Below are 144,179 nucleotides of genomic sequence, written 5' to 3'. Positions count from 1 at the left end.
TGCTTCTCCCTCTGCCTCTGTCTCCCACCCCCCACTGTCTTGTGCTTTCTCTCTTGCTCACTCCCTCTCAAATAAATAAATAAAACCTTTATAAAAAAACATTTTTGAGTTTTTCTCAACAGTAGGAAATATAACCCTACTTTCCAGAAGCTCAGTGTGCGAATTAAGTCTTACTGGTTGTCATCAGAGTTATTTAAAAGTTTAAACAAATACTGTAGTTTAGCAATATTCTTTTATAAAAATTTTAATTGTATGCACTAACATGAAAGTGGCACCAGCTGTCATATTAAGTCAGAAATAAAAAGTTTTTGTTTTGTTTTGCTTTTTGTTTGTTTTTTAGGAATAAAAGTTCAATTGAGCAAAACGTGGATATCCTCATAAAGCAGAGTAGGAACCAATTAGTCAATTGACGTGGGACTGGTTTTTGGAGGTTTGGCCCCATTATCTGTGCACTCATGCTGCAGATGGCACGTCATGATGTCCTTTGAAAGACAGACACATCAAAGGATAAGGGACACATGTCTCTTAATTCTCGTGCCCAGGCTTCTTTCTTTATTTTTGACATGTTCACCTAGACCTTGGTGGCTAATCAATTTTTGGAAATAAAAAATACAAAATATGTTAAAACTAGCATACTTTTTTTCTACCTTGAAAAATAATGAGATGACAATAAGAAGAGTGTTCTGAAGTGGAATCCGATAAGGTCTTCCTCCACAGTCTTTAAAAAAAAAATCTCTTCTCATAAATTCTTCTAAGGTTTTACAATGGAGGCAATCTCATTCCCAAGGGGCTGAAAATTGGTTCTTGGTAGGGGGCGGGCAGGGGGTTGGTGGTGAAAGAATTTTACTCTTTTTATGTGTAAAGCACATATATACATAACAGTACATAATCAGATATGATAGTATATCCGTGGTATTAAATTTCATGAGGGAGAGGATAATTATGATAAATGTCCAAAAGGCTCTATAGGTCTGTGATAACGAACAAAAGGCTTAGAAATGCTGGAATAGAGAGAGGACAAGAAAGGACAGGTAAAGAGTTTCAGGGACTGATGAAGTCAAATGTCTTCTAATGACCACGTGGATTTGGCCTGGGATCTATCCCTCAGAACCTCCCTCTCTCAAGATACTGCTTGGCCTGAAGTCATCAGCTTTGAAAGAGGAAGGAAGAAACCTAAGATGTGTTAAGAAATACTTGTAAATTGAAAATTTTCATTCTTTATCTCATTTTCTTTTAAAATGATCCAAGAAAAATATTGACATTTCCATTTTTTAATAGATGAGGACATGATGGTTCAGTGAGATGGACAGTTTCAAGTCCTGCAAAGAATACATGGTGGAGTTGAGATAAAATTCTGAGTTCGTTTGATTTCAAAGCCCAGAATTTCCTCTGCCTAATATGATGGCTACGGCTTGCTGGTTGGTGGGAACTATCCTGAATTGCCTGAAAATGGATTCAAGTGCCTGAGTCAGGAGTGATGGGTTCTCAGAGTTGGGATTCCAGGGATGACTAATAGGTGGGGTGGGATTGTCACTGAGGTGTGTCAGGAGTTCTGTGTGGGTGTGGGTGGGGGAAGTGACATGCTAGGGAGGGGACAGTCCTCAGGGAGCCTCCAAAGGACTGGAACTAACAGGAACCCAAGAGCTTTGGCTAGAGCAGAACCAATCTCAGGATTGCAGATGACCCATTAGTCACACCCTTACATTCCATTCCTTATTGGTCGGTGAGGGAGACACATTCTGATCCAGACTGAAAGTTCAAGAACCATATGAGTTTTGGCAAGTTGCCTATTCTCTCTGCCTCACAGCAAAAAGTGGACCCTTTGTTCTCTGTGTTCTCCCATACCGCGATCCCGTAACACAAGCATTAAGGAATAATCCCTGATTTCAAAATTAGAGCAATGGCCTTATAACCACAATGAGCATGTAGACAACATTTCTGCTTTTCCTTTTGTGCCTCCTAATTAGTATACACTTTTCATATAAAATCTCCTTCACATATTTAGAGTGAAACCCTTAATCTCTTTGGTGCTACCCGATATTGTATATCTACTTTATTTTATATTTCTGCTTTTCCTTTCCTTTTCCTGTGACAGGCTGCCATTTTAACTATGATTAATTCTATCCTTTGGGAACAGCACCTTAACCTTTAACTCTTCTTGGGAGGACAAAAACCACATGTCCCCATCACCCACCTCCCTTATACTTCACCCCAACATCTGGGCAAAATAAAAATTAAGTGCAAGAAAGCCTGCTTGATTCCCTTGGTAGCGAAGAAGAGAGGCTAATAAACTCAGAGGCAGAAGATGGAGGTTTTAGTGCTGTGTTCATTTCCTTTTCTTTAAAAGAGACATAATGCATGATGATTGTCTCATTCTGCTGTGACAAATGAACATGTGTACAAAATAAAAGAAACCTTAGGAGACTTTCCTATCACCCACAAGCCACGAGAAGCTACGATTGTTGTTATTTTATTATTAACCAAATTAATAGGCTTACCATCTGTCCTGAAGGACAAATACCAAGCATTTCACAAAAGGTTATGGGTCATCTTACTCTATGCTAGCCTGGAAATAAATCAGACTTGAAAAACAGGAAATAAATATTCTCAGGCCTCATAGAATACAGCAGAGGCACCATAGTTATTCTGGATTCTCAAGGAAGACCTGAGGTATGAGGTCTGCTTGAGCTGCATCTAGAAAAACAAAGAGAAAATGAGGACCCTCTTGGAAGGTGTTCTGCCCTTGATCGTTGATCGTTCTTTCCTCCGCTTTGTACTGCAGCCGTCTGCGGCCAGTCCCTGGGGAGGCAGAGCGCAGGGGCTGCTGGGTCAGCGCTTCGGTCCAGGTGGTTCGCCGCGCTCTGCAGACTTCCGGCTGGGAGCCTGGGAGAGTGGGAAAGCTCTAGCTGGAAGCCGAAGACCTCGGTGTGACGTTAGTGAGGAATTTAAATCTCTAATCTTGGTTTATTTATTTTAAAAAGGTTTTAAAATTGGGGCACCTGGGTGGCTCGGTCGTTAAGCGTCTGCCTTAGGCTCCGGTCATGATCCCAGGGTCCTGGGATCCAGCCCCTCATCGCGCTCCCTGCTCGGTGGGAAGCCTGCTTCTCCCTCTCCCACTCCCCCTGCTTGTGTTCCCTCGCTCGCTCGCGCTCTCTCTCTCTCTATCAAATAAATAAATAAAATCTTTTAAAAAAATTGTTTTAAAATTGAAGTAGCATTCATGCATTGTAATATCTGTACTTTTTAAAGTGTACAGTTCAGGGGCACCTGGGTGGCTCAGCCGATTGCACGTGGGGCCCTTGATTTCGGCTCAGGTCATGATCTCAGGGTCCAGGACTGAGCTGTGCGTTGTCAGGAGAGTAGGCTTGAGATTCTCTCTCTCTCCCTCTGCCCCTCCCACCTCCCCTGCACTCTCTGTCTCTGTCTCTCTCCCTCTAAAATAAATACATCTTAAAAAAATAAAGTGTACAATTCACACTGGTTTTTAGTATATTTACAAGTTGTGCTATCAATGCTTTCTAATTCCAAAACCTTTTAATCACTCTAAAAAAGTCCCCAGATACTCATACCCATTTGCAGTAACTTCCCATTTCTCCCTCTTCTCAGACCTTGGCAACCACTGATCTGCTTTCTGCCTTGATGGACTTGCCTGTTCTGGACATTTCATAGAAATGGAATCAGGTATGTGGTTTTTGTGTTTGGCTTCTTTCACTTTGCATAATGCTCTCAAGGTTCCCTTGTGTTGCAGCATGTATCAATATTTCATTCCTTTTTGCCGCCAGTAATACTCCACTGTGGTTCTTTAGTTATCCATTCAGTCATCTATTATTGTCACTCATCTTTCTCTGAAAACCCATCCTGAAGCAGCCTTGTCCTGGGCTCTCCGGACACCTGGCTTCAGATTTGTTACAAGAATAAATGGAGGCCTGCATTTATTACTTAGTATGTACAAGTAATTATGAGACCTTCATCTCCCCTCAGTTAAAAACAAAGCCACGTTTAGGTTCATGGATTATTTATGAATTTTTATATTTTGAGAAATCTTTGTCCATCTAGGTAAAAGAGCTGTGTATGCCGCCAGCCTTTTCAGACGCATGCTTTTCTGTATTGGGTAGGGATTTTTCTTGTTGTAATCATTTTTAAAAATGACATTAAAAATTCATCTGCTGTTTATGATCTGCAAAGATGAAAAAGGAGAAAGGCAGACTTTATGACCCACCCTGTTGCTTCGAGGCCTGGGTTAGTTAGCTATTTGAGCAGGGAGCACACTGTGATTTTGTACACTTCTTAACACAACTGTACAACTGTGCGCAGGAAAATTTTTAAAAACATTAGCCTCTCTACATGGTATTGGCATTGCCAAATATTGTTGGCTTTTTGTTCGGAATCTGGATAGCACAGAGCATGAAACAGAGCCTGAGAACCCTGGGCTCTTGTTTAGATCCTGCTTTGAGGGGCCTCTGGGAAGCTGGATAAGCGGAGGGAGGGAGGCTTGCTTCAGAAGCCTGAGTACTATATGGGCAGGTGCACAGGGCTCCGTGCTCACAAGGGCCCAGGCTTGGTGTAATGCTTTGCTGTAGCTGTCTGGAAATTCTTAATAATTTTCAGATAAGGGGCCTTGTGAATGATGGAGCTGGTCCGGGAGGAAATGAACATTGTTAAGTGTTAAGTCTACTCTGAACTGGCCACTTAATCTAACCCCACAGCCCAAGTTGTTTTAAAAAGTAATGTTCCTTTATTTTAGAGCAGGAAAATTAGACCTGTGTCTAAGGTCACTCCTAGGTCTAAAATTCTCTAGTTGAGGTCCTGGAAAATGTCCTAGTGAAGGCAGTGCGGTTATACAACCTATCTCTTCTTTTTCAAGATGCATCTTAATTGTTATGTTATGTTTCCCTGGCAATCGTCTAACCTTCCATCTGTAAACCCCCATCCCCACTCGGTGTTGTAAGAACATTTTTTGAACTGGATTATATACGGTAAAACTAATTTCTCTCTCTCCCACTGCATTGTATGCTTCTTAAAATCAGGTATTTTGTCTTCACCAACTTGTAAGTTGCAAAATGCTATGTACTCAAAACCCCATAGAGTGGGTTAAGTGAATGGTTAATTGAAAGACTAAGGAGCCCATAAGACTTTCAATTTTGAACTTAATTATAGCAGGGACTTTATTTCTTTTTTAAAGATTTTTATTTATTTATTTGTCAGAGAGAGAGAGAGCACAAGCAGGGGGAGAGGCAGGCAGAGGGAGAAACAGGCTTCCTGCTGAGCAACGAGCCTGATGTGGGACTCGATACCAGAACCCTGGGATCATGACCTGAGTGGAAGGCAGACCTTTAACCTACTGAGCCACCCAGGCATCTCTAGCAGGGACTTTTAAATGCACTATGTTAACAGGTTTCTGTGAAGAGATTGGAGAGTACTTCTTAAAAAAAGGAAGATGAAAGAGTTCAGTAGGAGAAATGAACATGCACATTTGTCAGTGCTTGCTGATACTGGAGATGGGTAAAGCTAAGGCAAATGTTTGTGCCACAGCAGGGTCACTGGGCTGTAGAAACTGAAGGCGTACAACAAGAAAAGCAGTTAGGACTTAAGATTCCTAAGTAACTGCAATTTAAAAGCACTATAGCTTTAAAATGATATACATATAATAGTATAAGAATCTAATAAACAAAAAGTAATACCTAGACATGATTAAAAATAATCAGAAAGTACAGAAAGGCATAGAATTAGAAAGTCATAGTTTTCTTCACCCCAACCCATACTTTTATTTCCTAAAGATAGACCCTGTATGAGTTTCATGAGTATCCTTCTAGAAATGCTTTATTAATAGAATATTTATATGATCTTGTTTTTACACAAATAGGATCCTATTTACACAGTTTGTTCTTTGTCTTTTCACGTAGTACTATTTCTTAGACCTTCTCCCACATTAGTACCAGTAGACCCCCCTTATTCTTTTTTGGGAGTGTACAGTACTCTACCACATTGGTCGAATACCATTAACTAAATCAGTGCTTCTGATGAGCATTTATGTTGTTTTCAATTTTGGGGAAGTTACATCAAAGCACAGTGAAGATGTTCACATAGGAACGTATCCACAGGATAAATTCCCAGCAGTGAAACTGCTTGAAGTCTCTATGATTTGATATGAAGGAGAAACTAATTCAGTACTCAGCAACTTAAAGGCAACATCAAATATACTTGTTTATTCTTGTCCTCCAACTGCTTTCAGAAATACTTTCCAATTGGTGTGACTTTTTTTTCAGAGCAATTCCTAGCTTTCAAAAAAATAATTTCTAAACAATCAGTCTATACTTTTAAAAATCAACTGAAACGCTCTGCTTCACCAATATGAAGAATCAAAGTAAGATTATTTTTCCTTTCTAGTACTTTTTGTCTCCCGAAGATCAGTTCGGAGACTGCTATTGCTTTTATATTTATACAAGTTCTTTTTTAAGCTGTGCTGACATCATGGCCAATTTGGGGGAGAGTTTTTGCCCAGAGGTTATCTCTCCGCACAAGAAAGTGTGAGTTCCTCCAGTCCACCCCTGCCCTGAACGCTCCCCCCACCCCCCGCCAGCTCGAGCTCACCCTCCTGGCCCTCATGGAGCTCAGTAAACTCTCCTTGGCATGGTAAGAATCCAGTAAATATTTTATAGTTGATCATTTATATTGAGAACATAAAAAATGCCAGATCCTAGAATTGTTCAGATTAAAGAGAAAATAGCATTTTCTTTAATAATTTCATTGCAGAGTTGTGGTCCAGATAATTTTCAATTAATCTTACTGGATTACAGAAAGCAATACAAAAAAAAAAGTAAATACAAACAAACCTAGAGCATGTGGAGGTATTCCTGCACAAAATGATTTGATTTTTAAATATTTTTAGGTCTTATTTCCTTAGTTTCTCTAGCTTGAAAATAACAATTAACTTTTTAAATGTCCTTTAAAAAATTAGAATGCTCTCAGAATGTTCTTTGCCTCTTTTTTTTTTTTTAATTGAAAATTTGGGAGTCAATTACTGGGACTCTGCTTTTAAAAGCTCACCTTGTTACCTTATTTTCTGTCCCTCTACAGTTGTGCAATCACAATCATTACTGAGCCTTGGTTCTGCCATATGTAAAGCTAAGAGGATCTTGAATGTCTACTCCAGTTCTAAAATCATATGACTCCACGGTGGGGGTGGGGGTAGAGGGGCGTGGCAGAGGAGATGAGGTGAAAGGGGAAAGATTGTGGGATGTGCCTCGGGAGGCTGATTCTAAAGTTGATTAAACACAGGGACAAATATTTCTGTTTGTGCTTGGAGGTAGATCCATATTTATTTTTGATACGGCTTCCTATTATTTCAGCTTGGAAACATTTTTGGCAGGTTTACAGAGGTCTCCCAGGCACCAAAAATGTCGCATGTAGGACAGGTTTTAAAAGGCACAGCCTGTAACAAGTATAGAACCAAGGCAATCTTGCCTTTGTCTTATGACAGACTGTCTCATGGAATCCTTACACATGGATTGAATTGCTTTCAAGTATGCCAGTCAACAATAATAAGAAAGAGAAATGCTGTGGCAAGGGCTGGGCCTCTAGTTACTCAGTGTCTGAGCTGAGAATTAAGAAAGGGTGGAGCTGTTCAACGACCCATGAGATTACTGTGTGTGTGTGCGTGCACGCGCGCGTCTTCCTAAGTAGAATTTAAGCCATTCAGAGTTCCATATCTTTCTCTTTTACTCATTACTTTCTTGAGTCTTTACTATTTGTTCATCACTGGTGATAGGTTGTCAGTAGGGGAATCAGGTATTGAATAAATAATGGCACCAACACATAGATAATGATGAATCGTCGTAATGCGAAGAAGGACAACAAAGGGTACGATGAGAAACTTAAATAGAGCTACTCACTTAGATTACGGAATCAACAAAGGACATCTCTGAGGAAGCAGTATATAGGTCCATGAGGCATGAGCAAGAGGAAGTCAGGAAAAGATTTCAGACGGAGGAGTAGACTAAAGCCTGGAGTAGTGAAGAGCCAGGGAGAATTTAAAAACAAGCAAGCAAACGAAGCTAGTTGTGTCAAGCACCTGGAGAAGAGCATGGGGAAGAAGGCTGAAGGCTTGTAGGCTTTGTAGACCTTGATAAGGATTCTAATGTAATCATATTATTATAATTTGTTGTTTTTATGTCATACCAATTAGGGATATAACACAATCAGATTTCAGTTCTTAAAATCTTCCGATGGTTGCTTTCTAAAGAATCCCTTAGAAGTGAGCAAGTGTGGATTCAGGGAAATTTGTTTATATCTGATGTAACAGTGCACATAAGGATGATGGTGGCTTCAGTTAGATGACAGCAAAGGAGCCGGGGAGAAGGGGACAGATCTTTGACATGTTTTGAAAGTAGAACCACCAGGACAATGTTTTAACACCGCTGGAATGTTTTTTAAAGATATTAGTTTACTTTGTTTTCATTACTCCAGTAGACTCTATAAAGAGGGAGAAGTATTTTTCCATTTCCCCCTCAAGGAAAAAGGCCTTTATTTATGAAAGCTAGGCAAACTGAGACACCCTGAAGCGTTATCCAAGACAGGGAGGAGCTCCACTGGTTGGAGGAAGCAGTGTGGGTGGGAAAGAGAGCTGGAGTTTTTGAGACTTGAAGATGTGTGGAGGTGGGTGGTCTTATTAAATGTGTATTTTCTTTCAAATAAATATGGTGGGGGCCTAGTTCTGCTCCCATGCAGCTCATGGAGAATGGATAGATCTTTGACGGAGGCCATTGAGCAGGCTAATGGGGAGGGCCTTAACAAAAGGTCCCCAGCTCCAGCCTTCCACAGAGAGAGGAGAAGTAACCATGTTCAAATGGACACAGGGCTTGGACAATATGCACTTTGGTGATGAACTAAATTTTCTAGTTAGGAAACCATTCTCTTCCTATCCATTTCTATTCTCTTACCATCTTTGTAAGGGAAAGGAGCTCTTAAACATGGCTGAGACGCAATTTCCTATGACTGGAGGATGGAGGCCTAAGCATATTTATCTGCTTTAAAATAAATTAGTAAATGCAAATGTATCGGAGGGTAGAGGAGCTATTCTTATCTATATACCTGACAATGGTGGCACCTTCAACAAAAACCAGGAACGAGCCATTACTCTTAATGATGATAGTGGTGGACAGCAGGCAGTTTATAGAATAATACTGGCAAATCAACTTTGAGAAAATGTTACTGAAAAGAGGGCTGTGGCCGAAATAAAAATGGAAACAGCTGGAGAGCCTGTGGTTCTCTTCACATCTGAGAGCCATCGAAAGCAATGGTATGAGAGGCCTTCCATATGGTTCCACTCCTCAGTCAAGTGCTACACAGCCCCTCCTTCGCATCTGATCTTCCACCACCAGACCGGAACAGACAAGCCTTCAGCAAAAACGACAATGGTAAATGTTGACCAAATGGCTTGCCATTCATGGATCAGGGACAGAGGTCCCAGTTTCATTCTGTATACCACGGCCTACATGGATCCAGTTCAACCACTTTCACTTTATAGAATAATTCAGGATGCAGTGAAATAGGGACTCATAACATTTTGGTGGCAATATACAATGTTTAATTTTTCTTAGGGTGGATCTGATGATATCTATAAATAGCTTTAAAATGTGCATTTCCTCCCTTCTCTCTGGAAATGAATCAATCATAATCTTGGTTAATTGCACACCCATAGTCTTACTTTATTTGTTTACTTCCTAACTTATTCATTTGTGATAAATCCTTAGAATGTACCACTCAAAGTAAATACTCTGGTTTTTTTAAAAAGATCTTGATGATGACTGACATCTAACCATAAGTTCTCTGCATTTCTCCCTTCTGATTTCCTCCTGAGGTAACCTGAATCTCATATTCATCACCCCACACCTTCGCTTTTGTGCAGTTTTTTTTAACATTTGTATTTCTAAAATTTTATTTTGTTATACACACACATATATTGTAGGTATGTATATTTAGTTTTTATGAACAATTTTTTTCATTTAATAATCTATTGCTAAGATATCCATGTTACTTTGATTCACTCATTTTGGTGGCTGAATAATTTTACTTTTTCTATAGCATAGTTCATTTATACCCTCTCCTTTTGATGGGCATCTGGGCTTTGTTCAGACTTTGCTGGCTTAACCCACACATCCCAATAGAAAATAGCCAAAAGGTATAAACAGACATGTCTAAGAATAGGAAATACATATGGCTAATAAAACTATGAAATGATATTTAACATCAACAGAGATCAGGAAATACAAATTGTGATTATAATAAAATAACATTTGATAACCTTTAATTGATAACCGTGAAAAAATCTGACAGTACCAGGTATCAGAGAGGCTGTAAGGCCACAACATCACAGACACATTATTGGGGGTTTGAATTGGCGCAACAACTTTGGAAAACAGTTTGTATTATCTCCTAAAGGAGAGCATTCATCTACCCTAGGATGACTCTACATTGCCTAATCCAAGACATCTTTGAGATCAAAAGCTACACATATAGGGTGAATCCCTGGGTCAACAGGAATTAACTGGGACTGACCTGAAGAAACAGACATATGGTCATTTATCTAAAATCCAGCAAATCTACTCCCACGACACAGACCACTGCATCTATTCAGCAGGAGTCTTTATAGCAATGTGCAGATCAGACTTTTTCACATGAGCAAAATCCTGCACATCGCCTTTCGCTCAGCAAATGTGATATCTAGGTACTTATTGTAAGGAAATGATACTGATTAAGAACAAACATTTATTTATAATGTTATACATCAAAGTATTTCTATAATACTGAAAATCTGAAAACGATTCAAATAGTGACAATTCGGTCTTGGTTAAATGCTTGTGGTACATTCACAACATGGATTATTGGCAGTCAGTTAAAATTATATTACAAAGGAATATTTATGAAAAATATTCATAATATATTAAGGGAAAAGCAGATCACTAATCAGTATGCTCAGCTTAAATATTTTTAAATGACACCATTTAAAAATGAGTATGTACATTAAAAAGAGACTAAGAGGATGCATTTTATAGCTTTAATAGTAGATATTGGTGGATTTCTGGAAAACATTTAATTTTTAATTTTCTTCTCTATATTATTATGCTTTCCTGTAATAATCATGAATTTTTTTAAAAAGTACCTGTAAAAAAAAGCAAACCAAATGGGAAACATATATTATCACACCAGAGCACTGTTGGGCCTAGAAGCTGTCCAGAGTGTCCAGGCAGGCAGCCTTCCTTACACTATGCCAAACAAGTTTTTGCTGCATCCATGAAAGGTTATCTCTCTTAGTCAAAACCCTGCCCAGGTGGCCGCAAACAGAAGTCAGTTAGCTTACTGTCACTGCCTGGCTCCGTAACTGAAATCCCTTGTCATCCTACTGAGACAGTCCTGATGCCTTAAGTGCTGTGAAGAGAGTGTGAAGAGACAGACCACTAATTATGTAAATTAGGAACTTCTAGAAGGTAAATATGAAACTTTTCAAGGACTTTGAACCTTGGTTCCTTATCACAAGAGAGACATTAACCCAAGGAGTTTGAGTTCATCTGCTTTAGTGGTCAGAAAGGAGGCACTTGGAACCTGCCTGTGGGCAAAGGGCAACAGAGTGAGTCCCCATAGTGCTGTGGTAAGTGGGAGCCTCTCTCTTGGCCAGTCTCTTAAGTGGAGAATGGCTTTTAGTTCTGATAGGGGAGGCTGAATCTTCAGGGCCATGCTGTGAACTCTTCAGAATTATGAAAAATCAGGGTCTGGCCTATTTCTGAGTAGAAACAAACATTAGGAAGCTAGGCTTCCCCTTCCTGGTAGCTGACTGAGCTGAAACACCTCTGAGGTGATGGTGAGATCCATTTATCTACAATATTATTCATCAAAGTATTTTTATAATACTGAAAATCTGGAAAGTAGATTTTGTTTGAAGCTTCCTGCTCCCCCATCCCTCCACCCCAAGAAAGCTCCTCAAGCTCATAAGACACTGTAGCAGTGATGGTGGTGGTGGAACTCTATTCCAGAGTTCTGAGGTGACCTTTGGCTGGATAGACTCTGACTGACCAGATCATGGACTTCATTGTATAGCCGTGGTGAGAATTAAAGAGATTATTTTTTCCAAGATTTTTTAGGAACTCAGTCTTGCATTGTTCAGTTGGTTGAAGATACGGGTCAAACAAAAATGTTCAAGGCATAGAGCCCCCAGCGATGGTAGCTTGGCTGATGCTGGCAGTTAGTAGTCATTGCCACTATATTAACCCCTGTTCATTGATCCATTCCCTAGAGGGGCAGACACTGTATGAACTAAGTGCATAATACACATGATCTCATGTAGCTCTTAACAACCCTACAAGGTAGGCTGTCATGACTGACATTTACAGAGGAGAAAACTGTATCTCATGAAGGTTAAGTAACTTTCCCAAGTTGACAATCTAGTAAAGAAATTTGAACTCAGGACCGCCTGAACCTGAAGCCGTACTCTCATTCACTATGTGCATGTGGCAGAGCATTTTGTTCCCTCTCTTTTTTTATGGGAAATGTACTTATAAGTACTTACAGCAGAACTATGTTGTTCTTGTAGTCTTTAAAATCATTGAGACAGGGAGATATATGCTAGTTGTATAACCAAATATGAATGGGGTTTCTTTAATTGTTGGTTGACCAAATGACTACCTGGTTCCCATAGGAAGTATATTATTATTTCTTCTAAGAAAGAGGGCTAATAAAGCGTTCTATCGAAGACAACAATCTTTTCTTCAAAGGAAATCCTAATCTGATGCCAGGAATCTGATAGAACCTTGAACTGCAGGCATAATTTGTTGTTTAGTAGTTGCTTCCTTCCTTGTGAGGAGCATTGCTTTGTCCAGAACCTGCAGTGAGAACTAGGGACAACAAACTCAGTTGCTAAAAGGGTCACAAAGGGATTTGATGTGTGAACCGTGGTGCTCCTTTCTTACCAATTTGACTCCAGCAAGGGGCAGAACTTAAGGGAGCTTTTATGATGACGCTTCTGTGCCCACAATCTTGCAATGCGTTCCTTCTGCCAACAAGGGAAGGAGAAGGAGTCAGACCTTCTGACTATGTGTATCTACTATGTGTCTGCTGGGTGCTTTCCCATAAGTTATCCTTTAATGTTTCAACTGTCCTTACATGGTAGGTCTATTCATTTCACCGTTGTAGCCTCATCTCGGTTTCTTCTAAGAGAGAAAGAATAGAAGGTAGATCGATTGGAGAAACAAGAGTCAAAGAAGCGTTAGAGGGGCCTTTTCATTTAGAGAGTGTCGAATGAATGTCATTTAAAATAAAACTTACACATTCTTTCTCTTCCAGGTCTTTTCTCCCTTTAGAAGCCAAAGGCCTTGACATTAAATAGCAGGACTGATGCCCATGAGTGCTAGGTTCTACTTCTACCTGGACTGAGTCTCTTACTCGGTCAGTCTTAGTTTTCTGCCAGAGGGGGGTAGCCATGCAGCCATGACATTCCTAAGACACAAAATGACACCTATCCAAATTACCACTTCAAAATTAAAAAGAAAAAAGGGTAATGATTTCTCTATTTGCTAGTTCCTTTGTCTGAGTGTTTTTGTCTTGTTATTTAACCACATTTAAGACTGAAATATCCTACCAACTCTCTTCCTGGAAACTAGTGAGCTGCTTGGTTCAGAGCGCATGAATGATCATATTGGTTAAAGTGAGGAACCTATTTGTGACCAGGAGCCTTGGCCCATTTGCCATTCATGCTCCCATTCCAGTCTTTGCCAGATGACAGAATTCCTTACCATCTATTTTTAATATATTTATTGACAAGTTTACTGCTTTATTCTCAAAGTTTTATTTTGGGGGCCTACAAAGTCTATGTTTGTTTAAAAACTGCAGAAAAAATATTTGGTGTATCTTCAACTTGGTGTTTTATTTTAGAGAAATATGCAATAGGGCTGGATCCAGCTGAGAATAGCCTGGGTGGACTGCCAGCGGCTCTACCCTGGGGTGGTCCTTTCTTTTTGGTTGTGGTTGTGGGAGTTCTCTCCTTTCTCCCACCGGGGAGCTGTGTCTTCTCTGAGACAAGGTGGACCAGAAGGGAAATGGCAGGGTCAGAAGCAGAGCCCCGGAGAACAAGGGAGAGAAGCTCAGAGTCAGCTCAGGCCACCAGCCATGTCTTTGGAAATCTACAGAAGCAAACTGAGTGCTACAGTTTCAGCTTAAACGTGCTCTAATCTGTGGCTGGTGCTGGGCCATAGTCACACACCATGCAGAGTCAGGAAGAGAGTCTGTGGATGACACAGTGGAGAGAGAGTCCTCACTTCCAGCCTTGAAACCCAAGTGTGAAAAAAATTACCCAAAGAGAAAGAAGAATCTTTCACTTATAAGGACTATTTGATTTGCAATGAACTGTTCTCTAAAGAAATTCTGGTAGCATAGCCTGCTATTGAGAATACAATAAATACTCCTACATGGTGAATTATTGAACTGTTTAGATAAAGAACACAGTCACCTTGAGTAACTTGAAATCAGGAGGATAAGTATTACAAGCTGGAGTTTCTCAGGTATCATATGGAGTACCTACCTAAGGGCTCAATAGCTCAGCTCCACTAGACACCACAAATACCAAGAAAACAGGAGAACTGGGATATTGCTGAGGAGTGGGAGGAACAGTTGTAATCTTAAGTATGATACTCTGATGAAAGGTGTCCTGTCGTCCCCATGCTGATTTACCGCAGGTCACTTGTTCTACCTAATGTGGCTATTATCCACCTACACAGTACATCAAAGGGTCATTGTTCTATTCATATCTTTTCCTCTGGCCCCAGGAGAACTCTTTGTTTTTAAGATTTTATTTATTTATTTGAGAGAGAGAGAGAGCAAGAGCAGGGAGGGGCAGAGGGAGAGGGAGAAGCAGGCTCTCCATTGAGCAGAGAGCCAAACATGGGGCTCGATCTCAGGACCCCAGGATTATGACCTGAGCTAAAGTCAGATGCTTAACCCACTGAGCCACCCAGGCGCCCCTCAGGAGAACTCTTAATGGTATTTACTTCTAATATTTTCTTTGTTCCATTTCTGAGAGAACTCTCTATGAAGACCCTTAGTGGATACAGAAGCTTGGCTTCTTTTGAGAAGTTCTTTGATATGGGAAAACATTTGTCCAGTATCAGCTAACTATCTTCTAAGACACTGGTTCTTAAAGTTTGATTCCTCTACCACCACCACCAGCAGCAGCAGCAACACCTGGGAACTTGCTAGAAATACAAATTCTTATATACCATTCCACACCTATATGAATCAGAAACTCTGGGGGTATAGGTCAGCGTTCCATGTTTCAACAAGCCCTCCAGAATTCTGTTCATTCATGAATTTTCATTTCCTCTGTTCTTGATCAGGAGGAACTGCCAGGCTATTTCTATTGAAACAAAAGCTGAGGTTTCATAATGTGGGAGTCTGAGGGCTTAGTGCTGTATAAAGTATAATGTTAGACTCCTGCCCCAACTGTTTACAGGCTCTAAGAGGCAGATATTAAACTATCTCTGCAAAAGCCAGCTTTAGACCACATGAACCGCTTCCTAGCCATCACTTGAATCAGTGCACTTTGCCATTATAATTACACACTAAAATATGGTCACTTGTCAATGTGACCCTTCCCTAAAACAAAATGTGCCTTTAGCGAGCAGGTAACTAAAGCACAGAAAGGATAGCATCTTGAGTTTTATTTACACCAGACTAGGAAAGCTTAGATGAGCCAGCACCATGGAAAATGTCCACAGAAGGTAATTGTCAGGAGGGATTTATGAAGGTTATTTGTGGTTTGGTTGATGGAGACTCCAGAGGCATCTTAAATCTTAAACAAGCAGTTGTAGTTGAGTCTTTGACTTGAGCCTTGGGGGCTCAGCATTTGTCTTTACACAACTACTGGTTAGCCCTGGGGAAGTAGATTTGGTAGGTCAGTCTTCCTTCTGACTTAGAAGCATGCACAAGATGTAAAGCTGAAAGAATCTTGAGATATCATCTAGACCTATCGTTTAGAGACTTGGATAAAAGATGCATGTCTCTGGACCTACAGCAGTTAGACACTCAACACAATTATCACACTGTACTGTAATTGTTGGTCTACTAGGCTGTCGTCACTACTAAACTGTGATATCTTTGAGAGTACAGACTTCATTTTAGTCATCTTTGAATCTCTGGTACCTATTATAGTGCCGGGTATAAAACAGGTACTGAATTTTTGTTTTATGAATAATGAACGTGTGAACCTTGGGTTTAACCTCTGGATTGGCTTCTAGAAGCTCTCAATAAGAGAAGGTATTGAAATGACCGGGGTTTTTTGGATCAGGCATATGAGTTTCTATTTAGAAACCTGATTATAGAGTTTATTTCACCTATTTATTAAACATAAAATTATAGTATCTTAGACTTTGAAAGGGCCCTTAGATCATCTAGTAATGATATTTTATTATTTCACTTCTCTCATATTAGAATGACAAACTACAGCTCAAGAAAGATAAGCGATGTGTCTAAGTTTCTACTGCTTATTACTGGGTGGTTGGTCCTGGGCTGGAACACCATGCCCTAAGTTAGTGCTTGTGCCCCTTAACTGTTTAAGCCATTTTTAGTTTAAGCCATTTTAAGAAATCAGACTTAACATTTTGAAGGGAATAAGGGCTATTTATGAAGCCATTTTCCTCAGACAGGTCAAATATATTTCAGAATGGTCAAATCTTAGATTTTTTTTTAATGATTTTTTATTATATTATGTTAGCCACCATACAGTACATCCCCGGATTCCGATGTAAAGTTTGATGCTTCATTAGTTGCGTATAAACACCCAGTGCACCATGCAATATGTGCCCTCCTTACTACCCATCACCGGTGTATCCCAATCCCCCACCCCCCTCCCTTCTGAGGCCCTCAGTTTGTTTCTCAGTCCATAGTCTCTCATGTTTCATTCCCCCTTCTGATTACTCCCCCTTTCTTTATCCCTTTCTTCCTCTACCAAATCTTAGATTTTTGACTGCTGCTTCTTACCGTGTTTTAGGTCTGTTAAAAATTCTTAAGTCTTTTTTTTCTTGAGTGGATAAGAAAAGATTCTTATCATATTCACTATTCATAAATAAGTTCTAGGTGGATTAGAAAGTATGTGTAAAAAATAATTAAAGTACTAGAGGAAAATATTCTATTTTATTTGGCGATTTGAGGACATATTCTAAACGTGACTTCCAAAGATATAAGTCACATAGGAAAGACTGCTTTATTTTTTTAATCTAAAATTTGAATCTTCAATATGGCAAAAAATCATAAATAATATTAAAAAAACTAGGACTGGGGCGCCTGGGTGGCACAGCGGTTAGGCGTCTGCCTTTGGCTCAGGGCGTGATCCCGGCGTTGTGGGATCGAGCCCCACATCAGGCTCCTCCACTATGAGCCTGCTTCTTCCTCTCCCACTCCCCCTGCTTGTGTTCCCTCTCTCGCTGGCTGTCTCTATCTCTGTCCAATAAATAAATAAAATCTTTAAAAAAAAAAAAACAAAAAACTAGGACTGAAAAATACGTTTGCAAAATATATGATAAGGGTTAGTAGACTTAATATCTCAAGAGCCCATGTGAATCGACTAAAATAGACGCAAGAAAAAGGCCATGAACAATTGCATAACAAAGAAATGAAATGGTCTTCAAACATGTGATGAAGTGTTCAAACAAACTAGCTACTAAATGTGCTGGCTAAATTATACTGGTGAATGTGAAAATAGCCAATATCCTGTGTAGAAAAGTATCTGACAAAACAGGATTTCTTGCACACAGCTGGGACTGTATATTTGTAGTACTTACTTTAGTATAATTTAAAAATACATGATAAAAGCCTAATAAGGCAATAACCTTTTTTCCTATAATACCACTCTTCTAAATTTATCCCAAGTAAATATTAAAGATATGAACAGAGTGTCATCATAACATTAATTATAATATAATAGGAAAAATAAGTTCTAAAAATAGGGGATTGGCTTAGTAATGAATGCAGTGTCCAAATGGTGAACTATTATTATCCTGCAGTTGTAAAGCTGATGTTGTAGAAATATTTTTACTTTACAGTATAATAAACTGAATCAGGATGTTACAAAATAGAGTATACAAACATACTTCTTACCTTTGTGTTCAGAAATACTAGTTTTATCAGTCAAAGTAGGTTATGTTTTGCTGCAGTAACAAAGACTACCAAATCTCGGTGACATATATAACAAGAGATTAGTTCTTGAGTATGCTATATTCCAATGCATGCTCTGAGAGAGGGGCCTACTCATCAACTCACTCAGAAACACAGACAGATGGAGCCTTCAGAAGCTTCCATTACCATTCGAACAGGAATAAAGGATGGGACAACTTGCATATGATGCATGGCATCTCTGCTATTTTGTTGTTAAAGGAAAATCATAAGGCCATGTCTCATGTCAAAGGCAGCAAGGAAGTGCAATCTTACTATGCACTTGGAAAGAAAACTGCAATATTTTGGGACAGTTCTAATGACTACCACACTGACAGCTTTTTCTTCTATTTACTTGTTTGTATTTTTTGTCTGTTCTGAAACAACATACAGATTACTTGATTAATAAAAACTACTGTTTAGACGTATGTCCTTAATCATAAATTTGTGGAATGTTAGTGATTATATTTATTGTCTGTTAAAATATTTCTCAATCTTGATATTGATTCCATTAACCAACATATTTCCCTCCCGGTTTTGTGCTTTGGGCGGTTTTGAAAAAAATGTCATCTAAATCATTGTCACCATGATATTGGGGCAGGATGAGCAATATGACATGTTAGAGAGAATACTCCTTCCAAAGGACATGGATGCACTAAACAATTCTCTTCGCTATGTTTGTTCATTCAACTCCCAATCCACCCCAAGGTGTGTCCATATAGTCCTCAGTTTACCATCTGGTTCTTAAAATGATATAATAACAAAGTTTGTCAAGAGTCTTACTGATCAAAATTGTATTCCTCTTTGGCATTCATCTGACACGGTGTTTTAAGTCTGACAAAACTTGATTTTAATCCTTTGGAATAGAGGTAAGGTATTCTGACCCAGCTGTCTACAAATTGCTATTTAATGCTCAATTCTAGAATCTTGCTGAGGACCAATAGCTTGTTAATCTCTAAATCAGAAGGACACTTGTCTGTCTCTGGAGTGCAGGTACATTCAAAGTTATGCGTGTTTCTCTCCCTGGGTGTTCTCTGATTGATCTGCAAGTTTGTTCTGAATGATCTCAACTTGGAGACTTGAACGCAGTTAAAGGAGATGTTTTGTCTTATCTCCTAAACTTTGCTTATGTTTCAGTTCCTTCCTAGCGATGCTTGTTCTATTCTTTCTCATTAAATAACTTGTCACGAAGAAGAGTAGAAGTAAATCCCAAAGCAAAGTGGACATTTTAGATGTAATTGCTGTTGAGGCTACTCATTTGAGAGAGAAGTATTTTATGTGAAGGTAATCAAGAATTGACTCCCCTGTGATTACCCAATTGCACATATTCATTGGAGGACTCCAGAAACCTCCTTCTGTACAGTAAAGGTTTTCCCATGACCTTGAGGATGAAGCCACAGACCTCAGAATTCCCGCAAGCACAGTTTCTAGAAATAAACATGTAAAGCAAGAGTTCTCAGAATGCTGAAGCACAGAGAGCTTTTGAATTTTAGAAAGTACTATCTTGGGTCAGAGGAGAAGAAAGAAAGAGATAGAACTGAGAAGAAAAGCAAAAACCAAAACTGGAAGTAAGATGAAATTATATGTGACATAAGGTTAGTATGTAAAGACTAATTCAAACTATGCCAGTAATATGGAGATACATATATAAATAAACCTTAAAAAGAAGGCAGTATGTATAGAAATGTTCCAAAATTTCTCTTCTTTCTGAATAGGCGGAAGACAAAAACAGAGCTCTGTACGTCACTTTGTATGCAATAAGCACCTGTTCAAAACGATGTGGAAAGTAGAGAGGGTCATTGCCCTCATGGAGCTGCCCACCGATCAGAGAGACAGGCAGTCACTCTGCAGGAGCAGAAGTGTGACGAGTGGTCTGCAGGATCTGCACCTGCCACTACAGAAGCTCTGGCAGCAGTTCACCTGGTTTAAAAGGGAATAGCGAGGGTCTAGGGAGGCTGTCTGGCAAAAATGATGTTTAAACTGAAACCAAAAAGATAAGCAAAGATTAGCCGTGGTAAAGAAGAGGGTGGAGAGCATTCCAGATTGAGGAATAATAAGGACAAAAACTTAAAAGATTAACTACAAAAGGTTGAACTTGAGCTCTTGAACTCAAAGAGTGGTCAACATTTCTGGAGGTCGTGGAGGCATGAGCACCTCTCTTTCTTTCCACTCTCGCTTTGCATTTTACAGCTGGGAAACATGAACTAGGAAACTAGCTCAAGGTTTGATATACCTGCCAGGAGCCTATTGTCCTTTCTAAGACTGACCATTTAACTTGGAATAGGTTTCATACTTACCTAAGATCATTCTGAGTAGAAGTCTGGACATTTGCAATCTAGTGTAAGGGCAGTCATTGCCTATCTCCACATTCTATTATTATTGTCATTTGGATGCTAATAATGGCTTTTAGTTTTATAGTTTGTCTCTCTTCTTATATCTCACCCTAGCTTGGCCCTGGCCTTGGATCCTGTCCCATCCCTGAGATACTAAATGAGTAAACAGAGTTTTTGCCTGAGAGAGATAGAACTAAGTCATTGTTTGTTTGATAGATTCAGACTAGGCAGGTTGCATCATGGCCCTTTGACCGGGATAATTTGGTGCTAGAAGCAATACTGCCTCCGTCTACAGCTGCCATCTCATACTTCAGATACACAAGAGTGTATTTCATCTGCACCAAGATGAAGACAGAGAAAAGCCAAGTTTTCTGGATTCTTTCCTAGATTAAAAACAACAACAATTCCCAAAACTTCTTTGCTTAAGAATTTGAGATTTGAGAGCGTGGGGAGAAAGGAATGCATCTACATAGCAGAATGCTGAAGAAAATTCTTGCTTTTAAGTTGAATCATATTTGGAAAACTAATGATCATTTCTACTGTCCACACGAGCCCAATCTTTTTGTGACTCTTTACAGACGAGAAATTCGATTGTGATTTGCTAAATATATTTAGAAAGTATAAGTAAAGAATCTTAGAGCGAGGGATTTTTGGGGTGAGACTACTGTTTGAGGAGATCCTAATAAAACTCTCATTTAAGTTCAGTACTGAGGCACAACGTGAGGGTTCCAAACTCTCTTGGCAACCTTGCTTAGAAAGGCCTGTAATACAGAGTTTGTTACAAAATTGGAGCAAAGGGAGAAGGATAGAGAAGGATGAGAGGCATGTGGGCTGGAGCTGTGAGAAAGAAGTTTCCTTGGGAGTGTCAGATAGGTTTGGGAAAAGGAAAGCAGTGGAGAGACACAAGGAAATTTAAAGAAGTGATCACCATGGTCAGTAGCTTCCCTCCATAGTTCTTCAGAAATAAGTAAAGAAGTTATATTTTGAACTTCTTTTTTAGAATTAGATTTTTCTTTAATTGTGTACTGGGCCACAAGGATGTCAGCTTGAAACATAAAAGATGAAAAACCTCTTCAGAGCAAATTTCATACATTATGATGGTGACAGAGATGGTACCAATGGAAAGATTGTAAGTTACTACACAAATATAAAGGATAATGACCATTCATTCTTGATCAAGTACTTAATTAACATCTACTATGTCTACAGCTCTATGCTTGGCCCAGGGGAAAACCAAGATTCAGTATGCTGTAAAAAAACAGGCAGTTTACTTGTAAAGACACACTCGGTTAATGTACTGACATGTAAAAACACCTACAAATATCCTGTATAGATTTTGTCTCTTCTGATGCTATTGCTGCAACTGCGTCATCCCCTTGCCATCAAAGCTACAAGTCTGCCATCGCCCACCATAGTTTTACCTGAAGAATCTCTGTGAGATGAGAGTTCTGGGTAACCCGAGTTAGAACTATGAAGGTGCTTTCCCCTTAGAATGATGCTGTTCAGTATGATTCTGAAATGCTGTACTTCTTCTTTTTTTTTTTTTTAAGATTTTATTTATTTATTTATTTATTTATTTGACAGAGAGAAAGAGAGAGAGCCAGTGAGAGAGGGAACATAGGCAGGGGGAGTGGGAGAGGAAGAAGCAGGCTCCCAGCAGAGGAGCCTGATGTGGGGCTTGATCCCAGGACCCTGGGATCACGCCCTGAGCCGAAGGCAGATGCTTAACGACTGAGCCACCCAGGTGCCCCTGAAATGCTGTACTCCTTAATAATGTATAGTATGAAATCAACATTTGAGACCTCACTGTGACAAATATCTGACTTATAAATAAAGTTTGGGCTCACATTTTGTAAACTAGACACATGACAGAATCCTTGACCCATGGCTCCACTTATAAAATCTACAGAAGATGGGTGGGGCACTAAGTAGCTAAATGTGGGGACATATACCCAATCTTTCATTGGCCACAGCTCATTGGATTAATTACCCTAAGTATTCCAATATATATGATGGTCATGGACCTATTTGGCTAAAGCAAAAAAAGGATTTGGGTCAGAGCCCTTTTAAAAATATCAATTTTGGTAAAAGTAGAAATATATAATCTAGTAATTCCACTATTGGGTATTTACCCAAAGAAAACAAAAACACTGATTTGAAAAGATATGTGCACCCATATGTTTGTTGTAGCATTATTTATAATAGCCAAGATATGGAAGTAACCCACGTGTCCATTGATAGACAAATGGATAAGGAAAATGTGGTATATACATAGATATAGTCAATGAAATATTATGCAGCCACAAAAAAGGATGAGATTGTGCCATTTTAGACGACATGGAAGGACCTAGAGGGTATTACGCTAAGTGAAATAAGTCAGACTGAGAAAGATAAATACCATGTGATTCCAATCACAAGTGGAGTCTAAAAAAAAAGAGAATAAACAAACAAAAAGCAGAATCAGACCTATAAATAAAGAGAACAAACTGATGGCTGCCAGAGGGGAGGGGACCAAGGGGTGAGCCAAATGGATAAAGGGGAGAGGAATATATAGGCTTCCAGCTATGAAATGAATAAGTGAAGAAATCATGGGAATAAAAGGCACATCATAATGAATATAGTCAATGATATTGTAAAGCAATGTAATGGGACAGATGGTAGCTACACTTGTGGTGAACGTAGCATAATGTATAAACTCATCAAATCACTAAGTTGTATACCCGAAACTAATACAGCATTGTGTGTCAACTATACTCAATAAATAAATAAATAAATAAATAAACAAATAAAATTTGGGGAACATGAAAGTTTGTCAATGAGTAATCAGTGAACACTGAAGCAGAAAGGTCAGATTATTCATCAGGTGTTCTCAAAGTGTGGTCCCTAGACCCAGAGTGCCAGCATGCAGAATGTCCACATGGTGTTTGCTCTCTGTGTCTGTGTCAAAATTTCCCCGTTCTGCAAGGACATAGTCATATTGGCATTGACCCATCCTAATGACCTCATTTTAACTTGATTACATTTATTAAGACCCAATTTCCAAATAAGGTCACATTTGGAGGTATTGTAAGTTAGGACTTCAGCATATGAATTCAGGGGGGTACATAAGTGAACCCTATTTTCAAGGAAGCAGATCGGTTGCATCATGGCATGCAAATCCAGAGCTCTCCACAAGATTCTGCTGACTCCTGTGCTTTTAAAATATCCTTTTTAGGGTGCATCAAGTGGTCTGAACTTGCCAGAAGCCAGTCCATTTACCAGAAAAAGCAGGGGTGGAGGTGAGCAATGATATGGAACACCTAACATCTATACCAGGGTAAAACACATGTTTCCCATCTGAAACTACTTGAAGGATTGAGCACCCATGATTTCTGCCCCATAGAATAGTGCCATATATTCCTTAGAGGGGCATCGGATGAATTCAGCTGATGTGAGAGGACTCTAAATTCTTATCTATTGTGTTAAACAGATGGCATCAAATAACAAATTAAGAATATGATGCATGCGAGGATTACCACAAGCCAGCAACCTTTTGAAGAAAAAGAAATGTGGAACGCGATTGAAAGAAATCACATAAAGCTAAACAGAGAAGGAAAGCGCTGTTTCTAGTAATCGGGAACCAGAGTGGCTTGGGCCTTTCCGTTCTTCTAAATATTCACAGTTGAGAGAAGAGTGGTCTGATTTATGATACCATACTAAATGTCCCTTTGTTAGAAAACAAGAGAAAAGAAATACCATAAATTCTGAGCCTAAATTTTAGAGCTGGATATAAACTTCAAGCTAGATGCTGCGTATTTTGGGTTGCTTTTTAAGAAAAAAAGAAAGAAAGAAAAGGGGAAAAAAGCATAAGTCCTTATTTAGAAATGCACAATGGCTCCATCTGAATAAGGAGTTCCTTATTACTGTGCATGGTGGAGGCGTCTTTCACTAGCAAGAACCTCTATGTTTACAGAGGAGTCAGTTTCTCAGAACTTCCTATGGGACACAATGCTGCCTCCTGTCAAAGCCTTTCTGTCTAGGTTTCCTGACTCATTGCATGAGACTGCCTCTTGGCTTACCTTTCTGTCTTCTCTCTTTTATGCCTTTTGGAGGTTTTTCTTCTTTTGGCTCCTAAGCCGTATGCATTTTCCAGATTTTCTTAGCTTGACCATAATAAGCTCCTTAAGGCTAAGAATCTATCTTCTGTTTCTTTCACAATATACTTAAGCGTCTTCAGCGTAAGCTTCTTCGGACAGAATGCATTTCTATCCTTGAGAAAGATTAGAAAGGAGCGAGTATAATCATTACCATTGGCCCCAAGGCCACTTGCCAAATACAAAAGCAGTGCCTGTTGTTAAACTTGCCCATAATTAAGAAAAGGTGAAGGTTCTATGCAACGTCAAAGGTGAACTGTGACTATTTTGTACTCTTAGGCTGGCCTAGATTCTTTGAGTTTTACATCCAGGTGTATGAATCATTATCCCTTCCTTCCTATTTTCTAAGATAGGGTGCAGTTGAATCAGTATTTGGCAGGGAAAGATTTACCCTCAGGAAGCTGGACTTTCCACAACGCTGGTGGGAGATCCCAACTGGATCAACTTGGAGGGTGAGGCATAATCGGAGGAATGTGAATTCAGAGAATAAATTAACATTTGGCTTATACAACAGATATAAAAACCCATAAATCACAAATACTTCAGAAATACGGTCTAAGAGCAGAAAGGGACTTTCCATAAATTGAAATGTTGACCTATGCACCGTCGTATAGAAAGAGATTTTGCTTCGCTATCTTCTTCCTTTTCCTACTCCCTTTCCTCCCTAGTCCCACTTGATTGACAAAGAAAGATTTAGACTAGAACGCAGGAAAGTTTATATAACAACGGGGATTCTTGCCAGATCCATCCGCACTCCAGCTGTGTAGTAACTCCCCCGTCCACATTTAAATAAGGCCTGTTCTTCAAGAGTGCATTCTCAAATAGCAGTCACGGGGGTTTCTGATTCTGGCTACTCATGTGCCTTGGCCCAGGAGCTTTTTCTGTGGAGTTACTCTGTGCTTCGGGATCTCTGCCTTTGGCATCTTTGCTGGGGAGCTCAGTATCTCTGCAAAAGAGCTGCGTTCCAAAGTTTGCACTGACAGCTCAGAATTTTTGAGGGCAAATTTTATAGCAAAGCAATGAGGCATACTTAAACACCTTACTTGAGAAATAAGTGCCCATTTTCATAAAGTCAGTATGAATTCTGGGCTGTCACTAATTTGTCAATAAGAAATAAGTGGGTCCCTCACCATTCAACTGTAGAAAAATACATGAATTCTGTTAATTTCTTAGCTAGAGGAAAACATAGCTAAAATAATTATTCTCTGGGTTGAATTTTAAGTCAAAATTTCATTATACCCAGTTTTATAAGAACTTTTTTTTTTTTGGCTTATTCTACTCCACCTTTAGGATAAACCAGATTTCAAGCATAAGAATTGCATGACGTTATAAAAATGTACAGTTAGAAGAAGGGCTGTGAGAGGCTGCCAAAAACCTGCCAAATCTGTCATTTAGGTTTCCCGGCCTCTTTCCAAGACCTTTCTGCCCCCAGAGCACTCTGGGCTAGAGCAAATTCAGGTCACACCTTCAGCCGTCACGCTCTGCATCTTCAGCCCAGAATTTTTGACCTACTAGTCTTTCTAGACTGTCATCTACATGCCCTTCTGTGTGATTTGCTTCCATAGTTACTCACCTTTTTCATTCTGGGGGGAAAGAGATTAGACCTGGGTTCTGGAAGCTTGTCTTCTAAGGGTGTGGACGAACCATGCATCTGACTAAAGGAGAGGCCCAGCCACCTGCCTTTGATCTGTCTGCTCCTCTGCTTCGGTTGTAAATGATGATAATGATGATGATGATGATGTGTCTCCTCCCGAGGTTGTTGGGAGGATGACGCCTCTATAAAGCCACTAGGGAGATCGCTGCAAGAGTCAGTGATCCGTAATTGATAGCTGTGATTCTCATAATTATTAGGAATTTTTTAAAAAATATTTTATTTATTTATTTGACAGAGACAGCCAGCGAGAGAGGGAACACAAGCAGGGGGAGTGGGAGAGGAAGAAGCAGGCTCCTAGCAGAGGAGCCTGATGTGGGGCTCGATCCCATACCGCCGGGATCACGCCCTGAGCTGAAGGCAGACGCTTAACCGACGTGCCACCCAGGCGCCCCAATTATTAGGAATTGTTATGATTCAAACCTTCCTTTGCATTATATCACAGATAACACTATTAACTATAAATCTCGATTTGTCTCTCCTGCCTCTGCAACCCCCTCGCTAGGGCATGCCTCATGTATCAGATGCAGGCATGCGCAGTGTTTTCACTCTGCAGAGCCCGCGGCGGGGTTAGCTTCGGAGCCGCCAGAGCCTTGCTGAACCGGAGAGTGCGACCACGCCCAAGCTGTGGAGTCAGTCAGGGAGCTGGATAATGAAAATATTTCTCTTAGGGCTAGGTTTGGCACAGCCCTCTGTTTAAATTAAAAACACCATGGGGTTTGGGCCTTATAAATTGACAGTGTTCTTTGAAATAAAGAGACAGGACAAAGAATGTGCCAGATTTCGGATATACACATGACTGAAATTATTTCAAGTCAGCTTTATTTCAGATTTTTTTTTTCTTTTTAAAGATGAAAACAGAAAAAAAGCCCTGAAAACCACCCCCAGCCCCTCGTGCGGTGCCCTTTCCCAGGACCCCATATTCCTCCTCGTGTGTCTGGTCCTGGCCCTTCTTCGACCAGCACATCTCAAACCAGATGTGCTAAACCACTCTGCGCTTTCCTGTCCCGTCTCAGTTCCCCGCAGATAGAGCGCTCCTTAGCACCGCGACCGATGATCAGATTTGTCTCTGACGTTATTAATTTCCGAAACCACTAAACCATCCCCGAAGGGTCACTAGGCAGGGCGTTTAAGTCTGAGCAAGAGCCAGTTCGGAGAAACCCCTGCAGCAGATCTCATTCCTGCAATCGCCTGGCGCCACCGAGGCCTCCCAGCCCATCCCAGAGCCGACCTGAGAGCCCCGGGAGCACTCCACAGGGAGGGAGGAGCGGTCAGGCCCCAGTGGCTCTCCCGGCTCCCGGCCCTGGCCTTCCTCCGCTGCTGAGCCTGTGGGCCCTGCGCGCTGGGAGCAGCAAGGTTGAGAGAGCCGCACCCTCCTAGTGCCTCTGGTAGGCGCTCCTAGACCTTGGCGAGGTGGAGAGGTCGCTTGAGTACTGAATCTATAGGCAACTAAACGCCATTTGCAGCTCTCTTTCTAGTTTGGCCATTTGGGCCCCTTCCTGCTACCTGCTAGCAACATCTCCTTTCGAAGGAGGGGGAAGAGAAGAGTGCAGAAACAAATTTCCACCTCGAGGATGACGTGGAATCCAGAACACAGAACAAGGGAAAAAGCAAAAGCAGAACCAGACCTGGAACTACAGACAAGACACTAGTGGTTGCAGAGGGGAGGGGAAGGGGGATGGGCAAAATGGGTGAAGGGGAATAGGAGGGACAGGCTTCTAGTCACTGAATGGCTAAGGCACCCGGATGAAAGGCACAGCGTAAGGAGTACAGCCGGTGGTGTTGTAATGGCGTCTGCATGGTGGCTGCTGGGAGCTACCCTTGCGGTGAGCACAGCCCAAGGGATGGGGATGTGGAATCGCGGGGTTGTACACCTGAAACTAATGTCACATCGTGTGCAACCTATACATGAAAAAAGAAAGAAAGAAAGAAAAGAAAGAAAGAAAAAGAAAAAATGATGGGGGTAGCATTTGTGATGAAATTCTACTATTTGGGGATATTAGGAATAAAGCTAAAGGTCCAATAGTTTACTGAGATCAAACACAAATCCTTTGCTTGCTAAATTGCTGGGGGGTAAAGCAGCTATGTTTATTTATTTAATCAACAAAGGTTTATGAGGCAGGAGCCCTGCCAGGCAAGGATATAGAGAGCCACAGAGATAATAAGCCCTTGTCTCTGCCTGAGAAAGGAATTCGGGGAAATCGATCACAGCAGTCCAATAGCATGGAGGGCAGGCAAAGTGCTGAAGAAAGCACTGAGGTATAGAGACACAATTTGCAGAGAAGTCAGGAGCCAAGGAAGACCCTATCCGAAGTCCAACTTTCTCTAAACTGGTGTGACACGTCACTGATTTTCTGGGTCCTCAAAGGACATGTAGGTACATGTTAGGATCCATATTCACATAAGCCTTGGCTGCTCGCATGCATTTGGGTCACTCAGTGGCTCTCATACCTTACTGTGCGTTGAAGGCCCCTGGGAAACAATGAGATTGATTCCTTAGTCCCCACTCCAAGAATTTCTGATGATGTTGGTTTGAAGCAGAACCTGGGAAACCTGGTTGATTTTTACTAACAAGCTTTTTGGTTGATTCTGCTAGAAGTGGTTCTCAGACTGCACTTTGAGTAACTGTGTCAGAGCCCTGAATTTCCCACTTGTCTCCACCAAGGACTGGTCTCTGACTTTCACCAATTCAATCTGGGTAGCAAGAAAGTAAGTGCTCACCTGTTTACTGTAATTGTTTGCCTCTATGCTCAAAGCCAGGGAAAACAGACTGGGAATCAGAGGGGTTTGATCTACACACTAATGGGAGTGGACAGAGGTGGGGTTCTGGGCCCCAGCTAAGCATTCTCTCTCTGTGGAGGAAACCTAAACTACTGTCCTCACAGGCCCCAGCCCTCCGGTGGCGGTGCACTGGAGGCCTCTGAAGAAAGCATGCAGAGAGAGGCTCTGTGAGGTGTATGTAATGAAATACTGTCTTTCCCCGAGACATGGGGATGTATAAGGCAAACAGATAACGTTCTCAGGCTGTAGTGAAGCCTTGTGATGAAAAAAGCTACATTGGATGTTTTCTTATACTTTCACCTGTGAATCTGAGCTGAGAAAAATGCTAATGCAAATTTAAAAAAGAGAGAGAGAGAGAATTTAGACATGGCTGGGTCCTGGCACAGACTGCTTTGTAAGAAGCAAGTCATTCCCAGGGTCTGGCTAGGACAGGGATGATGCAGGCACTTCTGAGCCCAGAGACCAGACAGCAGACAGAGCTTCGAAACGTTTTCCAGCTTTGGGGTAAACGCACCGTTACAGACAACTGTAGCCAGAGCACTTACATGCCAACCCTTTCATGGGCTTCCTCTTCCTCCTCTTCTCTCTCTTCTTCTTACCCTTCCCCCCTCTCCTGCTCCCGCCATTTAAAAAAAATTTTTCTTTTAGAAAATATAAAAGCAATTGATTTTAAAAAATAAATCTGAAAGATAAGGTTAAATCCTTTGGAAAATACAACTTGTAGAACTTGCCCAGAATCGTGTTAGAAAAAAACTTTCCTCTGAACAAGGTCTCCTTCTGAATAATCCTAATAAATAATATTGCAGATTTTGATCCATTTTACGTATGTTACTTGTTCTCCATGATGTGAGTGAACAGGATTTATAGCTCAAGTAAGAGAGAAGTCATACATGCCCATAACGATAGCAACTTTGTATTTTAGGAGAGCATTTATCTTTTGGGGGGGGGTAGCGGTGGGAGTATACTGTACTATATCCAAAGGGTAGTTTATCAAAATACAGAAATTTTAAAAACTGAAGGATGAAGTTGATCTTTATAAAAAGAAGTTAATCGTTATGTTTGAGGTAGGTGAAACCAAAATAGGTATGTCAGGGATGACGGTCGGAGTAGAAGATGGTTTTCAAGCAGAAACACTGTCTTTACCATTACGGATTGAATTGTGCCCCCCAAAAGATGCTGAGATCCTAACCGCCAACACCTGTGACTGTGACCCTCTTTGTAAGTAGATCCTTAAAGATGATCAAATTAAGATGAAGTCGTTAGGGTAGGCCCCATTCCAGAACGACTGGTGTCCTTTATAAAAAGGAATTTGGACACAGAGAGAGACACATACACGGGGAGAATGCCGTGTGATGAAGAAGGCCAAGATTGGACAGGCCAAGGGACGCCGCAGTCAGCCAGCAAATCACCAGAAGCCAAGGAGTGAGGCACGGAAAAGATTTTCTCTTGTTTGGACCTCAGAGGGAACCAAGCTGTCTACATCTCGGTTTGAAATTCTAGCTCTAGCCCTCTGAGGCGACACACTTCGGTTATCAAAGCAGCCAGTGTGTGGTGATTTGTTACGGCAGCTCTCAGAAATGAACACATTTACCTAGCTAGACACAGCGTCTTCTTCTCAAGGTCCAGGATTGCTGCTTGGCCAATCCGAGAGGGTTGAGCTCTACCAGAACCTGGGGGAAAGGGGACAGGTACACACTGGTGTGTGAGGAACCTTGGGGAGGAGGTCCAGGGTACCACAAGGCTGCTGGTCTCCATGTTTTTGCTACAGGGCCTCACCAACCTTGACTCCAGCTTACTGGAATTGGACCAGTTACTGTTTTGTGCTGAGGCCACTCTTCTCTACAGGCGATCAGATCCCTGATTAGCCCAATGGGACTTGAATTTTAACATTACCTTTCTTTGCTCATCTTCCATAAGGAGCTTCATAGCATATACTGGCAAGTTCCTAGATTGAAAAGTCAGATTTTTACTTTTGATTTCTCATTTTAGTTCTGGGACATAGGAGCCCTGTGATATTAGCAGGTCACTTCATATCTCTGAATAAGTTTTCCGTTTGTGAAGTGGGTACAGGAATACGAGCTTTGTCACAGTATTCCCATAATAACATAAAAGGATTTTGTACACCACCCAGCATTTTCCCTGTGTTTCTATAGTCTCATAACCTGGTGTATTCGTGTGTGTGTGTGTGTGTGTGTGTGTGTGCGCATGTGCATGTGCCTGAGCCAAGAGAATCATTGCTCCTGGAAATAAAATATAGCAGGAAAGTCACAGATTCTCAGAGACAGCCACTTAACATTTGCATTAAAAATAGTAACAAATAAATGTCAAACTAAATCTGCAAAGTCTTACTAATTGATAATCTCTAAGGGAAAGGGTACACACACACACACACACACACACATACACACACACACACACGGGAGAAATTAGAAGAAAATGTAATGGGCAAACAAAGATCTAAACTCCTGCTTAGGGATGATAAATGTTTCCCCAGACAGTTTCTACATCCCAAGGGAGACTGGTATCTGGAAAAATACATTGCTGATGTAATGAGAACATTGCCCAGAGGAAGCACCTTCTGCTGAAGGAGATAGGAGCCTCTGGACGCAGCTGGGGAGTCTCGGCTGTGAGGCTCCAGCCTGTCTTTCTTGTCGCCTCAGCCTTCCACTTACGAATCGATGATCCTGCTTCTCTCTCTCTAAAATGCTATGTTGGAATACTTGAAAGTGAAGTCAAGGTTGTGAAATTATAGGAGAAGCTAGGAAAACAAAGGCACTAAAATGCAACCACAGATTCTATGGGTTAATTTATCTTTCTCTTCTAAACCACGAGGACACTTGTGGCGATCACCAGTCAAGCACAGCCCAGCCGGCAGGGCTCTTAATCTCTGTCTTATATAACCCATGTGTGTTTCATCGATTTGCATCTGTCTGCCTGAACACTTACTGAACAGAGCGGTGAAAGATCACACAGTGTAGAGATGGAACAAAACACAGGGGGTTGATGGGAAAGCTTTCCAAAGCAGTAGGCTGTGGGCAGAACTGCACACCCAGAAAGCTAAGAGTGGATGTACAGTTTTCCATGTGAGTTTTTGGCTTGGGAAATCTTGGGGATGAGGAAGTCTGGTTCTCTGGCATCCTTCTCCCCTGAGCTTGCACAGGCTCACACACGCACGCATGGGCACTTTGGCTTGATTATTTGGGAACATATTGGTGAAACTCCAACCGACCTTGATTTAGAGCAATGAAGTGTTCAGATCGAGGACAGGCAGATGATGAATATTTGGTTGGCGGGGTCTTGTGAGATAAAAGAGGCTGTCTTTATGAGCTCTGGGATGTCAGCACACGGGGAGAAGAAGGTATGTGACAACGCAGCTGAGCAAGGCTTTGGACCCAAGTGCAAATGTTTATTTGGGCATTGGGCTCCTTCCCAGACCATTGGGCCCTAATATTTGGACTGGCTTCCCCATCCTCCTTTTGACCCAGGAGCTCGTAAAGGAACTTGAGAGGGGACAGTTTCTTTTCTCTTCCATAGGCCAACCCACATGCAAACACAAGGTTTCACACACAAGATTGAACTCATCTACTAAACCAAAATCAAGCCCAAGACCTAAGCTGCTCTTAGGTCACAAATAAATGTCCTGTTAACTGTGGATCTTCACTAACAATTTCCATCTGGAAACACTCCCGGCCACGTGTCAGACCATGGGTCAAAGGTGAAGGGAAGGCAGCAGTTCACTGAAGGCTTTGTTTGCCTTGGTCCGTAATTAAAGACAGGAGACATTCATTGCTCATTGGTGGCCGGAGGGCTCCCTGGGCATTTGTGAATCTCTCCCTTAGGCAAAAGTGAGAGGGGGAGTTGGTTTGATGGTATGTTGAAGCATTCCAGACTTGAATCTAAGTATTGTCTCTGAGGACCTCTGCAAGTAGGCCCAGGGAGACAATGCAAAATCAGCTGGCAAGGCAGAGCAGACTGGAGGGGGGAGTGCAGGAGAGCTTGGGTCTGAGAGTGCACAGGAGGATATTTCAGTCGTTGGCAGTTGTATGGACCTTTGGTCAGCAAGGGTCTGTTAGCATTGCCACAGCGGTGATTCACGTATCTGTGGCCAGACCAGAGGGTGTGTATGTGGGGGGGTGGCAGGTTCACCAATGAATGAGCTCCCCAGCAGTTCCTGAATTCCTGTGGCTGGTCACTTCCAGTGTTTTCATTCATGGGTTGGACTTGGACTAAGACAGAAAAGGGCCCTCTTGAGGTCATGTTGTCAGCACCACAGCTCTCACCAACTGTCCTCTTCCATTTCTTTCCTTTCCAAATGCATCAGAACCTTCCTCTGCTGTTTGCAGGGAATGAAACCTTACTTCCATGTGGAAAACATTTGTTACAAACAATATGCATATAGGAAAGGCAGCCATTGAGTCTAGGTGGATAGGACAGGATTTTATGAGAACACATCAGTTCTCCTTAGCATATGTCACCACTTCCAAATCCCTCTCTGTGCAGAAATTTTGTTTTATTCTTGCAGTCCAGTTTCTAGTCAAAACCATCCCAAATGAAATGAGACAATTGGCCCTAATTCCCTCCTCATAGGGGAAAGGGCACCCATTTGCTGCCTTCTACTCTCGCCTTTTCCTAAGTGTCTTCTAAGCACTCTCGGTGAGGATCCATCATCTCTCTCTGTTTCTTCACTTCTAATTTAACTTCCAAGCCTCACCTTTTATCATGTCTTACCAGCTTTTTCCAAATCCTACCTGCTTCCCCTATAAAACTCAATTAATATGCCTTTCAATACGGAGCTTGGAAAATCAAGCCTCAGTCATCACAAAAATTAACATCTCTGCAGACAAATTTAGTGGCTAAATTTTTAAAATGATATTCTGGGGAGTAGCAGCTACAGCAAAACATGTTTCGCATTGCTGGTAAAATCACGGGCCTCTGGCTGTAGCTAAGGATACAGCTGTTGGGAATGGGGTCATTATGATCCTAACCGTTACCATTTGTTGAGCTATCACTAAGTTCCAGAATCATTGTGAGTACTTGATTAAAAATATCTCATGTTTACAGCAGCAATGTCCACAACAGCCAAAATATGGAAAGAGCCCAGATGTCCATCAGCAGATGAATGAATAAATAAGATGTGGTATGCATATATACAATAGAATATTACTCAGCCATCAAAAAGAATGAAATCTTGCCATTTGCAATTATGTGGATGGAACTAGAGGGTACTAGGCTATGCTGACTTATTTCTAAGTCAGTCAGAGGGAGACACATACCATATTATTTCACTCATATGTGGAATTTAAGAAACAAAGTAGACGGAACATGGGGAAAGGAAGAAAAATAAGATAAAAAGAGAGAGGGAGACAAACCATAAGCCACGCTGAACTCTAGGAAACAAAATGAGGGTTGCTGGAGGGGAGGTGGGGGGATAGGGTAACTGGGGGATGGGCAGTAAGGAGGGCACTTGATATAATGAGCACTGGGTGTTGTATACAACTGATGTATCACTAAATGCTATCCCTGAAACTAATAGTGTATGTTAACTAAATTGAATTTAAGTAAAAAAATTTAAAGAAATAAAAAACTAAAGGAATTAGAATGGCAAAAAATAAATCTCATGTAATCTCACAACGAATTGCAGAAGTCATGATTATTATCCTTATTTTCAGATAAGGGAAATATGCTTTTTTTCTGATTCTTCAAACTAGAAAATGGTAGAGTAATTTAAAACCTAGATGGCAGGAATTTAAAATGAAAGAAAATTAAGGAAAAAAGAAAACCTTTGCTCATAGTGAAAATGCCTGCATCTGATTTGGGGTTATATGGCCAGAAATATTTGATTCTCTAGTTTGGCAGCAATAATCTACAAGATTCTACTTAGTAGAATGTGGAAGAATGGCAGATGTTTACAGATGTCCTTTTCCCGGCACGAAGGGTTCTTACGAGGAGACTCCAGGACTGTGAGGAGTAGTGTTTCACACAAAGCCAAACACAGCTTCCCTCTGCTTGTCTGCTCCCAGATCTTTCTGGGGAAAAGGACACCTTCATAGAGCTGGGAAACGTCCCTCGACATTTTTGTACAGGTTCCCTGTCTCAAGTTAGCTGTGACCACACTGCCCTCTAACTGACCAGAATAACCAGACAGGAGCTATAAAGCCAGAGTCCAGAGTGAAGTGACCTTCTCAATTGAGACAACGCATGTGAAGGAACTCTTCGGCCTTAATACACCTTTAGGATTGTTAACTCCTAAAAGATAAGGATGTCTGCAGTCCTAGAGACCCAGCACCTAGTAAGGGCCAAGTAAGGATTTATCAAATAAATGAACGCCACACACCTAGTTCATGCCAAGTTGGGAAAATTCTGGAATTTTCAGACTGGAATGTTCAGACTGGAATATTCCACATTTGGTAAGCACTTTTAGAGGAGGTATTAAGCTGAGGTCTTCAGAGGGTCTGTGAACCCTCTGAAATTACATGCAAAACTTCATGTCTACATGTGGGAATTTTGGTGAGGGTCTGCAGCAGTCATCAAATTCTTAAGAAAGTTCTTGAACCAAATCACTGAAGAATTACTGCTTCGTGGTTTAAAGAGCAGTTACACTTCATTATTTTATTTTACTACACAACAATGCTGTGTGAAGGACATCATCATAATCCTTAATTTACGGAAGGAGAAAATGTGAAATTGAGAAAGATGGGCACAGGTATTATATAAAAAAGTGTTCTCCTTGCAGATGTCTGTTCTTGCCACTTGCTGGGGGAGTGACTGTGTGCCCGTGTGCGTGCAGAGAAAGAAACAACGGTGAAATATTAAAGTAGATTCAACATTACTGGTTGGACGCTGGCTTTCCTTCCACCTCAAGATTCAAAAGATGGGACTACGTGTTTCCCCTGCACCTACCAGTTTCCATTTCGGGGAACTGCTTGATGGAAGCCGGCTCTGGCTTTTAGCTCAAGCCCTGATGCATTGCCCAACCAAGCAGAGTAGTGTAAGAACCAGAGAAGAAATGCATCACCATTTACATTTATCTTTAGCTTCTTTATCTATATAATGGAGTTAAAAATACCCCTTACTCTGACCTGAATACATTTCTCTCTCCTCCTACAGGCAGCTGAAAGCCTAAGTGACTTCTGGATCGATTATCTTTCCTGGATGCTTTGTACTGCCTGACATCTGGGACTCGTTTCCTCATCCGCAAACTGAGAGCTGCAGGACGAGGTAATTTTGTCGATGACTTTTAGCTCTAAAGTGCTTTTTCTATGATACTGTTGTGGAAGAAGCAAGTGGGGTGTGGGCAAGGGAAAGTAAAAAGCAAAAGAAGATCCGCTTGGTTAGGGTGCCTGGATTCATTTCTTTCCATTATCTCCCTCCACTGGTGTTGGGTTCATCCTTTTCCTTCTCAGGGCACCTTGAGTGGCAACATCACTACTTTCTCCCACATCTTCTGGAAATCCTGCGGGTCGCACCTAGGTGCTTCAAACAAAGATGCTGGTGGAGGCAGCCAAGGGCAAAGGCTGCTTCGTGTCTCTTGGTTTCCCCCACCCTTCTGCTCGGAGAATGACGCATCAGGTGGGGGAATTCTAACACTCCTGGGAAGTGGTTTTCCCACCAACAAAAGGCAAATCGGAACTGCAGCTGCGCTGACAAGTCCCCTTGGGGCACTGCAGAGGGTTGGCCCGTGACCTGATAGGTCTTTTGACTCTCAGAATGGGTGATTCTGCAATTCTCCTTCATGACTAGGTCACCCAGGGATTAACACATTCTCCCACAGCAAGTATAAGGGAAGGCTTGGAAGACAGAGTCTGACTCATGAAAAGTAAGGGGGGTTAGAGCCCAAATCTGAGTGAGTAGACCTTATGTCTGGTGCTTGGGGATCAGAGCTATGCCGTTGCACAACTCCAGGGGGTTCTCATTCTATGTAGTCTCTGTCAGAGGTGCCCCTTGGAGCACAGTTTTAATACAGTGTACAGAACCCGTGATCCCTGACACGGACCGACACCGCTGTCCTGCTTGTGATGCCTTAAAGACCTTCATTTCGTCACAGAATTTCATATCCTCTGGGGTTGAAATCTCAATGTCTGGGGAGTACTTTCATCATGGTTCCCTTATGAAGCCTGGCAAAATCCCACATTCCGTGCATATGCTGGAACAAAAATGTGATTGATAAATTGATAAAGAAAAGAGGATAAATTGGGGGTAGGGGTGATGAGTGAGTTATAAATCCAGACAGCAAACCAAGTTTAACACAAGAGACAGAAACATGTACAGAAGACTGTGCTGTTTTATCCTGTGCTCTGACAATACAGCACTTCCTCTGCTAACAGTGGGGTTGCAACCCAATAAACTCCTTGGAGGTTGAAAATATCAAGTCAGTAGTGCACGCAATACACCCAACCTACAGGAACATCACAGCTTAGCTGAACCTGCTTTAAAAGTGCTCAGAACACTTCCATTAGCCTACCGTCGGGCAACATCATCTAACACCAAGCTTATTTTATAAGAAAGTGTTGAATATCTCTCGTCATTTATTGAATTGTACTGAAAGTGAAAAACAGAATGTTTGTGAGTGTAGGGGTTGTTTACCCTCGTAATCGGGGGGCTGCCTGGGAGCTGTGGCTCGCTGCTGCCCACATCACCGGAGAGCGTTATACTGCCTGTCGCTAGTCTGAAAAAAGATCCCAGTATTCCAAATGTGGAGTATAGTTTCTACTGAATGCGTACTGCTTTTGCACCATCATAAAGTAAAAAATCCTAAGTCAAACCACTGTAAGTCGGGAAACTTCCGTATTTTTTTTTTTTTGTAAGAATCTTAGGTGTTGAAATTAGTTTAGTCAGTTTTATCAGGTAAGGTGGTCGTAAGTGGTTTCAGCAGTTAATGGGTTTCTTTATTCAGGTGACCAGTTTACCATGTAATAACTCTCATTCCCTGGCTACTGACCGAGGGTCAAGTGCTTCCCAAATAGTACTTCATTGGATCCTCCCAGGAACCCTAGGAGGTGGGTGTTACTGTCTCTATTTTATAAACGGAAAACTGGATCTCAAAGAGGTTCATAATTTGCCCAAGGTCATTCAACGCAAGTAGCTGTGTTAAGGGTCAGACTCAGGGCTGCCTGACTCCGAAGCTGTGCCCTTACCAGGACACCAAACTGCTTCCTTCCTTTCTATGATGCCATTATGTTTTTCTTGAGCAAATGTAGCCAGAACTGCTCCATTACTTGCCCTAGGGTAGAACTAGTAATAAGAGCAATGCCTGTAGAGCTCATTATGTGCCAAGAACTTTCCTGAACACTCTATAATGTCTTAAATAACTTATTCCTCGTAAAATCTTACAAGGTGGGGATCGAGCTCCATTTCTGGATGAGGAACGAAGACATGGAGAGGTTGTGCAACTGGCCCAAAGTCACTGGGCTCGTTAGTCAGGGGGCGGAGCTGGGAATCAGAGCCAGACAGCTGGGCTCCAGAGGCTGTGTGCAGTGTGCTCTTGGTGAGCAGCTTGTCAGAGGGGCAGAACACTCCGTGGAAACCCATTGCCCTGTTCAGATTTGTCCAGGCTCGCATTAGACACAGTTTGTGGAGGCTTCACACTCTAGGAGGGAAGAATGCTAGTGAGTCAATGAATTGAACCTCTTATCCTTTATTTCCATCGCTTGGTTGTCCCACACACCCAGTTTCAGGCAGGGTCATCAAGCTAAGGGCAGCCACGCTTCCTTGCCGTTCCTTGGGGGCACCAGTGGGAGTGCTGGGAACCCCATCACGCTGGGGGAGGGGAGCAGCAGAAGAGGACGGGCGCAGGGTCACATGTCCTGAAGGTAGTTTTAATTTTCCCATTTCTCTTCTCACTTCTTAGTCAGTGCTCTGCCTTTTCAGAAAAGTGAAATTAATTCTTTGGAATTCCTAGGAACTGGAGGGTTTTGAATCTGTAATGTTTATGAATCTGCTGAGAACACTGGGAAGTGAGGCTTCTTTTTGCATATGAATTCATAGTTTAACCCAAACCAAAAAAAAAAAAAAAAAGCTTGAGAGGGTCTGTGGGGATCAGAGCTGGGTATTGTGTTACAGAAATTTTCCATTTCAGACACAAACTACATAAGGCAGCATGTGGGCCAAAAAAGCCAGAGAGAGACTCCAGGGGGGCTGAAGTAATAATACCTCCTCCTTTAATCCTGAGGAGTATGGCCAGGTCTCGGGGAGGGCTGTCCAGAAGGTCTGGAAAAGATCACACTTAAATATCTGGGATTAGAATGATGCTAATGGTGGCATCGGGGACATTAACTTCAGAGAGCTCCCTAGGATGCCCCCTGGGCAAGATTCTTAGCCTCTCAGTGCCTCAGTTTGTAATATCTGAAAATGAGACAGACGCCTCAGAATTTGTTGAATGTAGTAAAAGTGTTATACACACAGGCTATAGAATAATGGCAGGATAAGACTATTTATATTATTAAACAGTACCTAATTTGTGAACATTTACCCAAGCCTTATTGCACATGAGCCACTATGCTAAAGATTTCTAAACATTATCTCATTTCATCCTTCCAAACTGAAGAGATCGGCTGGTATAATGTCCGTATTTCATATGTGAGGAGGCCGCAGTTTAGAAATGCTGAGTGACTGAACAAGTTCATAGCCTTAGCGGGGACACTGGGGTCTCAAATCTAGGTCGAGTCTGGCACCTGTGAACTGACACCTTCTCCTGCCTCCCCAAGGACAGGCCAACCCTGGCCCACATTGCTCTGGTCCTGGGCTGAATCTTAAGAGAATTCTCCAGATATCCCCCAGAAGAGGGGGCATCACTTGTTCGATAAAATATGTTCCTTCGGCCACTCATTACAGCTTTATCAGTGGCCCCTTCCAGCTTACCATGGCAATACCTGTTTTTAAGAAACGTTGCACTGGGGGCGCCTGGGTGGCACAGCGGTTACGCGTCTGCCTTTGGCTCAGCGCGTGATCCCGGCGTTATGGGATCGAGCCCCACGTCAGGCTCCTCCGCTATGAGCCTGCTTCTTCCTCTCCCACTCCCCCTTGCTTGTGTTCCTTCTCTCTCTGGCTGTCTCTATCTCTGTCAAATAAATAAAAAATCTTTAAAAAAAAAAAAACAAAAAACGTTGCACTGGTTTTCCAGGTAGATAAGCTGGTCTTGGTGGCCCCTTGGGCTCGGTTCTGAAACGAGTATTACCTAGAGCCAGGTTCTTACAGTCTGGTGTCCTTGAGCAGCGCCATGGACATCACAGGAAACGCAAGCAATGAGAGTCTCTGGCCCCACTCAGACCCCCTGAATCAGAAACTCTGAGGATCGGGCTCAGCAATCCGTATTTTAACAAACCCTTGGGCTGATTCTGAGCAGCCAGAGTTTGAGAACCACGGGCGGCTGGGGCACATAAAGGAGAGAGTTAAATCAGGAATAGAGGCCTATGATTCTTAACAGCTGCTAGTGACTCATTCTCCCCAGTCATTCCTTTCTGGGTTTCTGTCCTTTTTAGGATGAAGGATTTGCTCGCAATCCCATCTTGTGTGATAAATTTCATCAACAGCGTCCATTCCTTTTTGAATCGACGTGCATGAGGCAACTCGGGGCTTTGTCCGCTCCCCTGTGCATGCGTAGCCCACTTCCGTTTTTGGACCCACTTGCTCAATTTCCAGTCTGGGCGATTAGCTTCCAGTTGCTCTTCATGTCAGAAGAGAAAAATAGGGGCGCCTGGGTGGCACAGCGGTTAAGCATCTGCCTTCGGCTCAGGGCATGATCCCGGCGTNGAAGAGAAAAATAGGGGCGCCTGGGTGGCACAGCGGTTAAGCATCTGCCTTCGGCTCAGGGCGTGATCCCGGCGTTATGGGTTCGAGCCCCACATCAGGCTCCTCTGCTATGAGCCTGCTTCTTCCTCTCCCACTCCCCCTGCTTGTGTTCCCCCTCTCGCTAGCTGTCTCTATCTCTGTCAAATAAATAAATAAAATCTTTAAAAAAAATTAAAAAAAATTTAAAAGAAGAGAAAAATAAGTTTTACTGAATCGGTGGTTCTAGGTTGAATTGAAGAACTGTGGAACCGGGGTTAGCGCTCTGAACGGGCTTGGTTTTAAAGGCTCTGAACAGTGCTACACACCAGCCAAGTGGCACCCTGTCCCCCTTCCTCCTGCCTACCCTGCCTAAAATTCAGGACACAGGGTGAAGCAACTAAAGCTGAAAATGGGCAATTTAGCTGAAAAGCTAAATCACTGCTTCAGTTTTCAAATGTAAGCTCCGACTCAGGCTTTGTCTGCCTCCTGGGCTCACCCGTCCCGCCTGCCTCTCAGGGGGAAGACTCAAACTGAATGCACATTGCAGAAACAAGAGAATAGAAAAAATTCTCTTCCCTCCAATTCCTTCTCCAGAGACCAGTGTAAAATGGGTCCCCAGTCCAACACAAATCTGCCTTTTAATAACCACGTAAGCCTAGCTTTCAATAAAAATTATTCCAAATTTGTGAGTTGGTTACAAAAGCCTTTCTTTTCATCTGAGATGCTGCTTTTCCTAATTGAAAAATAGTAGGAAATTTTACTCAGCTCTGCCAGAAAATGGAAACTACGGTTATAGATGTGACCTGTGTTTAGCGGCTTTGGGGTGGGACATGTTCTTTTATTTCAACAGAGATTCACTAACATGATGTTCTGGTGTGAGGGGGTTTCTGAGGTCCAGCTTCCATCTCTAAATAAGGTAAAATAAGCATGAAAACTTGGTTTCTGTTGCCAGAAGCTATTTTTGAGTTTCAAAAGAGTTTTACTAAGGACTTTGTGCTGCTAAGCCAGTCTGACTCTAATTCACTGTAGAACGTAGGCCACACACAAGTGAAGACCAGCTGTGTGATGGGTATTAAACCCTGACCCGGTGGATGTGGAGCCCCTGCCTCGCGATCCTTTCTGAGGCGCCGTTGCAGAAGTGGGGTGGCTGCTGCCCACATCGAATGCGAGAAAATGACGAAACTGGGCCTTCATGTGGTCTTCCCTTTCCAACACGTACTCCACGTTCTCTGCCTCAAAGACCCTTGCCTCACAGATCGCATGTTGTGCTATTATGAACCAACAATAAATATTTTTATCGCAACATAAAATTTTGAATAAAAATTCTGGAAAAAGATAGGCCCGAGTCCAAAATCTGACTTATCTCTTTATAGCTGTGTGCCTTGGACAAGCTACTTAACCTCTCTGAGACTTAGGTTGGGTTCCTTTCCTATAAATCAGGGAAGAAATGATAACCATAGGGTTGCTATGAAGACTGATTTGGATAACATTCAATGCTGGCATTTAATAGGTGTTATTTTGGGTGTGTGTCATCTTAAACTCAACTGGTACAAACAATGAATTTACAGGCCGAAACAAAAATTTTCTACTGCCTAGGTCCATACATATGGGAGATATAGAGAGGTGGATAGATAGATAATTGAAACATTATATATATAATATATTTCACTCTAATCAGCTCTGAGCAACAGTAATGTTTCGTTGTCCTTTCTTTCCTCAAACTTCACGGTGAAGTCTACATCCACTCTGGCATCCTGAGTGATGCATACAGGCTCCAGGTGGCAGGGGCCCCATGCTGACAGGACCCGTTAGCAAAGTATGACTTGTTGCATCAGTCTCTCCCGAGTCTAGTAGAGTCCTGATTTCATCATGGTTGTTGATTCACCTTCCCATGGATTTGATCCTGTGAAAAAGGTCAAGGCATGCATTTTTCAAGCTATGCCTACAGCAAAAAAATGCATTTGAAGTGTTTTGTTCAAAAAGAATTTAGTGACAATTTGATATTCCTAGAAGACTCCGATTCTGGTATTTAAAAGAATATGTATATACTCAAAAAGTCAAGAAATGAATGATTAATGTCGAAGCATTTTTATTTCTATTTGTTTTATAAATCAACTTTTTATTAAAGTGACTCACAAATTCAATATTAAAAAAGTGGGGAGGGGACCTGGGTAGCTCAGTCAGTTAAGTGTCTGATTCTTGGTTTGGGCTTAGGTCACGACCTCAGGATTGAGCCCCACATCGGGCTCCACGCTAAGTGTGGAGTTTGCTTGAGATTTTCTCTCTCCTTTTCCTCTGCTCTCTCTCTCCCCTGCTCTCTCTCTCTCTCAAATAAGTAAATAAATAAACAGAAATTTTTAAAATGTGGGAGTCTGCACAAAAAGAGAATTTTAGAATGTATTAGGATACAAGTACAGGCATTTCTTTCGTAAAAAAAAAAAAATGCAGACACATACACACACTGACGTTCAGAAGTGCCACCGGCAGAGGAAGGCGGAGAAGCCGAGCATGCGCAGTGGGAGCCAGCAGAGAAAGCATTAGGTCATCTGCTCTATCCTGCCACGTGAGATTATCCCCCAGACGGCAGTTTATGTTTCTGCGGTTTGCTGAGGGTTTGGGCTACTTTTAAGTAATTTTCTTCAAGGTCTTCGAAGATAGTTTAAAAGTATTTTGTGAACTGTTCATTCTATCACATGCTTCAGCAAAATCTACCACAATCTAATAAGCATCTGGGTCTGTTCTCTGCGACACAGCCTGGAGTCTCCTTTTCTTAAATTTCAACTCTCTACCTCAAATCTCTTTACCTCCCTGGGGTTTACATTTTCCCCAGGTACTGAGTGTTTTCACTCAGTCTTGCTACACAGCCCACAGGAGAATCTTTAAGGTGGTGCCTGTGTCTCCAACAGAGACTTTACACATGAGTTGAATGTAAGGTGGGAATAAATAGGTCATCATAGAGGTTTACGACCTGTTTTATTCTTTGTTTCATTTTCTTCATTTTCTTTTATTTTTATTCTTTTTTTTTTTAAGAGAAGGAAAATGGGAGGGGGCAGAGGAAGGCGAGCAGAGGGCGAGGGAGAGAGAGAGAGAGAGAGAGAGATGGAGAGAGGCAGAGGGAGAGGGAGAGAAACTCAAGCAGGCTTCCCACTCAGCGCAGAGCCTGACACGGGGCTTGATCTCATGACCTTGAGATCATAACCTGAGCTGAAATAAAAAACCAGATGCTTAACCTACTGAGCCACCCAGACGCCCCTCTTTGCTTCATTTTCAATTCAGTCAGTACCGGCTATTTCTTGAGGGTCAGTTACAAGAAAGACACCATAGCTCTTTGGCCTTGCACATGTTTTCTCTCCCTGCGCTGCCTGAAGGTGGTCTTTCTCACATGTACACACACAGCTTGGCTCCCACCTGGTTTGTTTTTGTTTTTCACATTTATTACTCATTTAATGTTTTGTTTTCTGAGTTCACAAAGTTGACTTAGAAGAGTTTTTCTCAAACTTCTGGTTGAAAATAATCACTGGGGCAAAAGTACAGTTTCTTGGGCCTTCTGAGTCAGTTTAACATTCTTTAAAATTAAATAAAAGAAGGTTCACATAATCCTTGGCATATATGTTCAATAGGGCTGAGGAAGGCATGATATATTTTATTCATTTATTTTATTTTTAAATTTGTTTATTTTTTAGTTTTTATTTTTTTTAAATTTTATTTCTTTTATTTCTAGCAGGTTTCTCATCGGATTCTTGTCAGCAGATAAGTTTAGGGACCACTGGAGAAGGAGATGATCTCCTGGGTCACTTTCAACTTTAACACGTTACACTTCAGACAATCCTGATGACTTTTCTCAGAGGTCTTCACTGATAAATGACATCAACTGTCTTCTTTAACCTCTGGCCCCAAAGTGCTTTTGCTTCCTGAGATTCTATAGCAGATATCCGTATTCTTCAGTAGTGACTCATGGCACGAACTCGCAGCATTTCTTCAATGCCTCAAACATTTACTTGAATCTTTCATTTTAGTTAGTATTTTGAAATTTTTCATCATGCCTGCTGAGTCCGTGGCAGACTCCTCTGGAGGAGGGCAATGTTTCATATATTTCTGTTTATTCTTAATTTGTGTTCACACAGTGTTTTGCTCTCAGGTGAATGAGGTTTTGTTCCTAATTTAATTTTCCCTTTAAATGTGAGTATTTTGCTGCATGGGTAAAGAATATATCATTTCATTGCATACACCAAGAGGCGTACGATTTAGGAACCCCAGTTTTATCTTCACTGGTGCAGCTGTTGGGTACTCATATAACCCCTTAATCCTTTATAAAAACTTAATCGGACAGCTGCCTTGATAATATGCAGTTTCAATAACAGCCTTTGTTGAGGAAAATAATATCCCATTGTAGTAAGTCTCACAGATTAATGATGTCTCTCTGAAAGAAATGTCAAACGGACAGGAGTCCCCTAAACTGGGAATCGAGCTAAATGCTGAAAAAAAAATCACCTTTAAAAATTTCTGCCTTGAGGGGTGCCTGGGTGGCACAGCGGTTAGGCGTCTGCCTTCAGCTCAGGGCGTGATCCCGGTGTTATGGGATCGAGCCCCACATCAGGCTCCTCTGCTATGAGCCTGCTTCTTCCTCTCCCACTCCTCCTGCTTGTGTTCCCTCTCTCGCTGGCTGTCTCTATCTCTGTCGAATAAATAAATAAAATTAAAAAAAATGTTTAAAAAAAATTTCTGCCTTGAGATGGAATTATATTCTTTGGATTTAGCAACTGCTGGTATCTTTGTTATATTAATAGTTTAATTAGACTGTTTAACGTAGTGGAACAGCTCTTTAAAGTACTTTTGACAAGGATACTATTGTGAAAGAAAAACAGCTCTTTCATTGGAGCCATTAAAATTATAGGGAGAAAAATGAAAAATCACCCCTGGCAGCATATTTTTGAGGTCAGCTGTGATTTCTCCAGTCTAATCACCAAAAAAACTCTGGAAGGCCCTTCTTGTTTACACAGCAGTTTGATCTGGATTCTTGTAAAATTAACATAGGTTGACAAATTAAATTGAACACCACCACTCTCCAGGACATGAAATGTAAAGGAGATGAAAACAAACATGGGAATGTTCCTGTAATCGCTCAGTGTAGACTCAGATCCAGTAAAACAGAACTCTCGTGCTTGTGAAGATAATTGGGTGCAGAGTATCAACCCATAGTTGGTATTGATTACTTTTTATATGTACCCACATCATTTCTCATACACCACTAAAGTAGATGTCTTTGTTTCCCCACTGATTGTTTTTTTTTTTTTCCAGAATTTACTAGCGACATCTACTTGGTTCTCAAGTTAAGCAGTTCAGTGGTTTTGCACTATCACAGTTTAAAATCTCTCTCAAGAATTCATGAAATAAGCATCTTACGTTGTTGGTGGTTAATGACATTAGAAAATTCAGTCTCTTTGAACTTATCCTCAAAAGGGATTTTTCTTGTAAATGAAAAAGACTCACAGGTAATCTGAAACTTATGTCCCAATAGAAATACTCCTCAGCCTTGTCCAAGTTTATTTAGAAGTACAAATAAAAAGACTCAAAAATTTTAAATGAGAAACTTATGTTTGGAACCCTGACTTTGAAAGAAAAGGAAATATATATTATGTAAATGTAATTAATCCAACACCAACATTCTGTTTTGCAAACTGCTCGATGTACCAGGGGAAGTGAGGTGAGCATAAAGAGAGACATGGCTGCTCTGGCGGGGCCTCACCAAGTCACCAAGCCAAGTGGGCCTCTGTCATTTTCGCCTACCTTGCCTTCTTATTCCAGGGAAAACTGATAAAGAGACCAAGCCTGGACGGCCTGGTGTTTCCTCCCCCAGGTCCCTGGCGGCTCAGGCCACCAGCTGCATCTGCGGGAGACTTTGAGCTTGCCTGAGGAATGCAAATGTGCAGGAGGCCTTCCGAGATGATGGCCAGTGCCCCAGAGGGAGGGGAGTGGCCAGCTGTGGCGGGGTGGGTGGGGGGGAACCAGAGCTGGTGGGCGTGACAGACTCTTGGACTGTTCTGTGTGGCCATCTTGGCTCTGTCTTAATGTCCACGTTTCCTCCTGTGTGGCTCTCCAGCCTTCCTACCCATTCTGTCAACTATGTGACAGCCTTCCAATAAATTCCTTTCCTGCTTAAAGCACAGTTAGTGTCTGTCTGTGGAACCAAGAACCCTGGCGATGGGGTTAATTCCAGCCATTTAGGACCAGAAATTCCAGTGTATCTGTGTGCCCACTGGTTAGTGAGCTTATGTCATTAATGCTATTTAGATAAACTCTTCCTCACTCCAAATAAGATTTGAAATTACACAGAAAGACACAATCTAACAAGGTAAAAAGGTAATAGAAATAGGAGGAAGATAAAATAAAAGTGTTGGTGCCCGAGCCAGTTTGTTCATGTACCACTTCATCATGAGGAATGGAACTTATAGGCGCTTGAAAGCCCTCAGTTCACCTGGGTCCTCACACTCTCTTCCCAGCCGGGGACCCTTTCTGGTAACGCCAAAACAGTCAGAAGCTTCCATGGGGAGGGCCGGGAATATGGAGTGTAAGCAAAGGAAACAGGGCCGTCTTCAGAGGCAGGTCACAAACACCAGTCCCCAGGCTCCTCTGTCCTGGCCTTGCTGTGGCCAATGAGTTCCTGCTTTTGGCTCTGCAGTGTCTTTTAAGTCTCTTCTTTTAAAATGGAAATATATTTGGAAGAGATCATATATTAAATCATTTACTTTAGCAAAGTGTTTCCCAAACTTCAGTCATTGATGTACTGTCTTTCGATCTTGCCATATTCAAATATTATCTGTTCTATTCCCTTTTTTCCTAAGTACCTCCCAAACTTTTGTTCTAAGTAATATACATGAATGAGAAAGCTTGTTATGCTATACATTTTTAATACTCATGACAATAAACGCATAGAATTAAAGTGATTATACATCGTCTTTCATTCTACAGAAAGTTTATCACATGAACTAGGATTCCATCCTTGTTTAAAAAATTGTGCATGGAAGTTAAAATTTCGGAATCTTTACCTTACCTACCCAAAATGTCTATATTTTACTCCAATCCTGCATTTATAGTTTGGTTGGGTGTAGAATTTCAACCCAAGTTGAAATCATGTCCTCTCAGATCTTTGAAGGCATTTCCCCAACATCTGCAAGCACCATCCAGCAATGTTGTGAGAGGTCAGAAGCTGGTCTAATTCAAGTCCTTGTAGGTTCCTTTTTTCCCCTCTCTGAAAGCTCTTTTATTCTTTTAACCTTTGACATTCTAAAATATCACAAGGTTGCTTAGTTGTTTTGGGGTTGGTTTGTTTCATGGGGGTTTTTGGGTTTGTTTTTAAATTACTTTTGCTGTACATGAGCCCTTTTAATCTACGCATTGTGACTTCTGAGCACTACGAGTCTACTTTTGGATAGTTTTCCCCCTTCGGTTTTCTGTGCTGTTTCTGGGACACCTATTCAGTAGATATGGGACTTCCTGGATTGGGTCTCAGTGTTTGGCACCTGAATCAGTCAGAGTTTGATCAGGAAAACAAAAGCCTTTCTGTGTGTTTTCAGTAGGAAATGTTTTAATACAAGGAACGGCCATTGGAAAGGCTGGAGGAGGGAAAGTTTCCTGCACTCATACTGACTAGCTCAGTGTGCAATCCCAGTGATGTTCACTTGTAGCTGCTTCAAACCTCATAGGCAACTTCTGCCTGTGTGTCTGCCAGCCTCTTGCTCTGGAGAACAATGCCTCTACTTTTCCACCTTCCAAATTACAGATACCCCCTGTAGGCTCTAAGCTGAAACTGTGCGGGGAGGATGGTCTGGGAAATGCAGGTCCTGCTTCTTTGTGATGCAGAGAAGTCCTTAGCAGGGGCGGCAGAGATGCCAAGGTGACAGGCAGTCCAGCACAATGACCTTGGCTCTGTGCAAATCCTAAATTCACCACATTCTAGCTGTGACCTGCAGAAATTGTCCTAATTGCTTAAGGCCTTCATCTCTCCCACTGTAAAGAGGGGGAATGATATTACTAACTACCTCATGGATTTTCTGGGAGGGTTGATTGAAATAATGCACGGAGTGGGTATAAGCCAGTGCCTGCACATATTCAAGTGCTTTAAGTAAATTGTTGGCTATCTAATTTTTGTTATTACTATTTAATTATCTTTTATCTCACCTTTCCACCAATGTCATTTTGCTCCAAATTTTGGAAAAAAAAAACTTCTTCAACATTGTTTGCCAGTCTGTCTATTCATTTTTTTAATAACAGTAATAATTTTAGATTATTCCTTTTTTGTAGTCTTCTTCTCTGTTATGAGTTTATTCTTTTTAAAAACATGCTTTTGTTTTATTTTTTAAAGATTTTATTTATTTATTTGAGCTAGAGAGAGAAAGCAGGGGCAGGGGGAGAGGGAGAAGCCTACTCCCCACTGAGCAGAGAACCCCATGCGAGGCTCCATCCCAGGACCCAGGGATCATGACCTGAGCCCAAGGCAGATGCTTAACTGATTGAGCCACCCAGGCATCCCAAAACAAGCTTTTATTTTAATAAGGTCTTGGGAAGATGGAGAGGCGAAACCCTGGGTCTGTCTAGTTTGTCACTTTGTGCAGAGACGGACAGTATTGGCTCAAGAGGCTCGGTGGCAATGGCAGCTGGTTACTCTGCGGGCGGTGTGCCGAGAGCTTCACTTTCAAACGCTCACCCAATTCGGCTCCATCTTAAGACACAGGTAGTAGTATTGTCCTCATTTCTAAAGATGAGATAACTGAAGCTGAGTCAAATGAGTCAAATGACTCACCCGGATCACACAGCTCGTAACGGGTAGACATAAACTTAATCACGGGTCTATTGGTGACAGAGTTCAGGCTCTGAACCAGAGCTGCTAGATGGATCGCGTCCTGGGAGATGGCTGGCCAGTATCCTCGTGCATGCGCGTGTGTATGCGTGGATTCCTCCTGTCCTCCGATGAACATTTAGGCTCTTTGCAAAATTTGCCGGTATAAACAAGCCTTCCATAGATATATGTGTACTATGGGAAATTTTTAATGCACTCTTCTGTTGTTGTCTAAAAGTAAGTCCTAGAAGTGAACTTGCTAAGTAAACAATTACCCCTACAAGACATTTTTATGTGGTTTGACAAGCTGCCCTTGAAAAAGGAGGTTCCAGCACTGCGCACTCCTATCATCTCCGTGCGTGAAAGCACCTGTTGCCCACCTGCTCACCGATGCCTGGTGTTACCCAAATTTTGCCAATCTCATAAAAAGGAAATGTTCTCTCACCATTTAAATTTGCCTTTATTTCATTTTTCGTGTGGCTAAACAACCTTTCAAATAATGATTACAGGTCATTTATCTTTCTTCTTTTGTGAACTGTCAATTCATTTTCTGCTCAGCTTTCTACTGGGATATTGCCTGTAGCTGGGATGGATTTGCAAGTGCACTTAGGGGACGGCAAACTTTTGCCTGTTATTTATGTTGCAAATATACTTTCCTGTTCAGGGTTTCTATTTTTACCTTTCCATATGGTATTTGTAAAAGGAGTTTTAAGTATTTATGTAGTCAAATCTATCCTAATTATCCTAATAATCTATCCAACATGTAAGTTGGTCCATTAGTAGTGTGACTTACGATCTGAGTTTCTAAAAGAATCAGACAACTCCAAAACAAGTTGGCCCAAATTCAGGAAGTGGGTACACTGTTTAAGATGGTGAAAATTTTCACTTACACACTAAAGATTTACCTAAGCCAACTTAAGGAAACTGAGAAGGACTTCCAGCCGGTCTAGGCTGAAAGCTACTAAGCTTACCCTTCCAGCTTACCTCCTGCCTCAGCTGTGTGGTGCTAAAGTCAGAGTTGGAGTTCGGATGGTAACAGAGGGTGTTGGGATGAGTGTGGGTAGGTCATCCCTATCCTTTAACCCTGAGCTTCCAAACTGGTACCAGCTGCCGACATCAGAAGACTCCCCTGCTATTTCTCCAGTATTTTGTTCTTTGTTTCTGTTTAAGGTTGCTCCCAGGATAAATGAAATTCAAGTCATAACTGAGTAGAGATTAGATTTATAACAAGACAGTTCACCAGGCAAAGGTCCCCGGGGTTTGGGAGAGCATGTGAGGTCTGGGCTGCAGAGAATGATTCTAAATTAAAGCTCTAAGTTCAAGGAATGTGAATGAGGCACTGGCTCTATTTCAGGGTGAAGTTTTAGTTCTTCCTGTTCCTGCCTTTTCAATTAGAGGGATCTCTCTGAACCCTCCCCTTACCGCCTTGTCCAGGGAATCAAATCTTCCTTAGTCATGGCTACCACAACTATCTCAACTCTTGTATTTTCTCCTTCTTAGGAGAGTTAGACAAATTTCAAAAAGGAAGCAGCTTTTCCTTCAAAGTCTGGATTCTTGAAAAGGAAGGATGCAAATTCCAATTTCCTTTTCTTTAAAATAACGCTTGGACCTCAGCTTCTCTGAAGGTCTTCTTGAGTATCCATTTAGAACGTTTCTGTGCTGTGTTCAGTGTCACGGCCCTTATAGTCCCACATGATGATGTGTTGGCTCCTTGTTGGTTCATCTGCTCTACAAGATGTTGGCCTTCCCCTGGGCAAAACTGTGAGCTACTCCTTTCTGTATCTAGAGCACTTAGCAGAGTGTCAAGCATATATTAGGCACTCTATAAATGTCCTTTTATTGGATCTGTGTTAGAACAATAGAAAATATCTGCTTCCAGCATGCTGTTATGACCTTGGCTTGGGGCAAGTGGGAATTCATAACTTCTGTTATAAATTGATATGAAAAATAGCAGTATCCCAGTGGGAATTATGTCCGATAGTCATTCAAAGAGGAAAAATGGTGACCCCCAGATAATCCCTTTAGGGGAACATCCAAAGACTGAGCATAACCAGACATGGTCAGAGAGCCTGTCTGCAGAATAGGAGAAAAAAATATGTCTGGAGACTGGGCTAAGCACAAAGTGTAGCCAAATAATGCTTCGGCCATTGTATCAGTTTACTCAAATTTCATTGGTTAATCTTACTTTAAAAATCATGTAAAATAAAATAGCTATGAGATATGAATTTGGCATGCCAAGAGTTACTTGAAGACATACGAAGTTCGATAGAATTAACTGACCCTGAGATTCATGTAGACATCTCAGAAGAATGTTTTACATGCCAAAGCTTCTTGTAGGGTGCCTTTTCTAAAAATGATCAAAATGCATTGCAGCTATTTTAGAGAAGGGCTATGCTATCAATAGAAGTTTTTTAAGCCTATGTTTTGGACAGACATTTGCTAATTAATTCCATAAATTAAACAAGTACCTACATTTTGTGTAACCTACATCCAGGAATAGTTTAGATAAAATATTTTTCTTTCTGCCAAACTGATCTAATGTCTTTCTCGTATTAAAATTCTTTCCATGCATTGCACATGCACACACGCACACACGCAAACACACACAAATTATAAATTATTTTAGGCTTACTGCAGTTACATCAAAACACTTGGTGCCCCCAAATGCCTGAAGATTTATAGCATGAAAATCTCCTTTCAAAATGCTGCCTCTTTGCCTTTCGGACTAGTGGGCTGTAAAAAATGGGATTATTAGGAACAGTCTCTTCACTTTCTGGAAAGTCTCTACTGGATAAGCCCCTCCTTACCTTGACTGTCTGGCAGAGTGATGGGCACAGATAAAAGACTTATGGACTCTAACTCACTTCACTTTGTGCTGGGTGAGGACTAAGGGTAGACGTAGGAATGGCCAGATGGCTTTTGCAAAGTAGGAAAATAAGGCTTTATATTGCCCCTGAAACACATTTTCTCCTACTAGAAGACTGACAGTGCTGGAGAATCCAGTCCAATATTGGGAATTCAGTTCTGTGCAAGAAGTGATGGTATGCTCACAGACTCCATAGAAGAAGTCGTAACAGTACTAACTGGTGCTTGGTCACTTGGTTATTAGCATTAGAGCATGTATGAGACTGTCCCATGGGAGTACACTGCGTCTGTTTCTGAGTTACACGTGACATTGATACTGTTTCTTGGACTCATGGGCCATGTTGGTTCTCTGGCCTCGTGAAAGGTTGGTACACAGTTGAATCATAAGCTTATTTTCTTCCTATCCTGCCTTAACTGTGTGTATTTGGTGGGCAAGCCAAAGGCGACTTTTGGTAGTTGGTTGTTTGTTTTGTGGTTTCTAGAAAGTGAGTCTAGCCAATATGATTGTGGACAGTATCAACTATGCATTACTGTGTTCCCCACCCCTTTCCCCAAGAGACTACCTGAGAAGAAGTCAATTAGATATTGGAAATAGAATCAAAACGGAAAAGTGTGGAAGCTCAGTACCATACAACAGGCGGCCAGGAAATCCATCCATTCTTAACTGAATTCACGGTGTTCCCCCAGCACCCCGAAAATGACCAGAGATCCCTGGGTGATAGTAATTAATATTGTCTTTCCCTCTCTCATCTCTAAAAGGGACCAAAAAAGTGAGCGGCGAAGGGATGCGGGCTCTGAATGCGGCCAAGACGTGAAAACACTGAGGCCTCATTTCCTTCAGTGTTCTTCTTGTGGGGCCGAAGTTCCCAGCCGTGACTTGTGAGTGTGGTTCTGCAGGGCCTTAGAGCTCCCTGGACACTGGTCTGAAGAGGTAAGTAAACCCGTGTGGGCCTGATGCTACGCACTTTCTTTACTAGCACTTCCAGCCCTGCCCCGGTGCTTGGTGCGACTGGCAGTTTCCTTTGAATGGCATTGCCCCAGGCTGCTTTCTCAGCGTCCCAGTGAGCAAGCATTATTCTTTCCTTTTTGTGGGAGAAGTAGAGCAGAGAGGAGTGACATAATCCCGGAGGTGAAAAATAAAAATTATCCATGGTTGGAATGGAACGTCATAATTCTGTCAGTCATCCCGATGACTATTCTTTTCTGCAGAACATAAGAGGGAAACCAGAGTCTCTCCCAAGAAAACTGCCCTTTGAGTTCATGCCCTCAGGGAAGATCTTTGATGCATTCTGCTCCCTTGTTGTGCCTTCTCTTCATTACAAATAGCCTTTCATGAAGCTTACAAGAAGGGACAGGAGCCCCAGCACCCAATGAGCACCCACCTGGGTGAGTAACCCTGGGCAGGGCAGCTGGGAGGGGGCTCAGGGAGGGGCAGGAGGACGAGAATGTCTCAGGATCCAAAGCAAACCTGCAGCTCTTCCAGAGCCCTTGACCATTGTTTTGTGAACTTAAGAGGAGGTACAGATCTGTCCCTCACTCTTCACCCTTTTGCTTATAATGTCACCAACATGCACGGTTCCATCTGACACACTGCCATGTTTCTGTAACCTTGGGCAAGTCACGTCACCTTTAAGGGCTTTTGTTTATTTATAAAGGGAGGGTAATAGTCATGACAGCCTGCTCGCTGGAGCTCCCATTAGTGACACACAGGTGTGGCAACGCTGAGCGTCCCTGCCAGGGTTGGCCCTGGACAGAACTCAGAAGGGGTTGTCTCCATTTTCCAGCTGAGTGGGCTCCTTCTCCAGAAAAGATTGATGCCCACCCTCTCCAATTTTATAATAGCCTCGGACTTTCATTCTTGAGATCTTTTCAGCAGTTTCTTATTCCCCTAGTTCATTTACCTAAGAGATAGGGAAAGTGGCTCAAGAGAGATAAAAACCATTTGTGTATTTTCTTTTTAAAAGATCTGTGGATCTTAACTTCTCTACAAGACAGAATATGAAAACTAGAGGAGACCATAAAAAATCATACACTTCCATCCCCTCACCTCCATTGTTTAAAAAAGGTAATTGAGACCAAGCAAGAGAGCTGAAGTGATTTGCTCAGCGTCCCAGAGCCAGCATGCAGCAGTAGCACGAGCAGACCAAGCCGGTCTCCCCTCTGTTGGGCCTGTTACTGGCCGCCAGAGAGCAAGTAATCTTCAAAGCACCAGGCCCACCACATGCTGATACTGCTCCTTTCTTTAGTCATCCCTGGCAATGACAAAGTCTTTTTTTAAAAAAATCACTTTCTCTACTAAATTCAGTCAACTACCAATTTATTATCAAAGAATATTTATTGAGAACGCATAATCTTCAGAGTACTGTACAAATATATACATATTTTTTAGAGAGCGAAAGCACACATGTGTGCCCTTGTGTGAGGGCACGAGCAGAGGGAGAGGGAGAGAGAATCTTAAGCAGGCCCCACGCCCAGCATGGAGCCCAATACAAGGCTCGATCTCAGGACCCGGAGACCACGACCTGAGCTGAAATCAAGAGTTGGCTGCTTAACTGACTGAGTTACGCAGGTGCCCCCAGATACAAATAATTACAATTATGTGCACGCACACACACACACACACACACACACACAGACCCCAACAAAGGACTCTAAGAAGGCTGTGGTTTGGCTCACTAGATAAATTTAAAACCTTCAAGATTATTTAATCTTGTTTCAAAAACTGCGTCTAATGTGTTTCTCAGAAAGAGTAAGTGACGATAGCAGAACTGAGGATGACCCCATCAATGAATGTCTGTGGTTATTCACAGGGAAGATGCAGAGAGTAAAGAATCAAAACCGAGTCACCACGAAGAAGTTTAAAAGTTGGCAGCAACCCACAGAGCCAGATAATGGTGCAGTCAGGGCCAGGGTGCCTCTTTCAGGCTATGTTTTATGTTCTGTTGGCTGGACTACAAGTTACCAACACAATTATATTCCATAATAATACCTCTTGTCAAGGGCTTTTCCATCTTGCAAAGAGAAACCAGATGAAATGAGCTTTGCTAGAGAACAGTCAGATATTGGGAGGTCTAGCCATTGGTTCTTGCCTATATTCAGGATTCCTACCCAGGAAATAAAGCTGAATTTGTGGTATACATATATTTGAGCTTGAAGGTATATCTTTTCAGGACAGAAGTACTGGTTTTCTTCGGGTCATAGAGAGCCTACCATCTGCTCCTTCACTGCAACATCTTTGCTTGGCCTCTGGGTTTTCTTTTTTTGTAACCTGCTCACTTCCTAACCACAAGTTTTCAGCTGCGTCCATTGTGACATCTAATGAGATTACAATAAGGCGGCCCCATGGCCAGCCATCATTACATGGAAAGACACAAGAGCCCCAGCTAAACACACCATATAAGGCTTATCTTAAGATATGAATCCTTGAAAACAGCAGCTCAGCGATGACAAAAAGAATCCTGCCTAGTTAGAGTTCTCTGCAGGAAGTATTTTTGATATTGTTTGGCTTTAGGAAAAGAAAAACAACTAGACTTTGTGGGGGTTACCTAAGTACATGTGAAACGCAGATTCAAACGGTTTGAATCCTGTCCTCCAAATACAGAAGTCTTATGTGAAAACAATCTCATTTTCATTTTGCTTCCTGGGAAACCCTCCAAGGCATGGTGCGTTGCCAGCTTTTTGTGACCTTCAGTTCCCTAACTGTTCCCAGGGGAAACTTGACCTTGGAACTGTAGAGAGGAGGGAAACTAGCTGGTGAGGGGCAGGGCAGAAGTTTCCTTCTCTCTGTTTGCTCATTGCCCAAAGTGGATGGGTTCTCCTGCACCAACACCCTTAGAGCCTCTGAGGGCACAGAGATGGGGACAAAAAGTGCAATGAAAATACCCATGAATCCCAAAGCAAGAATGCATACAACCAGACTGTCACATGAGATGGAGACTCAGATGGCCAGCCAGGAGTAGTTTCCAGCGAAGCATTAGTAAGAAAAACATTTGCCCCCCCCCAAGATGCACAACTGATGCAGGGCTCCCTGACTCTTCAGAGCATCTTAGGACTGAAATGAAATTCACAGGGCACAAGAATGCCTGCTGTAACTTTAGCTGGCTTCTCGAGTTATGGGGACTCCACCCACGACAGATACCGAATCTGTAGAAAGACTTCCTTAGGTGTTCTTGCTTGACAAGACACCATCTGATCAGAGAATTAAACAGGAGAGGAACTGTGTATATCAAGAGACACCATGAGGTGTCACCACCCTGTAACCCCTACCGTATATACCGTCCCACAGGTATGCAACCAGTTAGAGGACAGTGGTTTCTGACCTTTTTCTTAGCAAGAATTCCTTTGATCTCTTAACTTTGCTTATGGGCACATGGGTTGAATGGCTTTTGCCTTTAAGGCAGATTTTATTAAGTATCAATTAAGTATCAATTAGTATCTTCATTTCCACTACTCACTGAAAATCCAATTAGAGTAACAACGTTACCACACTGACTCGACATAATCTCAGCCAAAGCAAAGCAATCAACGTTTGAGTAGCTCTCCGTAGCCCAAGAACAGGCTCTTTAGTCAGTTGGCATTTAAGTAGCTTGCATTATCCCATTCCCGCCATTTGTGAGCCTGAAGAATCCGGAAAACCGCTTGTGTATTAGGAAAAACAGAGCAAAGAATTTGCAGTCGCGAGACCTATGGGACTTGTGAGCTGAGTGGCACTGAGAAGGGCACTCACCTTTATTGAGTGTCGGGTTCCTTATGTGAAAGAATGTCGCCTGAAAATGACACCGCCCTTATGGGGCTGTGATGAAGATGAAAGAAAACCGTATGGGGAGTTTTGGCATAGTTCCTTTCTCAGAGAGACAGAGATCTGACTGTGGAAATAAACAGTCCTGGTACAATAAATGAAAAATTGGTCTATTTGTCTCTATGTTACATTAAAATCAAACAAATCAACAAAATAATGTTTGTGAACCAGGAGAAGAGGATGATTTTCTTTTGCAATTTCAGAAAGGGATCAAAATGCTGACCTGAGGGTGAGTTGTGTGTGTGTGTGTGTGTGTGTTTCCTTGTCGCTTTCCTGGAGGAGAGGAAAGCTACTCTCGTATTGGGTTTTATGCCTGCATAGAATCAAGAACACCTAGAGAAGGGAGTCATAAGTATATACTCTGAGGAGCCAAGCTAATAATTCAGAAAGCACTCCATACTCTTTTACACTTAGAATACAAATAGCGTAGATACTGTTGGTATTTTTCCCAAAACAGAGTGCTCAAGAACATGGGCTTTGGCCAGACAGACCCCAGTTTAAATTTCACCTCATCTTACTAGCTATCCAATATGTGTGGATTGAGCAAATTGCATAAGTTTGTTATAAGAATTAAATTTTAAAAATGTAGATAAAAAGGTTCAAATGTAGATAAAAGTTCATTTCTTGGTCGTCAGAGGCACTGGATAAAGGTGAAATGTTGTTATGAGTCCATGTATCTCAGCTCCAACTTATTCTCTTTTTCCTAATGTTTTAGGTCACAAAAATGATAGCGTGTGAGTACAGTTCATGCGGGGTCAGCTGTCTCAGAAAATGACACTTACTCAGTGGACTTGGCAATGCGATCCCTATTGGTAATGCCTTTGCTATCACACGCTGAGGTATGCATGAGGTGGGTCAGTGTAAAGAAGAAATTCTTTGTTCAAAGTTATTTAGTCAACCACATCTCACTGTGGCATTTCTTTATCTTGATCTTGTAAGTGCTCGGGAATTGTGGCTGCTTGGGAATTTCTGCCAGACAGCTAATGGAATTTTTAGGATGTATCCGAACAAAAGTGAAATGGGGGTTAGCAGGAAAGGAAGACCTTACTCATTTATCATCGCTTGAATGACACCAAAAGCCATTTGGACTCCAGGTTAACATGGGTCTCTTTGGGTTGCAGCTACTGGGAGCTCCGATATGATGGATTGCTGAAGGTTCCTCTTGCTTTAAGCCTCTTTCTGCCCAAATCCCATGGATTTAGATGAGTGGATATGAGCTGAGGTGAAGCGAAATCGTAATTAATTTTCTTAGCTCCCGGAGAAGGATTGGAATGGTGTTATTTGTTTCCCTGGAAATAGTTCAAATGTCGTACTTAAGTTGGGGCTCATGAATTCGAGCCTCTGGAATAGAAAGGGGCAGAGATCTAGCCTGAAAATTCCCTGGGTTTATTTAAGAAGTAGCCAGGACCGGGAAGACTCCAGTGACTGTCACTACTAGGACTGGGAACACTTCCATTTGCTCCCCACCTGTTCCTTCCCCTTACTTCCCCTCAAAGAAGGTCCCGTCTGGGCAATGCTGGTGTTCTGGTTACAGTGGCACCCAGCTGGCCTTGGGCATGGCACATCCAAGGACCAGTGGAGAACCACTGACCCTGTTAGCTTTGCTTTCCTCAGTGACCCCCCCACCCCCCCAATGCCCACACACCCACAGTTTATGTTTCTGCATGTGCTTAACTCCATGACCACTGGGGAAAAACACCGGATTGGGAATGAAGCAGAATTGGGTAGAATCCTGGCTCAGCCTCTGACTGAGTAAACTTGGGCAAATTAATTAACTTCTGGGTTCTAACTTCCTAACCTGTAAAAGGAATAATACTGTCTACTTTGTTTAGTCAATCTCAAGAGTAACTTCCCCCCACCTAATATCCAATACGCATGAAATGGGAAGAAAAGCTGGATATACTCTCAAGGGCCACCAGGGTTTTGGCCTAAGCCAGATGCTTTGCAGAAAGGATAGATAAGACATATCTGTTCCTAAGGCAGCCTAAGGTATTGTGGGTAAATCTGGCCGGGGCATTGGAATGCTCTGACACACTCCCCACCTCCCTTCTAAACCACCCCTTCACATGCATTATCTATGAACATTCTCTGGAAACCAGCCAGACACACACTTAACATTTTACAGAGTTAATATCTTCACAGAAATGTATCAGTTTCCATAATTCTTCACCACATTCCTGGGAGTTAAGCTACAGACTCACCCAAAATCACACATGGGATTTGTGTCTGGGCCACCCTCTGCAATGGCCTCCACTCCTGCATCGAGTTAAGGCCTGAGCCACATAAAAATTCTGGGCCACAAGCTGCAGTAAAGGGGATTCACTTCAATTCCATAAGTGATTGACAAAAATAGTGTCAAACATTACCTTGTTGAGTAAATGGCCCAACCCCTTCCCTAAAGGGAGTTCAGAAAAATAGGGCTTCTCTATCACCAGGCCTTCTAACAATGATAAGAGCTCTGAGCCATTGCACAGATGTGACGAGTGTAGAGGATGACAATAGGACCACCTTTCTGGAGGAGTTGGTTCAGACCTAAGCAGAGCAGATCATGTTTATTAAAAATGACATATTTCCGGAATGTGTAGACTTGAAGGGGAAAAACTCCATGTTTTTTGGTGATTACTTAATAATCTTATTCCCCCTGGAGAATCACTGAATAACTTGTTCTAGAGTCTATTTCTTCCCTGTCGACCTCCAGAAGTAGGGAAAGCTTCTTCAAAGCCACAAGCTCTTAGGCCTGAGGTGACATCAGGTATTCAGTCTTGTTCCTGTTTACTGTTGAGCTAGGAAGGACCCTGTGGCATTTACAGCTCTGGGTAGGAGACAAAGGTCTCTGGTCAGAAGAGAGTATGGGCTGTAGCCACAGAGAGCAGCACCTTCTACATTGCCTTGTGTCTGTTGTGTAGAGATAGTCAGCCATGGGCTTTAGTGGTCTTCTGTCAAAGTTAGGAAACAGCCTTTCATCAGTAAATGATTGACCCGGCTGCCCTGGGTGATAAGCTTAGGTAAATAGGCTTGATTCTGCTCCAGCAATTTCAAGACTTTTAACTCCTTAGGTTCCAGAGCAGAAAAATGCACATGGCTTCCTGGGAGATCCTATCGTTTGAGTTTGACAGCTTTCTGCACAGGCAGGGTGTTCCTCAGAATTAGAATGCCAACTGTCGTGCTCTATCTTGGAAGTGGAAAGAATTCAAGCAAACAAAATCTGGAACAAAGTCATGTTTGAAGAACCATGACTAATGGAAGAATTTCAAGAAATCACACACATGATTTTTATAACGAAAGATAGAAAACTTTCTAAAACTTTGAAATATGTAGAGGAACAACGACGATTTTCAAAGGGGAGCGAGGACGGAAGAAAAATAAGAGCCTACTTTGCAGAACACGTTGGTGGACAAATGACTGAATTCTCTCGACACACACCCACAACTAACATACATCTTCAGTAGACCATCATCAGAGACACCCTGGCTACAAGGCTGGGCAAGGTGCTTGTTTTGTGATCCTGAGAGAAAGGCCCATGACCAGAGAGATCGCCTACCTTGATTGCTGCTTTAGAGTTGGATTCTTCTCTCAAATTCCTTCTTGACTCAGCAGTGGTGGCCCATGACTGTTCCAGTCCTTGCTGAAGAGTTTGGGACGGTGGTAAGAAGCATCAGCTCAGGCTTTCACTTTTCCTCAAGCACCAAATCAGGGTGTTCCCCTCCCCTTGCTTTCCTGCTTTCCGTGGCCACTGTAGACAGTGCTCATGGGCTGCGACTTGCTCTCTATCAGGTGTGTTGACAGATGTGAAGGAGGGAGCCTGCGCTGGCCTCAGCTGCCTGGTCTGGCCAATCATTGCAGACCAGTCCAGGCTCTCACCGTCCTGCTCAAGCCTGATAGCAGCACGGTGGGGGCAGAGAGCAGATCTGTGAGCTATTGACTACCCAGAAAGGCAGTGACCTTACAACCAGCTCTGTGAAGTAGACAAAGATACATGGGAGGAAAATCCCTTTTATTTCACTTTTTTTTCTTGTAGCAATCTCAGAAGGGAATTTCAAGGTCACTTTAACTAATCTTTCATTTACTAAAGTTTCTTCTATTGAATTCCTGTCTGGTGAGAATCATCTAGAGATTCTTTGAACAAATCTGGCTGCCACTTACTGAACATGCACTATATATTAGGCATTATATATCTATTAGCATAAATCCTCATAGTAACCTTGAAACTTTCTTCTTATTTTATAGAAACAGAAGTTCAAATGGGTAATAGTCATGCGATGAGTAGGTGCTTCAACCAGGATTTGAACTCACCGTTCTAAAACTGTACCAATGTCAATGCACTTTGTACCCTGTGGTAGGCTGAAGAGCGCCCAAAGATGTCCATGTCCGACTCCTTAGAACCTGTGAATATGTCATCTTATATGGTAAGAGGGATTTTGTGGATGGGATGAAGTTGTGAATTTTGAGATGGGAGATTATCCTGAATTATCCAGGTGGGCCCAGTGTATCACAGGGGTCCTTATAGGATGCTAGAAACAAAGGAGACATGGTGACAGAAGCAGAGTCAGCGAGAGATTGAAGACGCTGTGCTGCTGACTTTGAAGATGCAGGAAGGGGCCACTGGCCAAGGAACGTAGCTTCTGAAAGCTGAAAAGGCAAAGTGAATTCTTCTTTACAACCTCCAGAAGGATTGCTGCCTTGCTGGTCCATTTTAGACCTCTGACTCTAGACTTGAAAGGTAACAAATGTGTGCTGCTGTAAGCCGCTAAGCCTGTGGTGACTTCTTATGGCAGCAATAGAAAACGAACGCACACTCTTTCAGAAATATTCTGCCTGATGGTGAGCTCACGATCTCAGATAGGAATGCTTTTTATTGAGCCAAGATCTACCTTCTTAAAATGGCAAGTCATGGGTCCTAGTTCGTCTCTGCATCTCAGGCACTCAGGGAGGCAGTTGCAAATGTTGGGAAAGGACACTGAGAGCCAACTCAGAGACCAGGTTCTAGTCCCAGCTCTGCCTTAGGCCAGTCTTTTCTCTCTGCCTTTCAGTTTTCTCTCCTGTAACATTAGCACCTGGACAATAGCTCTTTGGTCCTTCCACATCTAAATTCATAAGATTCTAGTATCTCAGTCATGTAACAATTTGAAAATACTTGAAGATATCTTCATTACCTTTTTCTCAGTCTTTTCTAAACTCAACATCCCCAATTTCTCATGTGACACGACTTCTAGACCCTTCACCCTCCTAGATGTCTCTCTCTGGAAAGGCTCCAATTTGTCCACCTCCCTCTGAAATGTGGTGTTCAGACTTGTGCAGGGCACCCAGCCACCCCTAAGTGTCTGCTGGTGTGTCTGGTTTCTTCCATCTCCCACTTGGCCTCCCATGCTAGAGCCCACCTAACTATCCCTTAGGGTACTTTGGACTTGCTTAGTCTCTTCCTTTTTATCTTTTTGTTTGTTTGTTTGTTTAAGATTTTGTTTTATTTATTTGACAGAGACAGCCAGCAAGAGAGGGAACACAAGCAGGGGGAGTGGGAGAGGAAGAAGCAGGCTCCTAGCACAGGAGCCTGATGTGGGGCTCGATCCCAGAACACTGGGATCACGCCCTGAGCCAAAGGCAGACGCTTAATGACTGCGCCACCCAGGCGCCCCTCTTTTTATCTTCTTTTATCCGACTTTACCTCTTGAAAGAGAGCATCCATAATCAACAAATTCATATGAGTCTTAGTTTAATTCATTTTTTTTTGAATGGGAAAGACAAGGCCTATGTCGGCCATCTTTGCTTGCTTAACAACCTTTAAATGATCGTTCATTCTCATAGGTACTTGAAAGATAGTGGTATGTAAATTTCTTCGGATCATAGTTTCCTCTGAGAATCTGAGGAGAGCTACGGGATCCTCTACTGGAAAGAAGTGCACATACTTCCAAAATTTTGTATGTGATGTCAGGGCATTCTGGTCCCACTGAGGTAGTCCACTGACCCCTCTGATGTGTGGCAAGTTAGTTCCAGACCTGCAAGGTTGTTGGGGAGGGGGGGTAGCTTTTGCAAAAGGCAACCTAATCTCTTCTTCCAGATCCACTGATACTTCATGGAGGCCTAGAAATGAGACTGTTAGGCCCAGGTTGACCCATTAAGGATCGAAGCAGGAAAGTCTTTAGGCCATAAGGCAGAGAAATTCTCAGGTTAAACAAAGAAGAGCTTTCAGTGGCCCCCTTTTGCAATGAGAGCTCTGCTTTTCAGGGCCTTTCTCCACAGAAGAAATCCCATTCTTTAGACACCAGGCCCCTTCGATTGAAGCCATCTGCTTGCCTAAGGCTTCTCTCAGTTGCATGATGCTACTGGACGGAGGCTGACACTCCTGTGTCCCCCTTCCCCACCCATGCTCTCCAAAAACACTGCCCAGCTGTGCAAACAGCCCGGTCTGACTAGCACTTTTGTTTAACTGGCACTTGCCCAGGGCATCCTGGGTGAGGTTTGAGGCACATGGGCTTTGGTCCCTGTCCCTCCCTTGCAACCTTCTAACCTCTTTGAGAATGCAAGGTTTCAAGTCTTAAAAATAATAACACTCCTTCAGTCCCAGTGAGCAGATTTGCAGAGGGATAAACAAAGAAACATACTGCTGATCAAGAAGAATTCCTTTGGGGGAAGGAAAAAAAAAACACAACAAAAATCTGGGGCATCCAGGCATCCTAACCTCAGGGATTCACAGAAGAGGACCTACTTCCCAAGTCGAAGAAGTGGGGTTTGCTCTCTGCATTGCGCGTAGCCCCGGCGGACGGGGGCTCAGCGGGACTGGGGGACTCGGGCACCTCTCTCCTCCCCTTTTAAACTGCCGCCCGGGAAGGAAAAGAAAGAGGGTGGTCGGGGCATAAACTTCTACAGGAGACATGGGAGTGTCCTTATAAAAAAAGAGGGATCTTCTATCTCAAATAGCAGTTTGTTTATATACTTATTTATTTAGTTAAGGATGTTCAAAAAGAGCATAGCCATACCCAGTTCTCAACCTAAGTGTGCGGTAGAATCAACAGCAGTTGTTGTTGTTTTTTTCAACCTGGAAAGGATCATAAACAAAGGTCATTCCCACAGCCTCACAGTGGAATTTTTAAAAAAATTTACATTGAAAGAAAATCTTATATCACTGTTGAAAAACCAAGTATCACTTGCCATAAAGAGAAGGTAACCATAAAATAAATAAAATGCAAACAAAATGGTATTAAATGTCAGATGGATGCTATTGCCTTTTTAAAAATTTTTGCTGGTTAAACAAGGGTTAGAGGGGTTTCATCACTAAGCTGAGACTTTCCTCTCTACTAATCAGAATGATTAAGTGATTGAAGACGGGAATGCTACTCAAGGATATGGCTGCCTTTCACCTCACGTCATCCGGCACACCATCAGTGGCAGGAACCCCACTCACTCTCTGAGCCATGCAGAGCTGGTCCAGTGATGGTGCAACTTCTCTTTCATTGTCTGAATTTATCTGCGCCCCTTCTTATGAATTAGTTTCTGCTAAATCATTTACCAATCAACACAAGAGTTAGAAGTTAGCCCTGTTGAAGGGATCGTGGCGGGTACGTGGATGGGGTGGGTGCGAAGTCTCCACCCCCAAACTAAGACTAATAACTACTCTTGAGAATTTACTGAGTGCCAGGCTCTGGGCTAAAATGCTTTCTGTATAGTTTCTTATGTGGACTTCTCAATAACCCATCAGAGGAGGTATGATTAGTCCTGTATCCTATATAGTTAGAGATGTTAGTTTGCCTAAAGTTAAACAGCCAGAACATTCTAAAGTTGGGACAGAAACACAGGGCTGTGCATCTCTGAAATGCCTGTTGCCATAGCTTCTGTGCTAAAAAGAATGTTCAGAACCCCGTTACCATATGAAATATTCATTTGAACATAATGTACCGGCTCCATTCTCATGGAGCAATGTCTCAACCCAAGTGTATGCTCAGAAACTGAGGCAGGCCAGTGGAGTCTTTGCAATTACCCCATGCAGGTTTTACCTGCTTTGCTTATGTTTAGACCCAGCCTTCCCTTCATCATGTAATTTTTTATTAAAACCAAATGGGAATGACTGAACGTGGTACGTCTGAAAGCCAACCAGAGGACAGTATGGTAGATTTACTAGACATTAACTAGAAATATAGGTGAAAAATCTGACTCTTGGGGCGCCTGGGTGGCTCAGTTGTTGAGCGTCTGCCTTTGGCTCAGGGAGTGATGCCAGGGTCTGAGCAGGAAGCCTGCTTCTCTCTTTTCCACTCCCCCTGCTGTGTTCCCTCTCTTGCTGTGTCTCTCTCTGTCAAATAAATAAAATCTTAAAAAAAAAAAAATCTGACTCTTGCCTTGTTCTTCAATTGCTACATTAACTTGAACAGAAATGTGATCATCCCTAATTAGCTGTTGCAACATTCAACTATATGAAATGAATGACAACATGGAATTAATTTCATCTCTACTAAATTCATACACAGGACTTTCACCTCAACCCATTATTTTTGTAAGGCATACGGCAAAAACAGAAATTCACTGAAATTAAGTGGTCTCAGGTATTCTACTAAAAAGAATGAGGAACGAGGGAAATATTTGAATCTTTGTTGCCAGCAGGGCCTGGATGCCCACTCTTACTACTCTGTGTGTGTGCAAACATGTAATCTCTGCATTGTTCTATCTCTGGGCATTTGGCAGTCACTCAGAGTAATGTGGGCTGGAGATTGTGGTCGGGTGAGAATACGGAGGCCAGCAGGACTTGGTCCAAGCCTACAAGAAACAGCTGAAGTGCTGGGGGTGAAGCTCGGAGAGGCACAGGTGACAAGTCCGTGTGCACATTTCATGCTCATCTTGGGGACTGTGGGCACGGTCAGCCAATTCCTATGGGTCTTCATCCAATATCGTATGAGAAGACATCTTACTGACGCTGAGTCTACAGCCTTTAAAAAACATTCAAAGTGGGCCGATAATAAAATGCGCATAGAAACAAGGAAAAGTGCCTGCTGAAGTTTTATATTTATTATTAGGTTTAAGCCTACTTAGGTAGTTCAAATAAAATACAAGAAAAGACATAATATCATATCGGTTAAATTTTTTTTCACAGTTAAAATGAGGTAATCTGGCTTTACAATGTTTTAGGTTGAATTAAACAGTATGATCCCGTTTATAAGAAAGAAGGAGAGATATATTTGAATAATGATTTCCTAGGGGGGAAAGAGCCAAGTGAAATGTGTGTGAATAAGATCATTAAGCCACAAAATACATTTCAGAGTACCAAGCAGCATATATGTAAAATTTTAAGTCTAACCTTAAAATTGGTACAATTTCTTATTAGTATTTTTTTACTTAGGAAACAGCATGCACTGTAATATAAAACAAGCATAGAGGACAAATATAATACCTAATAGAGTATTTATCAGAGTCACATATCAACTGAATTGACCAAGACGTATCTTCACTATGATAATCTCTGTATTTTCTAAGTGCTGATCAGCGAGGTTAAGTTTTACAACTGGCATATATACAGTACAAACAATGCATTCACAGTCTGTGTGGGATACTTATTAACACTGGGGCATAAATTAGTAAGTATAATAGCAGCAAGGTACCACTGTGTCTAGAATAAGATTTATCATATTGATACCATAGATTCGTGACCGCAGTGTTATTAGCGCTATAAACTAATAGCAAATGTAAAACTACAAATATACAAAGCAACTGAAGACCTGTTTGACTTCAAAGTGCTGTGCTTCTCATTGGGCTCCGAGCTTGTGAGCAAGCTCCTGCTCTTTGAATCAAGTACTGGCCCCAAGTTCTGGGTTCCGATCAGATTCTGTGTGGGGGGGGCAAGAGGAGGGCAGAATTATGCATTTGGGAACAGCACAGAGCAATAATCGTGATAAGGGTGCATTTGGGCGTCATTGAACGCGTGTGCCTTTTTGTGTAAGTTCTGCCAGCATTCTGTTATTCAGAGTGATCGGCAGATGATAAAGGATGGCCAGGAGACAAGAGGAGAAAGTGGTCTTTTGTGGAGATCAGAAGGAATGAGATGAAAAATGCCTCTTGACTATTGATGAGGTTATCTCAATAGTCTGTGGGATTGAGTTCCCAGTGAAGAGAAGAAAAAATATTGTATCCGAACTATGTAGGCTTAGAAACGAGCCTGAAAAGTCCGAAGAATAAGTTTTGATGGAAAAAAGACTAGAACACTATATCCACTGCAGGATCAAGAGTTCTCTTAGAATATTTTTATAGTTTTTAAGACTGCTATTTCAACAACATCAGTAGCATTTTGTGCTGTATTCTTCCGGGTTAAGGGCCCATGCAGCAATATAGTAGCTTTAGTGTCCACGCTTCTAGTAGGCAGCTGGGGAAGCCAGAATATAAGGAGATAGTACCTCTCCTGGGGTAGTAAAGAGCTGCTCACGATCACGTGGAATTAGAGTCAATTTCCAGCTAAAGCACTTATCACCCGATCAGTTCACTCCTGTGTATCCCAAGGTAACATTTGTGAGTGACAAAGTTATGATGGCAAATACTAGGAAACCATCTGAGGCAGAGGGCCAAGGGGGACTGGAAAGGTAGTAGGATTTCGAGGGACAACCACGATCTATGCCATACAAAACAAACTTCCTGCTGGGACATTTGATGTTCTCAGTTTCTATTCATTCCCTTGTGGCATAACATGACTGTCTAGCATGCACTTGGGAAAGCCCACCTCTCAGGAACTCAAGTGTGCACCGGCAGATTTCATGCAGCTCCACTCCTCTCATTCTACGGATTCTTACAGGGGCCAGTGTCATGCTACTTCCGTCATCCCATACTACATTTTCGAGAAATGAAGCCAAATAGCATTTCTTCACACATGCCACACAAGGAACAATGAGTAGAACTATGCACCCCCCGAGTAAAAGGCATTTAATTTAATCATAAGGGGCCTGATATTTTGGGGGGCTAGTCCACCAAGGTTTGCAGAACAGCACTAAAGTAGACAACGTCTTTACTCCAGATTAAGGAACCAAGACAGAGGTAGCACAGGGTCACTTAGCTGCTCAGCCACGAGAGACAAGTCTCATGGCTGTGCCCCACTCGTTAGCCTGCTCCATTTCCCAGAACCTCTCAGTGAACAACTGCAGTCAGCCAGTAAAGAACCTTACAAAAGCTTCACCTGGGGCACAAACTCATTCGGTTAGATGGCCGGAATTTGCATAGCCCTAGTGCTTCCATGAAAAGAAACCATTTCATTTCAATTGTAATTTCTTGTTTCTCTACCTTAAGCTTAGCACTAAGCTTTCTCGCTGGGTTGTAATCATACCTCTTTGGGGGACACTTTCTTATGGCAAGATTCAGAAAAACAGAAACAAAATCCTGACCCACCATGAAACTGCATTTCATCCTAGAATACTCCACCACCTTGTCTTCTTGAACAGAAACATCCACTTTGTGATGTGAATGTGAGGTCGTGAAAGAAGAACTAGGATTCTTAAGATTGATCATGACCTGGGCTCAGATCTTGTGCTTTTCTTTGAGTTTATATAAAAGTCCTGGGTTTGGACTGTGGCTTAACTATTCTCAAGATTTCAGGGGTCTGGACTCAGTGCTGAGGAAATAACCAAACTTAATTATTAGAAGTCTCATACAGCATATATATAATAGTTTTTTGCATGACCCTCTTAGGTCTGCCATTAATTTAAAATTTAATCCACAATCATTTATCATTCCATCAGTTCCATCTTGACTTCCCTCTCCAACCCTAAGAATATCTTCTGTCCCCTTAAAACCACAGTGGTACCTCTAATAGGTTCCAAGTTCAGGCCTTTAAACATTGCTCTAATCTAACTGAAACCTGTGATTGTCCCCTTTGCCACAAAGCCATGGAAATGTGGCAAACAGTCTAGGGGGTTCATGAAAAACTCAGCCTACATTTCAGAAGAACTATGCCCCCAAATCCTATGAAACTAAAGCCCTCTTTGGCTCAGTTAAGTAGCTTTTTAGTTGATCTTGAAGTGAATTCTGAGTAAGCACGACAGCCTTGTTTGATCTTGTAAGAATAAATGATGTGGTTGGGTCAACCATTTGTACTGTTGGCAGTTGCAGAATGAGTCATAGACCTAAAGTCTATTCTCCCTCTGTCCCATCACAGAGTCTCTTGCTTGACCTTAGCTCCAAGAGCAGAATGTATACATCCTTTGCGATATGTTGCACAACTTTTTCTAGGACCAGAGATGCTGCCAATTCAAGGGTGTTTATCAAGGGTGAACTGCAAATAACCTTCCTCCCATCTCCCAGAACTCCTGTGCAGAATTTCAGAATGCAAGCCAGGCTGGCAACCCAGAGCAGTAAGAAGGAGTGAGCACCTGTGCTTGCCACATACAGCAGGACTCCGTGCTCATGACCTTGGGACCATTTTCTGTGCTTTTGTGTCATGCTTGATGACTTTTCTCTTACCAGGCAAACACTGAGATGCACTTAAATGTTACAACCCAAGTGAAGTGCAATTGTATCTTTTAAAACTAAAGGAAAAAAGTAAACATTTCACTGAACAGTCAGCAGCCCTTGGGTGTCACTGGTATCCTGTGGAGATACCTGCCAACACACCTGGCCTCATAGCACCGGGCACCTGGACAAAGCTGAGGCTCAAATAAAACAGAGCAGAATAATTCTCCTCTTGCCTCCTCATCTCTTTGCCAAGTAACAAAGGGTTAAAAGAGGGGAAATAATCTAGTCCCTAGCAATGGACCAAGAGTTAAAAATAAGACCCAAAGAAACAATAACGACACAAATAAAACCCTGAGGGTAGGCCAGGGATTTCAGAGCTTGTCACTGGGGTTTAATAGCAGAATTGAAGAACAACTGAGAAAGTGAGAGCACTTCCTTTCTTACTCCTTTCCAGAGAAGGCCCTAAAAAATAACAGTACAATCCCAGAAATCTTTCGGAGTTGGGGTGCAAATGCAAGAACAGGAAAAGTTAAACCAGATTTTTCCCAGAGGCATTTGTGTTGTGACCCCCCTCCAGCCGCGGGAGCTCAAGGTCAGGGATGAATTGCCTTTACAGAGAGCACGGGCTGAAGAGCCCGAGCTGGCCTTGTGTGTGTGCTTTCGGGAGCTCACCTCCAGCGCCCGCCTCGGGCCCGCGCCTTGGAAGGTCCAGCCGCGAGCGCTGCCAAGGAGGAACGGCGAGCCGTTGGGGGGGAGGGGGACGGGCGGTGGGCCCCGAGACCCTTACGCATGCGCACATCCGTCCAGGAGTCCATGGTTATCTTTCGGCCTTAAGAATCCAGAGGCTGACGCTTCCTTAGGGATCCTCGGACAGTTTTGAGGAGCATCGGCGCGTACACACGCCCACATGGTTTCTTTCCAGCTCCTTCCTTTCGGACCTCCTACTGGAGATTCTCCCTCAAGAACTGAGAGTTCTTCACGACCCGGTGCGTGGCCGGCCAGGGGCTTCTCAGCTCCGGACCACACCCACACAACGCCACTGTCCCGACAGGACTGGGGCAGCTGGGAACGTCGAGTCAGAGGTCGCTCACAGTCCTGAAACGCACGGGCCTGCTGAAAATCGGGGCAGCATCGGGCCTGGGTGAGAAAAGTTCGGGAAGCTCCTTTGTGAGTGCTGTTGAGGTAAGAAGCACTAAAGATACGTGATCTATAAATAAACAAATGGATAAATAAATAAAACCACAAGAGGGCTCCTTCTGGATAAGTACCTCTTATCAATTCAAAAACACCCCCAAATCCCCTCTTGAGTTTCACAGCCCCCCTGCAGTGGTGATTAGCAGGCTCTGAACAACCCGCAGAGAGTAGAAGAATCAAGACACCAACTGGAAATGTTCCAACACTGGGTATCTCTCCCTTGATGACACACAAGTCATCCTGAACGTCCCCGAGGTAGTCTTTGTTTTCAAGGAGTTACAGAACAGCTCCGATCCCACTCGGAGCTTCCTCCGTAAATCCATTGCACTTCCCCACGCATCCTGCGGCTGCCTCCCCGGCGCCACCGACAAGGTGCCTTCCATTAGCTAGCGTTAGCATCAGAGCACAGACCCGGCGCCTGGCACACAGCAGTGCAATGCAATTCCAAGATCTGGCGTGAAGATCCCGTTCCAGAGCGGACTTTGCCAAAATGATGCAGGAGTTTACCTGGCAGCCCTTCTGGGAAAAGCTATAGGATTAAACCAAAGAAATGCGCCATGCAGCAAACATGCATGTGTGTCTCCTGTTGGGCCCCACACTGAGAGGATCTCCCACCATTGTTCCTTTCACTTTTAAGAAGGGGCCAATAGAAATGGAAAGGAATCAATGTTTTACAACTGGGAAACCCATTTCAGAAAGCAAAGGCAATATGCACTGTTTATCCAGAGAATGAAGGTGCCAAGTTCCTAATCAGAAGCTACGCAAGAACAGCTCCTGGCTGGAATGGCCTGGTGACAAAGAAGTCTCACACTTTCAGGGAAGAGGTGGTAACAGTCAACATGCCAGAGAGAACTGGTGCCTGGCCCTCTTCTCCCTCAAAGCCTCAGGTTGATGTTAGAGCCACCCCACAGGGCCTTCCACACCTGTGGTGAGCCATTCTTTTGCGTAAGAATGCCTTTCTCCGTCAGTATTCTCGCTGGCTCACACACAACATCCTGGAAGACAGCAGGAAACCAGGCCAATTCGGAGACACTCAAAGGAAGCTGGAGACCCCATTTCCACATTACATTCAACATCATGAGCCATCAGGGAGACCCTGACTTTGATCACACGAAACATGCTTTTTCCCCTGGACTTCCGTTTTTTTGGAAAAGTCTCATTTGGGAAAAATGCAATTAAAAGCTCTGTAATTTTATCCAAATGGCCCTATGAAGAGGGAAAAATGCCCTCTTCCTCCTCCTTCCCCATCACTGCCCAGGGGCCGTCCTAACAAGAAACCCTTCAGAACTCTGGCCTGGATCAACAAAGTCAACATTAAAAAGCAAATCAGCATTTAGCCAAAGCTCTGTCCTCCTGGAGGAGGTCATTCAATTCAATGACAGTCGTGGCGAAGTCCACCAGGTCCACAAAGTCAGATGTGATAATGTTGACACCCATGGCTCCAGGCCTCTGAGTTTTCACCCAGTCCAGGATGGCAGGAAGATTCCTACACAGAAGAGAGAACAGAGAGTAGAGTTTGAAAGGACTCTTCCAGAAATGGAAACAAGACATTTCCATTCATGTAACAAAAGTACGTCAATAGAAGCACAGGTCCCCCGCAGTTCGTCCCTTGAAGCTTTAGCTCTCTTTCAGGGATGGAGGGATGTCTATTTCAACACAGAACTGTACTTTCAGGGTTTCTGTACTGGAAAAGGAGATTATTTGCCTCAAGCACCAAAGAGATAACCATGTCAGTAGGACCTTGAAAGCCTAAGATCAAGAGCCTAATTATTGGTAGGTTCTCTAATTTTTTTTTAACACGAAAATTTTCAAACGTAACACTGAAAGAAATTTACAGTCAGTGCATGTACCATCTAGCTTCTATCACTAACATTTTATAGTATGTGCTTGCCACATAGCTGTCCATCAGCCCATCGCTCTACCCTTCCATTAAAACATTTGACAAATTCCAACTGCAAACATCTACACACATGCCCCAAATACCCCAGTACGCATATCATTAACAAGGACTCAATATTTATTTATTTATTATTTATTTATTATATTTATTTTAATTTAATTTTTCTTTTGACATAAACTCTCATCCAATAAAATGGGCAAATCTTAAGCGTACACTAGTCGAGTTGTGACAAGTGTATATACGTAATGCACACCCACATCAAGGGACAGAACACCACCACACCAGAAGGTTCATGCATGTACCTTTCTCATCAATCCCTGCCCGAATCCTCCCAGGGGCAACAATTATTCTAATTTTTTTTTTTTTTTTACCATTGATTAAATTTGCCTGTTCTAGAACTTCATGTCAGTTCATGCAATATGTATTCTTTAGTGGGAAGTTCTTTCATTCAGCATTATGGTTCTGGAATCTATCCATGCTCTTGCATACATCAGTAGCTAGTTCTTCATTTTAATCACTGCAGTATTCCACTGCGTGAATATACTGTAGTTTGTTTATCCATTTTCTTACTCATGAATAAATGGGATGTTACTAATTTTTGGATATTGTGGCTAAAACTGTTATGGGCATTCTTATCTAAGTCTTTTTGTGGACATTTACTTTCACTTCTTTTGGATAAAGACCAAGGACTCAAAACTGCTTTAGTACATGGTAGGTTTACATTTAGTTTTATAAGAAACTTCCAGATCTTTTTCCAAAGAGGTTGTTCCATTATATATTCCCATCAACAAAGTATGAGAGTCCTGGTTGCTTCAGAGCCTCTCCAAAACTTGGCATGATTAGTCTTTTTAATTTTAGCCATTCTAGCAGGTATGTAAAGATATCTAAGAGTGTTTTAATTTGCATTCTTCTGATGACTAGTAAGGCTGAGCTGTTTGTAATGTACTTATTGGCCATTTGCATGTCTGCTTTGCAAAGTACCTGCTCAATTCTTTCACCCGCTCTTTTCTTTTTCTTTTAATTGTCGACCTGTAGAAGTTACTTATACATTCTAGATACTAGTCTTTTCTCGGATATGCTTTTTGATATTTTATCCTTGCCTATAGCTTGTCTACTAATTTTCTTAATGGCATATTTTGGTGAGCTCAATTCCTTAATTTTTTTTCTTTTATAATTTCTGTGACCTATCTAGGAAGCTTTTGCCTAGTACCAAGTCACAAAAATATTTTCCTGCTTTCTTCTATAAGCTTTATGGCTTTAGCTTTCCTGTTAGATTCAAGATCCATCTCAAGCTAATTTTTATATATGGTTTGCAGTAGGGGTCGGGTTTCACTTCTCCCGTATGGATATACAGTTATTCTTAATGGACCGATGCTCATAAACACAGTAGGTTGGTCACATTTTATAATTCAAGGATCTTCCATGTGATAGCCAGAATGTTTTGCCCGAAGCAGCTCATAATTTAGTGACATCAACAAATGACAATAATTTAATGTGATACCTTCTGTATTGGCAGGAAATATAAATATCTTGGAGGGTAGAGAGGAGGGCAAAGTCAAGTGTATCGCATAGTCTGGCATCTGGGGAGACTTTAAGGAAGACACAACCCATGTCTTATGTTTCGGTTAAGGGACTGGAGATTTTTTTTTTTTAAGATGTTATTTATTTATTTGAGAGAGAGAGAGCAAGAGCAGGGAGTGGGCGGGAGGAGCAGAGGGAGAGGGAGGAATAGGCTCCCTGCTGAACAGAAAACCTGATGCAGGGCTCGATCCCAGGATCCTGGGATCATGACCTGAGCCAAAGGCAGACGCTTAACCAGCTAAGCCACCCAGGCATCCTGGGACTGGAGATTTTTGCGGAAGGATTTGCTCTAGGCCAAAATTAAAAATACTTTTAAGGGGCCCCCTTCTCTTCCTCTGGTGATGCTCTCCTTGGTTGTCATCTTCTCTTTCCAAGCTGCCCTCCCTTTAAGCATACATCCTGACCTCTCAGTCTCCTCCTAGATGACCCTGTCAAGGCCTTGCTTGCATTTCTTTTCCTCTTCTCACAACAAGAATGATCAGTCCTGGGCCACTTCCCTCATTCAGTGGCCTCGAGAACTGACCACAGGCTATAAAATCCATCTCATAAATCAATTTGCATTTTTATGTTAGTAGGTTAATTAGGATTTAACAAGCTGCCATCACAGGAGTAAGTCTATTTTTAACTGGGTCTCCTGAAGATTTAATAGACCTTAACTTACTCAATTTCTTCATGCCTCAGTCTCTTCCCCTGTAAAATGGGGATAATACTACTACTTATCTCATGGAGATTTTGGGGGGGAATTAAATAAAGTATACATGTTAAGTGCTTAGAACTTTGCCTGGGATATAGGAAGCACTATGTGAGTGTTTCGCACGAGAGAAGAAATCACACATGGTACAGTGTTGGGGAGAGATATTTGAAGGCCAAGCACGAAGCACCACAAGAACCATCTTCCCTTGGCGACAGAGACCTGGAATATATAGGGGCCGCAGGAAGGCCACTGCAGTCCTGAGCCTGACCCATTCAAGACTTCTTTTTGTTTTACTTTATATTTTAAGAGTTATTTATTTATTTTAGACACACACACACAGACAGAGACTGGGGGTAGAGAGAATCTCAAGCAGACCTTGAGCTGAGCGCAGAGCCCCAGTTGGGGCTCCATACCCTGAGATCACAGCCCTGAGATGACAACATGATACAAAACCAAGAGTCAGATGCTCAACTGACTTTGCCACTTGGATGCCCCAAGACTTCTTTTTAAAATCCACTAGCCAGGGGGCGCCTGGGTAGCGCAGTCGTTAACCGTCTGCCTTCTCTGCCTTCGGCTCAGGGCGTGATCCCGGCGTTTGGGGATCGAGTCCCACATCGGGCTCCTCCTCTGGGAGCCTGCTTCTTCCTCTCCCATTCCCCCTGCTGTGTTCCCTCTCTTGCTGGCTGTCTCTGGGTCACATAAATTAAAAAAAAAAAAAAAAATCCACTAGCCAGGGCCACCTGGTTGGTTCAGTCAGTAGAGCAATATGACTTTTGATCTCAGGGTCATGAGTTCAAGCCCCACATTGGGTGTAGAGCTTACTTAAAAAAAAAAAAAAAGAAGGAAGGAAGGAAGGAAGGAAGGAAGGAAGGAAGGAAGGGGAAAAAAAGAAATCTGCTAGTCAGTGTTTAGGTATGAAATGTTGGCGCCATCTTCTGGTCATCATGGGGAAATGAGAATTCAAGGCTTGGTAGCATCCAGGGCACTCCAGCCAGAGCCAAACCACAGGGGATCCCTGGAGCCCTGAGCAGAGAAATGCAGGAAAGGCATCCACCTGCGGTCTCCGGTGACAAAGAGCTCTATGTCAGCTTCGGGTTGCACGTATAACCTTCCTCAAGGCACGGATCAGATAACCAGATCACGTACAAGACAGGAAAATGTAGAACTCACTGTGAGGAGAAGCGGCTTTATTTTCGTAACTCCTGGCCTTTAGCAAGGAGAGATCAGGGCAGACGGCTGAGCGGGATATTGCCAACAGGCCCGTGAAGCACCCAGTCCCATGAGCAGAGCAGTCAGTTAGAAACTCCCCTTTGCCTTTGAAGCCCACTGAGAAGATGGCTGACCCTGTGTTTCTGGGTTTCTTTACAGATAGAGATGGACATGCCTATTTTGTGCCAGTCACTGTGGTAGGATTTTTATGCTAAGACACTACAGTTTTGTGCAGCAGTATGAACCCCCTAAGCAGCGGGAAAGAGGCAGCTCAGAGAGCTCAGGAAATTTGTCCAAGGCCACCCTGTAGTTAAGAGACTACATTGATGTGCTAGGGCTGCCATAGAAAATGTCAGACTGGGTGGCTTCAACAACAAAAATGTGTTTTCTCACAGTTCTGAGGCTGGGAGTCTGAGATCGAGATGTTGGCAGGTTTGGGTTCTTCTGAGGTTTCTCTCCTTGGCTTGTAGATGGCTGCCTTCTTGCTGTGTCCTCACGTCATCTTTTCTCTGAGTGCACACACCCCTGGGGTCTCTAAGGACACCAGTCAGACTGGATTAGGGCCCACCTAACAGCCTCGTTTTAACTTAATCACCTCTTTAAAGACCCTGTCTCCAAAGGTCACATCCTGAGATACTGGGGCCTAGGGCTTCAACATACAAATTTCCAGGGAACATAATTCAGCCCATAACGGGGCCAGGTCAGGCTTCAGTCTCAGGCTTCTGACTTCAATCTGAGTCCCCTTCTATGGCTCATGGCTGCTCTGTCCTTGAGCTTTGGCAAATCTTGCTTTCATTTGACTTCAGCGGGAGTGCAAGGTTTTTAAGAATCTAGGGAAAGCTACCATAGAAATTCATCTATGGTATCTATTCATAAGACAGAATGGCTCTATTTTTCATGGCTTCCTTTCAGGGTGATGAACCAAAGCAAACAAGATCTCAGGTCCAAAGTTTCACTAAGAGTTAGGTTAACTACCTGCTGGGGAAAAAAAAAATCACCTCTACAAGTGTGGGAAAATATACCTACATGATCTTTTTTCTCTCAGTTAAGCTGCTAACCAGTGCTCAGGAACCAGTCTGATAGCACCCGTTGTACCTCAGTTAGGACAGAGCTCTTGGGGGTTAGAAATGCTTCTCTCCTATGTTTGTTCAACTGCCCAGGGGAAATGACAGCCACAGGTCCTGCTGGTGTTTGGGAACAAACTCTTGACTTTGTTTCTCCCTTCAGTGGATGTGCAGGCTTAAGGATGCATGCTGCATCCCTGTCATATTCTTGAGACCAGCAGAGGGGAAAGGCCCAAGTATCTTCCCAGTCTTGAGACATCCGCTGCCACCAGCGAGGGCTCTGGCATGCTGGGATCCCTTGGCTTTGGGCACATGCTGCCATCATTCCCACTAAGTGAAAGAGCTTTGTGCCTCCTGTGTAGCCGGATGAAAGTTCTAGGAATTTACAGGTATGAAAAGCATTGTGACTTTGTGGGTTGGCAGCTGTAACCAGGAAGATCTGACCAGATTCAGGGACTAGTAAGACAATTACAGGCCAGTGGAGCAGAAAGGAGCAGAGCGATGAAATATGCTATATTCAAGTCAGTGGTGAATGTGGAAAAGGGCAACAGCACAACAGAAGTCCAGAGTTACGGCATATTATTGACTCTTACCAGCTATGTGGGTCGGGGTCACTTAGCCTTACTGAGTCCCATCTGAAATGGGGACAATAATGTGCTCTAGACCTGGAGGCTGGCTTAATTTAAGAATCAAATGAAATCCTCTGCAAGAGGGTAATTTATATTTTAAATACAGTATACAGATGTAACTTACCCTTATTTTAAAATACTTTCTCTCCCTTATTAGTACAACTCTCTGTACAGACTTTATGTTAATTTTCACATTGCTTTATAGAAATTTACATGTTTATTTTTCCTGATTGACTTAAGTTCCATGAGGACAGAGACTATATTATCTCCCTTGTATCTCTAGACGTAGCTCCTCCTAAGCACTCAATCTTTGTTGAGTGAATGAATGAATGAATGAATGAATATTAATCTACGAATTTACCAAATGCATGAGGAAAATGGTGTGTTACATGAACATATAAAACAAGAAAGTTTGTCATTCTGGATCTTTCAGAGATACAGCATTGGTTTATGACAATTCTCTTTTTTATGACAATTCTCTGGTTTATGACATTCTCTTTTCCAAGTTCAGCACAAGTAATTCAGTTAAAACTTAGCAGAGCCCCTCAGTAACCATTTCTGGTTTTGTTTACGGCCAACATAAGCAGTTCGCACCAGGAAACAAAAGTTCAGGTGCTTTTTGCTATCTGAACTCTTGCCAGATGAACTTCTGTTATCTGGAGTGATGCCATCCAAACTCAGAGCCACATAGGCAGAGACACATTTTTGGAAGACTCTTTCACTACCTAAACGCTAGTGCTTACCACCTGGGACTCAGGAACAGAAGAGAGTCCCGTAAATAGGCCTTGTTCCCCAAACATATTCTCTTCCTCAGCCTGGATTGGAAGGATGTCCTATTATCCAGATGTATTTATAACATTCCCTTTATCCAAATCCATAGGCACACGCACGTATAGGTGACACCTATCATTTGTGTTGTCCGGGATATAGAACATCATCTAACACAAAATATCTGGAGCTTCTGACTAAAGGTGTAGTCGGAATCCATTCTGCTCTGAGGAAGGATGTGAAACGATGGCCGCTGCAGGTCCCATCAGGAGCTGCTTCTCAGGATTCACTGTCACCACGGAAGGGACAAACCTTTGCAGGCCACCTCTGAATCCTTAGCACCTAGCACAGCCTCGTTCTCATTTAATGCTTTTTAAATGAGTACTTGGGCCAGCTGCAAAGGCGGGGCAAGGATGTGATGTGATCCAAATAAAGTACTTTGCCTCAGCATCAACATTACAGAGTATTTGTGGTCTACTAGATAGTTTAACAAAGTACTTAGAGGCCCTTTGGCCACATTTAATGCAAACCCCCTCAAATGCACAGCTTTTTCAAATCTAAGGTTTTTTGTTTTTTGTTTTGTTGTTATCCTAAAATCTTCAAACTATATGATTTTACTGCTATTTATTCAGAATCAAGATAAGTTTTCTTAAAAAAAAAACCCCAAAACACTTTACATGGGAATCCGGGGATGTACTGTATGGTGACTAACATAATATAATAAAAAAATCATTAAAAAAAACCCAAAAACCCCCCCCCAAAACCAAAAAACCCAACCCAACAAACCTTACTTGTAGAGTAGAAGCCAATTCTTACCTATGAACCAGAGTGTTCTTGAGGCCACCAACCAGGCCTCGGGCGATGGTCTTCACTCTGGGGGTGAGAATCGCTTGTGATACGTGGAAGGAGCCGCGCGGGGCCCGCTCACTCAGCGTGGTCTCCAAGAAGAGGATTAGTTTGCGCACACTTGTGGTGTTCGCCCAGGGCGCTGGGATCTTCTTTCCGGGCCACAGGAAGGGGTATTGCTTGTAGAAGGGACAGTGATAGAAAATAAGAACCTGAAATATTCAAAACAGAGAACAATTCATGAATAAGCTGAATGTTAATTCCTTGGCTTTGCCCTGATTGCTAGGAATAAAGGCAAACAAATATGAGCATGTAGGAATTCGAGAATTTTATGTGTATGTATTTAGAGAAATCAACAAGCAAAGATTTAAGCACTTGTGTATGTCTGAAGTTGAGGATTATTTTATTTTTTCACGAACACCTCTGGAAGTATGGTAAAATCCTGAACCTCTTCTCAGATTGCACTTTAAATGAATGTATAAAATAATGGGGCGCCTGGGTGGCTCAGTCATTAAGCATCTGCCTTCGGCTCAGGGCGTGATCCCGGTGTTATGGGATCGAGCCCCACATCAGGCTCTTCCGCTGGAAGCCTGCTTCCTCCTCTCCCACTCCCCCTGTGTTCTCTCTCTCGCTGGCTGTCTCTCTCTCTGTCAAATAAATAAATAAAATCTTTAAAATAAATAAATAAATGTATAAAATAAAATAGGATTACAAAGGAAATCAATGAGACCAGAATACAGCTATCAATATATTATTAAATTTCTAACAAATTAGTGTACATGCTTCATAATAGATTAAATAAAAGTATTTTGTTGTAAGTCTAATAAGTTTATCATTTTGAGTTAACGATGAGTATAAATGATATTTCAAATAACTGAAATGTGATATGGAAATACCTGTGATTTCTATGGGGACAAGTTACAGGTAGGGCCGATACTGCTGCGGCTGAGTGTCTGCACTCATAATCAGTGGGTATATGAATTTTCAGTTCAAGGTGAGAGGTAATAAATATGTAGATTTTTCCCCTCCAAATTAAATCCTACCCATGCCCCTCCCGTTGAGGCTCTGAGACCCGGATGGAGAGCCCCGTGGCTAGCGCGGTCTACCAAGTAGGACTTCTGTGCTCTGTGCTCATGAAACAGACGCTCCCGGGCTTGAGACCAACACACTGCACTAATCTGGGAGTACCCTGAGTTTCAATCATGCGAGCCGACTGAAGGAAATAACCCTTCCCAGGAGGGGTAGGGAGGGCACTCCTCCAGGCAGCGCAGACTTCCAGGAGGCGATGGGTCTCCAGTGGGACCTCTGGGGCTGGTGGTGATTTTGAAAATAATTAGCAAGCCATACCCACAGCATTAATTAGCTTCTGAGAGGCAGCCGAGGGACAGGGAGTTGCTATTTTGATTGTCCCAATTCAGAGCTCTGCTGCTTAGGTTTCTGGAAGTAGCATATTTTCCGGGCTCCCAAGCACCAGTAATCTCTTTCTGGAGGAATGTCCAGCGTGTTCACACCCCCTGGACTGCAATCCCCAGACAGCTAGCCCAAGAGCATAATCCCCCCGGCACCCAAGAAGCCAGGCTCTGAAGGTGTGTCTGGCTTCCGGTGTGTTTCGCTCTAAGGTGCAGGCCCAGAGCTAGGGTGCGTCAGGCTGCACACACCCACCAGCCTAATAGTCGTTCGTGTTGTTTTTAATGGTGTTGAGAAATGTCTGACTGACTGCTAATGAGGCCTGTGGTAAACACGTGTGTTAATGAGGTTAATCACTGGCTCATAGTAAGCAGATTGCCGGGGAGATGGGGAGGATTCCCTGCTGGCGGTGTAATCGGCTAGCTGGAAGGCTGGGGTCTCCTGCCTCGAAAAGGGAGGCCGGCTGTCCTGTGCAGCGGATGGTGGGAGAGGAGGGAGGCCGTGCGATGCTTCCCTGGCCAGGCTGGCTTTCCGAGCTGCCTCAGGAAAGGTGCAAATGGGACAAATCATATAAAAGGGGCTTTATGCGTTTCTGCAAGCGCCTGAGCCATCTGATCGTGAGGGTTAGAGGGAGAATTTCTGTCTCCACAAGGAGGCTGGTCCAGCAAACCACTGTTATTCTGTGGAATTCTAGGGGCAATAATTCTTGCCCTAGGGCCTGTGTTTTGCATTTGCTTCCCTACCTTGCTCTGCCATATTTTTCTCTGAAATACTCTCCCCTCCAGCTCAGCAATTTATGTTCAGTTTTTCTCTGGAGACTTGGATTTGAAATCTAGTTTCTTTTGAAAATTATTCCTTGACTGACCTCCTCTTATTCTGATAGGCCTTTTCCTGGAGGCTTCTGGACTACAGATTTATGCTATGTACTATCTTTCAGTTGACTGCTTACAAACCCCTTTCTTCATACAGTACATCTGAGGCAGTTGTATCTTGCAATTGTGTATCGGTTGTTTTGTATTTTATAAGTGTTAGGTACTCCTACCTTCTCATTAAGATTCTAAATACTGCTAAACCATAGATTAAATCTTCTAATTCACTGTACCCCACGATGTACACCTATCAGTGAGTTGTGATGTAATTGTTATGTTGAGTAAATGAAATTTGAATGGTCGTCCACTTCTTTCTATGAAATTGTAGTGATCAAATACTCAGGGGTTCCATGCAAGGCGGCTCATTACACAATGAATATTTAAAGTTTAACCACAGTAGGGCCCTCCCCCAACAGGGGTAGATCACTGATGCCTGTGAGGTCTCTGTTTTGCTTTTAAGAAGAGACATGGCAGGGAAAACTTCAGGAAAGCAAGAAGAGCAGGAAGATCCTAGAATTCAAATGGATGACACTCTCCCTTTTTATGACATGTCATCACAGTGTCTTTCCTTCGTAATTTTCGGAGTAGTTGTAGTTGAAAGACACAGATCAGCCCTTACTTAAAAACAAGAATAGCTTATCACTCTGCTACTAGAAATTCACTGCCCCCCCCCCCCTCATTATTCCTGACGATACCTGTTACTCCTGTAGACTTCCAAACAATTCGGTATGCAATACGGCAGTCCATCCAGGACACAATCTGAGCGCAAAATTATAAACCTATATTTATAACAGATATCTGATTGTCAAACTCAGCTGTACTGAGATCTTACCTGACCTGAATCCCAAATTCAAAAGCCTTCTTACAGATCTCCAGCCCTTTATTCCATTCTGTGAAACCTCTGAGACCCTCTGATAATAGGGACTCATGAATAAGGAGAAAGTGGTTTTATTAGCATAAACTATAATCCTAGTTGTGAAAACCACCAAGATGAGGGGACGGCCCTGGGATAGCATCAGAAGCTGTGGGAGCTCTGGGGAGCCAAACAGCCGATGGCTCAATCTTGGCTTTTGCCAATGACTAGGAATGTTCTCTCAGGCAAGTTGCTTAGTCTCTCCATGCCTCAGTTTACTCATTGGTAGAATGAGCATAATGACAAAACACCTGCCTCATAGCGTTGTGGAGAGGATTAAATGTGCTAATCTATGTACCTAACACAGTGTAAAGGCTCAATAAAGGTTAGCTGTTAAGGTGACCTTGTTATTAATATTATCTCATATTGTAAGAGACTTCACTGAGAAAAAATAAAATCCCTCCAAATTAGACCTGTGAGCCTGAAAAGATATCAGCCCAGGTTTAGGGGCAGAGGTGTGATAAACATTTGGCAAAACATCACGTACAAAGTTTTAGTGGGGAAAAGTGGCTCAGATAAATTTTAACAGATACTGACAGCTAACTCATTAGTCTCTGTGGCGTCAAAGGCATCAAGCCCTTTTAGAAGTGTGCAAACCCACCTTGGGTTTCCAGTTACTCAGGCCAAACCTGGGAGTCATCCCTGAAGGCTGTTTCTTTTGTGCCCACAATCCCCATCCGTTGGAAAACCCCGTTGGCTCTACATCCCCATGGATTCCAAATCTGACCATTTCCCACTAGTGCTCCTCACTGGTTCCCCTCCTTTCTTGGCCCTCCTACCCCTGCTTTCTTCCTAGCAGCCACAGAGATCCCAGTGTAATTCAGGACACAGCACCCTGTACTCAGAACCCTTCTAGAACCTTCCTCCCTCAGAGTGAAAGCCTGAGTGCCCACCCCATCACCCACGATCTCTGACCTCCTCCTGCGGCTCTGCTCTCCAGCCCCGTGGTCCAGCTTCTCCTCAAGGAGAATCAGGCTCTGGCAGGTTCCTCTGCTGGGAAAGCTCTTCCCGAAACAGCCACGTGATTAACTCCCTCGAATATCTACCTGATCATCCTATTTAAAATTGAGATCAACCCTCCAACCCACAGAAACGCTGGTTCCTCCTAACCACGCTTGCCTCTGTTTTCATCGTTCATATCACTTTCTAGCATTTTATGTAATGTATTTATTATGGCAATTATCTATGATCTATTTCCTTACACCCAAATGAAAGCTCCATGAAGGCAAGGATCTTTATTTACTAATTTATCCCAAGTGCTTGGACTGGTGCTTGGCACATACTTGATGTTCAATGAATATCTGCAAGTAAATCATCTTTAATTGATTTTTAATTAAAAGCTCTTCCCCAAGTTCAAAAATAGCTGCCTCTTTAAGATGCTTTGGTTACTGTACCTATGAGTAAGGGAGCAACATGAATGAAAGGGACTTGGCTTTCTTTCTTAAAAAGAGAGTCTAAATTGGAGGCTGACCTTTCCTGAAGCTCTCCTCTCCCACAGTCTATCATCCCGTGGGATCAGAGCAGAGTATATCTGAGGCCCATATTCCTTTGCTTGAGTATGTCCCTCAAGGCCTAAGTTTGGAGGCTCTTCTAAGCTTAAGGGACCTGGGAATGCTCTCCAGCCTGGATCCCTTTGCTCAGTTCTTCCTTCAATCTCTAGGCCAGGCCCCCAAATCTGTTAAAATAGCCTTTTAAAATGTTAACATCTCTGAGATGAATCGCTTACATGCTTTTGTCAGCTAATGCAGGGATTATCTGACATTGAGTTAAAGGCAGGATGGACTCTCCTATCCCTAACGGGAACTAGGAGCCTGAAAAAGGATTCTATGGGAGGTAAGAAAGGAAGTGGTAATCACCAACTGGTCCAATTTCCTGAAGTTGCCTTGGGCTGGTTCTGGCCAGGCCACCCAAAGTCAATTTAGACGCTTCCAACAGGCTGCCCAACAAGCTAACTATTTGGCAGCTGTTAATCCCAGTTCACCAGTGCCCAGGAACTGGTGGGCAGATCCTAGAGTCATTGAATCTATCCGAGAGCCCAGGACCCAGGGTGTGTCTGTTTAATACTCCAAATAAACTTTGCCTTCTAGCCTAAGGGCCCTGCGGTGAGCTGCCTTCCAGTCTGTGAGACAGAAAAGGCAGAAGGAGTTACACTGTTGCCCTTGCAAGCTGGTCTGTTTCCTCTCACCTGGCACTTCTTCTCCCACAGGGCCCGCAGGGTCATGCTGTCCACACTGCAGGCCGAGCACAGCTTGTTTCCGAAGGCCTCCTGGATCCGGAGAACCAGGCGTTTGTGGTGGGCCTCATCCATGGCGTAGAAGTGGTTGAAATCCAGGAAGACGATCTCTTGGGGGTGTTGGGTAAGAAATGAGTCAATCTCCATCAGCCCGTCCCAGACCTTGATGCCAAAAAGTCCGTGAATGAAGTAGATCTCCTGGTCGGCATCCCCGGGTTTGGAAGACACACGCAGGTCGAAGTAGCGGATCCCGGCTTCCAGCTGCTCTCGGAACGTCAGGTTCTGCGTCACAGACCACTTCTTCATGAGCTTCTTCACCAAGGAGATCCTGGCCAGGCGTTTGATGGCGGCGGTTTGGTCGGGCCCCACTGGGGACTTCTCATCTACCCAGTAGCTGAACGAATCGTGGGAGCCTGTGCGGAGAAACAAAGGTGGGGAAAGCAGGTGAGATCGGCGCTGGGAAAAAGAACCCCACCCATTAGGAAGCAGCAAAAATCAGCAAATAACACACACAAAATGTCAGCGAATCCTTGCAAAAATTTTCAAGCTTGCTAGACTAGAAATAAGCACAAATAAAAGTAATGTAGTCTTATCAGCAGCTTGGTAAGCCTGGAATAGCAGCTCTAATTCTCACATATGACTAGCGTAAGGTGAATTAATCAACGCCCTTTTGGAAAGCCCCTTTTGAAACGGGCTTGGAAAGAGGAGCTTAAAATATTCATACCACTTGATCTAGTGATTTCATTTCAGGAAAGCTCTTGTGAGGAAATAAATTAATGGTGGGACAACAAAGACGTCTGCTAAAGAATACTCATAATAAGACAAACTTGACGTTGCCCGAGTGTCTCTTGCGGAAGAACACATGATAGTGGCATCTCCGCCTCATTCGTGCAGTTGGTGAAACAAAGAGGGGAACCCTGAATCTAGCTCAGTAATTCCGGGACAGGTGTTTACTTTCTAGGAAAGGCAGATTTTTTAAAAAAAACTGCTATCATGTATACTATTTTTTATGCTATTGTACATACACTATTTTACTATTGTGAAAACCTGAGTCCGTAGGAACGACTTCGTGACAAATCAGGTCATCATTTTTAAGAGCTCAGCACAGCTTACTCAGATGGCCTTCTTTTTGGACACATATCTTAATAAGCCAAATCTGCCCTTAAATGGTCAAATGTACATTCCTTTCCTCTGCCTGAAAGAAAAGAGGGTATTTAATCTCCCAGATACTGAGATGATCTTATTGTTAGAAAGTCTAAGAGACCATGAGAAAGACGGTTTTAACTGCGGTGAGAAAATACTTCAGTAGTAACTCAAGGTGAAAATGATCTTTAGAAAATATCTTTCATTGATCATTGGTCATTGTGGCGGCAGCCATTATTACATGCCTAGCTCTGTGACTGGCTCTGACATGGGATTCCACATAAATCCAGGAGGAAACCACCCTTCTTCTGACCCTACCAGCTATGTTCTTTACCACTCCTGCCCATTTTAGAATCAAAATTTTTAATTCATACTAGCTGGTGGTTATCAGTTATTCTTTTGACTACATTTTAAATACATATTATTTCCATGTTCTTTAAAATATATCAACCTGGGATGGATTTATTCTTTTATCTTCTCAGAAATAAAGCAAAAGAAGAAAAAAAGAAGGCAACCAGCAATGTTTTATTAGTATGTAGTTTCTAGAACATGCAGGCTATTCAGTAACTATTAAGAAAATTATATTTATTAATCCTTAGGCAAAGTCAGTTTTGCAAGCAAGAAAATTACTAGCATATTTCAGGTAAAAAAAAAAAATGCCATTACTAATAGAAATGTGGAGCAAATCCCCCTGGACTTTCCGTATTGGTTGTCGCTGTTAATGAGACTCACAGGATACTTGCCTAATGCTCTGCTTCCTTTGGCTTGTACCTAAATCTTTTTACCTCCTCATTGAGAGATTTATTATGAATAATTATACATTGATGGTGAACAGCCAGTTCTCTCTTCTTTTTAAATTATACTAGCAGCCCAGCTGTTCAGGATGGCGTATGTGATACAGTGTGAGGCTCACGCTGAACTTAGTTCTTCCCCGGGTCTCAGGGAAGAGCCATTATCCAGGCATGGAGAAGAGACAAATACCCTCTGGGATTTTCTTATTGGTGCTGAGCCCAGTCTCATCTCCAGAGGGAGATGCGCTAACAACCTCCAGTGCTCTTCTCTGTGCCCGAGGGTTGTGCAGCAATGTGACAGCGATGGGGCCCCAGGGACATTTCTGGATACACGGGGATACACGTGGTGCCCAGCCATCCCCCAGAAGAGGGAGGGTGTGTCCATTCCCTAGGAATACTCAGTCTCTGTCTCTTTGTTCCCTTCTCCGTTTCCTCTTTTCCTTTCTGACGTCCTATGTCCAGTGCCACCCCCTTCTGTCCCCTTGACAGGAAAGGACAGAACAATGGAGCAGATCGTTTGCAGAATGTTTTACAGCATTTTCCTACCCAGGCCTACCTACAGCAGTCAATGCCAGCCGTCACTCATTAACCACTATCAATATTTTTGCACTTCTACTTTTTTTTTTCCTGGGAAGCTTTTGCCTCATATGGAGTGAGCGAAGTAACATTTAGGCCTGAGTGCATTTAACTATTTCTTTTTCAAAACATGGGATAAAAAATGCCCTCCTGTCTCCTGCACATAGAATAATTACAAATTTTGCAATCCGCTAATAGTACTTATAAAAAAAATCCCAATATTTTATAGCCCAAAGTCATTAGCAAAATTTCTTCTTCTCCCTAGAGTCAATGGAAGTTACTTTTTAAGACTGTCCACAGCGAGAGCTACTTCTCCTCCTCGGGGCCCTGGGATGCATGCATTAAATTCACGCATTCCACCAGAAGAGGAGGAAAAGCCTCTGTTAATTGTCACACGTGGGAGTTAGGGAGGGCAGCTCCCACCGGTGAGTTTCATGATAAGGTTCGAAGCAATTTAGGACCTCATCCTGCTGTGATGTCCGCCACGAAAGTATTTTTGCTGCTTACTTATTTTTGCTTTACCACCTGGCAGTAGTACCTGTCTTCACTCATCCCTCTCTGTGGCTCCTTTATCTCTATAATAGATTTAACTGGTGCCCTTAAACTTAAGAACCAAACGAAGCACTTTCCCTTACATATCTTACCCCTTCTGGCCATTGTGTCTTCCCTTTCCTCCTCACCCTCAAACTCTTCAAAGGTGCGCAGCCCTGCTTTTTCTCTTATGCTCTATCCCCTCCTGCCCCCCCCCCCAAGCTGCCTCCTATCCTATGGCTACTCTAGATCCTTATAACCTTTCACCTGACAACTCCAAATGGCTTAATTTTTCTTAGTTTCTCTGAGGGTTTGCTAAGTCAGCTTTTTTCTGGAAGTTTCCATGCCCTTGTGTTCTGTGATGCATACTTCTAGACATTCCTGTCCTTCTGTTAACCACTCTCCTTCTGTCTCCTCTTTCTCCTTGCCCCCAAATCTAAATATTTCCCAAGGATCTGTTCTCTATTTGCTTCCTTTTCCCCCTCCAGAGATTTCATCCGCTCCCCAGGTTTACCATAGCACCTTTGTGCAGATGACACCAAAAGCTTCACTTCAAGCTCAGATTCTTCTAAGTTTCAGATTTGTTCCCAATTTCCTGCTTGATGACCTGCTCACACAACAAATCACAGATTTTCACAGCCCACCTACTCATGCTGTCCCTCTCACCCCACAAAGTAACTCTTCTGAATTTCTGCCGATAGTTCAGTGAATTGAACTTGAAACCTTGGATTCTATTTAAATTCTGCCCCCAGCACCCATACTCTTCATCCACCCAGTTACCAAAACTTTGCATTTGACTTTTGCAACATATATCAAACCCTTCTCTTCCTCTAACCTTCAACTGACACTCCCCTTGTTCATTTGCTCATTATCTGTCATATAATCAGGACTAAAAGGACCCTAACATAATCCCTTTCATTCCAGCCTCTCTCCCATTTGTTCATATTTGAAAGTTAATCATCTTAACATATACTGCTAATTATGTCATTTTCTTCATCCTTCCTCCCTCTCAAGTCAGCTCCAACTCTGAGCACTGGTGTTCAGGACTCTTCAATATGGCCCCAGAGCGTTATTTTTTTTTTTTAAAGATTTTATTTATTTATTTGACAGAGATAGAGACAGCCAGCGAGAGAGGGAACACAAGCAGGGGGAGTGGGAGAAGAAGAAGCAGGCTCATAGCGGAGGAGCCTGACGTGGGGCTCGATCCCATAACGCCGGGATCACGCCCTGAGCCGAAGGCAGACGCTTAACCGCTGTGCCACCCAGGCGCCCCCAGAGCGTTATTTTAGACTCATCTCTCACCAGCTCTCTTCACAAAGCCCACCATCTGCTGGTGTGCAGCATACAGATAGGCAGGCCTCCTCCTGGACTGAACTTTCCATAGAATATTCTCTCACCCTAACCCTGTCTATAACTTCCCCCCAGCATTTATAACCCGTATTGGGCAAGGTGCTTACCGTAGTCTGTTTCCTCATCTGTGAAATGGGCCTAACCGTGCCTCTTGTCACAAAAATTGTGTGCAAGGTGCTCAGAACAATGCTGACATGTAGGAAGTGCTGAACTATTGTTATTGTTATTATTAGCCATTCTCTGAGTCAGAAACTAGAGAGGAGGGGTCATTAATTGGAACTCCTGATCTGAAATATTTTGGGTCTGCAAGATTTTCTTTCCTGCACCTCAAGTACTGTCCCTCTTCATCTATGGTTGACAGGGAGATGGGAGCTTAGCCTTTACTTTGTTGACAGTAGCTGCCACTCACTCTCTTGGTCACAACCTGAGCTTTGTCATTACCCATCATATCCTACTTTCTGATCGCAACTTACTTTTCTTCTGCCTCATTGTGACTTGACTTCTGTTTCCTCCCAACCTGAGAGCCAGGGTTGACCTTACTTCTCCTTCAGCTATAGCCAAGGTTGTTAATGGCCACTTTCATCTGGGGAATTACTAATTATAACTATTTGAAAGCAGTTAGGATCACGGTGGAGGCACATTTTCTGTCTATATACACAGATCATGGGCACAGCCCGAAATGGATATGGAAATATTAACATGATATTTTCTAACATACTTTTTTTACTATCAACAAATGTTTTTCTTCTTTTCTCCAAAATTTCTCATTTATAGAATGGACTCAATAAGGTTTTAGGAACTAATAGACATCAAGTATTAGATGACTGTTTTCAGACTCTAGGTAGGGAATTTTGTTGTCATCTCAAGAATAGTCCATACAGAGCAGGAAGTATGGCCACATAAGCTCCTCTTTCATGTTCTACACTCAATGGATTGCTAGCATCCCTAATTTTAGCCCTACAGAGGTGAGGGCTCTTCTTCCAATTTTTGGTAACTTATTTTTCTGCAATCCTTTCATTCTCACAATTACTACTCTTTCTCTTCCTCTTCCTTAGACAGTTAACAGGCATTGCAAATGTTTCCCTTTCCTCTTTTTAGGTGTACAAACCCCTGGGAAATATATGAGAAGGCACTTTGTAATCTGAAGTAGTAATTCTTGACCTTGAGTGCACATCAGAATCGTCTCGGGGAGCTTTTAGAAACACCACTGTCCAAGACCCCACCCAGACCCAGAGAGTCAGAATCTCTCTAGGGTGGGAGTAGAGACCGGAAGACTTGAAAAGCTCCCAGGTGATTCTATTGGGCACCCAGACTTGACACCTGCTGCCATAAATAGAAGATCATCCTTTGCCAACAAACTCTCTGACGGGTCTTCTAGTACTTTCAAATCTTCAAATAATAATCTGGTGGACTGCCTTTCCCATAGCTTGGTAGAAGCTTGCTTCACCATTCCTTTCCTTCCAGGGATTCATGCTTCCTGCCTTTTGACCAGTTGAATAACCACTGCTTGTTTATGAAGAAGAAAAATATTGGGAGAACTTACTTTCTTTATCATGCTTTCTAGTAAGTGATTCAATGAGGTTATTTAAGGTTAATAAGGGCCCTTGAGATGGGCTGGGTTACAGAGTTCAGAATAAAGTCATTGTGGCAGCAAAATCATGAGGAAAGAGATTTGAATGGGAAGAGGTCAACAAGATGTTTGCCCAATATTTTTTCTCTTACATAGCATTAGGTTACAAGATTATGGAAGAGACCAGGTACAAGAAAATGGGCTGGCCTTCTGAGGACCAGGGATAACCGGTTTCCTCTTTATCTGGAACACCAGTTGCTACTTGAGTCTTTCTGAGGTTTGTTATTTGGGAACTAGGAGATCTCGAGTGAACACACAGCAGTTTTTAGTTACAACATTTCATTACCCATTTCTTGCAATTTGGAGTAGCAGCCATTTTTTTCTGAACTCAATTAAAAAGAATTTAAAGCAAGCTTCTTGGGAACACAGTCTCTAAATAAAACAGGAAATTCACACCTCACACCCTGAAACGAACGTTTCATTAAAACACAGTGGCATTTCAGATTACATGGTGACACACTTACAGCCACGGAGGGAAGACGGAGATAAGAGTTAAGTGAATAATAGGAGAAAGAGAAACTCCATATCACATCTCTGGGTGGCACTGGGGAAGTGGGGATGGTGACCCCATGTCAAAGAACTTCTGACCTCACATATTTAAGAAAATCCCTTTTCTCCACCGCTACCCCCTCCTTAGACACTACTCTGCCTTTGGTGAGCCCTTCTAACTTTGAAGCCCATTAGGCCCCCCCCAAGCTGGTTCACTGAACCCCACCCCATGTTCACTCACACACCATTCAATGTTTCCTGTGCCCTAAGGCTGTGCATTCTCAGTGCCCCCAGGGGGACAGAAATCCCTTCTTGGGGGATGAAAAAAATCCTGCTCTTTTTATGTATAAAGCACAGATACACATACACAGTACTTAAGCAGATATATGGTATATCTGTGGTATTAAAATATCGTTGTGTGTGGAGGGAGGGAAAGTGGTGAATAGGATAGAAATGGCTAAAAAGACTCCTTCGTGATAAAAAACAAAATGCTGAGAAATATCACTTTAGACTGAACTCCCCAATAGCCAAATGGACATCTGACTTGTCTGGGCTGGACCTCTGGCCGTGTGCCTCTTTTTTGTTTGTTTGTTTCAAGTTTTTATTTAAATTTTAGTTAACATATAGTGTAATATTAATTTCAAGTGTACAATATAGTGATTCAGCGCTTACATATAACACCCAGCGCTCATCGCAAGGCCCTCAATCTCCATCACCCATTTAACCCATCCCTCCACCTACCTGCACCTCTTTCTATCCTTAATCAGCATGTCTCCCCATGCCTCCAGCAACTGCTTCTTACTGGGCACCCATCCATAAGTTGCCCCAGTACCAGAAGGTTCTCTTCCTTGCTGCCAGAACACCAATGAGCTGGGAACCAACTAAATTCCCTCTTTTCCAGTTATCTTTTAAGGACTTTATTTATTTATTTATTTATTTATTTATTTATTTATTTATTTATCTATTTATTTATTTTAGGGGGTGGAGAGAGAGAGAAAGTGAGCACAAGAGTGTAAGAGCAGGCAGAGGGAGAAGCAGACTCCCCACTGAGCAGGGAGCCTGAGAGGAGTCTCTATCCCAGGACTACAGGACCATGACCTGGGCTGAAGGCAGACGCTTAACCGACTGAGCCACCCAGGTGACCCTCCAGTTATCTTTTAAATATTCCCACTAGGCATCTCCAGGCCCAACAAGTCATTTCTCTGCCACCTTAGCTGCAAAGGACCTAGACGTGATGTTTATAAAATGCCAATTTGGCAAGAAGACTATTGAGTCCTGAGACCTAACTAAATGAATTACCATAGCGCTGAATGAGCTAAAAGGAGAATTCCAGTTCCCACAGTGGGTAAGAGCACAGGCTCTGGTGCCAGGCTGTTTAAGTTCATAATCCTGGCTCTACTGCTTACTAGCGTGACTGAAATGCCGTGCCTCAGTTTCGTCATTTGTAAAATGGGGATAACAACCATACCAACATCAGTTGTTTGTGGTTAAGGTGAAATGATTAATCAGGTAAGCACTTGGAAGAGTCCCTGGTCAACACAATGAGTTCAAACATATCGTCACTATTATTATTTCACTATTAAGGAATTTGTGTCACCTTCCATTTGGATGATATTATCTGGTTTTTAAACAATGTTGTGAAACCTCATTAAAGATTTATATTCAGCGATCTGCTATGGCAGTTGAATGGGAAAAATGAAATCAGCAGTTCAGCGGGTTTATTGTAGGTTCCATCCAGAAGCCAAAATCAAAGAGAGCAAGTTCAGATAACAGTATTTACAGTTTAAGTGTAAACTGACACTAAACATAAAATAATAAATTATCTCCAGTCAATAACTCAGGAATGTCAATAACTCAGGAATAAATAAATACACTGACTACACAATTTGAAAGCAGAAGAGAGAAAGTTCCAAGGATATTCTTGAACTTTCTGTTTTTAACATCATAGATTACACATCCTTAAGAGATTTCTATACAAAAACAGAGAAGAACACATCCAACCTCTTTCTAAAAACATGTTAGCACATTTTTGGAGAGCAAAAGCCTAGAATCCATTATTTGAAATGGAAAAAACAGCCAGGCTTTCCCAACCCATCAGTGTTCACAAAATCACTAAAACACTCAAACACCTATATAACCATCCAAGAAAAGAATCTTTCCATAATATGAGGTATTTTAAACACCAAATACCAGAATCAACAACACTTTCAGAAGTTTTTCTGCATTTTCTTACACATTTGAAAATATTGATGCATAGCTCCTAGGGACATGAGCATGGCCAAGTGGAAGTTAGTGCTCCTTTCTCAACACACTTCATCACCTCCTATTTTTCTTTGCATAGGTTTTTCAGGCCTCTTGGGTTCACCTATTTTATTCACAGGCCTTTCACTGTTTTAGAAGACACTTTCACTCACTCACATGGGAAGTTGAACACACTTATACATAACTCAAGCCTGCTGGGAGAGCCACTGAGCTATGGATACAAGATATTCTCCATCTTCTCACCTGGATGTACCTGCAACTTGAAGGTGTGTGCTAGCCCACGTGGCTGAATTCACTATGAGGAGATTTTGACTAGTGAATTTCAGGTAAAACAAATTTACAAGCTGTTACAGCAAGTGTTTAGATAGTGAGCCTTCGTAGTAGGGTTAATGTAGGGGTGTTTGGAACTAATGTTTCTCAGTCACCAAACCATTTTGTGCATGTTTGTGTGTGTATGTTGACACTAAAACTGGCCCATCTGAGATGAAATCCAGAGAAAATTCTTATTCAGGAGGGAAAAAACACCATGTTTCATTTACTTGGAAAAGCGTATTTAAAAGAATTTAAAAAAAGCCACCATTTCACAGAAGTATGTTTACTAATATCAACAGAGAGCTTCAAATAGATATAATAATTATTCTGCAAAATTTCTTTTAAAGACAATTATTATTTTGAGCTCATTTTGTAAGGAGCCATCTTAACTCCATGTAAACTCCAGATTTTTATCAGGACTTAACCATACTATTTCTATAAACACCACCTAAGACCGTCTGGTCCATTTCAAGCTTGCACTTAAAACGTGTACTGAATGTGTGTGCATTGGCTATCAGAACAGTGAGTGTTCAATTAGGGCTTGTCTATTTTATCTCAGTTTGAACTTTGGGTCACATGATTTGTAATTTACATATTCTTTCCCTGATTATTATTAGCCCATACTGTGTCACATGAGGCCAGATTATTCAGGCAGCTTGCAAGAAAGCAGATGCAGTCGTCTTGCCAGTTACCCACTGGAGCTGATGCTGCATAAAATGGCCTTGAATGTTAAATTTATTTTTCCAAATGAATGTAAAATACAGACACTAAAAAAATGTTCAGGGCAAGTTAAGAAGATTCGAGCTGTAATGAAGACTCTTCCCCATCTAAAAGCAACAAAAGGATATTAAAGGTACCCAAACACAAAAGACCACAACCTCGCTTACCTTCTATCTTAATAGAGCTAGGTCATGCATATGACCAGAAGGTTTCTGGGCAGGAATATAGGCTCGACTAGATCCAAAAACGGTCAATGCAAACAGCAGAAGAGAAACAATATCATACTTTATAAAGAGAAAAGGTGTTAAGTGTTTAAGCCAAAGAAAGAAACAAATTTTCTCGCATCTCCTGAGGAAGAAAAGAAGAGAGAACAGATCCCAGATGGAACTGGGTTCAGTAACTGGGATCAGAGGCCCAGCTGAACCGTAGCTCCTCCTGATTCTGTCCACCCATCTTTGAGTTTCAGAGATGACAGCCTGGTGACTTCTTAAAGGGTTGAATTTTTCTGAGAAAATAAGAGGATTTTATGCCTTGATTTACCTGGAGCCCAGATGACTGTCTTCATAGAACTTCTATTAAAAAAAATCTTCCAACAATATTTCTTAGAAAATGAGCTAAAAATGAGGCTTAGGCCCTCAAACACATTATCTCATTGAAAGTGTTTACGTTTTAGTGGACCTGTGATTTTTTTAAGAAATCCAAAAAATTTTCAAATGTACTAAATTGAAGATACTCAAAAGCATTCCCACTCAAAATCATTTGATAAAAGACTATGGGTATTTTTCTAAGGTTTGGGGAGATGACTGCTTAATTTTAGAAATGACTAAAAGCCTACACCTCGGTATGCCTATGGGACTTATAAGCAAGGCCAAGTTTAGGAAGAAGAGCTATTTAGGAACCACTCACTCCTTTAGCACCAGCATCTACTCTCCAACTCAAGGTGACAAGGAATATGAGCGACACCAATGGCCCTTCAGAGATCACTGGCTCAAGTGGACTCCAGATCCCCTACCGTTCAGTTCTGACTTTCCGTGGAGGCCACTTCATCTCCTTCTCTGGCATCTTCCTGACTCACGACAGCCAGCTCTGCCAGGACTGTGGGCTTCCAGGAATAGCCATGTGGAGAGGCGCGCCGGCAGTGCAGGAGCTGAAGGGACCGTCCACAAGGGACATTGGATAAACCCCATATTTGGCGCCAGCTGACACAGGTTTTCACCAGTGATTTCTTACAAAATAGGCAAGATGTTAAAAAAAAAAAGCTCTTTTTAATGCACATAGTCAACTCTTTATCTTGAATATGAACATGTGATAAGAAAAAAAGTCCTTTTTAATGCACACTCTCTTCTAAGCAGAGTGAATCCTGGTAACTGTGGTATCTTTTGTTTGCTAAGCACAGCTGAAATATTCATCTTCGGCATTAATGGCTTTGGACACGCTTGAAGCAGTATTAAGTGGGGGTGGGGTGTGCAGGCTTGGAGACAGAAGCTTGCAGCGACCTGAAGTGCTCTGCTGAGGAAAGGGAGAGAGTGCAGGGGGCTGGGAGGAAGGCTGGGAATCAGCAGGGGAAAGAAAGAGGGAAGCACAGGGGCCACAGGGCTGAGGAGAGACCCAGGGGAGGAAACAAACCTAATGTGGAGTTTTCAAAGGTGTGGTATGGTCTCACTTCTACATTTCTTTCTAAATCACAAATCGGTATGGTTCATGTGACAGTGAAGGGGGGCCACGCTATTAATCTCTCTGATAAATATCAAAGCGCATCTCCATCCAGCCCTGCTCACGGGCCCCATCACAGTGGGCTCTCCCTGCTGGACCTCGTGTCTCACAGTGCCTGGACCAGAGGCTGCAGGCAGGTGCACAGTGGGCTGGGGAGTGCGGTGGTGCCACATAATGGGGGGAGAAGGTGGAAAAGTATGAGAGGAGGCTTCTCTCTAATTGAGATGGACTTCAAAACGATCCCTTTACAGGGGCACCTGGGTAGTGCAGTTGGTTAAGCACCAGATTCGGTTTAGGCTCAGGTTGTTGATCTCAGGTCATGATCTCAGGGTTGTGAGATCGAGCCCTGAGTCCGGCTGGGCGCTGAGCACAGTCCGCTTCAGTTTCCCTCTCCCTCTGCCCCTCTCCACCCCGCCCAAGCGGGCATGCTCTCTCACTCTTTCTCTCTCTCAAATAAATAAATACATAAATCTTTTTTAAAAAAGATACCTTTACGAAAAATCTTTTTCTTAGTATGCTGGAATTAAAACCCTACCACAGGGCTAGCAATACGAAGCATCCATAAGCAAGATGTATAGATTTTAGGGCCACTCTAAGGAGAAAAACAACGTATAAAGAAACAAAAGCACAACACAGAAAAGGAGACAACCACTAGACTAGCGAGTCTCACAAACGCTGTTGGAGGTAAGGAGAGCAGCACACCATATATTACTCAGTTAATCCACACAAATAGGAGACTTTCAAGTGTGAGGCAGGGAATAGCTTTTCATTAGCTGACTACAGATTATGCCCCCAAAGAGAGTCCAGCTCCAGGCTGCCCCGCCCAGAACAGCACTGCCACTGCGTGGGGTGCAGCCCTCTGCAGCCGGCGGGTCTCGGCCGCGGTGGGGCGCGCTGTGCCGCGGAGGCTCCCAGGCTTCCGTCCCCTCCTCCTCAGCCATAGGTGCGCCTGATGAACTTCCCATAAATTATAGATGCCTCGGCTTCATATGCTGCATTGGCCCTCTTTAAAGGCAACAGATTCTCAGAAAGGATGCGCGACCCCAGGGCGAAGCTTGCAAACTCTGAGCAGCCTTTTATCTGTTTCTTGCAGCACGATAATGTATGCAAACTTCCCAGTGATCGTGGTCTTCGAGGATAAGTAGAGAACAGAGTCCAGCCCGATCTTCCTTCTCCTTTTCCCCCGTGATGTCAGGACAAAAAGATCGAGGCACAGGTGACCTGTTCCTTCACCTCGACACCTTCCCCGCTCACACACTATTGGGCTGTTCCTCTCAATTCTCCAATAAGCTAGTGGAAGATACAGACAGAATCGCGGACTCCACATTTCCGCTAACATTTAAAGGTCAAGGTTCCTTGCATTGTACATAATGACGTGTCTCGCTCCCGCGTGTATGAAAAGGATGGCTGTGAGAATTACTGGGGGGAGGACGGAATCTTCGCTCACTGGGGGCAAAAGGACTTGATTTACTGCAATTCGGCTCAACACTTAACGCTGAGATAGCTTGTTTCATCAAATAAAGAGTTGAGGCAAATTAAAATCAGAGAATGAATTCACCCAGCTACCGTTTTTCACCTCTGCTCTTATTGATTTTAATATGGTTACCCTCTCAATAAATAAAGACTTCTAAAAGAAATGGATCAATGACATAAATAGGATCTGGTTTACAAACTTTTTTTTTTTCAGACTTTTCCTTTGATTGCTGGACCCTGGGTGCCAGGGACCAGGTGTTACCTCCGAAAGAAATTCCATCTATGGGAAAGCCATTTGGCCTAGCTCCATTTAAATTTCTCCATCTGAAGGAAGAATTTATTTTGGAGGAATCATATATTCAGTACATATTTCTTTAAAAATTATCTCTCCTTTCCCTCTGCCCCCCAAGCTCATGGGAACCTCTTTATCCAAGAGCTAAACACATCCCAAAGACATTCTGTTGACCTCCCTGGGCATGTGCATTCCATTCCTTCATCATGAACTCACCGGTGATCCCCGGTGAGGGCTTATGTCTGAAAATAACAACAACTTCAATTTACTGAGTGTTTATTATGTACCCAACGTTCAGCTGGGCACTGTGCCTACGTGATCTCATTGGATCGCTGCCATGATCCGATAGCACAGCGATTACCTGCATTTTCTGTCAGACCAGAATCCACACAAAGCCTCTAGGGATATAGCTGCTTCTATACCCTTTTTTTTTTTTTTTTAAAGATTTTATTTATTTATTTGACAGAGATAGAGACAGCCAGTGAGAGAGGGAACACAAGCAGGGGGAGTGGGAGAGGAAGAAGCAGGCTCATAGCAGAGGAGCCTGACGTGGGGCTCGATCCCATAACGCCGGGATCACGCCCTGAGCCGAAGGCAGACGCTTAACCGCTGTGCCACCCAGGCGCCCCTGCTTCTATACCCTTAATGATGAAACAAGTCAAATGCATTGTATATTTACCTCCTAAGACATGGTGATCACAGGGTTTGTTTTTAGAGCTAAATGCCTGCCCTCATCCCAATGCAGAAACTTGATGGAGAGATTAAAGTAATTTATTTTGTAAAGACATGAATAATTTCTATGTAGGGACACAGGAGGGCACTCTAACCTTCTCTCAGTTGAGGAAACATTTTCTTTAAAATACCTCAGCTCAGAGCCTTGAATCCCAGTGCCGGTTCTGCTCTGATTACCCGTGTGAACTTAAATCGTAAATTCACACTGGAGGTCAGCTGCTCCATCTGCAAATTTAGGAAGATGGGTGAAATGAGCCTTGGAATCTTTTCTACTGTAAGAATCGGATGATTCCAACTTACTAACAGTTCATGAAAGGAATTTATGACCCATTTTAACAAGGATTATTCATTATTGTGAAGAAATAAGATACATTTCTTTCATACTATACTTAAGCAGAAAATGTGCCTATAAATTTAACTCATGATATTTGCAAAAAAGCAAATCACTCTAAACCCTAGGGTGGTCTTTTATTTATCTTTGGCTCGTCTGAGAGTTTCATGAAATTGCTGGAGAAACTCTTGCCCTTCACATAGGTTCGGGTTCTCACTTTCTCGAGGGCCACCTTACGGTTGGCTAGGAGTAGGTCTGCATGTTGATGGAACGCACAGGCCAGTAGCTCACTTCTTGCTTAGCATTTATGTGATAGCTCCCTTCACTCCAAAGACTTTGTTTGATTGCTTTGTCTGACATTTTTATGAAATTTATTGGGGGACTTTGAAAAAAAGCACCATCGTAGTCACCTTGCTCAGTTGAAATTTTTCACAGGGCAGGGCTATTTTAAGATTCATTTGACAAACTGCAGAATGGTCGAGATCCAGGGAAGCTCCTCAGCTAGGTCCCTTCAAGAACAAGGGTTTTTTCCTCTTTCCTGTAAATGAAGGACGAAGCCAGGTACTCTGACAGAGGGAAGGGAAAAAAGAGGAGGGGAAAGCCAACAAGTAGCCCTCTAAATTACACGAAATGATAGGTTTTAAGGGAATTTGTACATTACGCACAGCAGGGAAAGTGAACGAAAACACACCCCACTCTGAAAGAAGAGAGTCCTGAGAAGCTTACACACCTGCTGAAAGCCTCTGCTGATCTTTTGGTATCAAGGCAGAAAGTCTTTTCTCTACTGGAACCTCGCTGGGCGATTACTACACAGACCACTTAAACCACTGGGCTGCTTCTGTTCCGAGTCAATAAAAAGCCTCCTAGATGTTTGGTCTTGGAAAAAAAAATGTGACTTGTTCAGCCAGAACAGGTTATCAGGCAGTGTTTCAAACACAGCCATCCTCACGGGTGCTCAGGCATTACAGTTCTGGCATGGAAGCAAATGCCTCAGATGAAAAGAAAAGTACTCTTTATTACAACCAACAAAAGGACCTGACGTCACAGCCCAACACTGGTCAATTTCCAACTCTACAGATGTCTTTTATTCAAGGGCACTTAAATGAATTTGGCAAGATCCAGTTTTTACAATCTAGTATTGTTACCACGATCTTTGTTGCAATTTGCTTAACTTCCCTGTACTTCAGTTTCTTCATTTGTAAAATGGAGTTAGTAATAGTACTTATATCATTGGGTTGCAAAGCTTAACCAGGCAAGTTTACATAAATCAAGCAGAGCAATACCAGCCACCTAGTAAATGCTTTATAAGTGTTATATAAGTAAGCTCTTCTTCTATTATTATCATTATTTTATTTTTATTTTATAAAGCCTTGGGACACCGTAAGAGAACTTTCCAATGCAGTTATAAGATTTTGTCTTACCTTAGGCATCGTTACTTTCTCTATGTCCTACTTTCTCCTTAAATTAACTAGGAATATCTGCTCTTTATGCTTACATTTCTGTAGATATTTAAGATTCCACATTTCTCTCTTTGGCTCCCTCCCTTTTTTTGCACAAAGTACTTATTCTGAGCCAGACACTGACTGTACTGAGGTGACCAAACACTGCTGTGTGCGGTGGGAACACAGGTAAACAGTCCCAACGGTGTAGAATATGTCCCATAATGGAGGCATGCACAGAATGGTAGTGAGCTGTTTCTTGCAGGATGAGTTGTCTTGGGCCAAGTGAAGTGGGGGCTATTGGGAGGGAGGCTGTGCCAGTAGAGGAAAGAGCATGTGCACAGACTGGAGTCCTAAAGAGAGACAGCAGATCTTTCAGGGCTTTCTTTGGTCCCCAAATTGTCACTGGCTCCTTACAGTCTACGAGATAAAGCAGGAAGTGCTCCGCACCATGTTGAAAACCGCTCTGATCTGCCCTACGTCCGTCTGCCCAGTCCTTTTCCACTGCTTTCTCCTGTTACCTGTACAGGAAGCCATGATGACCCTTGCTTTCCCATCTCCGATTTCATCCATTTGGTTCACTGTGTCTAGAAGGCCCTCCGCCCCATAACAAATCCTACCCATCCTCAGACCAGCTCCCAGGTATCTTCCCAGGGCAGCTGTTTCTGAACCCCCACCTGCAAGTAATCATTCCCTTTCCCAGGTCCCTAGCACAGTCTGCTTGTTTCTTTACTGTGGCATTTACCGCCTTCTGCTTTCATTTGCTTCATTTGAACCTTGGTATCTCCCCTACAAGATTACAAACTATATCTCGTTAAATTTTTAAAGATTTCTTGTAGTATCTAGTAGGGTACAAGATAAATATTTGGCCATCAAAGAAGATTGTTAATAATCTTAGCTATATATCCCAAATTTATGCTTGTTTTGTGCTAAGCAATATTCTAAGCGCATTGCATGTTTTATCTTACACAATTCTTCAAGAACTTTGTTGTGTAGTAAAGAATTTAACCTCACCCAAGGAGAGGGCTGGTCTTTTTCCTTGGCCCTGGGAGGTAATCTCTCAAGCCCTTGGAACAGCTTGCCTGGTAAGAGTATCTTCGTTTACCTGGGGACTTTGGGGCCACATCAGAACGTGTTAAGGATGAGATTTATGGTGATGGCTTTTTGTCAGGTGGATAGATGCTTGGCCTTGGAGGGGCCCGATACTAAGGTCAGCCACGTGGAGCCTCAATGAGGACTCTGGGTACCAAGGCTCAGATGAGCTTCCCCGGTAAGCAGTATGTTGTGTGTACTGCCGCCCATCAATACCGGGAAAGCAGCACCGTCCACAACACTGGAGACAGCACAGCTGGAAGCTTCACGTTTGGAACTCTCCTGGTCTCTGCCTTGTGAACCTCTTCACTTGGCCAATTTTAACCTGTAGCCTTTAGCCGTAATAAATAGGAACTGTGAGTATAACAGCTTTCAGTGAGTTCTGTCAGTCCTTCCAGCAAATTATCTAGCAAAACTAAGGTGATCTTGAAGACCCCAAAACTGGCAATTGGTGTCAGAGTGAGGGTGGATTTATAGACCATGTTTCCTCTAACCTTGTGCTTGTGAAGCAGGTACTGTAATTATCTCCATTTTACAGATGAGAAAACTAAGGGACAGAGAGGTTAAACTTCTTATTCAAGGTCATGTAGCTAGTAATTAGGATTGGATCCTTGGTATAGTTAGAACAGAACCCATACTCTGAGCTACTTCTCTATACTGTTTCTCATGTGTATAAAAATTAAAAATAGAGATACGGTAAAATGTATTAAGAACAGACATAAAAATGAACATGTGTCTTTAGATGATGGAAATGTTTAGGGCAGTTTTTGTAGAAAACATCTTGTGTTATGGACCAGGCATTTCATCTCTAAGAATACTACAATAAATGGGATTGACCAGACTGTAATTTTGCATGCTAACATAGGTCTGTGGCCTGAGCTGAGAGCATACTCATTTGCAAAGATTTGCTTAAAAGAAGACAGAAACAGAAAACCCTCCCAGTCCTTGGGAACAAACTCATTGCCCCTTGCCTTTGTGTTTTCATTACCTATCTGTGACCCAGGTCACACATCATCTGTCTGTGAGCTCACCTGACCCCACCAAGTCGATTTAAGTACTTTTCACTTTGTACATCCACGGCCTCTCGAACTTGATGAACCTGGGACACCTTGTGGCAATTTTCTCCGTATCTGTCATGGACATGTGACTGAGTGTTTGAGGTGGGAGCATGTCTGATCACACCCGTCTCCCTCCAGTTCCTAAGTTTCTGGCATACAGCAGGCACTGAATACATGCATCTAGAATAAATGCAAGCATGACTGCTTGAACAACAGCTGTTCGAGAGCTGCCTAGGGCAGGTAAGCCTAGGTCCTCTGACCCTTTCCCAAACCTCTCTTTGGTCCATCCATCTTCTTGAAACAGGCAGAGTTCACTGTCTGCATCTCCTCATCCCCAGCACCTGGATACCCCCAGTTCCATTTATCTCCATCTGTCCTCCTAGCTTGAGTAATTTGGGTCAATGAAGAGGAATATGTCAGAAAACACACAGGACAAAAATAAGTCAGAAAGGATGATGAAAGGAGCAGCTATAATAAAACATCGCACTGAACAATTCAAAAGGAAAAGTCCTAAAGAGTAGATTCCCTGCGACTCATACCTGTGGAAATTATATTCTAATAACTTCTCCTTGGGGGTCTCCCATTTCACACACCTGAATTAGGTCCTTGGGAAAAATACAGCATTTGTAGGGACTGTGACCCATGCTGACAAATGCAGAAAGGCTGAGGCATCTTTGGGGTCTACAGAATCCAGCCAGCACGAGTCCAACGCTCGAGGTCCGGGGACCATTTAGCAGAGTCTCAAACCAAAGAATAACGTCTTTAAACCCTGTCAGCCCAAACGGATAAACTTCATCCATCTGACTGGATTATTTTCCATAGGGTGTGTGGTAGAGTATTAATCACAACTGTCAAACTGCCCACAAGATCTGACAGGGCCATGTGGTCCATTTAATTTTTAATCAAGTGCCTACTGAATTTGGAATTATTCACAATGCAACAAAGCAACTGGGTTAGGCAGAACACTGGAAAGCAGAGCTGATCAACTTATTTTTATGTGCTGAGAAGCCAAGAGGCATCCCACTGTTTGAGGACCAGCATTAGCCTGGGAATCCAGAAAGCTACTCCTGGTCTACCCCCCATTGGCTGGATGAGCTAGACAGCTGGAGTAAATCAGAGCTTTTCATGGTGCTCTTCAGACCTGGAATGTTGTCAGATGAGGTATTTATACGTAAAACAAATATAAGCAGAGCTTCTCTGGTTCAAGGTCTGCCCAACACTCCCTACTTCTGGCCTTGAGGAGGGAGTCCTGGGGGACACCAGGCCTCACCCAGGCTCTTGCCAGGCACCATGAAAATTCCACTGCCCCAGATATTCTCCAAATTGGCCCCAACATCCTAGGATTTATGAGTCAGAGGGGTTTCAATTCCATTATGGGAGGCATTTTAAAGCCCTCTTCAGATGGACGGGTATCTATTTTCTTTTGAAAGACTTTCTCTTCCTCAAATGTCCGGCAGACTCTGATCCCCGTCTCAAAGTAAGAGACTGCATAGGTAATTCATTAATAAGAATTTCCTTCTCTATTTTGCTAATTATCACCCTGTTTTGTCTCTGAACAGATGGCATCGTTTTTGGTAAAGTAACACCTCACAAAGAATCCTTGGTAATTCCCTTATAAGCCTTCTCAGTTCCAAAATAATCACATTCTCTTTAACAACTTTCCAGTTTTTAACACAAAAATAACAATAATTCAAAGGTTTAAGGGAAAACAGGAAAATGTTTAGGGTATTAGAATAGGTTATATTAAATTCAATATTCTACTATAAAAGTCTCCTGCTTTTATTAAGCCTTTTGGTGTAACTCAAGATATGAGTAGGTGAAGTAAATGGTATTTGATGGCGTGGTAAAGTTACTATATGTTCCCATTTCACAGCTGATTTGTGCTATAGTGCACAGAGCTAACCTCAACTCCCACCCCCAAGCTGCCAAAACGGTTGAAGAAATCATTAAACAAGACATGAGAGAATTCACGCAGAACAAGCGAACACGAGATGAGCTTCTGAGGGTCACTTATTTGGGACCAGAAGTTTTGGACAGGGTTCCTGAACAAAGTAAAATTTTAGTTGAAATCTAAAAAATATATATATAAAAAGAATAAAGACAGTGATTTCAAACTCAAATCATCTTATATTGGATATAATAGTAGCTGTGGGTGAGGGTCAGGGGTTGGGCAAATTGTGAAAAGTAAGACTGAGCTCTGAAATGGTTTCCACTGAGCGCTGTCTATGCCCTTCTCCCAATTCTGTAAGTCCTATAGGTCCCTCAAGCTCAGCGTGCCCCAAACTCTGCTTCCCTCTGCCACCTCTAACCCCGCTGCTTCTCCTATATCCCAATTTTCACCCACCAATTAATTGCCAAGTCCTGTCGATACTTCCTCCCATATATCTCCTGTGTCTTCCCTTTTCCTTCATCCACACTGTCACTTTCCTTCTCAGATCAGCATCTCCTCCCACTCAGATGGCCTCATCAACAACCTAACCGGTCCAGTTGGCTACAGTACTCCCAATTCCAATATACTTCCGGGACTGCTTCCAGAGTGGTCTTTCCAAAGCATAAAGCTGACCTTGTCATTCACCTGCTTAATGTCCTTCCCACCATCATTGAGGTAAAGCTAAATGACTTTAACATGGCTTACTAGGCCTCCCTGTACCTTGCCACCTTACTCCTTGCCCCTCCCCTCCTGAAACCAATAGTACAACTACCATGACCAACTTTGCTTTGTTAAGTGGGCCATTTTCTCTCCTCAAGGTCTTTCACCCACATTATTTCCTCTCCTAGAACACTCACATCCTCTGGACTAATTCCTATGCATCCTTCCCATTGCAGTATATTCATCACTTCCTCCGGAAGGCTTCCCTGGGCTCCCAAGTCTTGTTAAAGATGCCCATGCCATGTGCTTCCTCCAGCAGTAACTTCTATCTCCCCAGTCATTCTGCATAGTATATTGTGTTATAACTGCTTATTTTGTTTTATTTTTATTTATTTATTTATTTAAAAAGATTTTTATTTATTTATTCGACAGAGATAGAGACAGCCAGTGAGAGAGGGAACACAAGCAGGGGGAGTGGGAGAGGAAGAAGCAGGCTTCCAGGGGAGGAGCCTGATGTGGGGCTCGATCCCGTAATGCCAGGATCACGCTCTGAGCCCAAGGCAGACGCTTAACCGCTGTGCCACCCAGGCGCCCATGTTTTGTTTTTAAAGAGCAGTTACTCATCACATATAACTATTTGATTAAATGTCCATTTCTCCAGGGCGCCTGGGTGGCTCAGTCAGTTAAAGCATCTGCCTTCGGTCATGATCTTGAAGTCCTGGATCAGCCCCATATCAGGCTCCCTGCTCAGTGGGGAGTCTGCTTGTCCCTCTGCGCCCCCCCCCCACTTGTGCTCACATGCTTTCTCTCTCTCAAATAAATAAAATCTTAAGAAAAAATAAGTCCATTTCTCCAACTAGATTGTAAGCTCTCTGAAGGCAGGAACTGTGTGTAACCATCGTCACTGTGACTAGCAGAGGGCCTGGCATATGAGAGGAAATCAATACATATGTATTAAACATGAAATGAAAGCAGCAGTAAGTTTCTCCTATTACCCCTCAGCATGCCTAATAACTGATGTGCCATTTTGTTTCTCTTAGCCCTTGTGCAGTTTTCTGGGGGCTTTTCACCCGTTCCTGACCATGTCTTTCAATGGCTGCTTTTTGCCCTGGGGTAATGTTTACAGTTCAATCTTAGCCTGCCACATAAGACCCATTAGCCTACTTTCCCAATCTCATCTCTGTTTAAATGAAATCTAAGTTCTGACCACACCAGACTGCTTGGGTTTTCTCAAGGCACCCTAATCGCACTCCTCCCCCTCCTCAGTGCCTCTGCATTGTGACAGGCTTCCCTCCACCTGTAACACCTGGCTATTTACTATTTGCTCTTTATGATTCAACCCAAGGCTCGTCTCCTCTTGAAACCCAATCTAGCAGGCTTCCTGCCTCCTCCCAGTAATGGAATTGGGAGTTGGCTTTCTGAGTGTTACAGTACCTTATGCATTCTTCTCCAGAGTGTTTGAATTTTAGCTTCTCTTATAAGATCATAACTTCATGAAGACCAGGGAGAAGAATCTTCTCTCCATGTTCACCTCATCTAACACAGTACCTGGCACAAAAGGCGCTCAACAAGTATCCTTTGAATACCTGATTTTCCTTTAAATGAAAACATTGTTTTAAATCTAGGCAATGAAAACCAAAAGGAGCAAAAGGGGTAAACAAGCACCTGTAATTTTTTTTCTGCCAAATTGACACAATGTGCTCATATAACTTTTACGTAGATCCATATGGGCACCTCCTGTCATGACAATGACCTGAGCTCAAAGTTCAGGAAGGAGGGATGCTGTCTTCACCTTTATCTCTTTGACATTTTTTCATCTGGTCTCAATTATACCTTATAAGAATATTGCTTTCAGCATATAAGCCTTCAAATTATACATGTTCATAAAATATTCATCTCAGTCTGACAGCATCTAGGAATCGTTCAGTTCCACCATTACTGCAGACTGCTGTGTGCTCCGACACATTAGCATTACAGGGTACAAATGCTTCCAGGTTCTTCCTTTATTTTGATACTGTCAGGTCTGTACAGAGGAAAAAAAATAGTGACAGAATATTCTCTGGAAAAAATGAATACCTTATAGCCAATAGTTCTGGAATAATTGGAAATTAAAAGAAAAACCAAAAAACCCCACAAAAAACCCACCCCCCCAAACCACCTGTTATTTTCTTAGAAAATTCCAGCTGCTTAGTAGACCACGAATCCCAGGAAGACCGCCGACAGTTCATAGTTAGCACAACCCACACGTCCCCTTAGAGCAGTGCCAGCCTCTGTGGCCAAACCCATGTTCTCTTGGAGCTACTAGAGACCTACTAATGTAATCCTCCCACGGACGGTTTCATCCTTACGGGCACTCAGCAACATAACCCCAGTTCTGAGCCGTGAGAGGAGAAGGGCCCTCGCTCCAGGCGTGTAACTCCTCACGCCGGCGTGTCACAGTGCTCCGCTACCTCGATGTGGTTCTTGACGGGTGTTCAAATCCTTCACACACACACAAACACACCCACCTACTACACTGTCTATAAATAATCCCTCCTCTATAAATAATCCCTCCTCTATAAATAAAGCCTCCTCTGCGGGCCTGGCTTGAAGCTCTAATTAGGGTTACTCAGCATTCATAAAGAGGTTCAAGCTTTTCCCAAAGACAAAGTATGTCACTAACAGTTACTTCTGGCTGCCGGTGCTTAGGAACTCTTGGAGGCTGGTGGGGAGACTGGAGCCAGCCTGCCCCTGGTGGGGGTGGGGGGTAGTCAGCTCAAATCGTGTGATTGAAGCCAACTGCCAGCTTCGGAAGCATGTCTGAGACGGCGGCGTACATGTGGGTGCAGGTGGCAGGCCCCTAGGATTTGAGATGTCCGTAGGCAAGTTTCTCCAGATCTTTATCAAAGGAAGACAGCAACAGGCATGAAAACTGGGGCTCTCCTGAGGTCACAGCTCAGTGTGTGCGCTGGGCGATGCACAATATCTGTGTTAGCGTGTGCGGGGGCGTGATGCGTATGTTCGGAGGGATTGTGAGGCTACTCCAATGGCTGGGGAAAGAGTTATAAAGTGCGTATAAAGATCTATTCAAAGGAAAGCATTTCGTCACATCCCTCGTCTTGAGCTGGGAACAGAAGCACTGGGTTAGGAGGGCAAGTGATGGGGAAATGAGGAGAGGAGGAGCAAAATTAATAGCAGGGCCCTGTCACAGAGAGTTGCATTTTCCTCAAAGGCTTTGGATGGCTGAAGACAACAAAGTTTGACAGCTGAATTTGGGAGGGGGGACATCGTAAGTAGCTAAAGAGGATTTTCTGGTTCTCTTGATCAGCGGCCCTCATGCTGCACTTAAGTCTCCCTTGGTACTCACATCCTGGGCAACCCTTCATGTATCCTTCCCTTAACTCTAAGCCCCCTTGAGGGGATGACCATTCAGGTTATCCTGATCTGATCAGACAGAGAACACTGAGCCACATGGCCTAACTGGGAGGTCAGCTCCTTAACTAGACTGTACGTTACCTGAGGGTATGGACTGATCTTATACTTCTTTTTAGTTGTCCATTCCAGGTGCAGGTTTTTAATAAATTCATCATAATTAATTTTTAATGACCCATCATTTTGTGACAGAAGTGATTCCAAGCATGCTATATGAATTAATTTATTTAATTGTCATACTAACTAAATGATGTAGTGCCTTTATTATCTCTGTTTTACAGAGAAGGACACTGTAACACAGAGAATAAGTAACTTGCCCAAGGTCATAGAGTCATAAGGGAAAGAGCTAAAGTTCAAATCCAGACAGAGTGGCTCTAGAATTAATGCTCTAAACCAATCAATCCATGGTTTGTTCTGCCTCTCGAAGACACATGGGATTTCTGAATTCCTTGTGGCTTTCGTGTGATTGGGGGGCACTGGTAGGGAAATCGAAGGAAGTGATGAGCCTCCTTAGAAGAAAGAACTACTAAGAAGAACACCAAAGTCACAGCCTTTTTTTTTTTCCCTCACCATGACCACCCAGAGGAAAAAAAACAATAACAAAAACATCTTCCTACCTAAGAGTCCATTTTGGTTCCATGAGATTGTTTTTCTTGATTGGGTCAGCCCTGGTAGACTCAGCTTGGTCCTTGGTTTTCCACAGCCTCAAATTCTGTAGGAGGATGGGTTTCTTTCTAGGGCCAACTCATGGCTCATGCTATCCTCAAAGTGGAGTCAACCTAGACTTCCTGTTCCACAATGTATTTTATGCCCTTTTGGGTCCCCAAATCTCTTCTGGATGCACCAGACCTAATCCAACTTCCGAAAGCAGGATTTGAGTAATGATCCCTTCGTCCTGCCCCCGTAGTAATCTCCTCGTCCGCTTGTGGCACATGTGGGAAGTGAGAAGAGCGACAGAACCCACCAAGTGGTCAAAGGTCGAACTGCATAGGGCAGGGATGGAATTCCAGAAAGGTAAAAAAGGAGGGGATGGTCCTTAGGAGGATGAGAACAGAGAAGGGTCTGGGAATTGGGGAGCAGTGAGGAGCATCTGGGCGAGGGTTGACACTGGAAAGGGAGAGGCCAGGTCAGCAGAAGGAAGGTGAAGAGGGCAACAAGGAATGAGAGCAGGCTGAGGCTGAGGGCAGGCAGGAAACATGAGAAGCTCACATCTGACCATGGAAGAGAGAAGACAGAAAGGATGCAGGGCGAAAGAATTGTTTCTAGGGCACAAGTTACACCAGAACGCTGCTTCTGACTCTCCTGACCATTTTGCCTGCCTCAGAATTTTCACTTCCAGTGGGCCTCAGTGACGAGCCTTCTCTAAAGCTATGGGAACACTAGGCAGAAGTAACAAGAGCTGGTTGGAAAATGTTCAGGTGACTTCATATGGCTTTTTCGCCAGGTAAACCTAATTAATCCATTCAGTTTAGCTCTGACCACAATCGAACACGATGGTGGCTGCAAGCGAGCCACTCTCCAGCATCCTTACTCTTCGGGTCCCTTTCATTCAATCATCCACGTCACCCATGACCAAGCTGCCACCCTGTACAGGGATCTAGGGTTATACAGAGAAATAAGACATACTCCCTGCGTGCAAGTTGTTCATAGATGATGTGGATGAAAATAGCCAAAAATCACAATGTGTTCAGAAGTGCTATGATAAAGGTATTAACAAAGCATTACTGAGAGGCAGGAGAGGAAGTCCTCCAACCATTTCCCATCTACCCCCATCCCTGAGGTTAACTGGTTTATTTCATCAGGAAAGTCCCCTTCCAACCCAGACTGCCTGCCTAGTCACATCCCTTGAAATTTTGACCATTCTTCAAATCTTGGGTCAAATACCATTTTTTCAACAAAGTAGTTCCTAATATGACAAGTAGGAACCAACGGGAATGAATCTTTCCTTTCTGTGTGCTTCCATAACACCGTCTTTAATCTCTGTTTTAATATTTACCCCAATTATTTTTAACTATATAGGTAATTTGTGCATATAAAACTAAATTGTAAGCTCCTCTATACTAGGGTTGATGCCTGATTCATCTTTGGGTCTCCCCCAGGCCTGAGCATGGAGGTTTCGTAAAATGTACTCAGGGTCAGCTTATTTAGACTAATTGTTCTACAGCCCCTTTTAGGATGCTAAAGTGAGAGGACCCTGCTTCATTCTGGCAGTTGTGAGTACTGGTTTGCACATGCCAAAAATAATTTTTTTTTGAAAAAAACATAAAGGAAAGGGCTTTTAGACCCAAAACAACTCATTCTTCCCATCTCTTTTCATGTTTGGACAAAGAATGGGCATTTATTAAAAAAAGCCTCCATTTAATCAAAGAATTTTTAATTTGGAAAAGACTCTATATTTCATTTATTCCAACATCTTAATTAGAAATGAGGAAACTAAGTCCTGAGAAATTCAGATGCTTCTTCAATATCACACAACTAGAATCAACAATATCAAATTTCTTAAGTTCAAGGCTCTCTCCAACAGACTAAAAAATTTACCTTCAATAAAAAGGGAAAAAGCATGGTTTTTAAAAAATGACAAGAAAAGAAATACACTAAAATATGGAAAAAGAATTCACTGAAAACTATATACATTATAGAAAACATTTTTTTTTCTATCAGTCCGTTTGTCCATAAAGAATATCATGCTTTCACTAACGCCAGTGAAAATGGTCGTAGAGTTTAAAGATTTAATTTAAAAATCTGACTTTTGCAATTTCCAGATCCTTTACCCTTAGGGTTTCCAACCATTCTAAACGGATTCGTTCTGAGGTTCTTTTCTAGGATATTTCAATATGTTTGGGTGATATGGGCCATTAACAGGTGTTTTTAACAGTTGCATGAGTAAAATAATACATCAAGGCTTTGTTGGGAGGTACACGTTCACACCTGTTCTCTCCCATCATGACTTGGGCAAATGCAGCAGATGCACTCAAATCTAACGTAGTTTACTCCATCCCAGTTCTACTATTATTGCCAGAACCCCGGCCTCTTCTCTGACCTTTCCCAGGTCAATGCTTCCCCACCCCCATCCTGACAGATCTGACACAATCTCACAGACACCCTGCGTCGGCTGGCACACAGGAGCACATACATGTGCATACACATCACACAAAAGAGGTCTAAGCAATAAATCTGAATTTAAAATTTCCTGGCTTCCAATTCTTTATATGCATATATATATATGTATATATATATATCCACATATATATTTATAATTGTAAACATGTAAATACATATATGTATTACTCAGATATATAATACCCACACATATATGTCTATCTCTCTCTCTCTTCACAGTGATATATAATCACTCAGATAAAGACCACCTAGTCTTAAAAATTATTTCATTTGCCGCAGAAGACAGACTGTGAAAACTGGTTTTTAGTTAGACTACCACCCCCTCCCCCAGTACCCACACACAGCTGCTCTGCACTCCCCAAGGCCCCCTGAGGGGCACAGGGATAGTGCATGGGTTTTGGAGCCAGCTAGATAGGGGCTTAAATGTTATTTACTATTTGTGTGATCTTTAAAAAATTACTTAACCTCTCTGGACAATAATTTTCTTATTTCCAAAATGAGGATATTAGTTACTATCTTGGAAGTGTAGAGATTTGAGGTACTGTCTGCCAGTGGGTGCTGAGGTTAGCGCTTAGTAACTAAGAACTATTATGCTGAAGGTGCTCATGAAGGGGAAGAGGTGGGGGGGAAATGGGGGAGGAAGATGATGGATTCCACTTCCTGAATGCCTTCTGTATTTCAGAATTTCTCCGCAAGGCTTGGCAGAACTTGAGTGCTAGCCATTAGCTAGGGAATATTAAGCTTGAGGCAGGCGAAAGGAAACTGTGGGGGGGGGCAGGGTTGGTGGGGGGTCTGTAAATGGCGAGCACTTATATGAGATTCCGGTGTTGAACTCATACATACATACACTCATGCTCTTTCTACCGCTGGGAAAAGGACATTCACAGAAATGAATTCAGCATGTTGAGGAGTCAAGGTCATTTTTTCTTTTTCTATCTTTCTTCCTTTTTTTTTTTTTTCCTGCATAGAAGGACCAGACTTCACAAAGTAGGGTGAACAAATTCCTATGTCCTCCATGGTGACTAATCATAGCATTTCCAGTCACAGCAGCAGGCTCTGGCAATTCTAGCAACTGAGAGATACCCTATAGATTGCAGAACAAATGTGCAGCTCCTTTCTGGAGTCACGGTGTCAGAGTGCACAGTCAAGCCACCGGCAGAGCTGCTGCTGTTTGATCTGTCCGTCCCAAGTACAACAGGAAGGAGGAAGCCCCAGCCTACCCCGGACATGCCATGAATGACAGAGTCATTTAGGGCCTGCCTAAGATGCCATGCTGTTTGCAAACACACACTACCTGCCATGCCACCTGACCGAACAATCCCACCGGAAAGCCTGAAGACAAATGACTAATGTTCAAAGAAGCCTGTGCATCATTTCAGGGATGACTCCACAGGCGTCAATTAAGCCTGGAAAAGACCTGTTCTGAAGCATGACCAGCTGGCATTTCCCAAGGAACTGTAGTCAATAGCTTATAAAACACAAGTGATTGTAACTATAAAGAGATTTAGCAGCCCTCTCCTTGCTCAAAAGCAACAAGAGCCATAAGGACAATGAACCTGGAAGACCTCCAAAAGAAGAGGCAAGTGAGGAAAAGGCTGCATCCAGAGCTGGCTCTGCTCTTCCTCATGCATAGAAAGCAAAGAGCTGGGCTGCATGAGGTCATGCAAAAAAAATCAGACTGCTCCCAGGGATGCTTGCAAGTTTGTCTGGTAGTCTAGGGGTGAACGTCAATTGTTATGTCTCCAGGTGAGGAAAACATTGGCCGTGGTCCATCCCCTGCTCCTAGGGGTGCTTTTCACGTCCAGGCATCTGGGACTTGGCCCAGCACAGCACATCAAGCTCACTGGAGTCCAAAGGTCCTTCCCTAGAAACCATGTTTTAACCAGCTTTCGAGTGGCAAGAAGAGGACACATTTAACAAATTTAATGAGTGGTACCAAGGCATAAAACCCCCAGGAGAGGAACAGCGGCTGGAGCAGAAGTGCTCTTCAAGGCTTCTGTTCTAGATCAGTCAGGCAGACACCTGTGTATATATAGACAAACCTTCAAACACCACCTCGTCACACCTAATGACTGCCTGTGACCTCTGATGAGCATTTGTGTTCTCTATTTCTGGCTTTTCCAACAGCAAAAACATGTGTGTTTATACTCAGTCCTGGTTCTGAACCTGTTCTCTAATGCTAATCTTTGTTTGTTTTTCCTACATGCAAGGTCAGATAAATGAGAAAGAAAATACTTCTCAGTTTTAACTTTGATCCAGATCTAAAATTGTTAATGACTTTTTATTCATTACTCTTGATCTCTCCTTTTTTCTCTAAGTGATTCAGATACATGCACCCTTCACATGGCCTGGTTCCAACATTAAGAAGGCAACATTCTTAGAATGAGGCTACCAAGTAAAAACAAAACAAACAAAACAAAAAGACGCAAACAAACAAACAAAAAATGGTGCTTCCATTCTCCCAAGTCCGTTTTGCCAATAATGCAGTGTACTTAAATCTGTTTACAGCAGCTCCTTCAGTGTTAAGTTTTTGATTGGAAATTAAAAGGTTTAGTAAGGTCACTGACAATTATTTTCTCAGCACAACAGAAAAGCAACCCAATCCATTAATAATAACAACACTAAAATGGCAGAAGCAAACACAGTGGGAACAAGTAGGAATAGAAGAGTACCTGGGATTGCCAGATTGGAAAGGGGGACGTTGTGGAGGTGAGGGGGAAGCGAGGCCATCCAGTCGGCGTTGCAGACCTCCGATGATGTCTTTGTCCCGCTGGGGTTGGGGGAGCAGATGGTCCCCATCCTGAGTTTCCTCCTTACCTTCCTAACTGCTAGCATCCCTCTTTGTCAGTCAACAAACTGCCCAGGCTCAGCCCAGCGCCACTCACTCAGTGATCATCATTGCCCGGACTCTAGACATTCCAGGGCCATCTTTGTCAAGCCAGTCTTGCCAAAAGACCTTTCTGCCTGGGAGACGGGGCAAATAGGTGGTTCCCTACCCCCTCCAGCACCCGCAGTCCCCACCCTCTCCGGCCCCGCCGCTGTTCCACTCCCTTAATCTGCTCAGACCTGGCTCCGTTAAACTTCTTACGTTACCCCCTGGAGCCGAGGTTAGGCAGGCCCCTAGAGATAAATCTTACAGAAACTGAACGTCCGATGAGCAGCCACGCCCGGAGCCACTCACACGACAGGTGCCCACATGGCGTACAGACAAGCCGGTGGGTCTCTACACACGTGAGCGCCCGGACGCAACATCACCAGACAGATTTATGCCTCTATGTGTGTCACTGGGCTGGCACAGAAGCTGGGCCTGCCTACTCCTTCTGCCCCGGCTTCTCAGCACACACTCCCCCTGCCCTGTGGCTTTCCGAAGGCGCTCAGAAGTGTAACCGCCGGCACCCGGACTCCCGGCAGCCCCGCCCCGCACTGCCGGGCAGATTTGCCGGGCTACGCCGCCCGTGATTGGCCGCTGGCGGAGCGCGCTCCGATTGGCCGGCGCCCTCCCGGGCTGCCGGTCGGAGCGCTTCCACCCCTGCGCCGCCCAGTCCCCTCCCTCCGTTACTCCAGCCCGGGTGAAGGGAGGCAGGCTCGCTGCGGGGACGACAGGCGGGGGCCCTTGCTGGGCGGGGCCAGACCTGGGACCTCCGACCGGTCTTTCCTCCGGCCTTCCACGCAGCCAGCACTCAGATGTTGAACACGACCATAGATGTTTCTTTCATTGCGTCTTTCCCCTACACACACACACACACACACACACACACACACACACGACAATCACATAGAATGTATTATATTTTCCATAAACCATAGAGGCAGCAGAAATAGGGGGAGTAAGCAGGCCGAGAAAGGTGCAATATCTCATATTTGGATGACAGCCTCTAGGATGGTTTGTCTCAACCGTTATATAATGAAGATTTACTTACACACCACTTACCCCATTTTACAGAGGAGGGAATAATGATCACTTACATTTCTATTATTCTAGTATTTGAAACCTTCTGAATTCTTTGTCCCCTTTGGTCTTCACAGGACCCCCATAGGGCAGCGTGGGTGCGGGTAGGATGCCCTTTTCACAGATGAAATGCAAGTCCTGGGGGATTCAGAAAGCAGTTCGCACTGTTTGGAAATACCATTCTAAAAGGACACTCTCAAGTCCAGAGGCCTGGAGGCACACAAACTCATTTCCCTCCTTTCTTCAATATTCCCTACTCCTTCGAATGGTACTTTTTCATGGAGGTATACTATAGGGACTCTAATGATCTGAGAACTTCGCGCATCAATCATCACAGAAACATCTTGGCCCAGAGGCAAAATATGAAAACCTGCCCTGGGCCTTGATAGTGGGGCCCTGGGGGGCTTCAGGTCAGGCAGCTCCTGGGTGACTCGGGAGGGGTTTCTGTGAAAAGCAAGCAGCAGGCTTTGCTCAGAGAAAACTGAAGGCTGACATCTAATCACCCAACGGCCCACTTCGGTGGTAACTCCACAGCCACAATGCCTGTGCCCCAGACACCTTTCAGAACACCTAACTTCCGCTGCATATCGCCCCCTTTTGACTCTTACTAAAATTTCCTCTTCCAGGCTATTCTTAACAATCATTTGAGTCAGCTTTCCCGCCCTTTGAGCTGCATAGTATTATTACGGGAAGTTTTTTGTTTGTTTTTGTTTTTTGTTTTTTTTTCTGGAGGATTATCCCTTGGTGAATAAAAAGAAAGTGTACACTGCCTATCATGTATCTTCTGGTGTTTATTTATTATTATTATTTTTCTAATCCTCTGGTGTTTAAAGCGCACTTCAATATAGTGCCTTTTTTTTTTTTTAGTATGCCACAGGATATTGAGACCGTGTTGCGTGTCTGAGTTCACATTTTCTATTCCTCATAGAAAAATCACTCTGTAAAGGAATATCCCAACATTATTTTTGGAATGTCACCTTTCTGCGCTTTCCTTGAGCTTAAACCCTTTTTAAAAAAATTCCTAAATGCAAAACTTTATGGAAGCTGGATAAGGCAAACAAAATGTGTTCTTTAAGCTCTATTGTGGAATGCTAATTTCAATGCCTTTTTCCCCTTGATTTTTTAGCTCTTAATGGAAGGAGTGAGCATATTAAGGAAACATTAAAGGGGGTCCTGGGCAGCAAGGTCAGTTAAGCGTTCAACTCTTGGGATCATGATCTCAAGGTCCCGAGATTGAGCCCTGCCGCAGGCTTTAACCTCAGCCTGGAGTCGGCTTAAGACTCTCTCTCCCTCTGCCCCTTCCCCTCCAATAAATAAATATTTAAGAAAAAAAAAGCATTAAACTTTAGATTTAGAGACGACACTGTGTGAGAACTCAAAAACAAGAGAAGTGGAATCACTTAAGACTAGAGGTTTTGTATCGCCACGAAATTGGCAGCTTTTTTGATCACAACTACTTGACTTCGCCAAGAAAACAGTTTAAAAGAAGGCAACACTCTTCTTCGTATATTCTTGAGTCATTCTGGAAGAAATTTTGGAGATGAAATCACAGCATGTCGTACAGTACTTGGCATATAGCAGATGCTCAATAAGTGTTTGTTAGAAGGAGACAGATGCTTGGTAAAACAAGCTCTGCGGGGTTCTAGGGAGTGTCTTAGAGCGGTGTTTCTCTAAGGTTAATGTGTGAACCCATCATATTCGCGTTGCATTGTTCTGAGATGGGCCCAGATTCTGCATTCCTATGTTTCTAGCCATGCTGCTTCAGATCACACTTGCAGGTAGCAGTGGTTTAGAAAACAGGCTTATGTTTGATAGGTGGGAACTTGTATTGCTTTTTCTCTTGCTTTTTCAAGGTTTTATACTATTTTTACATCATTTTTATAATTTAAAAAAACTTCTGTTAAGAATCTCAGCTAAGGGGCACCTGGGTGGCTCAGTCGGTTAAGCATATGCCTTTGGCTCAGGTCATGACCCAGGGTCCTGGGATATCTAGCCCAGCATGGGGTGCCCTGCTCAGCGGGGAGTCTGCTTCTCCCTCTCCCTCTGTCCCTGCTCATGCGCTCTCCCTCTTGCTCCCTCTCTCTCAAATAAATAGATAAGATCTTTTAAAAAAATCTTTAATAGGTAACCTACCTGCTAAGGGGCACCTGGGTGGCTCAGTCAGTTAAGTGGCCTTCTCTTGATTGTGGCTCAGGTCGTGATCTCAGGGCCCAGGGATGGAGCCCCATGTTGGTCTCTGCACTCAGCCTGGAGTCTGCTTGTCTCTCTCCCTCTGCTCCTCACCCTGCTTGCCTGCTTGTGTGCTCTTTCACTCTCTCTCTCTAAAGTAAATCAATACAATCTTAAAAAAAAAAAGAATCTCAGCTAATAATCTGTAAGTATAAGAGAATAATTTTTCTCTCGTTTAATGTAATGGAAACCTAGCTATCAGTGGAACTTTTATGCTATGCCACAGATATTTAGGGGAAAATAATTTTAAAATTAAAGTAACATTTAGGATTTGGGTAGGTAATATTTTCTTACATGCTGTATTATGAAAGTTACTAAAGGGTTGGGGGCCTAAACTATCAGAAGGAGTGGGATAATAATTACAATGGAATGGAGTGCTTATCATGTACAAATCGTTCTGCTAGGTGCTAGGAATGGAGGAAAAGTTAAGTGAAAGTAGGCATCTGAGGAACCTCAGCTAGTATATAATTCAGGAGAAAAGAGAGTGAAATTTGAATTATGCATTGTGATGTGAAGTGGAATGAAGGGATAATAGAGACATGTACAGATGGACAAGGAGGTACACATTTTGATGGGGGTGGGGAAGGCCAAGGGACACATTATCAGAGGAGGCATTCAAGCCCAGACTGGAATTCTGAAAAATGTTTCTGCAAGTGGAAACTGGGCAGAGGGTTTTGGCGTGAGAAAGGGATGGGCCGTGAAGAAAACATCGGCAGCAGAGCTGTGACTGTGAGTGGGAGATGGGAAACCCAGAAAATTCACCAGAGCGGCAGTGCGAGGAATAGGTGGGAAATAGGACTCGTTCATTCTCACTGAACCTTCACAAGAGCCCTGTGAGTGAGGTGTGGTCACTATCCCCATTTTACAAAGGACACTAAAGCTTAGGAATGACACAATTCTCCCAAGATCTCGGAGCTAGTTAGTGGCAAGTCTCCAAGTCTCTTGACCATCGTGCTTCCCACTAGATGGTACCTGTTCGTATTGTAAACCTGACAAAGGCTGTTTATAATCAAAGTATATTAAAGAGTTTGAACCTTTTTTCCCTCTAAGGACAAAACAGGCCATTACAGGTTTTTGAGGAGAGGAGTAAAATGACTCAATTTTTTACTTTAGGAAGATAAGTCTGGCATAATGGAGAATGGTTAGAGAAATGCAGTCTTTCCAGGAAATCACTGAAGTCGGTTATCTAAGCAAGAAAAAGGCAAGAGAACATGGGGAAGCTCCAGCACAGAGACTAAATGCATGGACTTTCTTAACTATGGTGCTTGCTTCCCAGCCCCGCTTCTCACCCCACTTCTTGAATTTGAGGGCCCGAGTGGATAGTCTGACTAGCTCTGAAATTATTTCTTAATCACTTAAAAGTCTCATTAAATTGTTCATCCATTTCTTGTTACATACAACAAAACCTGTTTCTAGGAGTAGATCTATAAATTAGTTTTCTTTTCTGGAAATTTTTCCATTACTTGATCAAGGACCCCACTGAATTCCTCAACAGGTGACTACAGGCTTTGCCCTCTTTGGGAGGCTACATCAGATTTGGGGAGTGTCTAAGGTGGTTTATGTCTTTGGAATCGTGTCATAAATGAACAGTGCGGGTCCCAGAGCAAGCACCCCAAAGAGCTTGCCATTTGGGCGTGTCAGGTTGGCGGGGCAAGATGGCCTGGATTTTACTTGATTGAAGACACCTTAAGAACCACGGAGGAAACACACCAATTTAATTGCACCACTGCCGGGGCTGTCTCTGGCCCCCAGATCGAAGACCCTGTGCTGTCTTGCCTCCCAGTCTGCGTGCTAGATGGGAAAGGAACAGATCTCAAAGAGAATCAGAATCCAGGCACTTGTTTGGTCCGGGGACGTTGCCTAGAGGAGAATAAGGCGATAGGATGCTTTAAGTTCCACATTCACAATTTTTCTTTCTCCTGGTGGAGGGTGTGGGAGGGTGAAGGACTGAAATGAGGAGCCAGGTAAATGCAAGATGGGATGTAGGCTGCTTTGTTTTGTGTCTCACGTCAGCAGAGTTTAGCCCTAGTCATTCCCGACCTTCTTTCCCCAGTCCAAGCCAAAAAATGATGCGATAAGGATCAGAGTAGGATGGAGAAATGTCACCAACATGGGTGGTGCTGGGGACATGATGACAGCAGCAGCAATTACCTCCAGGAAGAGTGACATCATCGTAGGAACTCGAGACATTGAGGAGCCTGCTAGGAAAGGGAGGGAACCAAGCACACTGCCTTGTGAACAGATGGTTCACCTCAGCCTTGGAGGGAGCTGGGGATCCAGTTATTTGGTTGATTAGGGCTGGAGCCAGACATCATGTCATTGTGACCCATGCCCTGCTGATGCTCAGGTGAGTGTCCTTGAACTGGGGAAGAGAGCAGAAACAGGAAGTGGTGGGGTGTGCTATCACCTGCTGCCCATCAGAGGTTCACGGCCCCCACCTGGGATTCTGGTAAAGAGACAAAAGTGAATGGCAGTAGTAGCTGGCCAAAGGTGGTTTCTCCCAGCTTTAAAAGCTTGATGTTAGATCCTGAGAGCCTCTGGGTCTTTTCTATTTATTGGACATCCAGGTCTTTTCAGTATACTTCAAAGAAAATTTCATTTAACAACAACACAGTATCTCTAGGACCATTTTGAGAGGAGCTAATAACAAGGGATGATTATAAAATTAGTTTAATATCCATTTATTCCTTTTATCACACCACACTCCTTGCATCCTCTTCTGCTCCCCTTTCCACCCCTCCCTTACCTCCAAAAAAGTAATTGAGAGAAAATAAATGCTCCGCGGCTTTTTTTCCACCTAGTTAGCGAGTGGCAAAATGCCTGATTTAATATGTTATGGAGCCACCTTCTGGTAGTAAAGGCACATTTCACACACACAGTAAATTTCCTGTCAGTTTCAATTACCCTAAAAAACATACGCTCAGCACTGACACCAGTAAGACCACTGGGGAGCTTATGCAAGAACACGGATACTGAATTAAATCCCCTGGGGGTGACACCTTTTTATTATGCCTTTTAAAAAAGCTCCCAGGGGGATTTTAATGTCCCAAGTGCTTCATTTATATCAAGACTTTGAAAGGTCGAACAATTTCTCTTTCAGAAAAAGATAGAATAGGAAGAATGGCAAAGTAAGGAACTCTTACCCATGTTGTGTGAAAATTTATCCAATTAGAGGAGAATACTTTGGCAGAAATGCTTGATCTCGGCTGAACTGGCAGGAAAACCAACCGCTCTCCTTATTTGACCCACCCCAAGATTCCTGGAATGGAGAATGACATCAGCTGTGAGGAGAGCTTGTGTGTACTACTGTATATTAGTAAACACTTGACCTTCAGTCACAATTAGAATGACTTATATACATTCGTTACTCATTGAGCAAATTAGATCTTTAAAAGGAATGCGTTCTTTTTAATGACCTGGCTGCATTTGGAGTTGTAGACATCATTTGGAAATAGCACAATGACACATTATCTATGGAGTAAATATCAGAGTAATTGAGAGCAGATATTATCATTCTCTGCCAACTTTATTACTAAACTTACAAGTTTGAGAAATCGACTTCCACCAACAAAAATCATTCTTTTTTCAAAACAACAACAACAACAACAACAAGGTAACCAATTTCAGTGTAAATAAAAATAATCAGTCTTTAGTGTTTTTCCCTTATCGGCTCTCTCTGTATGGTAGGTTATAATCAAAAGCTGTTGGTTTATTTATTGGCTGTTTGATGATTTGGTTTCAAAGGATTCTGATCTGCTGAAGTTTCTGCAGCTAACCCCCCAACTCAGCCATGTGGTTTGCTTCATGGAGGAAGTCATAGTTTGTCTTAACAATCTATCGGTGCCCACAGTTTCTGCTTCCTTTTAGTAGAAGAAGTAAAAAAAAAAAAAAAAAAAAAAAAAAAAAAAAGTAAAGTTTATCCCACACATCTTTGTTTCAGCCAAGTATAAAGATGTATGTTCTAGGAGTCAGAGCTAGGCAGCAGAATGAAATAGAAGAAGATATGAGTCCCTGCAATTGGAAATACCCAAGTCAAGTTTGGTAACAGGAAGATAGTAGTGCGGTAGAGGGCCTTGAAGCACTCAATAGATTAGACTAGATGGGTTTTATGCTCTCTCAAACCATATTCTGTTTTTTTCCCCCTCCTCCAGTTGTAGATACTTTCTACCTTTTTACAGTTAGGGCTTTCCTTTCTCTCCTCTCTGTTATCTTTTCTTACTCAAGTCTTCGACTACTTTTGCTCGAACTGGGTCTAGTGGATGTCTTATATATCAATATGGACCTGATATTTTAAAGTCATGCTGCTACCAGCAAAATCTTGACACTGTGCTTTTGGGGGTTTTCTAACAAAGCCTCTATATTGGTCACACACTCTCACCTGTGGGACAGCTCAAAATGTTCGCTCTCCCCTCCTCACAATCAGTACCCAGGATGAAATGCTCGGACTTCAGGAAGCAGGCCTCAGGAAAGACTTGCTAAAGGTTCTCAGAATGAGGAGTATGAATGGCCTGGATGGGAGTTACCTTTCTGTGCTTCCAATACCTTCCCCGTGGTAGGACTGGTGTGTGTACAGTCCTAGGGCAGAACTTCTCAACCTTTCCCCCCGAGATGCCCCAAGCATGAAGAATATACGCACACTGCCCAGAGCCCCATATGACCAGCACTGATCATGGCATTTCTTTCAAGTGGCATGGTTTGTTTTTTCACAAATCCATTCAAATTTTGCCATATATGTATATATAACTTGAATGGAGTTGATGTTCTAGACATGCTATGTTTATCCTGTGGTTTTGAGTCCTTCCTGGCACACATATCCATGGGCATTCATGTTTCCTAACATGAAAGTCTCAGGTCTGAGACAAATGCACCAAGAATCCAATTATACACAGTGCAGATCTCTTGGTTTAGTCTCCAACCTGGCTCAGCAAAGTACAAGACTGCAGGTGGAGTTGAGGCCTAAACTTGAAATAGTGTCCATTTCCCAAACCTTAGGCAACATGGGGCAACAGCTGGTTGAGAATCAGGGACATTGGCCAAAGTTTTCTTGCCCTCAGAGTAGAGGACCAAAGACTTCCTGTCTAAGACTTAACTCTCTGATCTTGACTTGATCAGGAAAAAAACTTCACCTATAGAACTCCCATGGCTATTGTTTGACCCCCTGAGATCTGTTTTGCTCTCAAAGCTTCAGACCATATTTCCTCACTGGGGTAACTGGTGTACTTTTTTGTTTTCCCAGGTTTATTGAGATATAACTGGCACATAACATTGTATAAGTTTAAGGTATATGATGTCATGATTTGTGAACATGCATGTACTGGGAAATGTTTACCACAATAAGGTTAGTTAGCATACCCTACACCTCACATAGTTGCATTTTTGGTGTTACTATGGTGAGAACATTTAAGATCTATTCTCTCAGCAACTCATAAGTATACGATACTGTATTGTTAACTATGCGGTATTGTTAACTATGGTCATCATGTTATTTGTTAGGTGCCCAGAACTTATTTCTCTTACAACTGGAAGTTTGTACCCTTTGACCAACATCTCCTCATTTCCCCTCACCACCACCTTGCGCCCCCGGACCATGGTGTTTGTTACTTATATCAGTCTTCACTAATTCCCGGGATCTGGCCTTTCCTCAGCACCTGTGGCTACATGCCTGATTGTACCAATCTGAGTACAACTTTGACCCAGAGCCAAGTTCAGTCTAAGGCATCTGCCAAACAACCTAGATTTAGGACTTTGCCTGACTGACCTGCCACAATAAGATTTTGAAGAACACAGATGTCAAGGGGATGTATTCATTTATGACATAAAGTAAAAAAAAAAAAGAAAAATCTCAGCTCACCATTGTGAGAGACTCTCACCTGTCTCAGCTAAATCTCTGTTCCACAAGGCATTTCTCTCTCGTAGTCACTCATTGGCCATCACCTGCATTCACTCACACAATACTTGAGTCCTAACTTGTCCCAGGCCTCGCCCTCCCTCCGAGGGTGCTGAGATGTACAAAGCTACCTGACACCCTTGAGGACAATCGAGTCCCACAGAGGAGTTCATGGCCTGTATTTCCTTAACTGCGGGTTTTCATTTAAACATCACACTAAAGCAAAAACAGCAAACTACAAAGTTTGGTCTTGGGAAGATAGAGAGTATCCTCAAATTAAGTGTTTATTGAACAAACACATATTTGTCAAGCAGTTTATTGAAAATTTGGGGTGATGGACGAAGAACTCTGGGAGGGGAAGGGGAAGGGATTGCTGAGCCGTCTACTGCCAGCACCTGCTTGGAAGAGCGCCCATCTGCTACTGCCCTGAGTGCAGGATCCGGAGGCAGGGCCTGCTCTAAACCATGAACTGCTTCCATAATTTCTACTTGGGCGTCAACAAAAACGGCTGCCCGAGGGTTTGAGGAGGAACTGAAGTCTCTCTCTTGGGTGAAGTCTGGAGTAACACTGCTTAGTCTCCTTTGATATGAAATGGTTTAATGGTGAGAGGAAAGCTTGCCCTGGAGTTCTGGGGAAATCAAAGGGCTCTATTCATTTCCTTAAGAAAGAAAAATTGATGGAAGTTTTGGTGGATCCCAGCCACTACCTAAGGCAGAATAAGACCCAGAAATGAAACAAAAACAGCCAACTTGCATGATGAATCCTCATTTATTTTCTCCTGAACTTTCAAATTAAACTCCCAGAGAATAGTCAAACAAAACTCCCTCGAATGAACAGATCTTTGCCTCTTGTCATACCGTCTAAGGGTCGCAATGTTTGAAAGAGTAGTCTCGTTTCAAAAAAGTAGGCTGGTTTAGAGTCAAATTAAGCATTATTTATTAGGGTCCTACTTAAGTACTTAAAAAAAATGTTCTATTTGGAAATAATTTCAAAACATGAAAAACGATCGTAAAAATAGAAACAGAAGAAAACCCCACATATTCCCTTTACCTAAATTCCTCTATTGCTAATATCTCTACCATCTGTTTTTCTTTCTGCATGTATCAGTGCGTGCGTGTATATGTATGTGTGCATTACATATATGTGCTACATACCCATTTGAGAGTAAGTTACATACATCATGGCCATTTACCCCTAAATACTTCAACGTGTATTTCCGGAGAATAGGAGTATTCTTTTACATAACCCCAGCAGAGTTATCAATACTTTTCTCTAATCTTCTGCCCATATTCCAGTTTTGTCAGCTGATCTGACAAATGTCAGATCTGACTTGTCAGATTTTCTTTGTAGCTTTTCTTTCCCTCCAGTAACGGATCTGGTCTGGAGTTAGATATTGCAGTTAGTTGTCCTGTCTTTTTAGCTTCCTTGAATCTGGAATATTTTTAGAGCCTTTATCTTTTAGACATATCTTACTTTATATTTATTCAATGTCACTTCGTGATTGGATTCAGTTTATTTGTTCTCTGCCTTAACGCTACGTCGGTGTCCTTCCTGGGGCATCACATGCGGGGTACACACGATGTTCATCTATTCCTCCCTAGTGATGTTAATTTTGATCACTTGGTCAAGTTGTTGTTTTCCACTACATAATCACCATATCTTTTCCCTCCCTTGTCACCAATAAGCATTCTTCTGGCAGATCCTTAGAGACCATGAAAATATCCTAATTGTCACCAAAACTTCCTCCTCGATTTAGCATGTGTTGATGGATCTAGCCTGATCTCATCTTTACTACGATTCCTCCCCCACCTCCCCTCTTTTTTTCCTCTCTGTCTCTCCTTACCTATTTCTGGTAAGAACTCATAAATTCCTGTGTGTTTTTAAAAGATTTTATTTATTTATTTTTTAAGAGAGAGAACGCGCGTGAGTGCACAAGCAGGAACAGGGGAGGGGCAGAGGGAGAAGCAGACTCCACGATGGGCAGGGAGCCTGATGCTGGACTCGATCCTGGGATTCTGAGATCATGACCTGAGCCGAAGGCAGACACTTAACTGACGTGAGCCACTGAGGTGCCCCAAATTCCTGCTTTTTTTCAATGGTTTCTAATCCACTGGTATACTTAATTATATCGGTGCTCAAATTATCCCAGATTTAGCCAGCAGGAGTCCCTTTAAGTTGACTCTTGCGTCCTATGGCAACCCAGCATTTTTTGGAATAAGTTCTTATTTCCTGACGTAACAAAATACTCTATATCACACTATATCTTCTTTGCCCTTAATCAGAGATTTCTTTGAAAATTTCTGATTCCTTTCAGCAGGAAATTATGTTAATGAGCAAGATCTGACCGCCAGCTGTGCTCATTGCTACTAGAATATCTTTGCTCCTTGGTCCTTTCAAAAGACGTATCTGGGAAAGACAGGCATGTGTATATATAGACTTACAATATAACACACACACATACACAGTCAAAATTAACACCGCCAATGAGAGATGGTTGGACATCATATTATATAAAGTATATATATTTATAATTTTTCTTTCTTACACACAGGTAGATATTATATAATCTTTCAACTTTGCTTTTCCTTCTTAATACTATCTCCTGGAAGTCACTCTATATCAATGGAGATTTTTTTCTTTCCTATTTTGACAGCTGTACAGTTCTCTATTTTGTGTATCTACTATAGTTTATGCAACTAAACTCTTACATTTGGACGTTGGGATGGTTTTTAATACTTGGCAATTACAAATAATCCTGCCAAGAATATCTTTATGCATATATTGTTGGAAGTAGAGCTTCAGGGTAAATTCCTGAGGAGAAATTGCTAAGTCAAAGGATAATGTAATATGTAGTTTTATTAGATATTGTCAAATTCCTCTTCATAGTGGTTGCACTATCTTGAATTCCTTTCAACAACATATGAGGGTACCTATTTCCCCAACCTTCATAACAGAGCATGTTGTCAAAGGTTTGAAATTCTTCATGAACGAATGATGTCTTGATGAAGTTTTAATTTGCATTTCTTTTAATATCAATGACTGAATTTTTTTTCAAGTGTTTAAGAGTTATTTTTATTTTTTAAAAGATTTTATTTGTCAGAGAGAGAGAAAAAGAGAGAGAGAGTGCAGAAGCAGGGGGAGTGGCAGGCAGAGGGAGATGCAGGCTTTCCCCTGAGCAAGGAGCCTGTTGTGGGACTTGATCCCAGGACGCTGATCGTGACCTGAGCTGAAGGCAGATGCTTAACTGACTGAGCAACCCAGGCATCCCTAAGAGTTATTTTTATATCTTTTTTGTCATTTATTTGTTCATATCTTTGGCCCATTTTCCATAGGGTTTTTAAAAAATATTTTATTTATTTGAGAGACAGAGATAGTGAGAGAGAGCATGAGTGGGAAGGAGGGGGAGAAGCAGACTCCCCGCTGAGCAAGGAGCCTGATGTAGGGCTTGATCCCAGGACCCTTGGATCATGACCTGAGCCGAAGGCAGACGTTTAACTGATTGAGCCACCCAGGTGCCTCTCCATAGGTTTTTAAAGCTTATTTCTCCTCAGTATTTATAAGTTCTTTATCAGCCTTTATCTTTAATATATGTTGTGAATATGTTCACCTAATTTATCATTTGCCTTTGACTTTGCTTTTTTTGCCATGCAAATTGCTTTTACTTTTAAGTAGTCAAATGTATCCATCTTTGTTTTTATTGTATCTGGACACATATATTTGTTGTTTTTTTTAAAAAAGATTTTACTTATTTATTTGTCAGAGAGAGAGAGCTTGCGCACAAGCAGGGGGAGAGGCAGGCAGAGGGAGAAGCAGACTCCCTGCTGAGCAAGGAGCCCGATGTGGGACTTGATCGCAGGACTCTGAGATTGTGACCTGACCCAAGGGCAGATGCTTAACCAACTGAACCACCCAGGCATTCCTGGGCACACATATTTGTAAAGTTACATTTGTAGTAATAGTTACAGTATGTATGTACTATGACTATAGTATACATTGCAGCACATGTATATATGTATATGTACTATAGTATATGCATACATATAACTAGTTACAATATCTATACACTACAATAGTGTATGTATATATATAGTTATATATAAATAGATATAGATATGCACACACATATTATGTATAAACTTATAGTTAAGGAAATACGCCATTTTCTCAGGAGTTTTTATTAGAAATGGGCACTGGATTTTGCCAAAGACCCTTTAAGCATCTTCATCTTTTAAGATCAATTGTATGCTTTTCCTCCTAAGCCCTATGTATATGGCAAAATATTAAGAGATTTTCTGTTATTGAACCCTTCTTGCATTCTGGGTATACATAATTCTTAGGTAAGATGTTCAAGTCCCATTACTATGTCTCAGTGCCTTTGTCTCTATTGACGGTTCCTTTCTGAAGCGTTCTGAGAATATTTCTTACATTCTGTCACTGAATTGATACCTTCTTCTTTATTTGTTTCTCTTCTTTGTACATACTTTTATTTTCATACGTATTTATTTGTTTAAATGTTGTCTCTCCCATTAAACTCTACCTCACTGAGGGTTATGGAGGGTGTGGTTCTTAGGTATTTTTTAGAGCATTTTTAAAAAAATATTTTATTTATTTATTTGATGGAAAGAGAGAGTCAGCGAGAGAGGGAACACAAGCAGGGGGAGTGGGAGAGGAAGAAGCAGGCTACCAGCAGAGGAGTCTGATGTGGGACTCGATCCCAGAACGCGGGGATCACGCCGCGAGCCAAAGGCAGACGTCTAAGAGACTGAGCCACCCAGGTGCCCCCATGTTCTCTTCTTCATGTCGTGATCTTGGGTATGTCACTCTTCTCCTTTATTTTCCTCAGTGTGCCACCATATAATCACAATCTCACAGAGCCTTTGAGCAGACACGAGGAATCTGAGTGAGCAGACCAGGCAAAGAATGTAACAGAAGTTAGAAAACTACAGAGATGCCAGTTGGGGAGGAAAACTGCATTCAGTCATTTCAAAAGTGTTCTCTGGCCCTGATCTTGCCTAAGGTCACAGTCTCCCGCTGTCTCTGGTCATGCCTTCCTGGACACAGCATGCCGCCTTGTTAGTAATCACAGAATCCAGGAAAGAAGCCCCTTTGCAGAAGCTGGAAAACAAAATGCCCTGCTCTCACCATCTCGTCTTGTGTTTCTCCTTGGAATATCAGCCCATTTCTGCCAGTTATTGTCTTTTTCCTCCCATGGTGGTAACTTTCACTCACCATTTCAGCTGTCTCTGCTGGACACTCATGCTTTTGCTGGTTGACATAGCCATGACTGCTGTAATCAAAAACTCAGGCTACGTACGTCAGCCCTCAGAGAGCAAAGTTTCTGTATTTCTGCAGATTCACTCTTCAAGTTCAAGCCAAAGCCAACTGTCCTACCTCAGTGTGCCGAGAGGGCTGCTTTCAAGAACCTCTTGCCTGCTCAGAGTTTCTGAGACAATGCGCTTTCATCATCTCTGGCCTTGGTCAGATTCTCTAAACTTCTTTTGGCTTCTGATCTGGATTACTCTTTTTTCTTTTCTTGGTCATTTTTTCCCCCCACACTTTCTTGGCTATTCTACCCTCAGGGGTCCATTATTTCTACTTTGCTTTGTTTTCTGTCAAGAATTTTGAGCATTAAAAAAATCAGTATTTACATAAATGTACACAAACATCTCTGTCTATAGTAAAAGGAAATACCAAATATTATGATATAATGGCAATTGGTCACACTGTGGATTGTAAATCACAGATGGACTTCCATCATTTTGGCTCTATCACTTCTGATTATGGGATGCTGGGCAACTCAAATTCACATAGTGTCTTAACACCCTTTTTGTAATAGGACCTCTAATGCCCATCCTGGCAAAATGTTGATGTTTTTAAAGACCTATAATGCAAAGCTAATTTGGTCAAGCCAACCATATGTTCTTCAGTTAAAACTTATGCTGAATCAAAAAAAAAATCGACTATTTTTTACAAGGCACATTTTATCTCTTGCTCTAGGAGCTTGCATATGATCCAAAATATGTCTACCTCTGGACTTAGCTGTATAGGTTAACTACCGCCTCAACAATGCTGTGTAACAGTTCCACGATTTCAGCAGCACATACTAATATTTAATTCATGTGCCTCTGAGGTCAGCTGGAGTTGGTTGAGCTAGACTGGGCTTGGCTTGAATGATTCTGCTCTGCTCTATGGGTCTTTCATCTTCTTGGAGCTGGCAGGCTAGCCTGAAAGTGTTCTTCTCATGGTAACAGAGAGAACCAGAGTGAGTCCAATCATACAAGAACCTTACAAGCCTTGGGTTAGTCATGCCCATGATATTCCATTGTCCAAAACAAATCACAATGCCAAGGCCAAAATCAAGGTGTGCTTACAGGGAAGGTGGATAAGGAAGAGGATGTTTCTGAATAATAATGTCATCTAATACACTGTGCTTTGGAAATAAGTGATGGAAATACTTACACATGGCTTCTTCTCAGTGAAAACGAAGGCAGTGATGAAGACATCCAGAAACCTCAGGGATTCGAGTTTAGTGTTGCTATTTCTTATGTGGGACAGAACTCCATCCACCTCTGGGGGGAGGAGTTGCTGGTTTAAGACCAGTTCTACGGACTGACTTACAGGCAATTTTGAGGTGCAGGAGAAATAGTCATTTTAGTCAAATGAGGGAGATCAAAATCACAGCACTGCCTGAAAAGCAGATCTGTGAAAACTTCCCTCTGAACAACTGCATGAGTCTCCCTCCAAGGGTAAGCAGCTGTTCACTGTATTCACACTGGAGATGAATTTGCAAATGCCGGCCAGAACTTATTTATAAGACAAAAGAGGGTCACTTCAGAGAGGAAATGATATAAAAACACCATGAGACAACTGTCAAAGGATAGGCTGAAAAATGACATGGACTTGTGTTATACTGTAAAACTGTCCGTCCCTTTCCTGAACCAATCTCAACATCCTCCAACTCTGTCACTTTTACACCTAATGCTTCTACCTGCGTTCATGTCTCCTGATGAAGCAGTAACATAAAGCCGCAATGACCTGAACACAAATTACTGATGATTAAGTTGTATCAAATAAAAATAACTACATATGAAGCAAGAGTCATATATATATGAAGTTAGTCTTACTTATTTCTTGAGAATTAATGAGGAATTGAGGGTAATTAAGGTAGGCAAACATTAGTTTATTTTTCCATTCATTGGGCTGTATTAGCTATCTGTTACTGTGTAACACTTTATACCTAAAGACAGTGGTGTTAAATAATAAGTATTTATTACCCCACACAGTGTCTGTGGGTCAGGAATTCAGAAGAGGTTAGCTGAGTGGTTCTGGCTCTCATGAGGTCCCAGTCAAAAGATAACTGAGGTTGCAGTTAACTAAACACTTGAGTGAGGACTGGAGGACATGCTTCCAAGATGGCTCACTCATACGGCCGGCTAGTTGATGACTGTTGTTAGCAGGAGGCTTCAGTTCCTTGAAAGGGTGCCCTCTAAATAGGTCTGCTTGAGTGTCCTCACATCATGGAAACCAGCTTCTTCCAGAGAGAGGGATCAAAGAGAGATCGAGGCAGAAGCTATCATGTATCTTATGACCAAGCCTTGGAAGTCACACTCTGGTGACTTCTGCATATCTAATTGGTTATACTGGGCCTGGCACTGGTACTCACAAGACTGTAAAAGTGCATGACCCTAGATTTGGATATCTCCTTAAATTTTATACCCTAGGTGTCTTCCTTGCCTTACCCTAGTCCTGGCCAGCTATACCAGCCAGTTGCATTCAGTATCAGAGGGGACTGTATAAGAGGCAAGAGTCACAACAGGGACACTAGAGGCTGATCACCACAAGAAATACATCCCAGACCAAGATTCTGATTAAGGAGAAGGGACCTCCACTGGCTCAGCAGTTCTCAACTTTGGCTGAACTCTCGAATCACCTGGAAGCGCTGATGCCTGGGCCTTACTCCACAGGGATTCTGATTTCATTGTTCTGGAGTGGGATAGCCCTGATGTTCAAAAAACTCAAAAAACTCTCCAAGTTATTCTCACATGCAGTCAGGGATAAGTACTCTGCAAATGAACTAAATGTTCCTTTTGAGACGAAAGTCCGTGCAGCATTTGCCTATCATATCTGACAGCAACATCTGTTGCTCCTTCCTAGGGCAGGGGTGTTTGGGTGGCTTAGAGAAACAAGGAGCATCAGTAATTTATTCACTCAGGAACTCTTGCTGAATACAGAATAGGTTTGGCAAACGAGGTTTCTTTTCCATTACCTATACATTCTGTTTGAACTATCTTGTAAAAGATTGGTAGGAGCAGGATTAATTCATCAATGCTAGAATGATTTGAGCCTGTATTTATTTCAAGATGGATAAAAACATGCAGATTGGATGAACAGGAGAGTCCCCAGATGAAAAAGAGAATAACAGGAATTACAGGAGATGGATTGGGGTTAGGGTGCCTGTTGATTCATGTAACAGTTTGGTAATGGTTTGATACACCCATGCACATGCATGTGGGGACACACACACACACACATACACACACACACACACACACAGAGGTAAAGCTGAGGATGAGAACACTCTTAGTTCATATCATTTTAGAGGCCAATGAAGTGTTACTTATGTCTACTAGGCTACTTGGTTGTTGGCTAGTTTTCCTTTGATCCCTCCTCATTCCATGGGGCAGGAAGCTGGGCAAAACATGGTGGGACGAAGGGGGACTGGGACTGGTGTCTTGTGCAAGGTATTAGGATTTCTTCTAGTGAAAATAAGCAAAATATTTTCAGTACAAAGACTACTTGCACTTATTTGGAACTCTTGCTAGAACTTTCACATTTTCTTCTTTTTGTAATTTTCCTAGAGATGCAACAAACCTCAGAGAAGAACATACTTTTGGCGAATAGTTCAGATTGTTGGCAGATGCCCAAATAGAAGAGGATCTGGCATGGACATATGCTTGAAACCACTGTCGTCACCCCAGCCAGAGAGCTAAAATGAAAAATAAAAACACTGCAAGTACTTTTTAATAACAGCAGCCTAATTTGCACTTCTTACGTAAGCAAGAACATTCCTACAGATCTCACTGGGTATGAGCATGACTTTGCCTCTCAGTCTTGCTCAGTGTCAGGCACATGCAGATGAAAGAGGCGGAGTTGCAGGGAAAACAGGTCATTCACTTCCGACACCCATTGCAGCTGCAGTACAGGCTTGGCTAGAGGGCAACTGTATTAATAAAGCACAATATCCACCTTCTCGCAGGATTCTAGCAGAGTTCTATACAGCCAAGTCTTAAGGGGCTAGAGTGTCTCCATCTCATGACAAGGCAAATCACTTCCGCTGGACTCTTGAATGCAAGTGTACTTGATGGGAGGTGGAGGTGGCTTGAAAGGCGGAGGTCTTTCCATGCTAGGAACAAAACATTGCTCTTTCAATGCTAAGAATGTGAGGTGGTGATTCAAGGAAACAGGAAAGTAGGAAACCGAGAAAGAGACATGCCCACCAGTCCCCTCAGAATTTTTCCTTCTGCTTATTAGCTGTGTTGTGATAATACCATAAATTAATATTTATAAGGTATTTTATAGTTTGCAAAGCATTTTTATCATAACATTATTTAATTTGTATCTAGGGATTGGACATTATTATCACCATTCTGCAGATAATACTGAGGCTCAGAGGTCTTCAGCAACTTGCTAAAGAGAACTAGAGTGGCAATTCTGGTCTTTTAACGAGAACCCATATTCTCCATGGAAACTGCCTCCTAATAGAAGAAGTGTTTCTCTTATGTGGGTTAAAACACTCCTCCAGAGACAAAATTTTAAAATCCTGGGACTGAAGACTGAAGATTTTCAAATAATGCCTTTGCCAACCTTACCGGTACCCAGCCTTCACCCACACATTCACTGCACGCCGTGAGGATAGGGCTGAGGTGGGAAGAAAAGCTCTTCTGTACCCTTATCTTGGTTGATACTGGATGGTCAATGCCAGAATCCCGTACATTTGAATCAGCGAACATTCTTAAAGTCATCTTTACATAAAGTACTGTTCTCTGTTAGCACAACTCATCTCTTTGTCTGAAATGCATCAGGCATACGTGTGAGTTTGGGATTTAGCTGTACGAATGCTCCAGCTCTCTTGATATCAAGACATGGAAATTCATCTGTGAGCAGATTTCTGTCCTTGACTCAAACATCTCTACCCCTTGTTGGTAAACCCATAGCACCTTAATTTCTCCAGAGAGATAGAGATGGACATGGACATGGAGAAGGACACATGCACACACAGAGAGAGAGAGAGAGAGAGAGAGATTCCTATCTCTATATAACACAAAAATTTGAGTACAAATAATAAAAATATCAATTCAAAATTTCAGATTCCCGTTTTCTCATTTTAATAAAAATATCTAATGCCTATTACTTATTTTTTCCCCTGATGCTTCGAAGCAGACAATATATTTCAACAGGTAGATAAAATTCTAAGAAATGTGCACTTCTGTATTTTTCAGGGAAATTATGAAGTCCTCAAGGTCACATGGTAGCCAAAGTGTCTTCCTTGGACAAGAGCCCAGAATTTCTGACTACTGGTTTAGTGTTTTGTTTTTCCCCATGAAACACTCGCTGGGTGTGGTTATAGAGTCTTCGAGGACACTTCAAGTAGAAGGTAGGCACAGCGGTCACCGGCATCTCAGACAGTAGCAGGAGTGGAAGAGCAGCTCCATATGTTGTAGGGATCTCCTCCAATCATGGTCTACTCTGCATCCCAAACAGCCAAGCCAGAAAAGCGAGGCTTAATCTGACATGGCATTTCAGATGGCAGAGTGGAGGGAAAAGAATTTTGGCAAATATTTCAATTATACAAAAGAGGGGGAACCCACTGTTTACTTTCTTTTGTCCTTGGGGAAAAAGAAAAAGGCTGGTAAAAGCCCATTCTGCTGAAAAGCAGCTGGACTTTCTTCAAATTACCTTTCTCACTCAATTTCACACTTGAGTATCTGGGCCCAGCTGGGCCCAGGCCATTCAGAGATGCATGAAAATGAAAAAGTAATGAAGATTAAAAGAAAAATCGGTTTTAGTGTTTGAGGTGAGGCAAGTCTCCGTTCTCATTTCATGCCCACTGACTTGTTCCGTCTGACGAGCATCACAGACTGAACAGGCAGAGGGGGACACTGAGTCAGAAACAGCGGAACTCATCCCAGCTGGGTGGTGCTGGGCAAGCTGGGGACCTTCTCTGAGCTTCTCTGAGCCCCCTTTCCTCAGTTCTACGTGACAGCTCCACAGAGGAGTGATATTTAACGTGCTGAGTGAATATGTTGTGCTGAAAAAGTATCTCTGTTCCTGCAGATTCAGGATTATACTCACATTTCTTTCTGGTATTGGCACCATTTTCTCACTCCAAGGCCAAACAATGCTATGCAGAAAGCGAGCAAAGCTCCTACAATCACCGGCCAGGACATTCCATCTCTAGGTTTATTGGCCACAAAACCTGCAAAGGGCATAAAGAGAGATGAACTTTAATGCCAAACTTTGGCAATTAGAAAGCAGGATGAATTGAACTATCTCTCCTACCTGTTTTCTCCAAGGGCCATCGCTGACCACAATTATGCTCTGGGATCAGATCTATGTCTTGTTCTCACTTCTGTTTTTGCATGTCACAGTTACTTTCTTTCTTTTTTTTTTTTTTTTTAAAGATTTTATTTATTTATTTGACAGAGATAGAGACAGCCAGCGAGAGAGGGAACACAAGCAGGGGGAGTGGGAGAGGAAGAAGCAGGCTCATAGAGGAGAAGCCTGATGTGGGGCTCGATCCCGTAATGCCGGGATCACGCCCTGAGCCGAAGGCAGACGCTTAACTGCTGTGCCACCCAGGCGCCCCCACAGTTACTTTCTATGTGAATGTCTTTCTTGTTAGAATGTTCCAGAACGAATGCTTTTTTTTTCTTTCATTTTCCCAAGTCTCTGGACAATTCCTGGCACATGATTGCCAATGAAATGTCATTTGTAAGAATGAATAAATAAAAGGGATAAGCTGTAAATCTGTATTCCAAACTTACTCCAGTAAAGAAAACTTTATAGGTGAAATAATGGCCTAGCTTTAGTTTCTCTTATTCTTTAAGGAGTCATTAATTGCTTTATGGAATATCAGTGTATTAGGAAGAGGAAGAAAGACTAAAATGGCTTGTAACATTATAACATTCTGATGCCCTGAAAATCCCAAACTGAGAAGGCCTGGTTACTATATTTAGAGTTGTAATGCTCAAAAGATCCTTCTCCAAGACTTTTCACTTGGATGTCACTCAAGGAATGATACCCAGAATAGAGATTTTCTAATCCTTTCTATCACCTCCCCTCTTTTTCTTTCCTTTGTCCTCTACACATTTCAGCAATAGAAAGGAGAGAAGTGAAAGGGGTAAAACTGAAGCCAGTTATTTTGCTCTTTCTATGGTCTGCAAAGGGAGGAAGTCAAAAGTAAAGGGCTGGCAGAAACTATCTTGGTGGGTGATAAATGGGCGGGTTATTCTTACCCCTTCTGATTATATCTGCACTCCATTCATTCACTGCATTTCTAGCATTTGTACACCAAGTCAAACCGTGTGAATCAAAGACTTTCAAATAGTGTTGACTTTAGACCAGAGGCAATGTAAATAGCATATTCTGTACTGTTTTACTTTTTTTCTAACATGAAGGAAGAATTAAGAAAATTAACTCTCTTAGGAAGTGAGGCTGTCTGATTCTACTGCAGAGAATAAAAGGGAATGTTTATAATTACATAGTTACTTAATATTTTCCTTTTTAAAAAGCATTTTATAATCATGTTAAAAATTCAAACAGTACAGAAATACAAAGCTAAAATGAAAAAGGAAGTGTCCTTATGACTTCAGATGCTATTTATCTATATTTGAGGCAATAAATTTATTAGTTAATTATGTATCCCACTGAAAACTTTCTATGCATATACAACATATATATGTGTAATATTTCTTAGAAATGAGGGCAATACGTATTGTTCTGTCCTTTGGATCTTTCTTTTAAAAAATGCTCTTGGAATACTTTTCATGAAAGTGCATAGAGATTTACCTTCTTTGATTAAATGAGTGGATAGTTCCCCGATGTATAGATGTATCATGGTTTATTTAATTGGTCTCTTAATGTTCGAGGGTTAAATTGTTTCCAGGCTTTTGTTATCTCTTAACAACACCCCAGTGAAATTCCTTATACATTATGGATAGATCTTTAGCTTTTCAGATTATGTAGATCATTTGGGCAAAAAGCCCATTTTGTATCAGAATTATTTGGATTGATTTTCTTTTTTTGTTTCAACTAGATTGTGAACTATTTGTAGGTGGAGACTAGGTTTTTAATTTCCTTTATTGCCTCATAATTATTATAGTGCTATTTATAAAGCAAAGTCTCAAAATACATAGGCAAAAAAAGTGGATTCAAAATATTAGTTACTAAATCTTTTCTATATCTAACATAGTTTGGACTGCAGCAATATGATGTTGTCCTGTTTATAACACACATCCAGAGACTTGGGTCTTTCTGATGCTCCCCCAACCTCGGCCTAGTCTAAGCAGATGCTGAGGGTACGCTGGAAGCCCATGTAGTCCTATAACGCATACCCATATGCTATGGTGTCTGTGCAGGTGACTAGTTCACGCTAGTTCATGGTCGTAGCGGAACTGTTAAAGACTAGTATCATGATCATGAAAGAAACAATCATACAGATGGTCAACCCAAGCCTACACAAAGTTCTGTTTTAATCAAGTCAAAATTTACTAGGCTCTACACTGGTAACATGGTATGATATAACGTTTTACCCCTAACGTTTCAGAGAAATAAAAGAACAAAAGGTTTTAAATGGGTCTTACCCAATGTTTAAAATTTCTCTCCCTACCACAAACAGAAAATGGGACCACTGACTTCAGGAATGTCTCAGTGGAGAAGCAGAGCTCCAATCTTGCCCTCTCCCTGAACGAGGCAGTTTTTTAAGGCACCAATATCTGAAAGGCATTGGTAGGACTTCAGTTTGTTCTATTGCTATGTTGTATGCAAGGTGATGCTCCAAGGATCTGAGCACCGGGGACCTTCCACACAGAATAAGCTGAGGATTCAAGTGGAGTGTCCACCGGCTAAGAGAATACCCCCTAAGGTGAAAAAGTTGATTATGCCTCTGAACTTACAATCAAGACCTGGGCTGGGAGGTTCTTGACCTCTTATGATATAAAACAAGAAATTATATTCAGTATTGACAAAATTTTATTAGTTTAATTATAGAAATACTCTTTGTTCCAACAATATTTCTTATCTCAGATATATTTTCATAGGATAAAATGTTTCTTACTACTTTTCACCTGGCAAATTTTTGTTCATTTTTCAGATTTTAATTTAAATAGATCCTTAGAGGTTCCTTTCCTGTTGCCAGTTAAAATTAGATCTTTCTGTTACATTTTGACAATACCTTATACTATATCATAGTATCTGTCACAAATAAATGTAATTATATGATTATTTACTTATGTATATCATCTTCAATAGATTATAATCTTCAGAAGGCCAATGTTTTCAAGGTCTCTTCTGTATGCAAGACAAGAAAGATCTACTTCTTTCGCAGTGGGTACCCAACAACTGCTACAGCATCTGGCAAATGGTAGGTACTCAATAAATATCTGTTGAGTAAGTGAAACACAAAATTTAGAAAAAAGTAAATGACTCACCAGTGATATGGATGTGGGTATTTTTAGTTGATCCATTGGCAGTTGCGGGAACTTCTGAAAATATTCTGGTTGTGCTGGTGAAGACATCACCTAGGAATAGACAAGGGATATGTGAACTGATCCTAATAGCCATCTCAACCCAATGAAGTGGTGTAAAATCATGACTGGATTTCACTTGCTATTAGGAAGAGTTCAATTTTAATGGCTTAAATGCTCCTACAGGACTATGTATAAAGCTTACTAAGGACCAATTTACAGCAAAGCTAGGACCTTAGAATCTAAAACTAACAAAGGAATGAAATTCTCTATTGGTTTAAGGAAGAAAAGAGAAGCTGTACAGCACACATAACAAAACAATATCTGCTAAAGAATCTCCATGAGAAATTTAAGTGGTTATGGGAAAATGTCTTATGTTGGAGCCATAGAAAAATGGGACCTTTCTCTATTCTTCCAGGGTATCGGAGGTCCAGCCAATCAAAATAACCGATTCTCCCACTATAACATGTTTGATAACGTCAGTAAAACTTCCTTTGCAAGATTTCAGTAGACAAATCCATGTTGACAAATCATCTCAATTTCCAATGGAAAATTAAAATTTAAAATGCAATTTTAATGGATTTAATTAGCCAAGAAATGCTATTTTGTAGATTTCATTTTGAAATAAAATAGAGAAAAAAAAATCTAAGACTTGGTCTCTGATTAGCTCCTGTTAGTGACCGTGGCTGGGAAAAAATTTGGTTCTATTCATTGTCATTTTCATCATCAAGGTGCACTTTTCAATATCCATCTGAGAGTTTCTTACCAGTTCTTGTTTTTCCATCTCTGCCCAAATAAAGCAGCCCACCACCTTCCCTGACCTAACTCTCCCCCTAAGTACTCACCATGAATTGTCGAGCTTGCTCCTGAGGGCACTGAACTATATGTTTCACTGGGCATCCAAGAAGCTGATAAAGGAAGAAAATATTGGAAGAGTCAACCTGTATAAGACAGTTATTTTATTCTCTTCTCGATATTTAATTGAATCTAATAACTTAGAGTAAGATAATAAAATAAAAAAGATTATTAATGAATATGTAAAGCAAAATCACTGAACGATTCTGCAGCATACATTAGCGTGTCCCAAAATAAAGTGGGAGTAGAGGGAAAACTTGTGATCCCAATGTCTCAACTAGGGAAGGTTTTGATTATAGCCACTTAGAAGCAGGAAGAAGGAATGGAAGCGAAACACTAGGAGAGGTTTCTCCAGCCTCAGAGAATGTGTTGTGACTATTCTCATGTGCCTCCAGTACATGGGAGAGAATAAAAGCCCAGGTGTATTATGGTGGCCTTTAGTCAAGCAAAGGTGCCAACAGGACTTTGAAGACCTTGGCAGAATATGCACAAGGGAACAAAATAGTTTGTACTTGTGGATAAGCCGATATTCTTGTTTGGCTACGACTACTGAACTGTATCAGTGGTGAATTTTCAGACCCCTGTGGTCACTGGCCTCGCTAGCTGCTGGGCTGAGTTGTCTTGATGGATTTAGAAGCAAACTCTCCCCTTGAGTGGATGGCAGCAAACTCAGGTACTACCTATAGCTTTTGGAGGAGATCTATCAACTCATTTTGCTTAGTTCCCCATCTCTGGCAAGAATGTTCCACTTCTTGGCAGGCTCTGCATTTCTGTATTTGATAACAGGCCTATAATGTAGTGTAAAGTAAAACAGCTACAGTTACACGTAGTTGCAATCAGTAGAAAAACATTATGCTCGTTTATTTAAAACATTAGCATGTATGATTTTCCAAGTTAAGTGCTTTCTTGTGTGTCAAGACCAAAACAAATAAGCAAAACCAAACCAAACCAAAACAAACATTAAAAACAACAACAACAATAAAAAACACAAAAAACCCTCAGTCCTCCCCTTTCTTGGTTTCTCCCGAGATGTCAATGGCAGTTGCCACTGCAGACAAGGGGAAGTTATCAGGCCTTTCAGGAGAGGTGTAACTCAGTGCTTTCCAGGGACTGCTCCCAGTACACTCTGTCACAGCTAATTAACTGGGGGTCACCCCAGAGGTAAGGGGAGTTTTATACACAGCTATTTTGAATATGACTAGGTCAGGGAGATGTTGTTATTTTCAGTATAATTGTCTGACCCTGAATATGTGATCCTGACTATTTTTTGTTGGTGCTGTTCTAGACAGAATACCAAGGTCGACAGATGATGATGGACTGAGCGTGTTTCAAAAGCCCATTTTTAAAGGCTAAGCCTTAATGGTCAGGATTTGACTAACAAAGAACAACAACTAATGAAGAAGAAATTGGGACTAGGCCTGGATTTAGGTAAAATTATGAAGAAGGCAATTTGTTTTGGATAACCTTACAAGATATTTTGCCCAACTTGGTGCCTCCTTTACTTCTTATTTTTAGGGCTTGCTACCTTTGTTTTTTATCTTTTCAAAGTCTGTTTGCAAGAAAGGATGTGATAAATTAATTTATACTAAGATATAAATAGTTGAGCAAGTGCTATCCCTTTGAGGGAAGTGGGTATTCAATATATTTTTTTCAATTTCATATTTATCATCAGCAAGTAAATACAGAACATTTTTTTAAAGATTTTATTTTTAAATTGTCTCTATACCCAACATGGGGCTCGATCTTACAACCCCAAGATCAAGAGTTACATGCTCTACCAACTGAGCCGGCCGGGCGCCGGGGATACAGAACATTTTGTAATGGTCAGTTACATGTGGGTACCAACAGTTTTTTCACCAAATATAGAATGCCAAACTTTTCTGCTCAATTTTAATTTTCCCCAGGCAAAATAACCAAGCATAGCACAATTTCAGATGGTGACACCATCAGCATGATCCATCCAAATTACAAAAATGGCAGTACTTGAAATTATGCAAATTATTTGGCTATTTTTTAAAATCTTCCTTTTTAGACCTCTACTCCTCAGAAAATGTGTGGTAAAATTAAGCTACAGAATCCACTTTGGAAAAGCAGGAAGTTGTTTTTCTAGTTTTGGTTTTAAGATTTGTTTTTAATCTGTTAAAAAAAATATAGTGGGGAGTGTGTTGAGAGAGGTGAAGAAAAAGGAGGTTCCAGTTAATGGATTCAACATGTCTGAGAATACTTAGAAAAAACTTCAAGAGCAAGAATGTGTTATAATAAGAGTCTTTCAGCAAGATGAAGAGATGAGCAATTCTTGTATCAATTGTTCCCACAGGAAAGAGGTCGTCCTGAAAAATACTTATTTGGAATCCTCAGTAAGATAAAGTTGGCTACTTCTAAAGATTCAGCTCTCACTAACATAATACTTTTCTAAAAGCTTATCCACGCTATCATTTAGATATCCAGTTTTCAGTATGCACTCCACATTGGCTACTCGATCTGCCATTCTTAAGTCTCCTTGAGAGTCTCTCAGCAGAATTATGTTTTTACGTCTTTTAATTGATTGAAATACTCTGTGCTCTTCATACCACCATTCTGTTTGTTAAATACATGAGTTAATTCTCCTTTAAATCTTTTGAGACTCCATTTTCATCAAAATCCATGAATAAACACTACTTTGACATTTGGATGATAAACACCAGCTTACGGAGAACCTTCCTGAGTATATTACCATCATCAGCCGAAAATAGGAACACAAGGATGCTGTGTTGTTGGAGTTTCTCAAATAAATTTTTATATCCTTCCTGGAGCATAACATTGGATTCTTCTACATTTTATTTAAACTTAGCACTGGGTAAAGCTTATTTAACAAGGAAACTATGTACTTTAGCATGTCTTTCTACCATAAAGGGATATTTTCATTCTACGGTAAAAACAGTCAATTTTGACAACATAGTGTTCTTCCTTAGTTGCAAAAACTTTCTTTTTTTTTTTTTAAGATTTTATTTATTTATTTGACAGAGATAGAGACAGCCAGCGAGAGAGGGAACACAAGCAGGGGGAGTGGGAGAGGAAGAAGCAGGCTCATAAGGGAGAAGCCTGATGTGGGGCTCGATCCCGTAATGCCGGGATCACGCCCTGAGCCAAAGGCAGATGCTTAACCGCTGTGCCACCCAGGCGCCCCGCAAAAACTTTCTTGATGTTCATTTGTAACCAGTTTACAGTGGTTGATACTATTATAACATGCTGGGCATCCTTTCCCTTTGCACGAAAATCTACTTAGTGTCATATGAAAGTCCATGGCCATCTGAAGTTTGATAGTTCCTTTTTTGATCAAACTATGGACAGTTTCTGTTATTCTTATACGGCAAGCTGATGCAAGCTGAACTTCTCTGGAATTTAAGTGTCATTTTTACATGTACATTTTTACATGTCCATTTACCGAGACTTGTCTCAGGTATCCAATCTTCCTTAAGACGTTCCGAGTTCTTCCATCCTGGATTTTATCCTGGAGCAATGGCATGAGTGGCAAGCAGTATTCAGAGATGCAGGACTTGGATACAGGAATCTCGGTGATCTTGGTTTTCTGCCCCACCCTCCTCTTCAGGGTGAACATGTACTGGGCCAGCACCACCCCTTACACCAGGAGGCTCACGCACCAGCTCCCCTGTTTGTTCTTGCCGTGACCACCTCCTCTATACAGGGGACCCTCACGCTCTTCCTGACCATGAAACAAAGATGACACTCATGATCTTTGGAAATGCAGGGCTTGTGTGCTAGCTGTGGAGAGGACACATGAAGCCCCCAGAATTTGGCATTTTAACGGAAAATAGAATTTAAAATCTGAGAAAGAAATCTTGAATTTGTGGTTGACCTCATCAGGTACTAGGTAACAGAATTGGGGGAGAACAGTGTTTTAGAGGAGAAGAAAATAGAATGAGACGTGATCTGAGACATACAAGATCTTGGAATTTGAGGGCAGGAGTGGTGAGTTTAGAGACTCAGCATGGCCGTCAGCAGGAAGGAGCAGGACTGCGGGGTTATCCTGTAGCCTGAGAGAGGGGCAGGGCCCAAGGTTGCTGTAGGTTCCGGTGTTGCTATGTCCCCCTAACTGACTCTCAGTTCCTCAACTCCAGCCTCTCCAACTGCTCTGCCTATGGAACGTAGACGGGGTTGCCATGAAATTATGAGGCACAGCTACCAAGAGCTTGAGAAGAACCAACTAGGACCAGGGACAGGGTAAACAACGCAATTGCAAGATTTACGAAGAAGAGTACATAAATTTTGAAGAATAAGGAATGTATGGTCAAAGAACAAAATAAAGACCCTACGAGCGGTCTTTAAGAGGTACTATGAGGCCCAGGTGTGTGTGTGTGTGCGCGCACGTGGGCGCAAGTGTGCACAC

The 144,179-nt window shown here is 42.4% G+C and overlaps 2 protein-coding genes, 2 long non-coding RNA genes and 1 pseudogene across 10 annotated transcripts in view; 2 read left to right on the top strand and 3 right to left on the bottom strand.

Annotated features, from left to right (window-relative positions):
- Positions 1-2,626: 2,626 nt before the first annotated feature.
- Positions 2,627-3,639, top strand: LOC117801885. The gene is made up of 3 exons (XR_004624662.1): positions 2,627-2,670; positions 2,783-2,932; positions 3,607-3,639. It is a non-coding gene; the product is annotated as an uncharacterized LOC117801885 (long non-coding RNA).
- Positions 3,640-53,668: 50,029 nt separating this feature from the next.
- LOC117801884 lies at positions 53,669-65,603 on the top strand. Of its 3 annotated transcripts, XR_004624659.1 has the most exons (5): positions 53,669-53,943; positions 58,071-58,194; positions 60,412-61,000; positions 61,583-61,761; positions 64,656-65,603. It is a non-coding gene; the product is annotated as an uncharacterized LOC117801884 (long non-coding RNA). The 3 variants fall into 3 exon arrangements; XR_004624661.1 differs by lacking the exon at positions 60,412-61,000; XR_004624660.1 differs by lacking the exon at positions 60,412-61,000 and having other exon boundaries at positions 58,071-58,205.
- Positions 64,358-115,535, bottom strand: PLCXD2 (phosphatidylinositol specific phospholipase C X domain containing 2). Of its 3 annotated transcripts, none has more exons than XR_004624657.1 (5): positions 114,801-115,535; positions 85,026-85,486; positions 79,622-79,863; positions 70,439-72,446; positions 64,358-64,388 (listed from the first exon to the last, which is right to left on the bottom strand). XR_004624657.1 is itself a non-coding variant. In XM_002917316.4 (4 exons), exons 1-4 carry the CDS (start codon positions 114,961-114,963, stop codon positions 72,287-72,289), a joined length of 1,026 nt encoding a protein of 341 aa, XP_002917362.1. In that variant the 5' UTR covers positions 114,964-115,535; the 3' UTR covers positions 66,325-72,286. The 3 variants fall into 3 exon arrangements, 1 of the variants encoding a protein (XP_002917362.1); XR_004624656.1 differs by lacking the exon at positions 64,358-64,388 and adding an exon at positions 66,325-67,160; XM_002917316.4 differs by lacking the exon at positions 64,358-64,388 and having other exon boundaries at positions 66,325-72,446.
- Positions 115,536-132,527: 16,992 nt separating this feature from the next.
- The window catches only part of CD96 (CD96 molecule), a 99,708-nt gene continuing 88,056 nt past the window's right edge, over positions 132,528-144,179 (bottom strand). For all 3 annotated transcript variants that reach the window (XM_011222500.3, XM_019797620.2, XM_011222502.3), the window contains 4 exons: positions 139,783-139,845; positions 138,902-138,991; positions 135,546-135,669; positions 132,528-133,596 (listed from right to left, as the gene is read on the bottom strand). In XM_011222500.3, the coding sequence (XP_011220802.2) occupies positions 133,488-133,596; positions 135,546-135,669; positions 138,902-138,991; positions 139,783-139,845 (386 nt within the window). In that variant the 3' untranslated portion in view covers positions 132,528-133,487. The remainder of the gene's footprint in view (positions 133,597-135,545; positions 135,670-138,901; positions 138,992-139,782; positions 139,846-144,179) is intronic.
- On the bottom strand, positions 139,864-143,390 carry LOC117802289 (annotated as a pseudogene).

Source organism: Ailuropoda melanoleuca, chromosome 1 (genome assembly GCF_002007445.2).
Source record: "Ailuropoda melanoleuca isolate Jingjing chromosome 1, ASM200744v2, whole genome shotgun sequence".
Taxonomy (NCBI): Eukaryota; Metazoa; Chordata; class Mammalia; order Carnivora; family Ursidae; genus Ailuropoda; species Ailuropoda melanoleuca.
Note: the sequence above shows the minus strand (reverse complement) of the source record. Positions and strands in the feature narration are given on the sequence as shown.

What these genes read in the sequence shown, in the direction of transcription:
- PLCXD2 (XM_002917316.4), bottom strand. Translation starts at nt 114,963, where the DNA reads ATGCTAGCAGTTAGGAAGGTAAGGAGGAAACTCAGGATGGGGACCATC. An exon ending in TGTGGGAGAAGAAGTGCCAG is followed by an intron (nt 79,864 to 85,025) that starts GTGAGAGGAAAC and finishes TGAATATTTCAG; the next exon opens with GTTCTTATTTTCTATCACTG. An exon ending in AAGAACACTCTGGTTCATAG is followed by an intron (nt 72,447 to 79,621) that starts GTAAGAATTGGC and finishes TCTTCTGTGTAG; the next exon opens with GAATCTTCCTGCCATCCTGG.